The sequence below is a fragment of the Taudactylus pleione genome, unplaced genomic scaffold (genome assembly GCF_031769625.1).
Source record: "Taudactylus pleione unplaced genomic scaffold, aTauple2 ptg000513l, whole genome shotgun sequence".
Classification (NCBI taxonomy): domain Eukaryota; kingdom Metazoa; phylum Chordata; class Amphibia; order Anura; family Myobatrachidae; genus Taudactylus; species Taudactylus pleione.
Genome location: NW_028284915.1, coordinates 4,102,482 through 4,246,660, shown reverse-complemented (window position 1 = coordinate 4,246,660; position 144,179 = coordinate 4,102,482). Strand labels below are relative to the sequence as shown.

Genomic DNA, 144,179 nt, shown 5'->3' with positions numbered 1-144,179 from the left:
ATTATGTGAAAACTGCCGCAACTCGCAGCAAGTTGGATACTTAATTATCAGGGGCCCTAATACTCCAAACAAAGTTACAATTGTATCAGCAGCAAATGGCACAAATGCTAAATCTAAGTAAAAGGTTACAAGGTACCCAAGACATTAAGGTGTCAAAGTCATTTTTAAATAGTAGTACACAATAATAGAGGAAATAAGCACAGTATATGACTTATAGTAAATAATAATAGAACATCATAAAACAAACCTGTAGCAATTTAACATTTGGAAGCTTAAAATTTACAGGTTAATGATAAGAAAATCTATAAGTACTGTAGTTGTTTTACTAATTGATTATATTTTTGGTAGAGATGTGCGGGTCAGGTTCTCAAAGAACCGACAACAACCAAATTTAAGGGGTCCGAGTCGATCCGAGTCCGCGTTCGGAATCACTCTGGGGTACCGAGGAGAGCCGAGTACCGGTTCAGATCTTCCCGCAGTTCGGAACTCGGATTTACAAATCGAACTCGGGTTTTGGATTGCATGCTAACAGGTCAAAATGACGTCATTTTAGCTGGGTTTTATTTTATTTTTAATTATTTTTTTAAATATAGATCCAAAACCAAAACACATTAGGGTGGTTTTGTAAAACCAAAACACAAAGATGAATCCGGAACCAAAACCAAAACACACAGGTCGGCGCACATCTCTAAGTTTTTGTTACATTTGCAATGAAACAAATATTTAAATAAGGTGATTCTCATATCTAGGTGATTTGCTTTATATTCATTTCATTTGCAACATATCGTTATGATTTCTATCATGGAATCCATTTTCAAATAGAATTTTATTAGTAGATGTTTATTACGTAGATATGGATAGACAGATGTTGTAGGTTGCAGATAAGCACACAAATGTATACTTTCAATATATGCTGACAGAATATATGCTAAACAGATAGCTCTCATAAACTCCCATCTGCTCACAGATAATAATTTGGTGATATACATACTGTATTAAACGACACTAAAAATTCTAAACAAACAAGATGGAAAGCAGAAATTCCATGTATTAAACAGGTTTTTTTTATTACACATAATAAAACTGTGTGACCTATGCTTTTACATAAATGCAGTGTTTCATAATCTATCTATAGATATATGATTCCTACCTGATATTAATTATGTACTCACACTTGTGTGTATGTGCACGTAAGTGTGAACTAACACGCACAGCACGCACCCAGTCTTTTAATGAGCGTCAGTGCACAGACCGGGAACAGCACTAGGAACTGAAGTGGCCAGAAGGGTAAGTATTGTTAATGCAGTGGAAGGGGGTGGGTAGCAGGATGGGGGGGCAGAGAACGGGCTTGACGGGGCCGAGCGAGGGTGGATGAAGTTCTGGGTCTATAATTACTAAAACATTATAAAATTATAATGTAAACTAAATGGCCGGCCACTGCATGCATGTGTTAACTTGTTTCAGTCACTTAATGATGCTGGCTCAAACGATCCAGGCCAGAGCCACTCTCTCAACTAATTATTATTAATCATGTAGATGTGTTCAGCATATTGAAAAATAAAAAGCCATTGATAACATATATGTCTATTCTTCCCGGTATGTCCTTGAGACTCACACATTTCTGGGAGCTCTCCCACACTCTCTGGAAAGTAGACAGCCTCCCAGATCCCGTCCACCAGTGAAGTGGCAGAAAGGCAGCTTGATGAAAGGAATCATGGCAATCAGCTTCAGTATCACCTCACCATTTCTGCACAATGCCACAAAATCATGACATCCTGCCTCCCCCCCCCCTCCATTCCCCCATATTTTCCATTAGGACCACACTCCTGGGATATCCCAGAGGACTCCATTCAAATGTTACTGAGATTATACATGCAATGAGAGAGATAATGAGAGAGAGGGCAATGAGAGAGATATGGAGGGAGGGGGCAATGAGAGAGATATGGAGGGAGGGGGCAATGAGAGAGATATGGAGGGAGGGGCAATGAGAGAGATATGGAGGGAGGAGGCGATGAGAGAGATATGGAGGAAAGAGGCAATGAGAGAGATATGGCGGGAAGAGGAAATGAGAGAGATATGGAGGAAAGAGGCAATGAGAGAGATAAGGAGGGAGGAGGCAATGAGAGAGATATGGCGGGAAGAGGAAATGAGAGAGATATGGAGGAAAGAGGCAATGAGAGAGATATGGAGGGAAGAGGCAATGAGAGAGATATGGAGGGAGGGAGCAATGAGAGAGATATGGCGGGAAGAGGCAATGAGAGAGATATGGAGGGAGGGGGAAATGAGAAAGATATGGATAGAGGGGGCAATGAGAGAGATATGGAAGGAGGGGGCAATGAGAAAGATATGGATAGAGGGGGCAATGAGAGAGATATGGAGGGAAGAGGCAATGAGAGAGAAGGAGAGATGGGGCAATGAGAGAGATATGGAGGAAAGAGGCAATAATAGAGAATTGGAGGGAAGAGGCAATGAGAGAAATATGGAGGGAGGAGGCAATGAGAGAGATATGGAGGGAAGAGGCAATGAGAGAGATATGGAGGAGGAGGCAATGAGAGAGATATGGAGGAAGGAGACAATGAGAGAGATATGGAGGGAAGAGGCAATGAGAGAGATATGGAGGGAGGAGGCAATGAGAGAGATATGGAGGAGGAGGCAATGAGAGAGATATGGAGGAAGGAGACAATGAGAGAGATATGGAGGGAAGAGGCAATGAGAGAGATATGGAGGGAGGAGGCAATGAGAGAGAGATATGGAGGGAGGAGGAGGCAATGAGAGAGATATGGAGGAAGGAGACAATGAGAGAGATATGGAGGGAAAAGGCAATAATAGAGAATTGGAGGGAAGAGGCAATGAGAGAAATATGGAGGGAGGAGGCAATGAGAGAGATATGGAGGGAAGAGGCAATGAGAGAGATATGGAGGAGGAGGCAATGAGAGAGATGGAGGAAGGAGACAATGAGAGAGATATGGAGGGAAGAGGGAATGAGAGAGATATGGAGGGAGGAGGCAATGAGAGAGATATGGAGGAGGAGGCAATGAGAGAGATATGGAGGAAGGAGACAATGAGAGAGATATGGAGGGAAGAGGCAATGAGAGAGATATGGAGGTAGGAGGCAATGAGAGAGAGATATGGAGGGAGGAGGAGGCAATGAGAGAGATATGGAGGAAGGAGACAATGAGAGAGATATGGAGGGAAGAGGCAATGAGAGAGATATGGAGGGAGGAGGCAATGAGAGAGAGATATGGAGGGAGGAGGAGGCAATGAGAGAGATATGGAGGAGGAGGCCATGAGAGAAATATGGAGGAGGAGGCAATGAGAGAGATATGGAGGGAAGAGGCAATGAGAGAGATATGGAGGGAGGAGGCAATGAGAGAGATATGGAGGAGGAGGCAATGAGAGAGATATGGAGGAAGGAGACAATGAGAGAGATATGGAGGGAAGAGGCAATGAGAGAGATATGGAGGGAGGAGGCAATGAGAGAGAGATATGGAGGGAGGAGGAGGCAATGAGAGAGATATGGAGGAGGAGGCAATGAGAGAGATATGGAGGAAGGAGACAATGAGAGAGATATGGAGGGAAGAGGCAATAATAGAGAATTGGAGGGAAGAGGCAATGAGAGAAATATGGAGGGAGGAGGCAATGAGAGAGATATGGAGGGAAGAGGCAATGAGAGAGATATGGAGGAGGAGGCAATGAGAGAGATGGAGGAAGGAGACAATGAGAGAGATATGGAGGGAAGAGGGAATGAGAGAGATATGGAGGGAGGAGGCAATGAGAGAGATATGGAGGAGGAGGCAATGAGAGAGATATGGAGGAAGGAGACAATGAGAGAGATATGGAGGGAAGAGGCAATGAGAGAGATATGGAGGAAGGAGACAATGAGAGAGATATGGAGGGAAGAGGCAATGAGAGAGATATGGAGGGAGGAGGCAATGAGAGAGAGATATGGAGGGAGGAGGAGGCAATGAGAGAGATATGGAGGGAGGAGGAGGCAATGAGAGAAATATGGAGGAGGAGGCAATGAGAGAGATATGGAGGAGGAGGCAATAAGAGAGATATGGAGGAAGGAGGCAAAGAGAGATATAGAGGAAGGAGGCAATGAGAGAGATATGGAGGGAGGAGGCAATGAGAGAGACATGGAGGGAAGAGGCAATGAGAGAGATAAGGAGAGAGGGGGCAATTAGAGAGACATGGAGGGAGGAGACAATGAGAGAGATATGGAGGGAGGAGGCAATGAGAGAGATAAGGAGAGAGGGGGAAATTAGAGAGACATGGAGGGAGGAGGCAATGAGAGAGATATGGAGGAAGGAGGTAATGAGAGAGATATGGAGGGAGGAAGCCATGAGAGAGATATGGAGGGAGGGAGCAATGAGAGAGATAAGGAGAGAGGGAGCAATGAGAGATATGGAGGGTGGAGGTGATGAGAGAGATAAGGAGAGAGGGGGCAATGAGAGGGATATGGAGGAAGGAGGCAATGAGAGAGATATGGAGGGAGCGGGCAATGAGAGAGATTTGGAGGGAGGAGACAATGAGAGAGATATGGAGGAGGAGGCAATGAGAGAGATATGGAGGAGGAGACAATGAGAGAGATATGGAGGAAGGAGACAATGAGAGAGGTATGAAGGGAGGGAGCAATGAGAGAGATATGAAGGGAGGGAGCAATGAGAGATATGGAGGAAGGAGTCAATGAGAGAGATAGGGGGCGGGATGCACTATAAGGAAAATGCGATTTTCCATATTTGCTATTGGCCTGGCTGCCTGGCTCCGAGGGTTATGCCAGCTTTTGCTGGCACTACCCTATAGAAGCCTATGGGCTTCTACCGCATCATGCTGCTATGAGGGATCTGATCGGATTCCTCCCAGCATGCCCCGCAGCCGCCGTGTCCCACTGCGCATGTGCAGATGGACTCCCAGGTCATAAATCCGGAAGTCCACGGCGCAGGGAGGATCACAAAGAACAGCTGTCCTTTGCGCTACTGATCGCATATGTGCATATGTGATCAGTAGGAATGCGGTGACTGGAGGTAAGTACTGCACTATGTTAGTGCATCCCACCCATGGAGAGAGGAGGGAATGTCAGAGATCTGGAGGGAGGAGTTAATGAAAGAGATAAGTGCATAATAATGCTTTATGTTGGTTTATGAGCAGAAGAGGTGACTATGGGGTCTATTCATGATATTAATTAATTATCGGGGTCCGAACAGACCTCGATAATTAACATTCTAACTCAACATGAGCGCCGAAGCAATTCATCATTGTTCCGGCGTGGAGATAGCTGATCCGAAAACCAGCTGTCTCCCCGAAGTGTTTCACTGCTCCTTTCAGAGCAGTGAGACAAGTGCGTATGTGTGATCTACAGGTCACGCATGCGCACAAGAGCCCCCACATTCAGTGGAAGAAGCCAGACAGCGGCGGATGGATCCAAGAGGATCCCTTTTCACAACCAAGGACCCTGAGCGGGAACATTAATTATCTGAAGATGGCGAATGTTCCCGCACTCAAGCTCCTAAAATATTGTATTTGCCGGCATTACCAATGCCGGCATGTACGAGAAGAGTGGTGCATCCCGAATGCGGTGCATCATGCATCCTATCAAAAAGAAGGATGATGGCTGTCTGATCTGTGGGCCTGATTCAGAGCCGGATGCTCTGACAAGAGAGCTGGCTCTGAATCAGGGCCCTCCTACATAATATTGGAGCGGCCTCCTGGCCGCTCGCATAGCTGTGGGTGACCACCCACAGCTTATGCGAGCGACCAAAATGATGGTCGCGATGGTCAAGACCATCGCGACGATCGGGCTTGTGACGAGACCCTGCGGTAGGGTCTCGCTGCCACAAGCCCAGGCGTGCTTTTGGCTCTATCAGAGCCAAAAGCACTCCCACTGACACCACTAGTGATGTCAGTGGGGCCGGTCCCAGATGGTAGGCGTTCCCATGGGAACGCCTCCATCTGGGCAGCCACGCCCCCGGCACGCCCACCAAAGGGGGCGTGCTGTCAATCAACATCGACAGCACGCCCCCTTTGGTGCGAGACCTATAGCGACAGCTTGGCCGTCGCTATTAGGGTCTCGCGCATGCGCACAATGGAGCTCCCTCCGTCGTGCGCATGCGCACTAGGGCACCATCGACGCTTGCGAGTGCTCAGCGCTCGCGAGCGGTTCAGAATCAGGCCCTGTGTTCTTTGTTTCCGATGTTTCCAGTTTTGTACATGAGCTGCGGATGTGAGATGTTTTCAGTGGGTGTCTCTAAACACTGGATGGCGAATGGGTCATTAGCATATTTTCGCAGTTGCAATTCATGAGAGATAACAGCTGCTATGGCATTTGCATCCACATCTGAAAAAGGACCTAGGGCCTGATTCAGAGCCGGACGCTATTTGCGCTCGCTCGTTCAGAAAAAGGGGCCGTATATTTAAATAGAGCTCTTTGCGGTCTGTTGACGCCTCTATGTCTGAACGAGCAAATGAAACATGCGCTCGCTATTTTGTAAAAAACGCACCCTGGCCGCTCGCATCCTACGTCATCTCCGCTACTTATTAGATTAATCGAGGACATCGAAAGGCGTATGAACTGCTCGCAGTGCTTGTGGTAGGATTTTCCTACCGCAATCATGCGAGCAGTTCAGGCTAAAAGAGAACCAAGTGACGTAGCCGATGACGCTGCTTTGTTAATTATGCACACCCTTAAAACGCCCGTTTTGACCGTTTGGCACGCCTGCGTTCAGATCTCCACTCCCCATTTCCACCCACAAACGCCTCATTCTGTCACTCAAATTATCAGGCATTCGCTATTTTGCGAGCACACAATTTCCAACCACAATGACTGGTTCGCGCATGCGTATTACAACCCATACGCATGCGCAGTAGTGCGAACATCGCTTGGAGCGAACGAGCGGCCGCTTACGAGCGGCTCTGAATCAGGCCCTTAGTTCCTAACATGATAGACTGGTGACATGCAATTTGAAAGGCAACTATCAATGTTTTAGCTGGTAACCACTGCTATAGCAAGTGTAATTTATGCCAACAATATCATAATAACACTACTATTTGGTAATATAGAAATAGATAACAACCACTAAAGCTAACAAGTATGAATTATATATAATGTAGATTATAATGTAGTTTAAAAAAAAAAAAAAATCACACTATTTTTTTCTATATTTTCACTTCACCCATGTATTAAGGATTCTCTTGCTGAGATGGTAATGCTACAGACAAGGTCATCTCATAGGTCAAATTGATTTCTCTGAGGTTTACATTACAAACCTGCTGGCAGTGGAATTTTATCATGTCGGTGTAAGCTGCACCCTTGTAAACTGCTTCATACCAAGCAATAAAATATATTTTGTAGGAATTGCCACTGAGATGTTCCCACTGTGAACAAAGCCTGCTATCCTCAATTGTTATGTTCCTTCAGCGATCTCGAGATAAAGCATAATACGGATTAGCAGCATATTGTTACTTTAGCTGATAGTTTGGCCTGTTGCTGCACTCGAGAAAAAGTAATAGAGAGACCAAAGAAACAATGGCTGTCCAGATTTTCAAAGCAAAGGAAGAAAGTATTACTACTAAATTAACATAGTCCAATACAGAAGCAAATAGTACATAACACAATCAGATGGTACATGAATGGGACTTGGAGGCGGATGTGTATATATACATTAAAAGGTGATAGTAGGGGCATTGTCACCTTAAATCAAAGACCTTACAGAAACAATTGCAAAGTAATTTAATGCTAGATAATCTACTAAATGACCTTTTTATCTAATTGTTCCTGACTATAATGTGTGAAGGTTTATACTAGTTTATGATTCATGGTACTAGTTGAGTTCAAGTTGCTAGAACTCATTATTTAATTATTTATTTACAGTTCTTTATGCAATGCACACATATTCCACAGAGAGTATTAGGCTATTCACATTCACCCCTGCCCCAATGGAGCTTACAATCTAAAGTACTAGGGGCCTGATTCAGAGATGGACGCAATAGCGATATTTTTGTAGTTGAGCAATTATCGGTAATGTAAGTCGTATTGCACATGCGCCAAGGTACATTACCGTAGTCGCCGCAGCAACTTCAGGCAGGGAGAATTTGTAGGAGGTAATGAGTGGCGGCAGCCAAGAATGCAGGCGTGTCGCAACCATTTTCGGGACATGTCACAGCCTGCATTTGCGATGCCAAATGCAGTGAAAGTGGCTCCAGCATTTGAGTTCCGACGGCCATTCTGAGTAACCATAGAGTTACTCAGACTATGATAATCGAATGATCTGCGACTGATAATGCGTCTTTGTACGCAGATGCTTGGATATGCAAAGCCGCAGGTGGGCGTCTCAGTACAAAACCTGGCGGATACATCATTTGCATATTTTCCCACAGCAGCTGAGTATGGGATTGCAGCTGTGATGTCATTAGCATACAACTCTGGATCAGGTCATAGGTGTCAATACATACTTTAAATATATACCGTATATTACTTTTTTTTATGTTTTTTTTTATTATTATTTTGCTTTGGTGTGACCAAATTACATACAATTTCCTGTTAGATTTTTTTCCCTGAAATGCAAAAAATGCCTATTACACTCACCTAATCCCACCTGTCCTCTATTACACTTACCTAATCCCACCTGTCCTCTATTACACTCACCTAATCCCACCTGTCCTCTATTACACTCACCTAACATCACTTGTCCTCTATTACACTCACCTAACCCCACCTGTCCTCTATTACACTCACCTAATCCCACCTGTCCTCTATTACACTCATCTAATCCCACCTGTCCTCTATTACACTCACCTAATCCCACCTGTCCTCTATTACACTCACCTAACACCACCTGTCCTCTATTACACTCACCTAACTCCACCTGTCCTCTATTACACTCACCTAATCCCACCTGTCCTCTATTACACTCACCTAACCCCACCTGTCCTCTATTACACCCACCTAACCCCACCTGTCCTCTATTTCACCCATCACCACCTGTCCTCTATTACACTCACCTAACCCCACCTGTCCTCTATTACACTCACCTAACACCACCTGTCCTCTATTACACTCACCTAATCCCACCTGTCCTCTATTACACTCATCTAATCCCACCTGTCCTCTATTACACTCACCTAATCCCACCTGTCCTCTATTACACTCACCTAACACCACCTGTCCTCTATTACACTCACCTAACTCCACCTGTCCTCTATTACACTCACCTAATCCCACCTGTCCTCTATTACACTCACCTAACCCCACCTGTCCTCTATTACACCCACCTAACCCCACCTGTCCTCTATTTCACCCATCACCACCTGTCCTCTATTACACTCACCTAACCCCACCTGTCCTCTATTACACTCACCTAACACCACCTGTCCTCTATTACACTCACCTAATCCCACCTGTCCTCTATTACACTCACCTAATCCCACCTGTCCTCTATTACACTCACCTAATCCCACCTGTCCTCTATTACACTCACCTAACACCACCTGTCCTCTATTACACTCACCTAATCCCACCTGTCCTCTATTACACTCACCTAATCCCACCTGTCCTCTATTACACTCTGTCAGGTGTACGAAAAAATAAGGGGGAGATGTATCAAGCAGTTTAAAGAGGGGAAATAAACCTGTGGAGAAGTTGCCTATAGCAACCAATCAGCTTCAAGGTGGTCTTTATGAATGATAGGTCCAAGCTGATTGGTTGCTATTGGCAACTTCTCCACTGGTCCCTTTCGCCACTCTTTGCACAGCTACATCACCACCTAAATCACACAGACAACATATAATACATACACAGGAAATGGAAAACATCTGTTAGCGGTGCATTCACAATCTCCCAATCATGAGCGATTTGCTGGTGTTGCTGAGCCTCATCATCACCAAGTATCTACACCTGCCCTCTAGCACATGCAAAATATACGGCTTGGACAGGCGTATACCATCAATTAGCAGTCGCACAACTATTCCCTTACTGTACTCGCCCTACATTAGTTGCCCCTTTATTATTCCCTCTTCTCTAGACACAGGCAGGCATAAGTATGAGACTCAGAGAAAGCTACATGGGCACATATCTATGAGCAGAACGATTATATGTATTTTTCGCTATTCACTGCATCAGACCCATCATTCAGTTTGAACGGATAAATAATCAATGGTGTATTTAGTGATGACAAATCACACTTAGGAATGTAGGGAATGGGTATGAATGAAATCCCGACTGTGGAAGCCCGACCAGTGAAAATCCCGATGAGGGAAAGTAAGTACACTATCCCTCCCCTGTCTCCCTCCCTAACCCTCCTTTTGTGGTGCCTAACCCTAACCTACCCCCTGTGGTGCCTAACCCTAACCTCCCTCCTGTGGTGCCTAACCTAACCTCCCCCCTGTGGTGCCTAACCTTTCCACGCACCCTAAACCTAAGTCTCCCGAGGGGTGACTAACCCTAACCCACCTTACCCACAGCCTAACCCTAACACTCCCAGGGGGGTGCCTAACCATAAATTCCCCCCAGGGTGCCTAAACCTAACCTGGCTAAGTAGCACCTACTTACCCGGCTAAGTAGGTTAGGGATTCCAGCAGTTCGGGATGCCGACGCCGGTATCCAGATCACATTCAGAATATTGGTGTCGGCATTATGCCGGGCGGCGGGATTCCGACGGCGGTATATCAACAGCCGGCATCCCGTCTGTCAGCAATATCACTGCATCCCGAATGTAGTCCACATCAATAAAATAATGCAAATATACACACACACAGTAGTATATCTGGGGTACTTCTATCTTACCATATAATATTAACTGATTCATTGCGTTCATAGAACATCATTCTTTGCAGTTTTATGAACTTAATTTTTTTTTTTGGTAGTTCCTATTATTTATTTGGTAAAAGAAGATTTATTTATAGGGAAGCTAGCAGGGCCTGGATTTCTAAGTATTGGCTTATATACACATTGTAACTTAACCATACTACTGAATCTATTTCTCATAACCCCATAAGCCGCTGCTCCTGGGACTTGCAATATAAAGGCTTATGGGAATGTGCTGGCCACACATAGGTGCTGATTCTGAGTCGGATAGATTTCTGTACACGGGTGTAAACAAGGAGCTTTTGCATACAGTGTATACAGTGCATGTCATCTGATCTGTCTTTCCGTGAACTATGGCTTTTCAGGCAGCAGCACTGTAATCGCAGTGTACTGCCCTGTCTTGTGGGAGTGTCATGGGAGTATTATGGGCATGTATCAAAAGCTCCATCGTATTCTCACATTAGCATAAGGTAATAAATCAGGCTTCCATGGCTACCCGCAAATACAGCCACTTTGTGTGCAACTAATCCTGGATACACACTGGCAAATATATTGGACGATCAATTGATCGTCCAATATATCTTGTGCACATCGGCCAGTTTGTACAGATGATATGTCTGTGAACGACGTCATTCACAGACATATAGCATTGGCTTTGCTGCCCAGCTGATGCCCAATATATCTGCAGATATATTGAGGCATTGTGCTGTGTGTACATGCTGTCAGGCGACCGCCCGTACACTTGCAACAGAGGCCGCGGGGAGGGGGGTATGACCCACGGCCAGAAGACTGATGATGGTTGGTCAGTGTGTATGAACAACCATCATCTGCAGATATATCTGTCAGGTGTGTACCCAGTTTAAGAATCAGCCCCATACTGTGATATCTCAGTTATTTGGCCTCATCTGGAGGTCCCACAATTAGTGCAATAGGCGATAATAATCTGATAAACACACAGCACCAACAGGCATCCCCATGGGGGCTCATGATCCTTGTCTATGGCATTACCTTTCTTCCACTACAAAGGATGTCTAGGACAATGCAAGATGGAAGAACATTATTTAACCTACTCACCTAATGAATAAAGTGTGTTATGCAATATAGAGAATAAATATGTCCAAAACATGTACATTTACTATAATAGATATGAAAGTTTACTCACTATAAGTAAACTGGTAAAGCTGTTTCCGATATTAGAGGTCACATAATGGGTTTTTTGGGCCTGATTCAGACCTGGTCGCAAGTGCTGAGCGCTCGCAACCGGGTCGATGGTGGCCCACAGCGCATGCGCACGACGGAGCCGGCTCCGTCGTGCGCATGCGCGAGACCCGGCTAGCAACGGGCAATCCGTCGCTCCGGGTCTCGCACCATAGGGGGCGAGCTGTCGATGTTGAGTGACAGCTCGCCCCCTTTGGTGGGCGGGCTGGGGGGGTGGCTGCCCAAACTGAGGCATTCCCATGAGAACGCCTGCCGTTTGGGGGCGGCCCCACTGACATCGCAAGTGATGTCAGTGGAGAGATTCCGGCTCTGAGAGCCGAAATCTCTCTGGGGCTTGCGGCCACGAGACCCTACCACAAGGGTCTCGTCGCAAGCCCGATGGTCTTGACCATCGTGACCATCAACCTGGCCGCTCGCTATAGCTGTGGCTGGTCACCCATAGCTATGCGAGCGGCCAGGAGGCCGCACAAAAAAAACAAAAAACAAAGCCCTGATTCAGAGTGAGCGCTCTTTCAGAGCGTCCGGCTCTGAGCAGGGCCTCTGGGCCTAATTCAGACCCACTCGCAAGCGGGTCGATGGTGCCCTAATGCGCATGACGGAGGGAGCTCCGTCGTGCGCATGCGCGAGTCCCGCATAGGGGTCTCGCACCAAAGGGGGCGTGCTGTCGATGGTGAGTGACAGCACGTCCCCTTTGGTGGGCATGCCGGGGGCGTTGCTGCCCAGACGGAGGCGTTCCCATGGGAACGCCTACCGTCTGGGTTCGGCCCCACTGACATCGCAAGCCCGATGGTCGTGATGGTCATGACCAGCGCGACCATCTTTTTGGCCACTCGCATAAGCTGTGGGTGGTCACCCACAGCTCTGCGAGTGGCCAGGAGGCCGCTCCATTTTTAGGTAGGAGGGCCCTGATTCAGAGCGAGCGCTCTGGTCAGAGCGTCCGGCTCTGAATCAGGCCCCCTGTTTTTAAAAAAAAAAAAAATGTTAACAAAATATATAATTAATTTAAAACAAAATTGATCATGAATCCTTGGTGCTGAAACTGAAGTCCTGGGTGGGAAAAGTTAACATATGGCATATGTCGTTATAATTATATATCCACACAGTCAACACTCTGAATATTAGACTTATTTTTCAGGACCATTTCCATGAAAACCTGGCCTGTGTTTTCTAATGCTAACAAAGCTGCACCTCCACCTATGTAAAGCCTGTGTTTGCTGTGCAGTGCTGTCACCTCTGAATAGCTGGCAACCCCCAACCTATGCAAATGTCACAGTAGGTCAAGTAGTATAAAATCACCTGCCCTCATGAGTCATTGTGTTGTTGTTTTTTAACACAACCTCATCTGACTGTCACACAGAGGACAAGAATGTATGTATCCGGTTCCCATCCCCCTTGTGCTCACTTTTGGCAAAATTAATGAGTTAATGATTATTATGTATCATGAAAATGTTCCATCTGATTGTGTTACTTTATTTGCTTATTTTGTAGTTGCATGAACAGCAGGTAGTTAACATTCGCACACTCTGCTCAAAGTAATCACTATTTGGGACAATGAGGGCAACAAGCCCTGTGGCTATGTTTTTGCAAAGCTGTATGTTGCACTCATTTTACATAACAATACTGGGAGAGGCACTGCCTGGTGCTCGGGGTACATGATCCTGACATAAGAAATTGCTGTTCAAATCCCTGCAAGTATTTACCTTTTGGAATTGTGCCCTAGTGTAGATCTATTTTCACCTATAAAAATAAACGTTATGGGGTATATTTACTATAGTGCAGGGTTTTAGAAGTGGAGAAGTGATTGGTTGCTATGGGCAACATCTCCACTTCTAAAAACACGCAAGTAAATATAAGGGTATATTTACTTGCGTGTTTTTAGAAGTAAGGGTAAGTACCCATTTCTCTGATAAGTGTGAATCTCTTGATCATTGCTTAAGAACACAGGAGATCCTGGGCCTGATTTATCAAGGATCGCTATTGCTAAAGCGTATACAAACGGTCTATTGTTGCGTGCACGAGCGCGAAGGCACCACTGCAATCGCACTGCGATCACGGAGACCAAGCAGAGCCATCGCAGAGTGAGTGACAGGCAGTGAGCATTTGGGGGTGGTGACAGGGGAGTGGTCAGAGAAACGCAGGCGAGCCTGACCATTTAAATACCGTTGCATGGGCGTGTATAAATTAGCCATTGCGATTGCATACGCAGCTTGTGTACTCACTGCGTGCAATTTCTAAGTAAGGTAATTCTGCATTAGGGACCGATGGTGCTCGATGTTACCGATGTTAATGAAGATTTACAAGGTATTACGGATGTGAGATAGCGGTGGTGGGAGGCAGAGGGTGTCTCTATGCTGGCATTGCGACGGCATTGCGATTGCAATCATTAGCATATTTTTGCCGCAGACCTGCGTGCGATTACGGAGCTGTGATCGCAATAGCGATCCTTAATGAATCATGTCCACTACTGTATGTAAAGAAGCATTACACTTACCAGCTATTCCTTGAACGATTGCAACCTAAATGGGCTTTGTATATGTCTTGTTGGCCATCTGTTTATATATGAATTCTGTATACATTTATAAAAATGTTGCAGAACAATACTGTGTGACGTTAGTAACATGTAGGAAAAAGAATATGGTTATCACACAGAACAATGGGCACCGAGAGCTAAATCACGCAATTAACTGGACACAATCTGGTGAAGTACTCACTCTGAATCAGGTCATTCATGTCTTAAGGTGGGTACACAGTATACAGATATATCTGCAGATCGAGTGATCTGCAGATGATGGTTGTTCGTACACACTGAACAACCATCATCTGTGCATGCCGGCAGGTTCCAGTGACCAGGGGGCGTGTCCCGGCGGGCAGGGGGCGTGCCCCCCCTCCTCGCGGCTGCCGACTGCCCGTACACACCTGCCAATGGACAGATATGTCTGCAGACATATCTGTCCATCGGATGTGCAGCACAGCCAATGCGATATGTCGGTGAACGCCGACGTTCACCTACATATCGCGGGTACATTGGCCGATCAATTGATCGGCCAATATATCTGTCAGTGTGTACCCAGCATAAGTGACTTCTAATACCCTAATCATTTACAGTGATAAATTATTCAATATAAATGATAAGCATGAGTGGCACAGTTGTTGTTTTATTATTTTATTATACCACATTTAAACGACGGAAACAGAAAACAAGCAATTTACTGTTACTGTGATATTGTATCAGTTGCTGACATTTTGTTCATTATCATACTCTACTGCAGTGGTTCCCAAACTTTCTCTGTTTGTGGCACCCTTAATGTCTCAGAATTTTCGCGAGCACCCCTAAACCAAGGGATAGATTCAATTAGCGTTCAGGTTCTGTTGAAAATTCTCATGCTAATGTAACACTAGCAAAAGGAAGCAAGATTATCTTACAGTAATAACCTCTTTTGTGTGCATAAGACCTACACATACACACATACACATACAAACATACAGAGCCAGCCCTAGACAATTTGGTGCCCATGGCAAGTATTTGGCTGGTGCCCCATAGCAGAAAATCCCACCACACTACACTCTACAGACACTCTCCCCCACCTCTTCATACATGATACTCAGTTTTCACTTACCTCTTAGGTGTTCCTGTCTTTTCTTTCTTCCTTTAGGAGTCTGGCAAAGGACATAAAATTGTGATTCATTTGCCCCCATTTTAACATCTCCATATATATATATATATATATATATATATCTCATCCAGTTGCTGCCCACCTCACAGCACCGCATACTGCCCCCCATCACTACCCGCCTCATAGAACAGCACCTGTCTACCCTCTCAGCACAGCACCCCTGGCCTCATCCAGCACCCCATATCCAGAACAGCACCCCTGGCTTCATTATGCACCCCTTACCCAGCACAGCACCCTTGGCCTCTTTAATTATTCTCCCCTTTCCCAGCACCCCTCAGTCATCCAGCACAGTCAGCACCCATGGCCAAGCTGGCCTCTATGCACCCCTTTCCCCGCACAGTCAGCACCTGTCAGTCATCCAGCAGCACCCCTCTACCAGCTGAGAGCTCAGCTGACTTACTTAGGGCCCCATTATCAACGATACATAGCCCCTTAGCACTCACTAAAGGGGTTATGTCATCCTTTCTGTATTCAACAAACAGCAGTAATTCAATGGTGCGTACACACGTAGCGATCAGCCAACGATACGATATCGCTGGCTGATCATTATGCACCCTCTCCGATATCAATCATCCAGCACACCATCTACTTACCGACGACTATAGCGAACCGCGATCAACGATTGCGGGTCCCTATAGTAACCTGCTCGATAAGTTGACCGGCATGCATGGCCGATGGACGATATCGCTATGGTAAGTTGGTAGGGACCATTTAAATGAGCGATTTGAACGATATCATTATCGTTCAAAACATTCTTTTAAATCGCTACGTATGTACGCACCATAAGATTACTGCTGCTTGTCATAGAATCATTCTCGCCACCTTTAGGTTACAAGAGCAATGTGGTTTCCCAGTGCTGCCTTTCAGCGAAGCCTTCCAGGCACTGCCGGGTCCCATCTGGGTTAAGTGCCATGCACATGCGCAGACGGACGGTCAAGGCCACCCTGCTTGTTTTTACAGCTCCTGGAGCGTCCCTGCCTGGCTTTGTGGGCACTGGGCAGCTGACAGAGACGTGAGGTGTGAGGAGGCCATTTTACTTGCCGTAGCCCAGTGGCGGAACTAGTGAGAGGTGAGCCCAGGTGCAGATAGCAAGCAAGGGACTATCTGCGTGCACAGCTGGTGTGCGGCTGAAAAATGAGTGTGGAGGCATGGGGAAGGGACGTGGCCTCACAGCACATAGGGTATCAGTACCGCCATATAATGCAGAGTGCATAGCAGTGAGGGCCATATAATGCAGAGGCGCCATATAATGCAGAGATCGGCACCGCAGATAGTGCCGATGCCCTAGGCATTTGCCTGGAATGCCTAGGTCTAGGGTCGGCTCTGCATACACACATACAGGCAGGGTCACACATAGACACATACATACAGACAGGACAAGTTTGGCAGGGTAATGGGGTATAGGATATGGTCATATGCACTGGAGATCAAAAATATATAATGAGATATAAACCCAAAGACGTCATATATAAATTGCTCTAAGATAGAGCAAGGAAAATGAAGGTGCTCCCTGGAGTAAATCAGAGTATATGGACAAAAAGAGGGGACACAATAGTACTCCCTAGTGGGTTGCAGTTGCAAACAGTATAAAATATACCTTTTATTAGATATATTTAAAATAAGAAATGTAAACAACAAATTACACCTTTGTCAAGGCAATGAACACAACAGAACTAAATACAGATAAATATAAATAAAATAATCCAATAATGAGAGTAGTGTCTCTGATTCACATGTGGTTTAGATTAATAATTTAAATTTTACGTTTTAATATTGTGATGTTATATGCCATATACACATAGACATAAACACATACATACATCATACATACATACATACAGGCAGGGTCACACAGACACATACATACATGTATACAGACGGGTCACACATAGACACATACATACATACATACATACATAGTCATACACATACAGGCAGAGTCACACAGACACATACATACATACATATATACAGACAGGGTCACACATAGACACAGACATACATACAGTACATACATACATACACGCATATACACACACGCATACTCACAGGTAGGATGCACTAACAGAAATGCGGTCAAACCCCCGAAAATGCAGTTTTTGGGGGTCTGACCGTAGTTCTCATATGCATCAAGCAATGGAATGTGATACATTCTGGGGCTTTAATGCGGTGGACAACTTTGCCCAATAGAAGCCTATGGGCTTCTATTTACGATGCCCACCCCCCCTGGGAGGGATCCAATCGGATCTCTCCCAGCACCCCCTGCGGCGCGCATCTTCTGCGCATAGACTGAGAAGTCCCTCACTCACAAAGGACAGCTCTTACCAAGAGAGCTTTTTTTAGTGTTGTCCGTCATGCATACCGGCGTAATTAACGCCGGCATGCCTGCGAAGGTTGGTGATATGCAATGCATCCCGCCCATAGACACATACAGGCAGAGACACACACAGACACAACAGGCAGACAGACTGAGGTATCGCTCTCACCTTTGCCAGCAGCTCCTTCTTCCATACTGCAAGGACATGCTACTGTAGTCCCACCTTCTTGTGGAGTCAGAGGAGCATGTGCTGAGCTCCACCAATCAGGGCTTAGCACTCACTCCTCTGACCCCAGAGTCTGCCTCGCCATAGAGCAGCATGAAGGAAGGTCTGAAGTTGCTGCTCTGTATCCCGACCACCACCCGGTCCTGCATGGCACCTCTCTGAGGGCCTCATTTATTAATGAGTTTTATCACAAAAACGAGTGATAAATTTCTCTGTGTATGATAAATGGTGCTCCAGCCAATCAGCTCCCAACTGTCAACTGTTAGAAAAATGACAGTTGGGAGCTGATTGGCTGGAGCACCATTTATCATACATAGTGAAATTATCACTCTTTTTGGTGATAAAATTAGTTAATATATGTGGACCTTATGGTGCCCATACACGTTGCGATGTACCGTGTAGGGCGACTGCCGATCCGTTGGCAGACAGATTGTGCTGTCCCCGCTGACAATCGTGCGGTCCCCGCTGACCGCAGGATATGCCGGCTCCCCCCTCCTCCATCTGAATGGGATCGTACATTGCATCCCATATCAGATAAACCTGCAGGAAGATCTGGGGATGCGATGTACGATCCCGTGGGAGCGCGCAGCACGATATCAGGTACGATATTGTGCCCATACACAGCATGATATAGCACCTATATCATGCCGATCCATCGGATCGACACGTATATCGTGCCGTATATGGCCAGCATAAGTGCACGCGGCACACAGTTTGGTGAACATTGCTCTACTGAATAAGGTTTTAACTTAATCAGTGAATAGATCTATTTAGTGCGGTGGTGGTGTAGCGTAAGCTGGCACATATAGTTTACTTCAAACACTGGGAAATGTATCGAACCTTCTAAATAAAATATGCTCATAGCACTAATCAGATTCTTGCTGTCATTTTATATAAATGACATTTTGATAAATGACAGCCAGACGCTGATTGGTTGTCATGGACAACTTCTCCTCTCTTACTATGTAAAAGGTTTGATACATCCAGGGCTGTAATGAGGTGTATGCGACCAGTGTCACCACTCAGGGATCAAGGCCGATTGGGCTGCACAGTCAGTACCACATGTGCAATTGGATTCCCGGGTCATAAAACTGTTAGTCTTTTCATCACCAGGACAGCTCTATATCACAAGGGCTATCCTGGCAAATATGTGTATCTGCATAAAGGCAATATAAAATGCCCACATGCAGGCGGAATGTATCGCAATATAATTGTGATAATTGATACATCTGAGTTCAGTATAGGGAAGTTAGGGGGAGATTAAAGGTATAATAAATATCACCCTAACTTCCATATGTCTCCCCATCTACCAATAGAAATGCATAAGAAATGGGTTCTATCCCATTACTAATGTGTAAATAGGTACTGCAAGGCAAACACAACATTCATCTCTCACTGCAGACGGTGCAGTAAATCACAACTGTAATTAGATTTTTGACTTAACTATATTTATTTATTTTGTATTGCATTGCACTTATTCTGCAATAAGATAAAATAATATGATGCACTCAGGGACGGACTGGGGCTGTACATCAGCCCTGGCAGTCCACCCTGTGTAAGCGTGTGGTCGCGAAGGGGTGGCGTGGTTTAGCTTTGAGAGGGGCGTGTCGTGAGTCACGGGGGCCTGGCCTCGCGGCAAGCCCCATCTCTTCCCGGCTCACTGCCGCTGCCCCTTCCCTCCCCCAGACCACATATCATGTATCTGGTGGCGTGGGGTGGAGGGCGGGGGTACTCCTTGAACCGGCCCTGACACCATTGACCCTTCTGGCAAATGTCAGAAATGCCGATGGCCAGTTGGGCACTGAAATCCACAACCATATTTGAAATTTACAAGATAAATAGTAATGTTGTTCATAATACATGTGGCACAAATTGATTGATTGATTATATAATACAGGGGTAGGCAACCTATGGCACTCCAGTTGCTGTGAAACTACACATCCCAGCATGCCCTGCCATATTTTTGCTGTTAGGCATGCTAAACATGTGGCAAAGCATGATGGGATGTGTAGTTAAACAGCAGTTGGCTTGTCAAAGGTTGTCTAATCCTAATATAATATATAATTTATAAAAAAGCCTATGTTTATGTGGTGGCTATGTTGTGTATTATTTACTAATCCATTAATTTGTGCCCAGATGGTGAATGATAAATGTGTATGCCCCCTTTAGTACCACTGCACCAATGTACTCTTAGGATCTCCACCCTTTTTTACCTTGTTTAACTATCTTTTACGCATATAAAAGTATAAAGCTGGGGACACACTGGGAGATCCTGCTGCTTTGCGAGATGATCAATGTTTAATTTGTCCGCACTCGTGAACTAAGACTGGAAACTGTTACTGTAGTCAGATGATTATAGTGGTCATTTCTCTATCTTCCATCCAATACAATGAAAAAAAGATTGATATTCATTACATTTTTTTGGGAATCATGCTTATGTTCGGACTATACATCATTAGGAATAACTACTAGCATAGCATGCATTGTAAAATATGTTTCCTCATTGTCAATTATGCCACAGTGGTAAAAAAAAGGAACAACAATACAAAGGCAGCTACATGATATGACAACAGAGAAAAACTGTTTATTAGCACCATCCAGGTGTAAATGGCCTCCTGTGAGCCCGGAATAGGGAATATGTGTTCAGCTCCTTTGCAGCAGGAGATAAACTGCATTAGCCCAGAGCTCAGGCTCTATCACTGGATGGGTAAGCAATGCCGGCTAATGGTTGGTATTCCGGCAGTGGTCAGGTAAGTATACTTACCCTACCCCCTTCTCCCCCTAACCCTTGTAGCCTAACCCTAACCCTCCCCACCCCACCTCCTAATACTATCCTTCCCCATTAGTCCCTAAACCTAAGGCTCCCCCCTTAGTGCCTAACCCTAACCCCCCCCCAAAACCTAACGCTAACCTCGCTATGCTATTTAAACCTAACCCTCTCCCCCGCAGCTATCACTAGGGGCACCCTGGTCTTACCTCGTTCGGGCTGGCGTCCTTCTGTGTTCCAGCGCCGGGATTAAGATAGTCATCGGTATTTCGATGCCTATCTTAGGTCCTGTGTCGGACTTTCAATGTCAGGATTGAGACCGGCAGCATCGCGGTCGCCAGTCTCATAACTACATCCCCTATCACTAAGTATCATTGTACTTAAGGTTATGAGTCTTATAACGTTTTCTCTGCTCTTCCATCTGGTCCTTTAAACTATTGAAATATATGAAAATGTAATTCCATTTAAATAATACAAAATAAACATCATAACAGTGTACTGGTCTGATTCAGAGATGTACGCCAATGCCGTCGCTCTCACAAATGTGTACGCAGCTGCGTTGCGAAAAATATGCAAATGTCGCAGTGGGCAGGAGATGTATTGAGACGCCCACCTACAGCTTTGCAAATCCAAGTATCTGCATAAAATGTTGCAGCATCTGCATACAAAGACGCAGCATCGATCACAGATCATTCGATTGTTGCAGCCCTGAGTGATCCTGTGGTCGCATATAATGGCCGCGTGTACTGAGACGCCTGAGAAATCTTTCTTGCGTACAGACGCAGGCTGTGACACGCCCAACAAATGTCCCGAAACACGCCTGCACTCCTTACATCCACTCCCCCCAAACGCTCTCTGACTATCAATCACACTGTGAGTATATAGTAGCTGTGAGCGACTACGGTAATGTACCGTGACGCATGCGCAGTGCGACTTAGACGTATGAGCAGATTGCCAATTATCGCTCAACTGTGATAATATTGGCATAGCGTACAACTATGAATCAGGCCCAATTGTCAGTGCACATATATCTAATTCCAAAAATAAAATGTAACTAACATAATAAATAAATAAAGTAAATTATACGTGTCTCTCAATAGAGCAAGCAGTATGTGCTTATGGTGCATACACACCGTCAGATTTGTCAGGTCATCGATTTCGTTGAATGATAATGATGAACGATTTCATCAACGATTTAAACGATTTCATCAACGATGAATGATTTCTGACATTATTTAAAATGATTGAAATCGTCTAAATCTTACTGCAACACAGTCGATGTCAGATATCGTTATCTGACATGCAGGCACGAGTATCGTTGGTCGATGCATGCCCCACATGTCAATGATATGAACGATTGAACCATTTTTACAATCGTTATCGTTCATATCTTTAACAAAATCTGACCGTGTATATGCAGCAAATACAGGTGGCAAACATTATGACAGAAAGAAACCTAAGCATTTATTGGAGGAGACTTTTTACTGAACTTCAATTATTCATCTCTGGAAATAGAAGGAATAAATTGCTTATTTCCTGACCAATATTTATTTAACTAAGACCATAATGTTACTTTTTGAGTGTTTTTGTTGGACAAGATAGAGGTTTATGTAAGAGACGCAGCAAAGCTTTTACTTGACAGCATCAATGTTTTTTTTATATCATGCAAGTTAAGTTTGCAATATATAATTTGACAAAGATTCATACATAGGGCAAAAGAGTCATTAATCAACCAATGTCAAGGTCAACTGCAGGGACAGATAGTTCAGCAGGAGTGGGAGTCCTGGGTTACCAGTTCTGGATGAACTCTTTCATTATTCAAATAGGGCCTTTACTATATCCACCAGTTGTATTCTATAGTAAAGAATTATTCCTATTTAACATTCACTAGTGTCCAAGTTTATCTAAGAAAAATAACATTACTACTAAATATTTTCCAATTAGAAATCTGTGTTCAACTAAAGACATACTTATCTCAAATGAAAATGTAAATATAAAGTATGAGTTTGAATGTTTTTATATTGTTATCTCAGATAATTTATTTAAACTGTGTCTGTAAAATAGATATAACAATATAAATTATCTGAGTGTTATAAATTATATAATATATAATATAAACCAATATAGTGGAATTTGTAATGCAAAAAATTCTCATTTTGAAAATAACACATGATGTTTTTGCTGACTAAAACAAACAATTGCTTGGGTTATTATTATACTCACTCTAGAGTAACAGTTACTTCTAAGCATAAGCCCAAAGTTGTTTGTTATATGATTTTCATTTTTCAAACGGTTTGATTTGAGATTGTGGTTCACAGCTTTCAGTTAAAAAAAAATAGTAATAAAATAAACCTATAAAATAAAATGTTGCGTGCTTAAGGTCAAATGGCTAATTGATATACTGTTTGTAATCTGCGTGAGGGATGAAGGAAAAAGGAATGGAAGGATGAATGAAAGATGCAAAGGTCAGGGTTACAAGAGGTGCATGGGAAACTTCTGCGTCCAGAGTCGTCTCCAGGAGTCAACGTCTCCCCTATACCCACCACATGACAAAGGAAGATATGTTAGAGTTGTCCTAAAGGTGCCCAGAAATCTCTCTCTGCTTCTTCAGCAACCATGCTGCAATGCCGATTGCTACTTTGAAGGGAATTTATACTTCAGGTGCCTACAGATAATACCATACTTGCCGACAATATAGGTGCCCTTGCAGGAGGAGGCAGCTAGGTCGGCACAGCGGGGGGCATGGTGAGGGACATGACGCACGTTTGGGGGCAGAGTGGGTGGCATGACTGCGTGATCGCGTCATCTCGGCTATGCCCCTGATACACAATGCCAAGATCACCGGCATTGTGCGTCAGGGGACGGGGCCACGGTGGACCACCCACTTGTGGGGAGCTGTGGGGGGAAAGTGGATGCCGGCAGAGAGGTGCAAGGGGGTCGGCCACTTGCTCACACTTCCGGATGTCTGGGAGTGCCACCAGATTTTCAGAAGCTTCCTGGCTATTCTGGGAGTGTAGGCAAGTATGGATAATATACACTAGTGAGTTCATGGAAGATTAGTTAATTTGCAAGATGTCAACTCAGTATAACCTGAAATAGTTAAGTAAAGCCAGCCAGACAAACTTAAAATTGCAAAGTTAGGGGGGACATATATTTTTTGCTAACTGTGCCACACTTATGAGTAAGTTGTAGTTTATGAGGGCTACCTCACTGTTTGGAGAGCAGCCTCAGCAGCTTTTGGGGACCATTGGTTGAGTAGTTGGACCGATGTGGTGGCACATGAGTCTCTACATGAGGACAAGTGAGATTGCATGGGTAGCACAAGAGACTGATTCTGAGTCAGATACAAAGTGGCTGTGCTTGCGTGAAGCCACGGAAGGCAGATTTACTACCTTATGCTAATGTCAGTTACCATAAGGCTAATGCGAGGCTCAATATGGCCTAATGACAGAAGCCGCTCCGGTCACTGTTTTTCCATCCACAGCTGCAGTCGTCATCATTAGTTTCAATTTCACCTGACCCAAGCTTGGGGCAAAAGATCTGTCAGAAGCAGGCCTCCCTTCTCTGTATGCATGGCTCAGAATAGCACAAAGTACTGCTACATGCCCACAACACTCCCATGACAGTTCCCAGCCTGAAACAGCCAATTCATCCACTGAGAGATCAGGCCAAATTGCGTCCAACTCAGAATCTCCCTGACATATGCAAAAATGCGTAAATTTGCTCCTGCACATGCGGCTGTGAAAAGAGCTTGGGCATAGCTGAAACAGTAAGTATGGTGTTCTGCTATCGATACAAGCCATTCAGCTATGGTATCGGGATTTCTTTTTCCCAAAACAAGAGTGGATTTGAAACCATTTCATTGAAAAAGGTTAAAATAGAGACTGAAGAAGTAGTTTCCACATTTCTCCAGACTGGTTAGACCAGGCAGTAAGTCATACGTCGGTGAGGTGCAAAATGGTCCTCTGGTATAGTCTAACTCAAGCAATATAATTAAAGTGCAGTATGAGAATCTCCAGAATCAGACTTTGGACTATTTATAGTGCACCTATCATGAGTGTGCCTAGATTATCAAAAGCATCAAGACCCCTTTCCCAAAAGTAGGATAACCATATTATTACTTCTACACACTCACTGTAAAGTTAAAACTGAGACTAAGGGGCATATTTCTCAAAATCCACATTGCGCCTCCCCTGCGCAAATTGAGCATGTGCTGACACCAGCCAGTGCATGCATCACTGGGGGCAATGGAGAAGGAGCCAAAGGCTCCCTCCCTGTAAAAATCGTAGTAGTCCATAAGCTAGTACAGGATAATACCGTCTAGAGATCGGGACCAAGCTTGGTAAATCTGACAGTTTTGCAGTCCCAATAGAAACCTTTGGTGGCTGTGGCTGCTGTTGGATATGGAAGGACCGCATTGATAAATAGGCCCCTATTTACGCTAACAAAGTACACATCTTAAGCAAGGAAATCAATCCTTTCTCATTTTTTTCAATCCCGGTATTCAGGATTGAACAAAACTCAATCTATGGATTCCCTGGATACCCAGGACTGAGTTGAACAATGAAAATATTATTAATCTTACAGGAATAGAATAACTTTCATGTCCCCAGCCAGCCCAGGACCACACTAAGAAAATAAAAAATTAAATTGACCCTCCAGAGTCCACTCCACTCCAGTCTAGTCCAGTTGAAGGCAGCTGTGCAGCACACTCAGAGCCTCCTCACTCCTCAGCTTCAGCCTTCCCCTTAAGCAATCAGTCCACTTGCAGGGAGAGAGTGCAGCGAGGCCAGCCCAGGCATTCACTGCACTGGTGCAGCACAGCAGGCAGCAGCAGGTACCCAGTGGCGGCGATTAACTGTCTGTGACTGACTTCGCTCCAAGCCTCAGCCCTCCAGTATTTGGCCGCAGGTACCGCTCAGCCGCCCTCGGAGTGACACAGTGACAGTGTCACTCACCAGTGTCACCAGGCACACATGAGGCCATGGCACCCATTTTCTCTGGTGGCTCTCCTCCGAGGGCGGCCAGGTGGACACGGCAGTTGGGGTGTCGGGTTGACATGCGGCTGCGCAGTGTGACGTCTGACGTTTTGTTTTTTTTCAAAATCCCGGAATCCTGCCAATCCCCAGGATTGGCTCCCTAATCTTAAATAACAATATCTGAAATAGAACAATATACTTCAATTAAAGATGGAAGAATGTGTTGTAAACCTTGCAATGCAAAGAAATAGAAGGAATAAGAAGGAATGATTTTAGGATTAGGGAGAGCAGGTGCAATATATGCTGAAAGCTTTGATTTTCTCTACTCCCATTGGTTTTCCCACTCATCCTGTTTATTGACAGACCATATTTTACTTTTATTTATTGTACCTAGATGAATATTGTTTTTTTTTTACAGAGATTTATGAGCAAATCTAGGACCAACCATGCTGAGATGCAAGCGGTTCAAATGCAAACTTGCATTTGTAAAATTTGGTCCGTAGCTTACTGATGGTATTAAGTCACCATGATAATTGCTCTGTGTTATGACTCTTTGTTCTTGTGCATGTAATGACATGTCAATTTTATTGTGTGTTGGTCTCTAATAAACATGAATTGCAGTACAAATGCAACTTGCAACTTAGGGCCTGATTCAGACCCGCTCGCAAGCAAGTCGATGGTCCCCCACTGTGCATGCGCCGCCTCCAGCGTGCGCATGCGCAAGACACGTCCAGCAACGGCAGCTCCGTCGCTACTGGTCTCGCTAAAAGATGGGGCGGCTGTCGATGGTGAGTGACAGCTCGCCCCATTTTGTAGGCGGGGAGGGGGGATGGCAGCACAAATGCAGGCGTTCCCTTAGGAACACCTGACATTTGTGGGTGGCCTAGTGATGTCAGTAGTGGTCTTCCTGCTCTATTAGAGCAGGAAGTCCAGTCGGGCTTGAAGGAGCCGAGACCCTACCACAGGGTCTCATCGCAAGCCCGATGGTCGCGGTAATCGCAACGGACTCCAGGCCGCTCGCACAAGCTGTGGGTGGTCACCCACAGCTTTGCGAGTGGGCTGGAGAGAAAGAAAAAAAAACACGCCCATCAGACCTGCTAGCTGCTTCCGGCAGCGAGCGGGTCTGAATCAGGCCCTTATTATATTGCATTCAGAGAAAATACTGTCTGCTTTTGTATGTAGTCCACACATATAATATTGAACAGCTTTACACTGAAATTTATAGTTTCTTTAAGGTGCATTATTGCACTTTCTATCTGTTTTATTGCTAACCTTTAGCATTTCAACATTGTTATTTTTTGTTTATTCTTCCTTACCCCTTCCTTATACCAAAGATATGGATTTATTTAAGGTGTGATTGTTATACAACGCCAGTTTAAAAAAAAATTCTGCAGTATGATTTAAGGCGGTGATATTTTAAAAGTAAAAGCTTGGATATTAGTTTAAAAAAATTTATGTGGCCTTTTGTGCTCAGGATACATTTTATATTATTTGCTGATATTTCTGTTGAAGGAAGGGTTACCAGCTTTTCATTTTTAAATTCCTGGACAGGGTACATGACCAGAGGACATGGCCAAAACCACAGTCAGGTCATAACCATTTTATTTGTCAGATTTCAGGCCATTTTCTATACTTTCTAATAAAGTGCCCCTTGATATGCCTCAGAGCCCTCTTATGCCCTAAATACAGTATGTCTTTGAGCCCCCAAATGTCCTTACATGCCAGCCCAGAGCCTTCTCATGCCACTTTATATGACTTGAAGCATCTCTGTATCTCTTCAGCTTCAGGACCCTTATGTCTCTCCAGCTATAGCCCCCATGCTCTTGTCCTGCTTCAACACCCTCTGTAACTCTCCATCTACAGCCACCTTCCATCTCTCACGCTCCAGGCCCCCTTCTGTCTCTCCCATTCCAGCCACCCTTCTGTTTATCCACCTCCAGTTCACGTGTCTCTCCATCCCCAGCATGCATGTCTCTCCAGCCAACACTTACCTATGATGTCATCTTCTTGATATGACGACAGAGAGGAGGTCGGCCGAGGGGAGGGCTGGATCAGCACAGAGGGACGGTCGGTGTTGTTACTGTCAGTGCATCTCCGGCTGGCCCTCGGTACTAATCCAGCCCTGCCTGTTGTCAGATTTTCCAGGCACCACCAGTCCCAGATTGGGCAGCTTCATCAGATTTCTAGACTGTCCGGAGGAATCCCAGATGGATAGTAACCCTAGATCAAGGCAGCTAAAGAATTGAGCACCAATATCCTGCAATACATATTTTGCTGTATTTGTATATGTGAAGGCTGATTACTAATACCCCTTTTCCACCTAAATTCCGGGTCTGACCCAGGGTTGGAACAAAGTTCCTATCCGGATCAGACCCGGAATGTTGCCGGCCCCGACTCGGGATATTCCCCAGTCGGCGCTGCTCACACCGGAGTCGGGTATGCATAGACCCAGCTTTTCCAGAGTGAAAGTGGACGCTTGAAGATGACGTCATCTCCAAGCGCCACTAAAGCCGGACCAATCGGCCTGCTAGCAGCGCACTCCAGGTCATCGTGACCCGGAGTGCGCTGTTCTCACAGCAGGGTTTCACGGGCTATGCCCGTGTTAAACCCTGCTAGTTACCTGGGTTGGATTGCCGGGTCACTCGACCCGGCGATCCAACCCTCTCCCCTTTTACACCAGGGAGCTGCCCGGGTTAACCCTGCAATAACCCAGGTTTTAGCTCCGGTGTAAAAGGGGTATTACAGAGACAGTGGGTTCAAACACAATTTTTTTGCATGAAGGCAAAATACTGACTGCTTTTGCATATAAAACACAAATGTTGGGCAGCTTTATTTGATCTTTTAGAGTTAAGTTAGGAGGTCCCTGTATCTCTCTGCATATTTTAAAATTCACAATATGGTTTCGCCAAGCTGTATAAAAGCTCCTTCTAACTGGATTTACTTCTAATTGCATATCAGATCCTATGAGTTTTAGGTTTTCCTTATTATTTTAATTATTGCTGATATTCCTTTACTCAGCCTTCTAAACTTTTAATCTACATAAAGCAGGTCTTCTACTTTCCTGGACAGTCTTTGGCAGTTTTGTGCGCTGAATTTAGAAGGGCCTGTTTTTAAAATTAATATTATGAATCCCGTGCCAAAGATAGCTTAAAAAATTAGTAAATATACTTCTGAATATATTTCAAGGGCTGTATATAAATTGTACAGCATAGTATAGTCAAAAAAAGTACCCGCCTAAATTTACAAGTTAACACAAGATTTATAGTAGTTTAAATACACAAATTTTCAGACACTTATTTTATTAATTTTGAATTTTTTTTAACTTAATTCTTTCTCTTTGTGGAGCTAGTTGAAAGGACAAAATTTGAACCCACCCCCCAAAAAAGGTCCCAGCACTATGTACACTGGGTATCATCAGAAAATAAAGCACTGAGAATAGTTATCATAACTTAATGAAGTATAGCTTGAAGGCCATCATGCTAATAATTGAAAGCACCACATGCATACTAGATTATAATATGAATGCCTGTAAATCTATTTACTTTCAAATCACTGTTCACTTAAAGATCCTGTGGGGACAAAAAAAAAGGGTAAACAGACCTAGAACACCTGCACTTGTGTCATCTGCACAGCATACAGATGTAACTGTAATGATATTTGACAGCGCTTAATGGGAAATACTATCTTATTCTTCTCCATTGTTACCAAATGATATTTTGCAAGCTGTAGAGCAAAACAGTTGGTGCTGTAATGTCGTTCTAGAGAGAAGATGCTGTCATTGGGTCAATGAATCTACCATTCAGCTCCTGATAGGCTGGACCCAATGACCATTCAACAGCACAATGCACTGGGATTAGGTTTAACAGCCCACAGATAGGCTTTCAATGGTTTCCACTTTGCAGCTAGTTTAGTAAAAGATAAATCATTGGTGCAGCAAGTTGTCTGACAAAGCATTTTGGGGTTTTAAGTGTGTGCTCCAGGAATCTTTTAAATTGGGGACAATAGAGGGACTTCCTGCCATTTCCATTGCTTTGCTGCATATGAGACCAATATGGGCCGATGCAAAGTTTAAACAGTTGCAAATGTAAGAGCATCATGGCTTACTTTGCATAGGTCTCCCTGGAATAGGCGGTATTTAAAGGGAAGACCCCTCTTTGTTTCTTATTCCACATTCACTAGCAGGAGCAACTGTTTACTTCTATTCTGGAATTGGTATTTAAGTAGGGAGACTAGGGAAGAGGACAGAAGAACAAGAACAAGCCAGAGGTTTGCTGAGAGGAAAAGGCAGAAAGTGGGAGGCTCTATAACCTTGTCTCCTCCGATCATTAACCTTGCAGTCATATGCAGCACCTACTTCACTGAGAAGAGTTAGTTGAAAGCAGCTTCCAAGGAATTAATACATCAGCTCCCTATCTCGTGGGGATTTCCAGTCCCAAAAAGAAAAAAAATGGAATTTCAGAAATTATTTTACATTCTATTAATCATCCTGATGAGTCTGCTACTTATTCATGCACAAAAACCAGGTAATGCATTTTACTTCTTATTTCATTATTATGCTTTATATATACTGTATATATATATTTTCCGATTTAATATACTTTTTTATTAGTAAAAATGTCAATAGAATAATATTTTAAAATGTCACATAGCAACTTCAAAATATATTTTGTTTGAACTTCAGCTTTCATTTATCTGAATTTGCATTTATATGACAAAGCAAACACAAAATGAATGTCTTATATATTTTTTATTTTGAGATATTATATTGAATATTACTGGCAATGCTGTTTGTTATTGTTTAGCTACTGATAATAGTAGGGCAGGATTAAATAGTAACCTGAGCACATCAGTGACCACACACTTGATACATTAGATAATGATTTGGGAATGTATAGTACTTCTAGGTATTAAATAGATTATAGTATCAACCTGGTCAAATAACAAGGTTAAATATTTACTACTAGTGTGCTGGCTAGTGATAACACTGACACACTGTACACTTATCTAGTGGTGAATTTCTACTAGGTCACATAAATAAAGAGGAAACTGGACTTTCAATCGTCTTTTTGGCATGTTTGTAAGCTGATTCTGATTTGTCAACCTGTGCGAGACCCCTCAGTATCAACCTGTACACACCTCTGTGATACACCATACAGGACAATATTACTCATCTCTAATTGTAATGCTGCTGATGTAAATATGTCTATCGATTAAAGTGACTGTGTAGAGAACTAGTAGCGAGTAAACATTATTAAAACTATATTTCTATAACAAGCTAACTCTTACTTAACTGTCACAGTGCCAGACCGAATTATGCATGTGTAAAGTTTACAGGAGTGTACAAATCATTTCAGGTTGATCATATTCAGAACATTGAAGACTAGTTTACTTAGTTCACAAATATGTCAATATTAAAGCAGGACTATTTTGTCCATTTAATAATATCTTTATTTTTAGGAAAATGAAACAAAGAAACATATAATATAATGCAAAAGTAATGGAAAGTTTAGAGGATTTACTACATAAAGATGAATGGAGTTATGTGCAATAAACTACAAAAGCCATTTACAGTAATTCATACAAGAACGGCACTCTGCATAACAAAATAGTTACTATGGAAGAGGAAGGATTTTATAGAAGATGACTACAACAATGTTCCCTACAGTGGGTGGAATACTAGCTCTTGATTAACAAAGGTTCAGTGAGTCACAAAATGCATATCAAATGGTGATGGGTGACCTGTACAATAGCAAGAGATCAACATAGATTTAAATCAGTGTCTCAAAGAACAGTTTACAATTGTACTGTGGTCCACCTGCTCAATAAAAGTCTATTGCACCTTTGTGCACTTGCAGAGAGGACCTGGGGGAGGTTTTTAAATCTACTGAACACGTAAAAAAAATATCGAAGAGTGAAAATATCCCTCCAGCATCACCTCTCCAAACTGTCTGTACTTTGGTGTATAACCATATTGATAAATGTTTATCATTGCCTCTCTGCTTGCCTCCTTAGTACAATATTATTGCATTTCTGTTTCCATTTTAATGTGCTATGATTATACTAGTTGTGTTACGTACTGCTGTATTTCCAAGGGAGGTTGTGTGAAGATTTCCCAAATTACTTTACTATACACTTTGCAAGTAGAAATGATACTATGTGAGCAGAGGCAGTTTAAGAAAGGAGATGGCCTGAGTGCAGGGTCTGTGTAGGCCCCCTCCTCTCTGGCAGTGCAGTAGACTCTGGCTTTGTTGCGCAGGTCTCTGGGAACATGATGCCCATGCCATGTTCCTGGAAACTTCTCTACTGCGCATGTGCCAAACACCGAAAAAATGGCCGCTGCACCATCTTCCCAGTGATTTCTGTTGTTCTGCAGTGGCGGCTGACATGGGACTCTGGAGACATAAGTACTATTATGGGTGCAGTGCGTGTGGTGTGGGCTTCCTTGGCGGGGTGTATAAAGAGGGGAGGGGTCCCGTGTGAAGTCTCCGTCCAGGGCCCCCTCCTCTCTACCGAGCAGCACAATAGATTATTAGCACTAGTGGAATTTAGCGCTATGCCAGTCTACTGCACATGCACAGATCTCCAGGGAAATGGCGCGGCAGCCATTTTTCTACTGCGCATGTACAAAATGCCAGGAAAATGGCCACCGTGTCATTTTCCCAATGATTTGCGCAGCGCTGCTGCTGCCATCACGAGACTCCGGAGAAGTAAGAATTATAGCTATGCCGATGTGTGAGAATGTTTCTTAAGCCGCATACACACTAGACGATGTTATCGTCTGCGGTAGGACCCGGCGGGGTACCGACATTGGTAAGTGTATACACACTTCGGTCACAACAAACGACAGTGGAGGGGGGGGGCAGACCATGCTGCATTCAGCAATATGGCAGCATTAACGATATCCCCAAATTGAGCTGCATGTTCAGCCGACTGGGCATCGTTGGTCGTTCAGTGAATACACAGTGGACAATATGAATGATAACGATATCATTCATAAGAATCGTCTAGTGTGTATGCCCCTTTACTGTACATGATTGTAACCTGAATAAAAAGAAATAATATATTTGGAGCTTGAGCTAGGAGTCCTGTATAAGGCCTTAGGTCAGAGCTTCCCAACCTCGGTCCTCAAGGCACACTAACAGTTCAGGTTTTAGTGATATGCTTGGGCACAGATGGTCAAATCAAAACAACTGAGGTTCTAATTAAGACACATGTGCTCAAGTATGGCTATCCTTATAACCTGAACTGTTAGTTTGCCTTGAGGACTGTGGTTGGGAATCCCTGCCTTAGGTTAATATGACGGCTATAGTTAAGGTGTGGGATAGGCTCAGTTTTAGGAGATGGGTTAATGGCATTTTTATGTTAGGAATGGATTAAGGTTTGCTGCTTTGAAGTTTGATAACAATATCCCTGCAGTATACACGTGCATCTGAATTACATGCAATTTAGCCATTAATAACAGCTTTGTTTTAAATGACAATTGCAGCAACACGTATACCAATGTTTATGTTAATGCTGAAAAACATGCAAGTGTCTATGAACACATAAACTTGTACCTACTTGCACTCACCTTTTACACTCGCCATCTGAAATATTGGGGAGTAATAACAAATTTGTTTGAAATGCATAAGGTATTTCATCTGTCGCTGTGTGCCTGGATATAGGTAGCCATCTCTCTCAGCGTTCAATTAATTTAGACAGATATGATCATTTCTCCTCCATGCTGTACTGCCTACACTATGCATTGGACAAACATTCTGGTATTTTTATTTAAATGTAATGTCTCCACAATGCTTTATACCAGAGAATGCAAATGAGGAAACAATCTGGAAGAGCTGCCCCTGGATAATCCAACCTTGATGATCAGTAACCAGTAAAAACTCCATTGTCTTAGCTTTCTTTTTTTATTCCATGCTGAATACTATGGGACTGATTCATTAAGGATCGCTATTGCAATCGCAGCTTCTTAATCACAAGCAGGTCTGCTGCGAAAATATGCTAATGCTATCGCAATGTCGTCACACTGCCAGCATAGAGACGCCCACAGACTCCCTTTACCACTATCTCACATCTGTAATACCTTACGAACCTCCACAAACATCAGTAACATCGAGCACCATTGGCCCCTCATGCAGAATTACAGCAGCCCTGACCTTACTTAGAAATTACTCGTTGCACACAGTGAGCACTCAAGCTGCGTATGCAATCGCAATGGCTAATTTATACACGCCCATGCAACGGCGTTCAAACGGACAGACACGCCTGTCCTCTGACTGACCCCCCCACCCGTATTCACCCCCAAACGCTCACTGTTTGTCAATCACTCTGCGATGGATCTGCGTGGCCTGCGTAGTGGTGCAATGCATACTCAGTACACAACAATCGGCCAATTGCGAGCGCTGTTGCAGTTGCGATCCTTAATGAATTAACTGTGCACTTTTGCAGTGTATTTATATTCTGTGCAATGTGCGTTTTGGGGCAATGGCACTTTTGTAGGGTGACAATGTGCAAGTATTTGTGCGGGGTCCCTCTGCTAGAAAAATAGCGGCCCCGCGACACGTGTGTAGAAGATAGCTAGGACTCTGACACAGTGACAGTCCTTGCTCTCTTTGTGCATTCGCTATATTTCTGGCAATTATCTTCAGAAATATGGTGCATTATCCTGATTGATCTTGGTCTGAAGTGCAAGCCTTGCCCCAGGGGCCTGTGTGCGCCGCACTCCCTGTATCTATTATCCATTATAGTTACATGCCTGTTTTGGAGAAGATGTAGTCAGCATCCCGGCTGATGAGATGCCAACGGTCTAAATACCGACGCTGGAATCCCAACAGCAGTCAGGATCCCGGCACCAGAATACCAACCGCTGGCGTCCAAAGGCAAGTATCGGGGGCTAAGGTCAGGGTTAGGCACTAAGGGGGGAGGGTTAACTTTAGGGTGGGGGGAGGGGGGTGTTAAGTTCAGGCACTGGGGGGATTAGGGTTAGGCCCCAGGAAGGGAGGGTTAGGGGCATTTCTAGAGAGGAGGGGGCCCATGTGCAGTCTCCGACACGGGCCCCCTCCTCTCTGTCCGGCGGTCGGCAGCGCACTAGAGTGCGCCCAGAGTCTATAGAGTATGCGCAGGTCACGGGGAATATGGCCGTGGCGGCCATTTTCCCTGTACTGCGCATACGATGGGAAAATGGCCACGGTGTCCAGTGCTGGACCACCGCGCCGACATGAGACTCCGGAGAGGTAAGTAATACTATGGGTGCAGGTTGTGCGGTGCGGGGCCCTCCTGGACCTTGGAGCCCGTGTGCCCGGCATCCATTATAGATATGCCCCAGGTTAGGGTAGGGAGAGGGGGAGGGTTAGCATACCGACCAACAAGTGTCGGGATGTTAACCCTGTCAGGATCCCGACTACCGGCAATCCATACCCAACCCGTTTTGGAGTGATATGTAAAGATAACAGCGTTTTACATAATCTGTGCTTTGGACAACTGAAGTGTTGAATATGTCATAAATAGAGAAACACTTTCTGATTTGTGACGCATTACTGCCAGTGGCAAACGCAGGATTTCCAGAGGGGGGTTTCCAAATGCTTGATTTAAGAGTGAGAGCGTGGCCAGTCCATGAAGAGGGTAGAATTAGCATTTAACCAGCTTTAATATGCATCACACAAAGTGTATTGTGTGTCATAATCCCAGCATATAGAGGACCAGCAATCACAGTAAGCCATTATATGCGGCAGTAGGGCCATCCTGTCTGAGCTGAATGCTTTTATTTTAGATGTGGGCACCATTCCAGAGCATGGGAGCAAGTCGAGGAGTCTGGGGGAGCAGCAGAATAACCTAGCACTGCCCTGTACATATATGTACATATTGGGCTCTATAGCAGCACCTTCTTAACAGTGCATGTTTTCCAGATCTCCTAGTTAGTGCACAGGTTATTTATTATTGACTGATACATGTTAAAAGATCCACAGGTGGTGCTAATTATTTCATTTGTGATGCTGTGAAGAACATGCAGCACTAGTAAAATTATATTACATTACTATTGCTATTGTGTTCATGGTGTGGGCTGGGGAGGGGGGTTTCCAGGCAGACGGCCCCCCCCCACCTGCGTTTGCCTATGACTTCTACACCCCTAAGTCTCTAGTCACACCTATTAAGACACCAGTTCACTATTTTATTTAGCAACAACTCACAACTTGATGAATTTACTTTAAAACCTTTAAGTACATCACTCCATTTAAGGTCTATGAAGTCCCAGGAGCCAGAAGGTAGAGGGCAGGTGATCAGACGATAGAAAGTTCTATAAGCTTCCAGTAACCAGATTTCTGATAAAAGCACAAATGAACTAATGTTACTTTGCATGGTGAAGTCATAATTTTAATTGTGGGTTTTATTTATTCCAGCAAACTTTGGTCAGCGGAGAAGAATACATAGACACAACTGTTTCCTGAAAAGGTGTATGCCTCTTCATTCAAGAGTACCCTTTCCCTGAGGTATGTATCTGTATAACTCCTCCTGCAATTTAGGTGAAGAACATGTGTGTGTCTGGGACCTGACATTCATATAGTGTTATCTGCAATTTACTGCTGTTTTGAATACTGCTTTTTAGGTCAGGTGTGAGTGGATGAATACTGCTTTTTAGGTCAGGCGTGAGTGGATGAATACTGCTTTTTAGGTCAGGCATGAGTGGATGAATACTGCTTTTTAGGTCAGGTGTGAGTGGATGAATACTGTAGACAGTGAGAAATGAATGCTCACACTAAGGGCCTAATTCAGATATGTACGTAAATCCAATCGATTACACATATATCCGATGGTGGGGCATCTGCAGAGCCACCTGAGCCGCAGCCTTATTGATGAGAGCAAGGAGGGGGGTGGCATCGGTCTGCTTTCCTGGAAATAAGGGCGTGTCCCCCTTGTTTCCTGGTAGTTCAGGGTCTGCATCATAGGACGCAGACTTTCCGGCCTCGCAAGGGGTTAGGTTTTCTCCAGGCTGAGTAAGTCTCAGCTTATTCAGCCTGGCTAAAGCAGCAACCATCATGACCGATGGTCGAGATGGTGATCTGAGGCACCATCTACGGGTACTTAACTGGGATCGCAGATGCAGCAAGGAGGTGTCTATTTCCTACTGACACCTCCTGCTGCATTAGCATATTAGTAGGGCTGTATTGTGCAGCCGTATCCTTTGGGCTGTGCAATACTGTCCACATCTGAACCAGGCCCTAAATGCATATAGGCCTCTTGCACATTCTATACATGGATGCAGGATAAAGTAGCTTCGGTTAATATTTCTTCAGCTTGCTGATAATAAAGCAGGTTACCTGATGGAAACTGGTTCAAAATGTATAGGAGGAGCCAATGCAGTGTACCATGAATGGAATGCAATGGAACCCATACATCAATGTACTACTTATCTGACACACCAAAATCACAATTTTATGCCCCTTCTTACTTCTGAACCATTGATAAATGATCTTTCTGGAGAACACACATCTTATTTATTATTTATTTATTAACAGTTTCTTATATAGCGCAGCATATTCCATTGCGCTTTACAATTGTAAACATTAATAGAACAAAACTGGGTCATAACAGACAGATATATAGGTAGGAAGTCCCTGCTCGCAAGCTTACAATCTTCAATGGATGCTTATAAATGCACATTAAGGATGGTGGTTCTCCCTGGGGGAGATGTATCAAACCTTCTAAAAAGTGGAGAAGTTGCCCATACTGTAACAACCACTCAGCCGCTAGCTATCATTAATCTAGCACCTTCTATAATATGACAGTTAGAAGCTGATGGGTTGCTATGGGCTACTTCTCCACCTATTTATGTACTTATCCGATCATACCTCTGGGGAGCTGTGCAGAGCCCCTGGATTTCCTGTAATTGATGCCTGGAGTAGTACTGTATCAGAACCTGAGGTCAGGTTTTGTTGTCATAGGTGAGGGGCGGAGAACTTGGGAACAACAGAAAATAGATGCTACGACAGTTGTAACAATAAGTGTAAGTAAAATGGAATTAAAGAAACAAACTAATATAAATACTTGTGGGGAGCCTCTTGTGATGGTTGCAAATCTTTCATAGTTAAAAGACAAAAAAAAAAAACTTATTAAATTAATGGGGTTTTCCTATTTTTGTGAAATTAATCTTTGGAAGAATTAAAACAAAAAGTGTTTTTTTCCCTATATTAAAATAAAACACCTACTTATTTCAATATTTTTAAAGAATAAATCCTGATCTATCCTAAAACAATGAGATCAAGTTTTTTGGCTACAAAACAAATGCAACTGTATTCCCTATGAAGCTAACACATCTAAAAACTTGAAAATCTGTCACTAAGATGTTAAACTTGTATTACACTAGTTACAGAAGTATAGAATAAACCCATTGATAGTACTGAACCTAGAGCATAAAATAAGACATGTAACATTGTCCTCTCCAAATGTAAGAATATATTTTAAAGACAAGACATAACTACTCTAAAAAAATAAGGATAGTATATGTGTACACACACACACACACACACACACACACACACACAAACACACACACACAAAATGTTTGATCTTTTGGTCTTTATTTGTACACTGGAGTTGTCAACCCGACATGACCCTGTTGAGAATCTCCTCTGAATAAAATCACATTGCCTTCAGAAGATCACACCACAACCTCTCTGTATGGACATAAATCAGGCTTAAGTTATTTGTCAATTTGGATAAGGAGGGCCATGACCTCTATTTAATCAGGTTATTTGATTCATTGAAGCTTCATTTAAACAGAAGCATATGGATTCTCTCTAGTAATCAGTGATGACCTGTAAGTGGCTTCCTCATCTAATATACCAATGTGGTGACCGATGCAGGCACCTGCAGCATATAATTAGTATTAGACAGACACATACATAATATACCTTTATTGTTACTATGGGTAGTATAAAAAAAAAGTATAAAAAAGTGATCTGGCTGTTTAGCAGAAGTTGTCCTGTATAGAAACTTGCAGCTGAGAAATGAGGGGCTCTGTTAAAAACCTTCAAAAAGACATAGATATAGTGAAAGTGTCTGCACCAATAACTATGCAATGATCCCCAAGGCTGTTGGATATATACAACTAGAATAATTTATTCAACATACATGTGAACTGCTGTTCATCCCTTTTAAACAGTACACAATATTGCCTTCTGCAATAATATGACTGGAGATAATACAATATTATGCAACATTGAGGTCCCAGATAGATATATGAGACATATATGTCTGATCGTATTGGATTATAATCTGTGCATCAATAGAACTGTATCCACGTATAATGCAAAAAAAGAACTTCCAGCATGTAAATATATCCTTATGTGCAAAGTTATATAGTCACCAATTGTAGAGACTGTTGATAAGTGTCCCGTACGAATTTCCAAATGTTCAGGCTCCTTAATGGACCCGCACCGAGTCTCCTGTGTGGCTTGCACAATGATGGCAAATCCCGGCTGGTATTGAACTCCAGCACCTTGTCTATGGTTGCGCTGCACAAGCAGCCCCCGACCTCGCTAGGTAGGTGTATGCTGGGAAATGTAGTGCCCCGCATAGTGTGTGTAGGGCATGCAGAGAACCCCACAGGTACCAGAGGGATGTGATGAAATAATACTTTCCAGCGGCCCCATTTGAACTGCTGCTCCCTGTAAAGCGTAGTCCGGGAAGTATACAATGCCACAATATTATTACAGATGGCAATATTGTATACTGTTTATTAATGTGCGTTAACGGGATGAACAGCAGTTCACATGTATGTTGAATAAATTATTCTAATTGTATATATCCAACAGCCTTGGGGATCATTGTATAGTTATTGGCGCAGACATTGTTACTATGGGGTCTATTTACTAATACCCCCTTTCCACCAAAATTCCGCGTCTGACCCAGAGTTGGAACAGGGTTTCTATCCGGATCAGACCCGGAATTTAGCCGGCGCTGACTCGGGATATTCCCGAGTCGGCGCCGCTCACACCGCAGTCGGGTCTGCATAGACCCGGCTTTTCCGGCGTGAAAGTGGACGCTTGGAGATGACGTCATCTTCAAGCGCCACTGAAGCCGGACCACTCGGAGCACTGCAGGTCATCAAGACCCGGAGTGCGCCATACACACAGCAGGGTTTCACCGGTTACTCCCGTGTTAAACCCTGCTATTTACCTGGGTTGGATTGCCGGGTCACTCGACCCGGCTATCCAACCCTCACCCCTTTTACACCAAGGAGCTGCCCGGGTTAACCCTGCAATAACCCGGGTTTTAGCTCCGGTGTAAAAGGGGTATCAGCCTTGGATGCAGATAAAGTGAACGGAGATAAAGTATCAGCCAAATAGCTCCTGTCATGTTTCAAACATAGAGACAATTAGTGCCAGCATTTGAATCTCTGTGATTTATGATAAAGATATGTATTGATCATTTTAGCCAATACTAGGCCTTATTATATTAGGAGGAATCACTTCTTAGATCTTTACATATATATCTTAGCATCAATTAATAGGCTTATCCTGTATTACTAGAGACTTATTAGTGGACCTCGCTTTTTAACTGTATTATTTTTTTCACTAATTATTTATTTCATTTTTTTTCACTTAAAGGTATGTTTAACTTCTTTATTGTTTACCTTATATATTTCACTGCACATTTCCCAATATGGGGATTATTTTAAATCAATGATAATTAAAGTTACATTTTATTGTATATATATTTCTGTCTATGTGCCCACGAGAATACAACCTCTGGCTCTCTTTCTTTACATTTCAATATAATTTGGTTGGAACAGGGCAGCACTCCCATAACTAAGAATGGATTAATATATAATATTTTCGGGTTCTCTATGTGATTAATAAAAATTTGAATAATTGAATAGGTAGAGTGCAGACACATTTCCTCTTTCTTGCTGATGTTTCAAACACAGCCTGTGACATGGCAGTTAGGAGCTGATTGGTTGGATCTTTATCTCCGTTCACTTTATCTCCATCCAAGACTTAGTAAATAGACCCTTAAGTCACAGTAACGTTATTTTGCATAGTTTATGATTTTCAGCTACATAATATTATATCTGTCAGTCATCTCTCTACATTATATATCTATGCTGGTAACAATTGGTCCTCTCTAATATGACATTGAAAAATGATCGCATTTAGATGAAACTATAACTAGGACAATATCACCTGTACATAAAGAAAGAACTCCTTAGAATATAACCCATTGGCAATAGTGGTTATAGGAATTCAGGCTCTCTGTAATAGACAGACATTACAATAGCTTGATGGGGCGTGGTATATAAAGTCAAACCATCCTTGGTGGTCTAGCGGTGGCTTACCTTCTCCCAGTGGCAGCAGTGTCTCAAGCTGTGACTTCAAGGTCCCGGTGGTCAAATGTGTAGAAGTATCAGCGCAGACCTCTGACCCCTGCCCCTAACCCTAGCGCCTAACCCTAACCTGCCCTCTCCCGCAGCCTACAGTAATCCTAAACTTCCCCTGGTGACTAACCCTCCCGTCCCGCGGGATGCAGTTAATAGACCGGCAGACGCAATGCCGCCGGTCTAAATCCCGACACGACCTGCACGACAAGGGACTTAAAATAGGCGTCGAAATGCTGACGCCTATCTTAACCCCGACACCGGAAGACCATCCCCCACCATCCCGATTGTCCTCTAACGTGTAAGTATAACACTTAGCCAGGGGATGGGGGGGTTAGGTTTAGGGACCCCTGGGGGGAATTAGGGTTAGCCCCCCCCCCCAGTGACGGTTAGGCTAGGGGAAGGGGGGGTTAGGGTTAGGCACGGGGAGGGAGGGTTAGGTGTAGGCACCCCTGGTAGGAGGTTAGGCACTAGGAGGGGAGGTTAGGTGTAGGCACACTCCTGGGAGGGTTAGGTTTAGGGTTCGGGGAGGGAGGGTTAGGTGTAGGCACCCCTGGTAGGAGGTTAGGCACTAGGAGGGGAGGTTAGGGTTAGGCACCCCTAAGGGAGGGTTACGGTTAGGGGGGGGAGAGGGGAGGGTTATGGTACTAACCAACGCCCGTCGGGATCTCGATCTGTCGCACTGTCACTGTTGAGCCGCCGGTACTTCAATCCCATTCCCGTCCTGCAGCCTAACCTTAATGTCGACAGTCTGAGAATGTCAGGATTTCACATGTCAACATTTCAGATGACATTCTGAGGATGTCGACATTATGACTGTCGATATTGTAAATGTCGACCTTATAACTGCATCCCTGTTGGGTGTATTTAAAATAGAACAGAATTGATTTACTAATATTTAAAAAAAACTAAATTGATGTTAATGTGTGATTTAACCCCAGAAACACAACATCGATGATAATCAATTTTTATTGATTTTAAATCAAAATCAACCTTTAGTTAATATACCCCTTGGTGTGAATCTTCATACTGTATAATTGCTTGCACTTTCAACCATGAATGACTAGCTTTGTGCTTTCTCTCACAGCTCTATCACATACGCAAAGTAGTTTTGTAGCATAATGGATTTATATAATTGATAAGATCAGTTTCGATCATATAACCATAATCACATAGAAGGTTTTGTAAAACAAGTGTCAGAGTCAGAATTCACAGTTACTAGTTGCCAAAAAATATTAAAGAAAAAAATATATTGGCTTTAACTGTTAATGTGTATTGCACAATTATATTGATTAGAAAGCTGCAGGTTATCTCAAGGTTTACATTATAGTGACAGAGAAAATAATAAGTAACTTGCCAAGTCTTTGGCTTACCCAAGAATCTCCATTAAGTTCAGTATTGATAAAGTGCAGTTGATAACAATAGTAGTGGGTTTGTTTGCTTCAACAATAGATAGGTAATTATTTAGGCCCATGGGTAATACGATGATATAATCAGGGCCTGGAGCAAAGTGCAGGCTTTTGACTAAGCTACACCACATCATTGCAGGTACTTATTATTTACAAATAAAAACCGAATGCAGGCACCACAGCACATGCAATGGAGTGCAGAGTGCAAGATGCAGCTGTAACAATAAATAAATTATATATATATATATATATATATATATATTATAGTTAGATGAATTCCAATAATGGTGGTACTCTGCTCTACCTGTTAAAACTAACTAATAAGTGCAGGTTCCAGCACTTATGGGCAGGGTGGATGAGATGCGTCTCGGACTCTGATCAGTTGCTTTTTAGGTCCCCATAGGAAGCACAATCACTTGCTCAGATGGGACCGTGGATAGGTGAATGAGTCAGAACTCCAACCTCCCCACCATAGTTCACCACACTCCCTCTCTCAAGACTCTGTTCATACAGCACATGACTCTGGATTATTTCACAAATATGTGTGTACAGGTTGAGTCTCCCATATCCAAATATTCCGAAATACAGAATTATTTTGGCATGACTGAGATAATGAAACCTTTGATTTTTGACGGTTCAATGTATACAAACTTTGTCTAAGGCACAAATTACTAAACATATTGTATAAAATTACCTTCAGGCTGTGTGTATAAGGTGTATATGAATCATTAATGAATTTCATTTCTATACACAAACTTAGCTTGAGCCACAAAATTATTGAATATATTGTATAAAATGACCTGCAGGCTATGTGTATAAGGTGTATATAACACATAAATGCATTCAGTGTGTATATTTGGGTCCCATTCCCATTTATTTCATTATGATATGCAAATATTCCAAAATACGGAATATTCCGTTATCCAAAATACCCCTGGTCCCAAGCATTTTGGATATGGGAGACTCAATATATATACATATATATATATATACACATACACATATATATATATATATATACACATATATATATATATATATACACATATATATATATATATACACATATATATATATATATACACATATATATATATATATACACATACACACATAAGGAGTGCTGCTTGCAATCAAATGAATATATATATGTATTATTATTATCCTTTATTTATATGTGCCACAAGGGTTCCGCAGCGCCTTACAAAGTACATAAACAAATGAGCACACCAGACAAGTACATAGACAAATGATAACACAAGAAAAACAGTTATTAACAGTACAAACAATGCAGGACAAATACACGATTTATACATTGCTGCATAATACTCAAAGAAGCAGCATGGCATCAGCAACCAAGGGTTAGGTGCTGTTGTAAATTAAAGCAGGAGTAAGTGAGGGAGAAGCACATGAGTGAAGAGGGCCCTGCTCGTGAGAGCTTACATTCTAAAGGGGAGGGGGCAGACAAACAGGGGTGACACAGATGGGCTGGATTGTGAGGAAGGAACATGGAGTTAGTGGGTTAGGATGAGAGCTGGAAAGCTTTGAGGAAGAAAGGGGTCTTGAGAGCCCATTTCAAGGTTAGGAGCCAAGAAGCAAAGTTAACATGGAATTTTAAGTTAAGGCCAGGGGGATGAGGAATGTCAGCTACTCGAGGAAGGCAAAAGGCAACTGATATGAGCATTGAATGCAAATAACGAAGTGGAGAGTTTAGAAGGTAAGAGTAGGTGGGAGTGACCAGATGATAGAAGTACCCCATTACCAACACTGTGTCAACCTCCAGGCCAGGGAGTGTGAGAGAATGTGAGGCTCCCAAAGGAGATAGCTGCAGTAGATGGGTAAGTCCAAAATTTGGTGATGGCTAGGAGATTAAAGGAGTTGAATATGAAGCTGTAATGGACAGGGACCAGTTGTCTATAGACAGGACTGGCTTTCCAAAGGAGACAGGAGAGAGGGACAGAGTTGGGAGGAGAGAGAAGGAGATTGTTAGGGTTGTTGTAGTGTGGGGTTGAGATTGATTTAGAGCAGGGGGATAAGGAGAGTGTGGGTATGTGGTGGGCTTCTGAGTGAGGAAGGGTGACAGCAGGTGGTTGGCAAGGTGGAGGTTTAGTGTGGTGTGGGTTGAGAAGAAGAGGTGTAACTTGGAGAAAAGGGAGGGTGCAGGGCTTACGAGTTATGGGAGATGCGGTGGAGAGTTCTAGATGGGATGAAGGGAGATAGAGGAGAGGAGGGAGGAAGAGAAGAAAGTGGAGGGAGAAAAGAAATGGGAACTGGTGGTAGAGAAAAGTATTATGCAGCTTCTGAGTGAGGAGGGGGGTAGAAGAGAGCCATTGCGTAGATGAGGGATTAGGGGGGGAAGAAAACAGAAGTAGTAGTGATGAGAGTGAGATACAGGAATAGTACAGTTAAAATGTCTAAAAATCAGATAAAAGGAAGAACAGTGTTAGAAGATGTAAAGGCACAACTACAAAAGTATATAATAAACAAAATGAGTTTAGAGCTGTTAAAGTAGCAGGATTTTAAATTAAGGATAAAGCATTCTTACAGATGAGAAGATGTTTAAAAATGGTAGATACTACAGTGTTGTAGAGATAAATTGACAGTGGTAAAGGAATAATATAAACAGTGTAGGGACAAAAAAACACCATACATTCAAAAATTTAAATGTAGCAATCCACTTAGTAGTTGCTTGCAATGCTGAAGCAGGCTGTTGGCAAAAGGTGTGTTCAGGTTATAATGAAAGCTGGTGGCTGAGTTGAAGGGTATCCAGAAGCTCAGAAGATCCTTTTCAATTGTTTTCAAGTTGTAAAGAGATCTTTTTTAAATGTTGTACTCCTGTCTTCCTCCTGTTTTAATTATTGTCTAACTCTTTAAATTATGCTGTGCATATAATACCACTTTGAAATAAAAACCTATGCAGCCTTGTAACAGGCATGCAGCCTGTGGCTTACTGGGTATATATATAGTGAAGCATACATGTGTAGTCACTGATAAAACCCCAACCCCCAATAACCTCACCCAGACCAGATACAAGTTATAAAATTCTAATACAAACAGAAAAACCCTAAGCAGCATCCCATGTATCTAGGAGTTAATAAATAGTTAAGTTGCAAGACCTATAGTTTTCACACCCTTTTCACATTATTTTAGTATCACCTACAGTTACTAAAGGGCAATTGGAGTAGAATTCGTAAAATTCTACTCCAGCCCCTAAGTATCACTTATTTTTAGTAAGCAGATCGTTTTCCCATAATTGTAATGGGAAATGCAATCTGTGTGCAAGTTACTAAAAATAAATTGTGAAAAAATCCCGGAGAAAGCCGTATGATAATGACGCCACCTGGAGGTGGCGTTATCCAGGGTCTCCCCCGGTTACCGGGCTCCTACTCTGAGAAGGAAAGCAGAGCCCGGAGCAGGCCCCAGTGATCAGCTCTGTGGTCTAAACAGACCACACGCTGATTCACTGTAAAAAGATGTAAAAAAAAAAACAAACTTACTTGACTCCAGGGACCGGTGGTCTGGGCTCCGGTGATGTCCTCCCTCCGGTCAGCTGGTCTCCCATGCTGCACTGCGGCCCGGTCGTCACCTGACAGGGTTCCAGTGCAGTATGGGATGTCAGCTGACCGGAGGACACGGAGGACATCAGCGGAGCCCGGATCATGCAGGTAAGTGTAATTAAAGGAGAAGGGGTGTCGCGATGGTCCGCGATTGCGGGGCTTAGCGATGGGGGCGGGGCTTAGTGCCGGGGGGTTGCAGCGGCGGCTGGTTGGCGCATGCGCGGGGCACTTGTCACGGTATTTTTATGCGAAAATACAGTGACTGGTGTGCGGAGGGGATTCGCAGGGACAGAGCTTTCTCGCAAGCTCTGTCCCTGCAAGGGACAGAGCATTTGCAATGCGAATTCAGTCGATAATATCACACTACAATCTGCATTACCAATGCGGATTGTAGCAAATAGAGCCCTAAGTCGCTCTGGTTTTTCCAGATAATAATTAATAACAAAGTACCTATGAAATCAGTATAATCATACAGCACTGCTAGTTCTATGTCAGATGACTGGTCCCAATAGATTACCTTTGATATCAGTATTATATATATATACTTTTATGTATGTGCAGCCTGACGACGGGCAATAAAGCCCAAAACGTTAGAGCAATGACCTTGTGAAGGAACTTTTTATTTCTAAGACCGTCGAGTGCAGCGCTTGGTTGACTATATATATAAATTTATATATATTGATTGCAAGCAGTACTCCTTATGTTGAAATATAATATAATGCAGATGCCCTCCAAGCTGATATGATAGGGGAACCAGAAAATCCAGGTCCATTGTAAGGCGGCACTCTTTGAATAAAATATAGTCAGACTGCAACCTTTCAATGTGTATAAATAAATACACATACACAGAGTGCATACAAACAGCACAGCAGGAAGATATCAGTGTTGCCCTTCACCACTCTATGCATACATCATAGCACACAAAATTAGTTGTTTTTCATTCTAAGCTACTATAATAATTTGTTCTCTAGCAATTACAGAGACCTAAAGCCTCACACTCATGGAAGCCTAGATTCAATGATTTTTGGGCTGCATATGAAATGTCGTTGGTGGACTCATGCTAATCCTTAATGGGAATGTGTCCACATGACAAAAGAGCAACATGATTAAGTAAAACAGGACTCCTGGGAAGTCTGAGTTCAGGACAAGGCTCAAAATGATGAATGTGGGTAGGTCAGGAACACATAAATACAAGCACCTTGTCACAGAGCTTGTTAAGTAGTGGTATTGTGCAGGACATCTAATCCAGCAATAGTTTTACACCGGCTTACAAAATGAGCAACATTTGCACACTAACCAGCTAGGTGAACACACACAAAACAAATTAATGAGCCATCCACACGACAGAAGTCAGCAGGTTATGAGGTGCTATATATATATATATATATATATATATATATATATATATATATATATATGCATGCAGTATATACACACACACACATAGTGTGTATATATATATATATATATATATATATATACACTAAGTACAACTAACCATTGTAGGTAATGCAAGTTAAATTCTACACTGCAACTCAACAATGCATAAAGAAAAGGTGGAAAATGTGTCAAATTCTATTGTTTTTTTTCCCAAATGTTGAAAAATTTTAAACAATTTTATATGTTTGTATATATAGAATTAAATAATACAAGTCATATAGCCTATATACCGGAAATAATGTTAAGGCAGTAAGCAATTGACATGTTAATTAAAAAAAATACATTAATGAGTTTAGCAGGTTATAACAGAGCTAATTAATACTGCTTTTATACCGAAATTCCGGGTCCAACCCGGAGGTGGGAACAGGGTTCCAATCCGGATCACAGACCCAGGATATTCCTGAGTTGGCACCATTCCCACCGAAGCCGAGGCTGCAGAGACCCGGCTTTTCCGACGTTGAAGTGGATGCTTGGAGATGACGTCATCTCCAAGCGCCACTGAAGCCGGCCAATCGGCAGGCATGCGGCACGATCCAGGTCACTATGACCCGGATTGCGCCATTCACACTGCAGGGTTTCACAGGTTTTACCCATGTTAAACCCTGCAAGTTACCCGGAGATCCAACCCAGTCCCTTTTTACACCAAGGAGCTACCCGGGTTAACCATGCAATAACCCGGGTTTTAGCTCTGATATAAAAGGGGTATTAGATTGGATGTGGTTGTGCACAAACGGTCAAAGGAAGAGATGCATACAAGAAAAGCATATTTACATGTAGCATTCATGCTAGACATGTGGCAGGTGTACAAGTGTGTACACTTATGCCTCACAATGGCATAAAGATATTGCTTGACAGATTTAGCAGTAAATGCTAGTCCCATTACCCTATTTGTACACAATTTATTAAATTAATAGTATGTAATATACAGAATAGTGCTGACACTTTTTACAAAATATACAAATTGCATTTTCAATGTAAAATGTGATTCAATACACAACTCCACATCTGCTATTTTTCCATTTAAACTATTTTTGGTAGTCCTATCAGAAAGAGGGGTCAATACATAATCAGCCAATCAGAAACAACTAGTCATCATCACTGTGTATCATTGCATCAGCTATCCTGTGCCTGTAATGCTGGGTACACACTGACAGATATATTGGCCAATCAATTGATCGGCCAATATATCTGCTGCCCGTCGGCCAGTGTGTACACACGATATGTCTGTGAACTGCGTCGTTCACAGACATATCGCATTGTCTGTGCTGCACAGCCGATGGACAGATATGTCTGCAGACCACCCATACACACACACAGCGACAGCCGCGGGAGGGGGTGGGACATGCCCCAGACCCGCCCACCGGCTGCCGGGACACAAGTAGATGATGGCCGTTCAGTATGTATGAACGACCATCATCTGCAGATCACTCGATCTGCAGATATATCTGTCAGGTGTCTACCCACCATTAGAGACATGCGTCCTAACAGGTGTATCTGGAGATGCATCCACAGCTAATTATGTCACTATCCTTGCTATTATGCAAATGCTGCAGGTGGTGTATTACACCCCCTGCTGCACTTGCGACCCTAGCACTGCGACGGCGGTCGCAGGCTGGGATCACCATCGCGACCATTGGTGGTCGATGGTTGACGGCGCCGGGCCTCCAGCCAGCTGAGTAAGCCAGCACACTGTGTATATCAACGCAGATCCTGGGCTTGCCACTCCTGGAGTAATAAAACACACACCCATTTCCAGAAATACCCCCTGTCCCGCCCCTTAAATGTATTCAAGGGTCTGCGTGTGACTATGCAGGACCCATTCTGCATACTCGCAGAATGGGTCCTGAGCACACGCAGATTCCCGATAATTGTAAACTTGCGTGCACTGCTGAATCAGGCCCTATGTACTAAGCCTTGGAGAGAGATAAAGTGGACGGAGATAAAGTACCAACCAATCAGCTCCATGTGTTTTCTTTTTGTCCTGTGATGGCCAATGTGTTTTATTTTTTTCTTGTGCCTTTTTTTGCCTGCCCAGGCATCTGAGTTGCACCATGCATACAACCAAATGGTGTTCGTACAGAGTCACAGTACAGAGGCAGACACATACACAAAGAAGTATATTACAAATCTTTTGGGTGTTCCTGGGCTGTTACAGCGAGTTGGCTAATCTGACCCAGATGTAATGTAGTATGGGTGTGTTAGGTATGTATGCAGGAATATGACAGACCAGCTGTCCTTATCAGCTGTCACTACATAAATGCCCTCCAGCATCTCTGGGAGTGCTGGACATCCCCCTATACTTATGAACATGGGGGTGTGCCGTGAGTCCACGCCCTTCTCCAGGAGGCCACACCCATTTTTCGGACATGCGCCTTTGCTGTGCATCTAATATCTCTATGGAGGGAGGGGGGGGGGGGGCGATGCTCTTTCTTGCACACTGCACCAAAATGTCGGCTTTGTGTATATGTGTGCTATGTGAACAATGTACAATAGTATGTACGTAAATGTATATGTGTGTGACTATATATGTATTTGTAAACGTGTCGCTGTGTACAACAGTACGTATGTATGTGTGTAACAATGAATGTATGCATACCCCCAACCATCACAAATTTGGTGGGGCAGTACTGTTTTTTTGGGGGCTAGAAGAAAAGTAAGGAGGGCAGCATGACATCTAGTGAAGCGATGTAAACGTCCCCAGCGTGAAATTTAATGTGGACGTGACGTGTGGTCATGTCCCCTTTTTGTGTGCCTACTTAAGGCTTGCACATGAGGACTTGATCCCCGTGTTCCAAATGTCGCCCTCTAGGGCACCCTAGTCTTAAGTGCCCCGGGCTCCCAAAGTCTTAATCAGCTCTGGTATAGGTATAACACTAGATGGACCACAATATATTTTACATATACAATTAGGTAGAATAATATCAAGCTACATTAGTAAGTATTTGGTTGGTATAAAATTAAAGCAATGTGCTCACAATCTCTGACATCTCATCACACAAACGTCTGCAGAACAATTAGATTTCCTAAATGGTATAGAAATCTAGATTTAAAAAAACAAAACACATTTGTATAAATATTATTCCTACAAGCACTATACCAATTTAGTAACATGATATCTAAGGTTTTATTTACTCAAAGAATGCTTTCTCCTCTCTACAACCAGATGTAAAGGCCTATTTCCAGCAGAACCATTCTTCAAGGTGAAAAATGTTACTTGGCTAAAAGAGATGGAAAAATAATTGTTCTGATATAAATCAGATGTTTATTTGCAAATTATCTCATGACAAATGGTCACGCTTCAGCCACATTTGTTCCTTGCTACAACTTAAGTGCCCATCAATCACAGGGAAGGTCTGAAAAGGAGAGGCGGGTCTGCTTTCGCTGTACAGAAGCCCGGCCATACAAAGAAATGATAGGAGAGCATGAGAATACTGCTCTAGCCTGTCTCAAACTTTAATATTCAGTAACAGTGGCCAGGGCAGTAAATAGGCAAAAAAAAGGTTTTTAAGCCATCACATTCCCGTGGATTTATTTTCCTTAAATGAGGAGGGTGGGTTACCGTGGGTGTTATGAAATGTGGTGCAGACAAGCTGTACTGCAACCAATAATCATCCCCAGATGTTTATTTTCATTTTCTCAACTGAAAAATTACACACCATTACCTACAGTATATTGCACATTTTTATCACTGTACCACAATTAGTGACCTGTCATTATTGACTTAGAGAAAAATGAGAGGAAATCACAGAAATGTTTAATGTGAGTATTCCTTACTCTGAAGACATTACTGTGATTTCATTTGGAGGTGGCAGGTAAACTATAAAAAAGTCCTAAGTAATGGGCCCCATCCATCTGCAATGGATTGCCGCGATCCCGTGATGCTGCAACACTGGATCGCAGAAATCCAACATGTTGGATTTTGCTGATTTGACGATCACGATCAAAAAATAATTGCGCTCGTCAAATCGCCGACATTTAACATGGCAAATGTCTGCGATCCAGCGACGGATCGCAGAACATCGATGGTGGGAGGTCCCATCGCATCACCGGATCGCGACTAACAGACACTGATGTATGGCCACCTTAAAACATACATCAGGATTCTATCTATATCTGGTTAGAAATGACACTTCTCTGCATGTTTAATCAGAAATGTAATGATATTAAAAGTAAAACACAATAACCTATGCGCTTACTAACTTTACCCCCAAGACAAAGTTGTAAAACTAAAAGAACTAGAATTCACATTACCTCTGTAAGCAAACTGCCATCAAAATAGACACTTTTACTAGTGCCTTGTAATGGCAGTATACATTTGTACAGGTATGTGCATTGAAGCTATTCTACACATTTGAACAGGTTTAACATTTTTATTATTATAATTAAATTTTAGTTTTTGAGTACATCCATGTGATTGTTTTTACCATACTAAAATGTGCTACAAAACATGAAATAAAGACCTGTAATATAGGAGGCAACTATCTGATATATTTTCCTTACTTATATTGCTATTGCAGTAAACTGGAATAAATAAAATAACAGAGGTAACAAGGAAAAAAAAAACTTTAATTATATTTAAATTATTATATACAGTAACTCACACATAATCCACAGCAGTTTACACAGAATATTTTAGCAATTCACATCAGACCCTGCCCCAGAGGCAGGGTTGGCCATCGGTCGTTAACAATCATTGATGGTTAACAACCGATGACTGAAGGTTTTGCCATCGATTGCAGAGATCTAATGGTTCCCCGCCTTCAATAGCAGGCTAGGACAGGTTTTTTTTTGGGGGGGGGTTTTATCCCAAAGGCACGGAGCTTAGCCCCACCCCAATTCTGATTGTCCATGTCCCACTGTGCCGCCCAGCAGCGGTTGACATGGAGGGGTGTAAAAAATCATGGTCCACAGTAGATGGTTTTGTACCATCGATGGACAGCCAACCAATGGCCATCCCTACCCAGAGGAGCTTACAATCTATGTTCTCTACCACACATACTAGGGCTAATTTTTGTTGGGAACCAATTAACCTATCAGTATATTTTTGAATTGTGGGAGGAAACTGTAGTACCCAGAGGAAACCCAAGCAAGCACAAGGAGAATATATAAAGTGCACAGAGTGGACGGGATGCATGACATATCGCAATTTGCATGGAGAGCATCTCACCACTCTTCGCAAGCATGCCAGTGTTAATTACACCAGTATGCATAAAGAAAAACGCAAAGGACAGCTCTCTCGGTAAAAACTGTCCTTTGCGAGCGAGGGACTTCCGGGTCTATGACCCAAAAGTCCCTCTGGTGTAATTCTGCGCATGCGCAGAATAACAAACGCGCCACAGGGGTTCTGGGAGGGAACCATTTGGATCCCTATCACGTCACTCTGTGAATAGAAGCCCATAGGGTTCTATTGGAAAACACCATCTAAAGATGGCATTGCCCACCGCATCCAAGCCCTGGCATGTTTCGCATCCTGGGGCTTGGTGCATATGAAAAATGTGGTCAAACTCCCAAAAAACAGCATTTTTGGGTATTTGACCGCACTTCTGGCTAGTACACCCCGCCCAGTTAGGGCTGTGAAGAGAAACAGGACCTCAGTGCTGTTGGGCAGTAATGCTAACCATTAAACTAACCGTGCTCCCCACTTTGTTGATTCAGGGGCTGATTCATATTTGCACGCAAATGGCGATGTTCACGCAGATTGAGTATTGGCCATTGAGCATGCATGTAAGTCGCACTGCGCAGATGCATTGATTGTACTGAGATTACACAGAGGATTTATTTGCAGTGAGTGACAGGTAGTCAGCGGTTTTGGGAGGTATCAGGGGTAGGCTAGAGAAATGCAGGCGTGTCAGGACTGTTTAAACAGTTTTTGCACAAATTAGCTCTCTGCATGTCTGGAGACCTGCTCTGGCTGCGGCAGCCTAAACTTAAGGCGGGTATCCACTACCAGACAGTGAAAAGATTGAATGATAACTATATCGTTATCATTCACTACACAGCAGGGTGCCCACACTGAATGATATGTCGTTCAGTGTAGGCACAATCATCTGCAAACATGCTGAACTTGACGATATCGTCAGGTTGACCAGCATGTTTGCATGATGATAGATGTCTTAGGCTGGGTACACACGTAAAGATTTTCTGTCCAACCATCCAACTAGTTGATTGGTTGGAATGAAAATCTGGTAATGTATGGGAGTAACTGATGATCAGCAATTTGCTCCTAAATGCCAGAAAACAGATGAAAATGGTCGTCAGACAAGTTTGTTAAATGTTTGATCTAAACAATTTGTTCAAACAACAGTTTTTGTCCATTTTCCGGCATTTGGGAGCAAATTGCTGATTGTCATTTGCTTTCATACCTTACCAGATTTTCATTCCAACCAATCAGCTAGTTGGATGGTTGGACAGAAAGTCTTTATGTGTGTATGCAGCTTAAAAGATGTCTAAAGGTGCATACACACGTAACGATTTTGTAACCAACGATTTTCTGTCAGACTTTCCCTTGAAAAAGTGAACGATTTTTTGAACGATGAACGAATGTTCCTTCTCTTAATGAAAATCATCATGTTGGACAGTCTGAAACGGACTATGAACGATAACTACAAACGGGAGTGCGCATTTGTGATTATCATTCATCGTTATAACTCAAACTGAACACATTTTTGGAACGATTTAACGATAATGACGTCGTTATCGACAAATTGTTAAAAAAATCATTACGTGTGTATGCACCTTATAAGACCAAATTTTCAAACGATGTTCAAACGATATCGATATCATTCAATCGCTCATTTTAATAGTCTAGTGGATAGGCACCTTTACGCAGAAGCAGTGTGGCTGCCAGATCTGCATTGGACGGATATGAGAAAGCAGCAGTGGGCGTCCCTATGCTAGAGTAAGCTTTGGAGATAATCGCATATTTTTGCAGGTGTGATCCGTGAGATATGGCAGCTGTGAAGGCATTTGTGTTCGGATCTGAGACAGGCCCTCAGTCGAGATTATTTCATATGGAAATTTAGGGAGGTACATGGGAGCAGATAATAATCTCATGGGTGAAAAGGTTTATATGTTGGAAGGTGTACTTCTGATTTATGGTACTTGTTAAGATGTATGTATTAGAGGTGTCAGCTTTTAATACCAATACTTACTAGAAATATTTAACTGGCAAATATTACAGTATGTACAGAGATTTAACTTCTGAGATTGTACTTTTAGCTCAGGGTAGATTACTTCTTATTGAACATAGATTTCATATGAATTTTAATAAAACATTGTTCTACATGGTCAGTACTAGGTCAGGAAAAACAATTAGCATCATCACATTATCTTCTGCGTAGAGAACACTAGGCACGAGATGAAGTGATGCATTATTGCAGAGGACGGAAAAGATAGGCCTCCGTTTGTTAAATATCAGGACCACTAATTGACTGATACCATGCCTATTACAACATTACTATCTCAAGGGCTTCCGCAATCCCATTGAAGCTCTGAAAGAGATGATGAATGACTTACCTGATAATTTGGCTGATTTCAACAAAACTTATTTACCATAGGCCTTTGTTGAAGTGAAGGGTGCAAAATAGTATCAGTTGCATAAAAGGGTGTTTAACTAGCACTGTAAGTGACCCACCCCATTAGGCCACATTAAATAGCCTGCAGAAAGAAATCATTGTTTGGCCAGAACCCATTGTCTGTAGTTATCAGCTACTCTCATAAGACAATATCTTATGTGATAAAGGAAGACCGAAGAGGAAGACTCATTTTATTTTTCTAAAAACATTAAGGGGAAAGCCCACTGTATTTACCAAGACAAAAAAAATAAAATAAACATAAAATTATAGATAGATATAGAAATATAGACATCTCCATAGCTGGGAGTGTGTGTGTATATATATATATATATATATATATATATATATATATATACACACATATACATATATATACACATATACACACACACACACACACATATATATATATATACACACACACACACACAGGTTGAGTCTTCCATATCCAAAATGCTCGGGACCAGGGGTATTTTGGATATCGGATTATTCCGTATTTGGGAATATTTGCATACTATAATGAAATATCTTGGGTATAGGACCCAAAACTAAACACAGAATGCATTTATGTTCTATATACACCTTATACACACAGCCTGCAGCTAATTTTATACAATATTTTTGAGAATCAAAAAAAGTTTGTGTACATACATGAAATTCATTTATGTTTCATATACACCTTATACTCACAGCCTGAAGGTTATTGTATACTGTATTTTAATGAATTTGTGCTTTAAAACAAGTTTGTGTACATTGAACCATCAGAAAGCAAAGATTTCACATTCTCAGTCATACTAAAAATATTCCGTAATTCGGAATATTCCGTATTTCGGAATATTTGGATATGGGAGACTCAACCCTATATATATATATATATATATATATATATAGATATATATATCTATATATATATATATATATATATATACACACACACACACACACACTGTATATACACACATACATACACACACACAACACATATACTCAAATTTATACACACACTAGATATATAATTTTAATTCCAAAAATTCTGTTCTAATATTATGCACTAGTTTAATAACCCTATTGTAAACTTGAATATGCAAGCATTTTATACCATCATAATGGTTTTATTTGTAATTTTAATTGCTCTAAAAATAAAAAATAAATACCACTAATGTGAGTAAAAGGAAACATTTGCATTTTTGGTTGCTATATGTAAATTTAGTACAGGGAAAAGTAACTTAAAATCCCAATTTGACAGTAAAGGTTTCTAGATTTGTTTTTAGAGAAGGCCAAAGTTTAAGATTACCTGACCTGCTTTTAACATTTAAATAAAAGTTTTCGAGCATGACTTTCAAACATTGAGCCAATCTGATGCCAATCAATCACCTTTCACATACACAATTGTAGAGCATTTCTCTCCCAGCTAAAAGTACTTGTTTTTTTTGGCATATCCACCATGAGGGTAGAAACCAGGCATCAGCCTATGTTTTTAATGGTACTTTTTTTTGCATTATTATACAGGAGATAGATATATCTATCTATGAAAAGGGGTTTAAAGAGACATGCGCCTGATAGTGTAGTAAATTAAATAAGGTGGTAATTGGTGCTCAAAATTAGTGTGCATACCAAAGAAAAGAACTTTAAAGCTTATCTGGTTTCTAATGGTATAGTTCATATATAGATGAGTAAATGGGATGTCATCTACTGGAACACCTTTGAAAAAGGCTCATTCAAGCCAGGGAAAGACAAGGTGGTCTCATAAGAGGTACTTTTCATTTAAATGTAAATACAAGGTGTATAGTAAATACATGTGTGTGTGTGTAATATATCTCTGTCTGACCTTCCACAGCTAAATTTTAACTTTTTTTTTTTAGGCTGAAAATGCTGTAATGTCTGGACGATGTGACAGAACAAGAAATGGTATTATTTATTAATTTCTACTTGTGTTTGACGGATAAACCTCTCCATGGACCACAACCATTAATGCCTTGGCTTATTCAGCAAGATGGTCAGAGACTAAGTTTAAATAATTAAAAAAACTGAACTACAGCAAGACTTGGACTGTTCTTTCTAGAGTTTCACAGTAAGCAGAAACATCCCAAATGGCATCCAGGAATTATACAGCTGCTTCATGACCAGACAGGAAAACCAACATGGAGATTCTATCAGCAGCATAAATATCAAAGGAGCAATTAATGACAACTTGTTTATGATCCGGAATATTTTTTTTCCAGGTGGATAACCGAATGTTCTACTAGCCAAATGTACCTTTTCTACCACAGAGGTTATATGCTTAGCGCCGCTCCATCCAACCTCTGCTGATCTACCGATCCCTGAGCCTGTGTTATGCAGAGTGGATTTTGTAGTACACACTATCTAGCAGTATATGTGAATATTTGCATCCACACATAATGCTCAGGCTGGGCAGCATGACACAGTAATCACACCATCTCTGTACTGGTGCCAATCCAATTCTTAAATGATGCATAGGATTTAATTGTGTAGGAGTGCAATACTGATTTCTATTACATATGCAAGGATTTATTTTTACTAGTATTGCTCCTTCTTAAAGTTGCATAGGACTAAATAAATACATAACCTTCTGCACATTTGTTAGTAGATACCAGAGTTTAACCATTATCATTTACACATTATGGCATAATTATGCCATCACTGGGTAGGGTGGATGCAGTTTGTCCCATTGATTAACAATAATCATGTTAACCAATACTGTGACCAAAAAGGGTTCAATATACTAATCCAAGCTACATCTGACTTTCTATCTGGACCGATGGTTCCCAAACTTGTTTGAATCACAGCACCCTAGAGTATCATCATTATTATATTTATGGCACCCCTAAGTTTAAGTTTGTTATTGAGAGATTCAGAAACAAATGTAGTGAAGTGCAGTAAATTCTGCTTACCCGTAATCCTTAGGTTCAGTTATGTGGTGGGGACAGGTTTGTGCTTCTGTTCGTCCACATATTTACATTAAATTGACCATAATTAATTTGATTTGGTGCTGGACCACCAACCTAAGGCACCCCGAGGCACCCCAGGGCTCCCTGGTGCACAGTTTGGGAACCACTGATATGGACTGAATTAAAATGCACCTTTAATATTATTGTGTTCTACATTAATTTTTAATCTTATTAGGACTCCTTTTACAATATTAAACAAAACAGAGTTTATGCCGTTCATAGAAGCTACTGACCTACTGATTTCCAGATGGTGGGACAGATAAACAACCAAATATACAAATGGCCACATTGTACTGACCTAATTTTGGCTGACATACAAAATATGCTAATCCCATGGCAATGTCTGTCATTATGCATTCTCTTTTTCCATAAAGAAAGAAGATCAAGTGGATTGGATTATGATCAGGGATGATGATCCAGAACATGGTACAATGGCTGGCAAATTTGGTTGACACTAGCTAAGCAAATTAGTACCCCTGACACATGGCGATGTTCACCTTTGATGTATGTTTAAAAAGTATAAAAGATCAAATCACAGCCTCTGAATTAGACCACCCCTATTATGAACTGCAAAATTATATATTCCCAAAGTTGTTAAAGTTTTACAGTTGGTTTTGTTTATATTTCTATGTTAAAAAAATAATGTATATGTCTTTAAAGAAAAGATGCACTTCCAATAAACATGCTATTGTAATAAACTATGTTATTTTTTTTAATAGCTTTATGCTTTTTGGTTAGCGTTGCTTTATTTTTATTACAAAATAAAAAAAATATATATTGAAATAAGACAGTCATGTATAGTCTTTTTTTTACAAGTGAAAACAATTTAACATGTTTTACATATATAATGGTTTAAAATAAATTATATGAAGTCGGAAAACTCAGCTAAAAAAAGTACGTGCCAGATTTTCAGAGATTGTCCAGTATGATAAAGTGTTATACTGGTCACTGGAAGAAATAAATACTGTTCCTTCTGTTCCAGGGGTAATATTCAAGGTTGTAGATGTTAGTTTATTTTAGCTCTATTCATGAGATGGAAATTTCCAAATACAGTGTGTATTGGTATTTCTCGGAAAGGCGGAGGAAGAGCGAACCTTAAAAGTTGGCTGACTGGAACATCAAACCTCTGGAATCATCTCTAGTCCAGCCTTTGGCATTCACATGTAGTGGTGCAAATATCTCAACAATATATGCATTAAGCTTGGGATGAAAGGCTTGCTATACATTATAAAGAACATAAGATTTGCTGATTAATACCCTATACTTGCAACGTGAAGCATGAACTGTTGCTTAGTTGTGTGTTCTAATAAACACTATTGTGAAAGTTGTGGGTACACACTAGAGCGACATCAACACGATATGTCAAACTGCAACGAGCTTTACACAGTGTGTAAATCTCTATTGCAGTGGTCTCCAACCGGTAGCTCGCAGCCTTAATTTTGGTAGCTCCCCTAGCTGCAGTACTGCCGAGTCAATTAGGAGGAAGTGACCTCTGACGTGTGCTCCCCCTGGCATCAACGCCATGGGTGGAGCCACAGGGAAGCACATCAGGTAATTGCAGCAGTCTCTACAGCAATCACCTGACGTGCTTCTCCGTGGGTCTACCCACGGCGTCTTCAGTATGGCGGAGAGAGTGACTCTTGCCCAGCCCTGCTGGAAAATCACACAGCAGCACTGCCTATAGGTTTTGCTCCTCTACTGCACGTACCTCCTTGGAGCCGGTAATTAATAGTGAAATGTGCCTGTGCTTACATTTTACTTACAATATCACTGTAATCATTAAATACATTTTTATTTTCTATGAAACAATTTTTTGTTTAATTTTCATTAAATTACCTTCAATAGCCAGATTATCTTTTTCTACAATTTTAGTAGCTCTTCAGGAGGTTTCATTTTTCTAAAGTAGCTCACACATCAATTAACGTTGGAGACCGCTGCTCTATTACATGCGCCAACATAGGGGGTCGTTCCATCAGACGTCCTGCACATCAAATGGAACAACCCGGGTGACACCACCATGCGGTTGAGTGGAGCCGGTGGAACGATATATCGGGTGGTCATATACCACATCGTGCAGTGTCTACGGCCGACCGCTATAGCGTTACATTTGGAGGCTACGATACACATCATTCTAATGTGTACCTAGACATAGAGAAGCTGATTCTGAGTCGGACACAAAGTGACTGAAGTTCCAGACAGTCAAAGAAGCCAGATTCATTACCTTATGCTACTGCAAGAGTCTGTAGGGCTAATGCAGGGCATTATGTGCCTGCAAGCGGAAACCTGTGCTGTCCATTGCTGCAAGTTGTCGCAATCATCATTAGTATTGTCACTTGCACTAGTCCCATGCTAGGTGCAAGAGATCTATCAGAGACAGGCTTCCCATCCCCCGTATGTACAATTGAGAATCACACACAGCTGTAGATACATGCTCAGGACACTCCAGAAGTCAGGGTGGTTCTGTACGCTCACATTGCTGCTACCCTAAAAGTGGGCAATTTCATGGAAAGACAGATCTGACCAAGTTCCGTACGACGCAGGATAGGACAGAGATACGCAGAAATGTGTACATTTGTATCTGCGCATGCGCTGTAAGCAAAACCTCGCCATTTTCATACGGCAGTTATGTTCCATCTAATACTCCCACCACTGACAGCATTCAACAACAGCTTTAGAGCTGGCCACACACACACCGATATTTTACCCGATCTGGACGATTCTGACACATTGGAACAACAGATCGTGTAAAATATGGCCAAATCCTGAGTAAATAGTGAGTCCCCACTGACGATCACGATGCGCGTCCCCGCTGGTCGCACATCGCATCGTCAGATCTGCCGTACAGTAGGGAAGATCTGACAATCTAGGAGGCGATGCACTGTGAAAGTCTGACTGCAGGAGAGATCGTATGAAGATTGGACACCAAATTGTGTGCAGATCGTGTGCAGAGCTGCCAGGGAGAGTTTCAAGGGAAATCGTACACATTGGCTGATCGTGAGCACATCGCTATGGTCTGTGGGCACCTTATCACGCAATCTGTCCAAACAGGTTTTCACCCGATGTTCAGTACACATTTCTCCCTTTACAAAACAACACTCAGAGTCGCTGTCAGAAATCTTTATTAAACACATTTAATTTTCTAAAGATATGTAGCAAATAATAACCCGAATATATAGAAATACATAGTGCAGTCAATACAAAATTCAAGTTGTACAGATAACAATTGCTGTGCCAGCAGTCTAACTTTCTTAAAGAGGGTCCAGTTAAATAAAAAATACATCTCTCACCTCTTTAGGATCATCGTCTTCCCCTTCACACCCATGCACAATGTTTTTGTGTTCGTCACCCGTTGTCCTTGCCTATCCTGCAATCCAAGTCTAAACTATACCCTACTACAGGATCTGAGAGAAGCATGTGACAAGCTGCATGGAAATGCAGGTCTGCAGTCTCATTGCACCCATTAATATGCCAGCTGGGACCAGGAGGCAGAGTGTTGTACACCGTTCACAGAATGCTCCTTTGGTGCTTGGTTAGGCTTATGCCAGAACATGAAAATAAATACACCAATTATATGAGCGTGTGCTATAGGAGAGATTTAAAATGTAACTTGACAATTCAGAGAACAGTAGTAAAAACAGTAATACTTCACATTATGACAATACAGTACAGAAGAATAAGGTGGCATTCTAAGGCCGGTATCCAATTAGCCTCAATATAATTTCAGGGACGAAAAACATGAATTTTGAACCGATAATCCCCATTTTTCTAGTTTGTTGTTATCACCCTATCCTATTTGTTCAAGCAAACAAATAGGATAATTCAGCCGAAAACACAAAGTATCCGTAATAAGTTCGCGGACCAATGTGTTTTTGCCATTGCGGCAGCAAAAACCCAGCACTTTTCGGGGAATTTTTCGGGACACATCCCAAAAAAAATCCCTGTTAAGTGCAGCCGTCGACACGGACTTTGGGGCTAATTAGATAGCCCCCGGGGGATCCATTAGCAGCTGCAATTTACCGCTGCTAATTGGATACGACAGTAAATGTCTAAATTGTTTTCACATTGCAGTCTTTCATTTATACCTAGTAGTTGTCGCATTAAAAAAAAACTAGCAATAAAGTTGACAGAATGAATTATTAATATTCAGATGGGGTCAAATATAGTGTGTACACCAGTAAGAAATCCACTTATAGGAGGAATCTGAATCCATATACATCCAGCAGTTACAGACATACATACAGCAAATGCCAGAAGCACACAAACAGTGGACATGGTATGGACAGGGCAATACGACTGCGCACCTTTATAGGTTTACAGACATCATCAGAGCAGCTCCCAAATTTCAAATAAATATACAGTTGAAATCAAATGTAAAATCTTATTGTACACTTATTGAATTTTTTAAGTTAACAATTTGTGCATAAATAAAAAATGTACAAAGAAAATCTCAAAATATAATCAAAACACAGTCATGGATACTTGTACATTAAGGAACAGGCATGTAACTACTAAATACTGTATGATTAAAGCTCTAATCTATGCTATAAAAATAGGCATTATACATATATAATAATGGCACCCTTTAACAGCAGTTTGAAATGTTTCCAGAATGCAAGGTGATATTAAATGCTTTTATTATCCCCATCATGTAGTCTTTGCTGGTACATAGACTACAGGTCAAGTAGAATACTTAGATGAACATATTACAGGTAAAGTCCTAGTTATTTAAGAGATTCAGGACAGTTAGTTGAACAAAGAAATATGGAAAAAAAAAGTTAAACTAAATAGATGGTTTATCTAGATCTTTGTTTTCTCAAAGTATACGAGAGCTCATTACAAAAATGTACAACCGCAACACTTAATATAGATCTAAAAGGGAAATTGTCACCAGACTCTACATCACCTTTGTATTTATTGCATAGTGTTTGCGTATTTAGAGTACATGTACCATCAAGAAATCTTTGTACCGGACTCCTGCGGTGAGGAGATTAGGTATAGAGACAACCAGCCAAGAATCTCGCACATCATAACATGAAGCTTAACATCAAAACAGAGTCAAGACATCAGCTGAAAATGCAGGTGAATGGGTACAGATGAAAGCTACATATTCAGTGCATCTCAGAAACAAAATACAATGTACAACATGATGACAGACCCTGTTGAGAGGAAATTTGCACAGATATTATAAAAATGGCCATTAAAATGATGAAAACTACAAAATAGAAGAAGATTTTTTCCTTCTTTCTCTGGATCACAGTTTGAATAAACACACACACACATACATATACACTAATATATATATATATATATATATATATATATATACACACATATACACACACATTGCTATATATATATATATATATATATATATATATATATATATATATATGAGTAAATTTTACTTTGACAACAATAATACTACAAGATCATCATAATACACTTATGAAATATTGCTGTAGCCCTGAAGGGGAGGGGGGAATTGTTATAAGATTTTACAATTCTGTACAATTGCATCCAAGAAAATATATTTATTTATCCATGTTTGGTTTCTCATCTGTTGAGATACAAAATTAGGCCGTACATATCCTGTATAAATCCTGTAGATCAGTTTAAAGACAGTTCCACAGAATCCATAGCATACCAACATATATTAATTCAAACAAACACTAATGAATGCAAAATATATCAGAATTATTGTAGATTCTATTTTACGTCCATCAGTATGAAATTAAATAGAGTTTATGTTACATACGTAAATGCACAGCAACTTCGTTAGGTCCAAGCAATTAGACCAGGAAGAAAGTTCTAAGCGTTCCGAAGCTTTAGGTCCAGAGCAGTGAACAGGAAAATCAGTTGTAATATAACTTGAAAGTCAACCTCATGAAGGTCAGTAATATACTGAACTGAAGTGGAAGGTCAGCAGTCTAAATTCGGTGTTGAAACACACTCATATCTGTGGCTGTCTATTCTTCTGAGGCTATGTTTGGGGTGATGTCGCAGCAAGAAGCTTCTGACAAAGCAATGCGTTGTGGCGCTGAAGATATTCGATTGTATCACCTTGTTTCTCAATGACCTCTTCTAAGCTTGCTCCTTCACTACAAATAAAAAAAATAATGCAATATAAGCAGTGAAAAGTGTGACCTATTCCCACTGTATACAATTTTAAATTTTTCATGTTAGTTCTGAAGGTTATTAAATAATTTTTCATGTTTTGTGAATGTATATGAATGCTGGTGATATAGGGTTATATTTACAACTGTGTAAATTTGAAGATTTATTTTCATTGACAAAAGATTTTTTTTTAATTAAGTATTTTTATTGATTTTCATGAAAATATCAAAACTCAAAAAAGAGAAAAAATAAGTATAAAAAGCAGTAAAAAAAATAGAAAAAATACAGGCAACATATCAGATGATGTTATATTACAATGGACAAACAGGCTGGCATACAGTCATTATTCATGTCGCTTGTTATGCATATATACTAATAACACATCATTATAAATATGCAAAGACGACATATTACAGATTGAGAAATGCATATACTAACAAGTGATTGTGTGGCAATGGGTCCCCCCCACGGGCCGCTACATATTAGTCCTAGAAGTAGAATTGGTGACAGATAGTATCTCAGGGGAGATCTGAGAATAAGCGGAGTTAAGCCATATGGCCCATATGCGGTCAAATTAGATTCAGAATTTCTAGCCAAATAAGTATTATTCTCATGTGCAACTATGGTGGAAACTAGGGATAACCAATCATAATACTCCGGCCCCATGGATGCCATCCAGGAGCGGGCAATACAGACTTTGGACAGCATACAGACATTCAGTACATACTGACGTGTGTCTTATCAATGCAGAGGACATAGAATGCAGGCGCACACTCTAGGTACTAAGAACAATGATAGACAAAATAATCTGAATAAAGTCTATAATTAACATGGAGTATAAGTGAGGTTATTAGTACATTTTTGGCCAAGAACCTCACTTATACTCCATGTTAATTGTAGACTTTATTAGGATTATTTTGTCTATCATTGTTCTTAGTACCTAGACTGTGCGCCTGCATTCTATGTCCCCTGCATTGTATTACAAATCTCAACATAGCAGCACCTCCTATTATGTTTAAAATTAGGGTGTGCAGTCCAAGTTCCCCCTCCCCCTTACTACTATATGAGCGTGTCTATCAAGCAAGTGTTCATCGACAAAAGATTTTAAAATAAACTTACACACAATATGGCATTTAGTAAATGCAGATTTTAGTTGTGTTATAACCGCCTTATTTTTTTTTACCTTATTTGCGACATCAACAATCAGATTATTATAGAATACAATGAGGGAACAAAGGGGCTGGTTCTGTGCAGAATCCATCTCCAATGACATTGGAATAATTTTTAGCTGAAGACATGATTTATGGATAGTGAATGGCTATGCTGAGAACTTCTAGACTAGATATTCAATGCAGATCCAAACCACTTTTGAAAGTTGTAGTGTAAAGCCACATATTGAGCCTGATGGTATATGAGAGGTATCCAAGTCAGGTGGATGGTGAACAAGTATCGCTTGGGTACAGCAATTTTGTTTGGCCTATACAATCTGCAGCCAAGAACATCTATAATAGAACAAATGGCGGTCCAAACTGCAGGGTGAACAGACATAATAGTGTAATATACAGCACGAAGCTGTAACCATGCACTCATACCCTCCTTTGTCCACACAAGTTATTTTATATCACTTCTTTCTAAACAGACAATGCGAGAAAGCATTGTCTGTTTAGAAAGTGGTACAGAGATTCATTAGCCAGTACCATGTGCCACATATGTTGGCAAAAGGTACATATCACTGTCCAAGTGATAACGTGCATGACAAGGCTTAGTGATCAACGAATGTCTATGCTACATTATTTCTCCAGTGGTTCTCTGGCACTCTAGCGTGGATAGGCCCTTATAACTTACACTTTCACAGGCGAAGAATTCATCTGCTTGTGTGCACAATAGAAAATCGAAACGGGATGAGGTTAAGATCCCGACAACCGGGATGACGTCTGACGGAACCCCGGCACTGGAATCTTGATCGCTGAGAAGACACCAGCGATGGAATCTCGACATGACTGGTGACGACGATGCCGGGATCCCAGCAGACTGTATCCTGATTGCAAGGTGACCGGGGAAAAGTATTAGCCACAGGGAGGGTGGGAGGGATTTAGGTTTAGGCACCCCAGGGGGAAGGAGGGTTAGGGGGTAAATAGGACAGGGGAACATTACTCACCATTCCCCTGTTGGGATTTGAACCATCAGGATGCTGCTGTCAGTGTACTGACAGCTGGCATCCCCTCCATCGGTATTTCATACCGATTCCATAGAAACACATAGGATGTACATAGCGGTATTTTTCAAACTTAAATAGAAAGAACATTGTTTTTTGAACACATTAAAAAAAAACATTGATTTTTATTCTAAAAATTGGTTCAACTTTCAGCTAAAGCTATTCAGATTTACATTAACTATTTACACCATCTCTTAAGCGTTGGACAAGCAATATTAATATCCAAATATTACTGAAAGGAGATACCTGAATCCAATTCCTGGGTTGACATGACCTTGAAATGTATGTATCTTCTCTTCTTCGATGATGTCTGGCCTAGGCATACCTCTGTTAAACTTGTATATTTGCACTAAAATGTAAATAAAAGTTAGAACAAAAAAAAAAGAAAAAAAAAAAAAAAAGTCTCCTCACCACTTTTATTAATTCATAAACCAGAATTAACTGAATGTTTTATGGCATAGCAAAATATTTCAAAGCAAATTTCAAGTGAGGCTGGAGAGTGTGACATTTACAAAACTCCCCTGGAAACAGTCACCTGATCAGACTGACAGGAGTATGTGCACAGTCATTAGGCCACTCCCACTGGCAAACTTTTAATATGAATGACTTGTACTAATTCAGTGGAAATGTGCAGAAGCGATTTTCAAGTGATGTTAAATAGAAGCACGCAGACAGCTCGGATATAAATTTGTTAGAGAGAAAACATACCTTAAATTATTAAAGACTTCTTTATCTGTCTATTAATGTTCATTACAATACACATTTTTGTAACAGGAACAATTACGTTGGCTTCGTTAAGACGACCAATTAAAAAAAAAATCATTTCCATAAAAGGTAAAATGTAAGGGTTTGATACAACATCCCTTTAATAATTGCAGAATGGTTAGTCATGATACATTTATACATTGGCGGTGTAGCTATAATACTATTTCACAGAAAAAGACAATATGGATACCAAGTGGTAATAAGGAGAATGTAGAGCAAATATTTAAAGTTACATTAAAATATGTGCTTCTTGGTGAAACCAGATACACTGTGACAGTTTTCAAGTAAGTGCTAAAAAAAAAAACAACAACTTGGGCTGTGTAATTGAATCACCTTGTGAGACCTATAAACCACCCTGGGTGCAGCTTTGGTACACAGCACATAAAACATTAATACAATGGATGTTATTTATGCATTTATGCTGCTTAGCTGGCTTTTTGCCTGATACCTTGTGCTTCTATCATCTGTAACATTATCGCACCATTTCTTAAGGTGAGATTTTCATTTTTCTTTTAGCACACTTGCTATTTGATATCCCAAATATAATGTAATTTAAGTAAGCAGAGAGGCTGTATTATTTCTTAGGGGTCTATTTACTAAGCAGTTTTAGGAGAAGTGAAAAGTGAAGAGTGAAAAGTGATAAGGTGCCAGCCAATCACCTTCTAACTGCCATCTCACAGGCTGTGTTTGAAAAATGACAGTTGGGAGCTGATTGGCTGGCACCTGATCACTTTTCACTCTTCACTTTTCCTAACACTGCTTAGTAAATAGACCCCTAAGTTCCTTATTATACCTTCATGTCACTTGCCCGATAGAAATATACCTGCTCTAATGTTTGGTACATTGTGACAGTAATGCCAAATGCTCCTCTGCCACAACATACAGTAGCAGAAGTGCATTTTCAGTAAAGTGTGCCCCTGAAAAATAAAGAATCCTTATCACCGCAATAAGGAATATATTTTCCGTTAAAATGTAAATCGCCTGTCCAGCTGCACAAAAGGCAATGATGGGCATAGGCATCTCCTGCAGAGGGGTCTTGATTGCCCCATTGAGGGTAATGGGCTAACACCACACGTGCAAGATCTGCAAAGCTTCATTCCCATAGAAGACTTAGAGGAAGGTATTTAGATCTATGGGGACAGCTGATGTGAGGGCTGGCTGCCAGAAAACAGGTGATTGGATTTAGCTAGACATCTTTTAATAGATGACAAACAGAATTTGGATGGTATGAGGATTTGGGAAGCATTTGGCTATACATTACCTTCATTAAAAAGATAACTTGCCTAATAATGATTAACTTAGAAACAGCTGGAAGGTACAGGAAACATATGCAAATAAATTGGCTCATGTCAACACAAAACAAAATCGGAAGTCAATATCCACAGGATAGAATAGTTCCTCTATTTATTTTTATTTTTTTAAATATATTTTTATTGAAGCAATGAGTGTTACATATGAATATCATGTAAACAATGCACAGAATAACCATCAATGGATACATTTCTGGATGTTCAAACACAGAACAAAGTATCATTGTATACAACAAGTCAAGAGAATACATTAATAAATGTTATCATTCTAGAAGAAAAAATAAAAATCAGCTGGCTTGCCCCAACCCCCCGATCCAAAGCAATCCCCAATGTCTGCAAAATAATGGACTTTTGTAACATAAAATTACACAGCAATTGGAGGGTCATTATCCACCATGCAAAGCATATACCATGTGGTATTTGAAAAATAATTGTGAATTTGGGATTTAACAGCTGCAGAAAGAGTCGCTATATAACTCTCCCAATACTGCAAAAAATGGTTCGACTTTTGTTTCCTTCTCTAATGTAGCTCCCACCCACAGTTTGGCTTTAAATAGGCCAGTGGAAGGAGGTTCAGGGTGTATCCAGGTTTGTAATATGGTTTTTCTTGTCCCTGTGCTTACTGTCAATAATAGGATTTCGACACAGTCTAGTTACTCGTAAATCTTGGGCGATAATTCCAAAAAGAGCCCAGTCCGGTGTTAAATGTAAATAGTTAGTTGTTCCACTAAGTATGTGAGAACACGAACCCAAAACTGGTGTATTATGAGACAGGTCCAAAGACAGTGCATCAGATCTGCCATAAAGCACATATGCGACATTGACAGACCAATCTGAAAAACAGTCTATGAGGTGAGAGTTAAATTCTATGGAGGATATTGAAAAACATCTCCTTGTACAATATAGAGGAAAATGCTTTGCGTGATCTAAAGTGGACTTTTAGTAGATCTTCTATTTGTAAGCACAGAATTTGGGTGGACCAATCCTTAATGCCTCCTTGAAATTTGGAGTAATTATCGTAGTATGGAGCCTTCGGTAGGCCAAAGAGATAGCCCCTCTACTCGAAGGTTGTTGCTGCAGCAGTTTATCAAATTAATTATCCCAATCACTCGGAGAAAAACATCTGATAACTGAACTGGTATAGTGCTGAGCTAAAAGAAATGCCATTGGGTGTCCCGCTAAAACTGGATATTTCTCGAAAGCTTCCTGGACCGAGAGGTCGACAGTGTTCTGCGTCAAGAAAACAAATATTGGTCACCCCGCCTATTCTCCACACATTAAAAGAATTAGTTCCTACTTTTTTACATTTTATGGGTAGATAGAAGAATAGGACAGTATAGATACAGATGTGTCCACATACAAATATCCTCCGTGTACTACAAGTTGTGTTACACAATGTGTGAGCACCGTGCGACTCTGTAGCATCGAGTGTCTTTTCGTGCAACTTTTTACCTTCGAATGAGTCCTATTCGCACATCGATGTACAAGCAGCCTCTGCTTATTAATATTATATGCTGCATGCCTATATTATGTGTGCATTGTTAGCGGCTGTGACACTAACGTAGTATTTAGCATGCAGATACACAGACTATAGGCATGATGCTTATCATTTTAATCAGCAGAGACTGCTTATGCGTGCTATTTGCATCACTGTGCGAATAAGATGAATTTAAAAGGAAAAAAAAAACACAAAAAGACGATCTGCACTACTGAGTCACGCCATGACATGGTGCGACTAGGGCTGTCTAACGTGCAAGGAGGATAGATGTATGTGGACACATCTTACTCTTGGCAAACATTTGAAAATCTACAACAGCCATGCACAGTACACATCATCGCGTACTTACACAAAGCATGGACGTCCATATAATATACCTATAAACACCGATCAGCCACGGACCGGTAAAGTGAATAATATTGATTATCTTGTTACAATGGCACCTGTCAAGGTATGAGATATACAGAGTGTTTCACTCGCTATTGGCCCCAATTTTTTTTTTTTTTTTTTTTTTCAACTTTTAAAGTAATTGACGTAATTTAGTGAATTGTGACACAGACATACCTTGGTCTATGAGAAATATGAGGAAGTCATAGCAAGTGTTGAAAGTGTTTGCTATTAGCATCTAGGCCAGCTTTTCATGCATGCACGAAGTGAGGGCTAGCTGGTCACCATCCTAGTTCGCAGCGCAGTCCAAAATTCGAATAGGGGAGCCACACCAACTGCCAGTGAGGATGGCAGCTGGTGTGGTTCCCCTATTTAAATTGGAGCCGCCACTGCTAGTCAGTAGGTATTCCTGCTTCTGACAGTGGTGTTGTGTACTGTGGAGTCTACATTCATCGTGTCTGTTATGTGCAGATATGAACCTTTATCGACTTTTCCAGTACGCCTAGATAATAAATGTGTTGTTCAGCCGAGTACCAGTTTATATTCGTACGTAACACACAGACATGAGGTAGGGCTGTGTCAAATTTCACTAAATTACTTTAAAAGTTATAATAAAAACTTTGTACCAAGTATGCAATGGTTATTACCTACCAAAGGTGGTCCAAGGAAGGACAACTGGTGAACCAGTAGCAGGGTCATGGGCACCCAAGGCTCATTGATGCACATGGGGAGTGAAGGCTAGCCCATCTGATGCTATCCCATAGAAGAGCTATTGTAGCACAAATGAAAAAGATAATACTGGCTACGATAGAAAGGTGTCAGAACACACAAAGCATTGCAGCTTGCTCTGTATGAGGCTGCGTAGTTGCACATGCTGACCCCAAAAGCCCCTACAATGGGCATGTGACTCTCAGACCTGGACCATGGAGCAATGGAAGAAGGTCGTCTGTTCTGATAAATCATGATTTATTTTACAACAACATGTGGACTGCCACGTGTGTGGTTTGCCTGGGGAAGAGATGGCACCAGGATGCACTATAGGAAGATGCCAAGCTGGCAGAGGCAGCGTGATTCTCTGAGCAATGCTCTGTGTTGGGAAACCTGGCATTCAGGTGGATGTTACTTAGGCACGTACCACCTAAACATTGTTGCAGACCAAATACACTCCTTCATGGCAATAGTATTCCCTCTCAGCAGGATAATGTGCCCTGCCACACTGAAAATAATTGTTCAGGAATGGTTTGAGGTACATGAGAAAGAGTTCAAGGTATTGACATGGCCTCCAAATTCTCCAGATCTCAAGCCGATCGAGTATCTGTGGGATGTGCTGCAAAAAAGCCTGAGCCATGTATGCCCCACACACTTCTGTTGTGTGAGATTTAATTGGTGATAGGGAGCACATCACTTTTTGGTCAGTTGCCATGTATGCAGTTTGGTGCTTCAGACTGGTGCTAGTGAAAATGAAGGTGTTTTTTGGTTACTCCTAAATATCCGCTACATTACAGGTAATGACAGTTGGTCTGAACTCTGATCCCTTCCACCAGTTTCAGTGATAAATAAAACCTGGGAGGTTCAACACCTCCTAAGCATGTCAGTCTCAGGACATACTTTGCAGAATTATTAACCATGCAAAAGCTGCTTAGATCCTCCATCTGAAGATCCAACATAAACATGTTTGTTGTATGGATAAACTTTATGAAACCTGGGATGTAAAGGTACCTTTGTGTGAACATAACACAAGAAATATAATCAATATAATAAGTTATAGATGAGATAGATAGACATCAATGTATTTCTAAAATGTAAGGCCACCACTTAAATAATAACTATGCAGATAGGGCATGTGTACAAGGAGTTGAAACATGGAATACATATACTGAACTGGTTTATCCTCATCTAAAAAGGACAACTTGTGCCGCCATAGCACTTCCCCAGTATATGATCCAATGCATGATGTCCCATTAAACCTTCTTTGTCCTTCTTTGTGAGGAGCGTACATCCCTCCACCATTGTTGCCTAGACCACCTGCTTGTTTGGGAGCAGAGTATATGACTTGAACTCTGAGACTCACAAAGACTGTCCCACAGAAGCACACGAATATCAAACAGCAGGTTGTAAAGTAATCAGACAGGCCACCATCCGATCGGTTGCTGGTGGTCCTTTCCCATTACATTTTAGAACCAAAGTGTTTGATACTTCAGATGCATTCATGAGAGAAGATAAAAACAAAGTGAAAAGAAACCATAAAACCAACTTACAACAGCAGCAAAGCTTAGTCTCTGGGAAGTTGTTTAGTCCATTTCAGAAAAGTTTTATAAGACGCCGCAATATACTACAGCGCCAGTCAGCAATGTAAACAAAATGTAAAAAGACCTTAGCATAAGGATGTACAACGTAGAACACAACACAAATAGTAGTGAAGAGAAGGTAATGAGGCACTGCTTGTGAGATCTTACAACCTAGCGGATATATAATAATCGAGTATATTCAAGTCAAGGTGACAATTAAAGCTATTGATTGCTGCAAGTTGGTACATGAGAGGCTTTCAAAATTGATTCTGGGTGGGGAGAACCAGCCTTTCCCCCTGGGGCCACCTAATATCAGGAGCCCCACAAATTTTCCCCACTAAGACATGAGATTTGCACTTTTTGAATGTTTTGCCAAGCATGTCATATAACTGAGCTGGTCCATCAAAGACCTGAATATATTTTCAGGAAATATGGAAAGAATAAGGAAAGTATGGAAAATAGGTAGCCACATCAAACCTTTTCAAGGGGAAACCCCATGGTACCCACTTATATTATGTCATCAGTCAAACTACATCTGATTTTCATAATTTGATTATACAAAACAACATTCATCTAGTTTATAACAGTATGGACCTTTATAGATCCCATGCTTCTTTGCTAACAACGCAGTGTAGTTATAACATAAAAATTAAAAAAGCAAACAGAAAATAACTATCTTATATATAACTATCCAAACGTAATGGGGTGCAATTTGGCCAAATGCTAATTTTTCTGTGATTTTGTTGCATCATTTGAAGCAGCAATTTTTTAAAAGACAAAAAAAACCTGGATTTGCCGTTAAAAAAAAAAAATAAAAAAATGCCACTTTAAATCCTATGGCAATAAACACTGAATAATTAGCACTTTGCAGAATCAACCCCAATTACATCTGGCCTATAAATACAGTATTACTGAAAATACCCATCTTTTAACAAATTTCCAGTCAGTCATTCATTTATTATGAGTCTAATCTAACAGGACAGTCTAATTCTCACTGAACAGCCACATCTGTACAAATAATCTGTTCACAAATGTCAATACTGGCCTAGCTCATTTATTTTAGCCACAAGTGCAAAACCGAAAGAAGCCACATTTATTGTTGCTGGCTCCAAGTATCTTTTACAAAGAATACAAGTAAAAAAGGCAAACACATGAGATCTGCACTTTTTGAAAGTGCATAGCATAAACTTGCAATATAATACAAATGTACAGTCAGTCTAATTACGTACATACTGTTCTTATGTGGAAATGTTATTAAATGTAATATACAGGTTGCATTGCATTCATTGTTATTAATGATGTGATTTGCTTCAAATGAAAAGATGAGCATCAGTCTCATGAATAACTTATGGCAATAACTAAAAAAATATATTTATTTATATTTCTGGGGCAAAAAATAACCGATCCTTACTGTATACACAATAGCTAAAACAACACCGTGAAATAAAGATTTTAAATTGACTATTAAGACATTTGATCATTGACTAGGTATATAAAAAACCCAAACAAAAGTAGTATATCAAATACAAGTCATGGAAGGACTTTAATTATCATTCTGGCAACAATCTAATCCTCACTGTTGTTGTATATGGTATGGTCAGAATCCAAAATAGCATATCTTTAAATAGTAAAATACTGTCAGAGAGATAGAAAAGCATCGCTGGCCATAACGGTTTCTTTTGTAATCCGTTTTAGGTCATCTCAAGCCTCCTCAAATGCCATCATAGAAAGAGACTTAAAAAGCTAATCTGACACGTTAACAAACTGATTAAAAGACAACAGCCATCCCAGATTCGTCTGCTGAAGACAAGAGACACGTCGCAGATATACATTTCACTGGAGAGTCGGGGTTAGAGAAAGAAACAAGGACATTTGTAGAACTGATTATTAAAGAGCCAAATCTCCAGGATTTAAAGGTCTCTTATAAGGACCTTACAAGTCTGTACAATTCCAGAAGCAAAGTCACAGGATAGAAACTAGATGAGCACAAACAATTTATCTCTGGATTTTACTGGTCGTGCTACATAATGATACATGTATTGGAAACACTATGTTGGTGTTCTCTAATAGATCTGGTCACTGTATAGTTAATCCTTTGTTGTCTGTAGAGCTAGACCCTACATATGTCAGCTTAATAGGAGCGTAAAATGGGCAGTCTCATCCTAAAGCAGGTGTAACAAACCCTCATTTTTAAAGCTTATTGCATTTAAGCACAGCATGGATTGGGGAGCAAGGCTCAACTACAAATACCATAAATAACAAAAGCCAACTACTTAGTGAGATGTTTGTCCAATTAAATGGAGGACATTGATCTGCCAGAAAAAGGAAGATCACTTCTCCTTTTAAACACCAGGGATGTAAGAGGGGGGAGCGGGAGAAAAAAAAAAAAAAAAAAAGTAATGAGCCTTTGATGTCAGGGATTGAAAAGAACTCAAAACCTGGCTTTGCCTTGGATGGTTTTCACTTGCAAAACAAAATACCACCTTCAAAGTTCAATAACTAAACACAAACAGGCAAGAGACAGAACATCAAAGTAAACCGTTGAGTTTCAAGGAGATTTTAAAATAAACAAATAAACAAAATTAGCAAGTAACAATAGGGATCATGAACACAAGAAAGATAAGCATCTGAAGAGATCATTGGTATAAACTTATAGAAGTCCAAAGTTTTTAAATATAAACACTACATCTAACTTATAAAATGACTGTGATAGTGCTTGGTCACAAGTCACGTGTCCTTGTAGGTTAGAAAAGGTTTATCTACTCTGTTCCGCTTAAGAGATTATCTGTTCACTGTATGCAATAAGCTACACATAAAACATTCATTTGCACCTGCCATTCTGTGGGTGGACCCAAAATCCAGGAGAACCAGGCACCTCACAAACATTTCATGACCAAATATTTATAATACAGTGGTCTTTACTGAATTAATAGGCTGCACTCCCACATATATTGTTTCAGTCCACGAGAAGGCATCTGTAGGCAATAGTTTCTCTTAAAGGGAGTCACACATGTAGCAATTTATGGATTTCAGGCTGTATGGCCTGGCCAGCACATTAACACATTATGGCAGATGTGGTGGTTGGGTGGGGGCAGGATCAGTCTGGCCCACAGGTATATAGGGGCAATACCCGGTGGGCCCCACCATCTACTCTAGGGGTCTGTAGCTTGGTGGAGAAAGATCATGGATGGACTTGGGTGTTTGGTTTGTTTCTATGGAAACCACACCAAGACTAGCCCTCTTGGTTGAACGTTCACCCAAACTGGTTCCTCAGAAGCACTTTCTCCAGTTATTATTTCTGAATACTACAGGTAGAAAGGATCGGATGTGGGGTTAGAAATTACAGCTCACTACACCCAGTCCGGAGGGAAGGACTCCCAAAATGATATAGGAACTGCTTTACAATTTTACAATAACATACTTTAAGTTGGTAAAAGTCCTGCAGCCATCCTCTAACAGATGATGTGGGCAGCATAGAAATCCATATGTTCAGCTTTACAGGTCAGCACTATAATTGCTCTTCGCTGACTTAGTAAAACTAACTAGATCACCAATAAACTGATTGTATGATCAGTGTTACAACACGTCATTTTATACAGCAGATAAATTATACATGGATACATACAGTATACACATATACACATATAGAAAACTATACTGAGAAAACTGGATTTTGGGCCTCTCATTGTGATATTGTAGACATTTGTATCAGGCTCATTCTTTCAGTTTACAATAGTTAAATGTAATTTAGAATTAAATATTTCACTTCTTTAGAAACCAATTATATGGATCGCACCAGGAAGAGAAAGGGTAGAGAACGAGAACCTCAGCAAATGACCATTAAACTTCAGAAAAGTAAACAAGAATCAACTAATGGTGTAAAGAGCCACAAACAGTAACATTTATTTTCCCCATAACACATTTTATAACAGGAAGGCATTGCCTTCTAAATGCAGAGGTTCCTTTACTAGTCCTACAATGAGCCAGTAAAAGCATAGCACAAGCAGTGTATCTAAAGCAGGAGAGTTGTAGATGAGCTGAAGACTAGCGTAGGGATACAGCATATGTTTTATGGCCCAAGGGTTGCACAGTGCTCATTTGAAGGGGCTGAACTAAAACTTACATGTCAAATCCGTAGACTTCACTAAAGGAAAAGATGTCTTGTGAAGTCACATAAAGGTAGCCCATACTTTCCACCACACAACTGCGCTTCCTCCCCTTCACCATCAACCGTACACTGTAGCAGTGCAGTCTACCCTCCATATATTATTGGAAGTGAGCCCCATCTCTTATACAGGGCCATAACTAGGGTAGTGCGACCAGTGCCATGGCACAGGGCACTGCAGGGTAGGGGGCGCTGTTTGGGCCTGTCAATTTTCCTGTTTATTATTCTTACTTGTAGCTTCCTCTAATTTTATTCCCAGCATATCCTGGTCTCCCCTATCTCTTCCCTGGCCCTTTTTCAGGTGCACTCTCTTATGTTCCTATTTAAAAAAATAGGAGGGGGGGGGGCGCCAAAAAGTCTAGTTACTGTTCTGCCCCCATAGCAGTGCATTACCTCCCCCTCCCCCCCATAAAAGCATATTCTTAGTTCCCATCCAAGCTATTTCACGTTTCCCTGCATTTTATGTCTATTCAAGCAGTGAGACTTAAAATGTACATGATTTAGAGTAGAAAAGGCCTAGCTAAATGCAGTGCAAAAAAAAAAAAGTAATGTTTAAAAAAATAATCACGCGCTATCCTATTGCTCTTGTGTTTCATGCGCTAAGGAACAAGCACGAGCATGCTTTGTACGTGTACTTGCCTATGGAAAGAATAACACAAAGCTACTCAATTAGGTGGCAGAGTTGACAGGCTCAATTTTTAAAACTTAACTCTTGTTTTTTCCTCACATGTCAGGGGGCTGTGAGAATTGACAAGTGCATGAAAAATCTACAGGTATGGCATGTAGGAAAGAAAAGGTCATTTGCACCCCTTCCAGTACATCATCATTTACTCGGCAGCAAATTCTGCTCACGGGTGCTGTCATGAAAAAATCTCCTCAGTTGTACAGGGACAGACTGGCAGCAAACCTAGGTAAAGCCAGACTGACCTCAGACAAAAAGTAGGGTCTCACTAGGTCTATGGAGTCTGTGGAAACCCCCTACTGCCTCTGCCACAGTAAGACCTGGCACATTATGCTAGACACAGTGGGACAATCTATAGGTTCTGCTGTTCTTCGCCAGGGCAGCGAAAAATGTCTTTGCAGACCATGTGTAACCAGAAAACCAATTGTTTAATAGAAAACCATTGTTAGAAACTACTGAGAGATCATTAAAAATAATTTTTTTAATTTTTTTTTTAAAGTGTTCAAGATAAATAGCCACCCACGGGGTAACTGAAAACTAGCATTTTTAATTTTCTTGCAGAGGGTAAAATGATTGATGTTGCAGTTGCAAAGTGCCGCAGTAACATGCATACCCAAATAGACAGTATGGTGGTCGCTCACATCTGCTTAATGATATTGCTCAGGTGCTTGTAAAGGGCGGGGTTTACACTGAACCACAGAAAAAAAAAAAAAAAAGATTCCCTCCAGCACATTGCAGCAATATTAGTAAAAATACTTGAATCCTACATGATAATACAAATTCAGAGGTATTAGTTACATACATTTGCAAATATATGATTAAGCGCCGGGCCAGCGTCAAGGCTCCTCTATACCGGCACCCCTAACATTAGGGGATTCACGTCCGAGGAACAGGACAGCCCAAAAGAATCCCGCCAAGGACCCGTCCCAGGGCATCACACGAAAAATGGATAAAAGGTGATAGTGAAGTGTAAAGTACAGATGTGTCAAGATACTCAACATGCATACCCACTCCAGTTTGACGGCACAATGACAGTTTTGCTTTGAATTGAATTGTCCTTTCAAGACATAGGAGGTAGAAAAATCTGGTGATTTTACAGTTAGACAAATGCTGTGCAGCCCCCTATAAAATTGGAAATTTCTCAATTAGATCACATCATCCCACAAACTGAAATCCATTCTTCTACTGCAGTGCAGAACGAATCCGTACTTTGCAAGGCGCAGCCGTCCTGCCCAACTCCTCCCACTGGAAGGCGCTAATATGTCAAAAAGTAGCCTTCTGGTCTCTATGGATTTAACATCTGGAAACAAATACAGGTGTCCACATACATCTATCCTCCATGTGCCACAAGTAGCGTTACACATCACGCGAGAGCCGTGTGACTCTGTAGCGCGAGCATCTTTTCGTGCAACTTACCTTCAAATGCGTCTTATTCTCAAAGCAATGCAAATACAACGCAGAAGCTTCTGCTGATTAAAATTATGTGGCATGCCTATATTCTGTATGCGGGTGCATGTGAAATGCTACGTTACAGTGTTAGCGGCTGTGACACTGTAAAGGCCCCCATACACGGGGCGATTTGTATCCGATCCTGCATATGATTCCCTTGAAAATTCTTCCCTTGACATTCTGTACGATTTGTATTTAGAAAAGATACGATGGTACAAACGACCATATGATCCGATGTATTAAGATGTGTCACATCGTACTGATCTGTCGAAATCCTTCTGCAAAACCATCTAATAGACGATGCAGACACACGACTGCGGGGACGCACATCGGCATCGTAATAGTCTAGAAAATGCTAATTTTTTACACAATTGGTCGTTACGATCAGCTGAAAACGTCCATGTCGTGTGAAAAACTGCCCCGTGTATGGGGGCCGAAAACGTAGAGCTACTCATGCAGACAAAACCACAGTGGCACACAGAATATAGGCATACCGGATATCATCATAATCAGGATAAGCTGCTTGTGCGTTCTGTTCACATCGTTGTGCGAATAAGACTCCTTTGAAGGCAAAAAGTTGCATGAAAAGACGCTCAGCGCTACAGAGTCACGTCACGGCATGGCGCGACTAGAAGGGCTGTTTAACATGCAAGGAGGCTAGATGTTAGAGGACTCATCTGTAGTATGGAGATGTATTAATGGATATAATTGTGTATGTCTCTACAGGCCCGCAGTTAATTCAGTTTATTAACTCATGTTATTCAAAGATAAACACATGGACATACGGACGTAACCTGCAGGCTATGACAAGACAAAGCCGCTTACTTTCAGAGCAACACACCGCCAGATGATTCTAACACATTTGGCTTAGAAATCTAGACTATAAAAGAAGATTAAACATTGTTTAACAAACTGTAATGGCTTTGAAAAAAACATAAATAGAGCTATACAGCTGTTCTATACATAATCATTTAACAGAAAGGAATAACCTGCAGGCGGCTGCGGAGAACGTATTACATAGGCCAAAAAATAAGACTCCTGCAGCCCAGCGTAAGAATCATTCACAACAGCTTCTAGTTCCAAAATCTTTATTGCTCTTCATTTACTAGAGGATAATCATGTAAGAAGAATAAATCACCTTGCGCTGGAATTTAAAGCCCTACAATAAACGACAGCTCAGACAGCCACCATCAAACAAGAAAAGATTTGTACTATTTATATGCGGTACGGAGGGAATGAATGTATCAGCCAATACGTTGCTTGGTTTTCTTTATAAACTTTGTGATATGATCATCATTCATATGGAAATCGTTCGGTGTCATGGGATCTATTTTTCCTTTGCTGTTAATTGACTTGTTGCATTGAAAATAATGTCGGGGGGACATACAAAACGGTGCTGTAACCCACCTAAACCAATTAGGGGTTTGCATGAATACAATACGGAATAGGATTTGTATGGCTGGGACCATTCTCTCTTACTGGCTAGTTATGGTTTTCTTTGAACATTTAACTGCGTTCCATATACGGTCTACTTTTTTGTTTTTGCATTTTTAAAACGAATAAGCAATAAGGCGCCTCCCATGTATTACAGGACAAATATAAAATCATTTTTGATAAGATGTGCATAAGGAAAAGGTAATGATGCCCTAGCCACAGCTGTGCTTTATAAACTACACTAGATGAATGAGCTTTAAAATTGGTTTACAACATATTTTGGTTTAGATTCACCCGTGAGCCCCCTGTGTAATTATACATTCACACATAGGGTTTATGTTGATGTGAATAATTTATTAAATATATTTTCTTTAATAATTTATACAGGACAATTTAATTTCAGTACATGGTAGAATGCTGTGCAAGGTGACATTTATTTAACACTTTATGGTAAGGGAACAGCCATTTCAGAGCAATCCGGTCACCCTTTCATGGGGAGAATTCTAAGCATATTGGTACATAAAAAGAACAAAAACTGAATTCTCGCAAATTGTGGCCATCTTTGCCCCTTACGAAATGATTTCCTCACTCGACACTGAATCAGACCTCTTGAAGTGGCCGTATTAGAACATCATTTATCTATAGGAAATTTGTACACAACACAGTCCCGCCACACAGTGAGGCATACCTCCATTAGCTTTTTTTTATACTCAGTTTTATTGGCTGCTTCGTGGCCCAGCCCCCAGCAGTGTACGAGGTATTACAGGTGAGGCTGAGCTCTTACTGCCTCATCTAGTCTCTCACTATCTTCAGGGAATGCTACAGTTTTGGTGATTTTAAAAACAATCAGAATAATACAAAGAAGATATTTAGAAGTTATAAATATCTTCTTTGTATTTTTCTAATCATTTTTATAGTCAAAACTCTTCAGTCTGACAGGGAGTATGACAGGGAAGGCTCTGCTTCCCCTGACTGCAAGTCCCTGCTTTACAAATGATGACTCTGGGCCTGATTCAGTATTGAACACAATTGCGATTAAGACGCAAGTTTGGCATTGAGCATGCGTATAAGCCGCATTGTGATTACAGACGCACAGAGCAATCCATCGCAAAGTGAGTGACAGGCTGTCAATGTTTTGGGGGTGGTGACGGTGGGTGTGGTCAGAATAACGCAGGCGTGTCTGTACAATTCAATGCAGTTTTATGGGCATGCATAAATTAGACACTGCAATTGCATACGCAGTATGAGAGCTCCCTGCATGCGAGGAGACTTGTCTGCGGATGGTCAGACCTGTTGTAAATGCTACGTGACTGACAGATGTGCGTTGATGGTAGTGATGTTTACACAGAAGAGAGACATTGGACAGATAGGAGAAAACAGTAGTGGGTGTCTTTGTCGGCAGAGATTTGGCAAGCACTAGCATAATTACGCAGCTGCATTCCCTGCAAACGCAGTAGTAGTCGCTGCTGAATCAGGCCCTCTATACGATGTATGAACCCAGCAAAGGAACAATGCAATGTAACAATATATCGTGCGCGCCCTAAACGCTGCATGATCTGGTGTACGAAGGCGCAACATATCGTTACATGCTGCATGTAGAAGCATGGCGCCATTCCTTGCATTGTTCCATCCCTGGGGCAAACGCAAGATTTTCTGGGAGGGGTTTCTATATATATATATAGATAGAGAGAAATACCACCAACATGATTGGACACACTAGATCACATGACCATGCATTATTTCCCAACGACTGCACACCTCGCACCTTATCTACTTCCAACTGTTATTTGAACCCCATCACAAAGCCACAGCTGTATCAATCTAGAAGTGTAAACAATAACATCTCTCACAGAGACAGTGCTTACAGAAAAGTAGTACATCACTGCCTCACTGACAGAAATACAAATTTCTGACAGAAAAATGTAAAGAAATTTCAAAATTACTACATAACTTAAGAGAACCTGACAGCAATCTTCTCCAGAGAAAAGGACTTAGCTGTACTGGATTCTATAATGCTCAGGGGCGCTGAGAGGGGGTGTACCAATTACCCGGGGTCGGGCTTGCTGGTGGGCGACAGAGTAAGACGCTGCCCCCCCTCCCTCCTACCTGTCAGCAGCCCAGCACACGCTGCTGTGTGCTGGGCTGCAGTGGGAGACTGCTCACTCTATCTGTCTCTGGATTTCCACCGGGCTGAGGGGTTCACAGAAACCTCGCGGCGCTGCAAAATTTTTTTTTCCTAAGGGACATGGTCTAATCGTGGCATGCCTCCCACGATTAGACCATGTCTCCTTCCCCTGGGCCGGCTCTCTACGTCCCTGTGACCGCACACCAAAGTGTGGTATATCTAATACAAATATATGCAAATACTATTTGCTTTATTACATTATTTAAAGAAGAAAGGACCCATTGACAACTTTGGGAGTCTATTTACTAAGCTGTGTTAGGAGATAAAGTGAACGGAGATAAGGTACCAGCCAATCAGCTCCTAACTGACATGTTACAGGCTGTTTTTGAAAAAATGGCAGTTAGGAGCCAATTGGCTGGTACCTCATCACCGTTCACCTTATCACCTAACACAGCTTAGTAAATAGACCCCTTTATTTTGATAACTAAAGGGTAATTTTCACACATCACTGCTCCCCCCCTGAAGTAATTTGGCACAGCCGAGATACAGTCCTGGAATACTCATCCCCATAACAGCCTATTTGTCCAGGTTTTGACACCCAGCACTGTGTTGTGCTGAACTGCAGTGGTCCTTATTGTCCCACTCCCACAGCACTGCTAGTTGGGGGAGGGGCAGTAACTTTCTGCTTTGGTAGAATTATCCATTCAAAAGCACTTGAGGGTTTGGAAGAGCACAGAGAAAGCATTAATACGAATCAATTTATTCTTGGAAAATTGAAAAAAAATAGGTAATTTACATAGTAGGACATTTTAAATGACTTTGGACTTGAGGACTACACATTTGTGCATATTATTATCAGCTCTAATAAGATGGCTCAAGACTAAGTAGAACATTATACTCATATTAGCATTTTTGACACGTCATTCACAGAATCTCGTTATTCAATAAGTTAGTATTGCAATATGTTTATTAGGTAAATATTTCCTTGTACACCACATTTATTGTAACTATTTCCCCTATCACACCACTTTCATTCTGCACAATCCTTCACTCGTCCTCTGCAGCGTCTCACAGCCCCTATATATACCACCCTCCTCCTCCAATTTCCTTTCACTCATCCACCCCCACAAATTAGTACATTTCTTGTTTGTTTTTTGTTTTCTTGACAGTCAAACATGTGCCAAAAAGGTTATAAAATTATTTCTGTAGCGTGGTCTCCAGAAGACTCGGATTGTTGCCACAAATAGACACTGCAGTGGCCACATCGGTAATGGCTTTTTTTACATGCAGTAACCAGTTGGCTTGCATGGTGACGTGTGTATGACGTGCGTGTGCCTGTGTCATGCATGCACCACACACAAATGGAGACCGGAAGCTGTGGTAGCAGGGAATGGAGAGACCACATTAAATCCAATGAGAGCTGTGAGGGGGGGAGAGCCTCGGGGTAGCATCAGGCCTGTACAGTGCTGCTGCAGCACTGACACACAGGGCGAGGTCACCAGAGCGCAGACACAGAGTTGTCTCTGGGATAGGGAAGCGCTGCAGTCACACAGGGGACACATAAATGGAGGGGATGTAGTGTATATGCCGGCGGACGGGATGCTGGCTGTTGACATACAGACGCCAGAATCCTGCAGCACGGCAAAATGCTGACGCCGCTATCCCGAAAGGGATCAGGATACCGGCGTCTGCATCCTGACCGCTAGAATCCTGTATGAAGGATCCGCGGCAAGTATGCGTGTGAGCCCGGGGGAAGGGGGTAATTAGGTTTAGTGACCCCAGGTGGAAAATTAGGGTTAGGCACCCCCTGAAGAGGGTTAGGCACTACCGGGGAGAGGTTAGGGTTAGGCCCCCCCCCCCCCCCCGGAAGTTAGGTTTAGGGTGCCGGAAGGGGGGTGGTTAGGGTTAGGCACCACTGCGGGGAGGGGGAGGTTAGGGTTAGGCACCGCTAAAGGAGGTTTAGGGTTGGGGGTGGGGAGAGAGGGAGAGTGTTAGGTTACTTACGGCCACTGTCGTGATTCTGCACCTTCGCGCTTCCAGCGTTGGGATTTGAACCAACGTCTAGTCAGCCGCCGGTATTTCATACCCAACCCAAATGGAGGAGCTCAGGTAGAAGGGAATAGAGGAACCACAATGAGAACTGTGAGGGGGTGGGCTGCTAGACACACAGATAGAGGATTATATAATAGATGAGGTGTTCGCTTTCTAGCTTGCCAGTCCAAGCACACCTACCACACACATTCTGATCATTTCTTGAACTGAAGCAATGGTAGCGTTACTGAGCCTAGAAAGCACCCATGTATGCCCATTTACAAATGCTTACAAAAGGGTAATTCTAACAAGAATTGTATCTGGCTTGCAGGGTGCCTGGAACGACACACTGCAGCCTGGACAGCCACTGCAGAGCTGCCCCTACCCCTCATGACCAGTAGGGGAGTAAGGGTCAACCCTGCTATGGCCCTGAACAGCACAGACTGAGGTTGTGTGTTCAATTCCCACTACGGCTCTAACTGTGTGGAGTTTAGAAATTCTCCCTGTGCTTACATAAATTTCCATCCCACACTTCAATAATATACTGGTAGGTTAATTGGCTACCAACAAAATGAACCCCTAGTGTGTATGTGTGTGAGCATGTGGTAGGAACATAGATTGTAAGCTCCAATGGGGCAGGGACTGATGTAAATGGACAAATATTCTCTGTAAAGCGCTGTAGAATATGTGTGCGCTATATAAATAACTGGTAATAAATAAAATAACATGAAGGTTGGAGATGAATATAAAAATGTAATCATAAACAGATGTCAACAGGAGAAACAATCATATGGCATAAAGTTATATAACAGCCATAATACAATATTTTAAAGTAAAATGGTTCACATAAATGGCAGCGTTAGAAAATTCAGTATATGCCACAGAATTCTTATTTTCTATTTGCAAGAAGAGCAAACATTTCTATATCAATGAAAACCAGAGACTCTACTTTATATAAAATATGTAGTTTGTGTTCAATACCTATCAAATTCAACATAAAAACCCATCACCTGGTTTGGCCTCCCTACTGTGAGGCATACTGTAGGGACATTCTAAGAAAATGAAACACCTAAAAACAGATGCAGGATGTACCCCTCTGACCAAATTATGCCAGTCATCCATTTTCCTGCTCGGCACTCATGTATAAACTGCCTCATTATGAAATGATCATGTTGCCTAGCTGTAGTGCAGTGTGCAGTGAAATGAGGGCAATAACACAATAATGTTGGAGAAGATAAATGATTATATAAAACCAAACGTCCTTTCGGTGTATGAGCATACACTTTGCTATGCTTTACAGTATATGGACTGTTTAAAATACAAACCATGCCTGTTTTATTCACATATGACTAAGGGAATACTACGCAGTTTCCAGCAGATTAGCAATTAAGTAAAAAATTACACCACCAGTTTGGGAAAGTATTTGGACAGAAAACTTATAAAAGTCAAATGATTCTAAATAAACTCAAAAAAGGAAACTGCATCTCAAACAGTCCTGGCTACATCCCCACTAGAGATTGCATAACACAGCTAAAGTGTTTGATCTAGACTGTGAAAATATCCTTTAATCTTGTTAATTGCTCAAATAGCTGGAAAAAAATAAATTAGCAAATATTACAAGAAGACGGTAATTGAATATTCTAGAGAACACGGAAATACCCTCTTCTTGTGGGCTTCAAACAGAAAGACAAGCGTCTGCCTGCTAATACACAGTATGTGAGCAAAAAGGATTACTGGGAAATGCAAAAAGAAGGAGACAACCACATTAGATTTACTACATAACCAGGAGTGGAAATTCATGCTGCATAGCCATAGTACGTTCTGGGCAGTATTCTGGATTAGTTACAAATTACAATGCAGTTGTTTATCCGGAATGTTTTAAAAATGGGTCTAGTTTTAAATGGCTGAAATCACATAAGAAAATAGGAGGGTATAGCTACATCAAGTATTCCAATTTTCATAATCATCACTGCATAAATTACTTACTTTCACTATTGGCTTCTGTGACATCCCAGACTGAAGGGTCCAGGTGCAGGTGTGGGGTGAATAATGGTGATATGATTCACATCATCACAACCTGGGACAAAGATTCAGGTCAACATAATACAAACAGCATCAAAGCGACAGCTATATAATGTAGAGATCATCGCAGTGATTGCCATATAAGGCATGGGAGCATCACAGTGACTGCCATATTATACAGAGAACATCAGTGGCAGCCATATAATACAGAGAGCATCAGTCACTACCGGGATCGGTATGAATGACTGCCGGGCCTACGTTGGGTGGTTCAAATCCAGACTTCGGAAGACTGGCAGCAGTGAAGATCCCGAAAGGTAAGTAAACTAACTATACATAACCCTCCCCTCCCCCCTAACCCTCCCTTAGGGGTGCCTAAACCTAACCCCCCCGTCTCCACAGCCTAAACCTAACCCTCCCGGGGGGCGCTGAAGCCTAACCCCCCCGGGAGCCCCTAACCTAACTCTTACCTGGAGAGGTGGGGGACGAAGCACTCACATGAGGACACAGGAACTAGGGGGTCTATTTACTAAGCAGTGTTAGGAGACAGAGTGAAAAGTGATAAGAAAGTGATAAGGTGCCAGCCATTCAGCTCCCAACTGTTATTTTTTAAACACAGCCTGTGAGATGACAGTTGGGAGCTGATTGGCTGGCACCTTATCACTTTCTTATCACTTTTCACTCTGTCTCCTAGCACTGCTTAGTAAATAGACCCCTCAGACTGAGAAAGCCATATCATGTACAAGTGCAAATATCGGATTATGAGGATTGGCACCAGCACTTGAGAACAGCTGTTACAAATAAACCGCTGATGCCGATAGGTGCTCTAGTCATTGCTTGGGCATATGTTATACTTTTGCATGTGTATTTTAGCTAAATCTTTCCATACATGAGATAGAGAGTGGTTTCTGCTTTTTAAGCTTCGTTGATGCCTAATAGCGAAAGCATATTTTGCATGGGGTAAACCAGGCGCACATGTTATTGGTGGCAATCTGCACATATTTTGCAATGCGTACACCACAGCATATGGGCCCACCCATATAGGACATTGAACATTGAACTTGTAAATTCATCCCAGACGCCCGGAGGCAAGTTATAATTTAGTGAAATCACAGCCACTGACACTGTAATGTAGCAATTTGCATGCAGACAGGCTATAGATAGACAAAGCAGCAGCTGATGGTCTGACATGGAGCTCTCCACTAGTGTATGGTGGCTACTCTGGTGCCGGGAAAAGGTGCCATCTATTGGGCAGTCATGATGGTACACTCCGGGTACATACTTACAGCCCTAAATGGGGTGAATATGTTGTGAACAATGGAGGAGGTGCCCCTTCAGAGCTGAGACCGGCGGCAGGCGCCTCCATAGTTCTGCCCCTGTACTTATCCTCCCCTGTTCTCCCCCTGACCATCCCTTCCTGTAGCCTAACTTTAACCCTCCCCACCCCCTAGCCCTAACCCTTCCAGTTAGTGCCTAAACCTAACCATCTCCTAACCCCCTCCCAGTGGTGCCTAACCCTAACTCCCCCCCCAGGGATGCCCAACTCTAATCTCCCCCCCCAAAAAAACTAACACTAACCCCACTATGGTACCTGAACTTAACCCTCCCCCCCCCCCCGCGGCTAACAGTTAAGACACCCCGAAGTTACCCGGTCTGGCTGGCATCTGTCTGTGTTCCGGTGTCGAGATTAAGATATCTTAAGCCCCGTGTCAGACTTCCAGCGTTGGGATTCAGACTGGCGGCATGCCGTCCGCCGGTCTGCTAACTACATCCCGTTTAAAGTAACAAAATAGAACTAAACAAGTACCTGATAACAGTTATTGCCCACCTGGAATCCTACAGTCATCCAAACGTTCTCCATATAATATATCAATACTAGTTTAACATCCATACACAGATATAGTACTGTAAGGTTCATAATCCTTACACATCCACACCAACAATTACACATTAATTACCATAGAGCACTAATCCCCCCTGCCCTTCCACTCCCCCCCCCCTTTTTTACCTTCCCCCACCCAATTTTATGATTTAGAGGAAATTATGACCAAATCTTATTTGTCTACACACCCAGAATGTATGGGGGACACCTGAATTTTAGTGAAATTCCATAGAGTAGTGCTCCCACCAGAATTGTGCCCATTTCCTAGTGAAATGGACAGGATAGGGCTGCGAGGATGCATTTTTCTGTACATTGTGTCACTATAGCTCCATACACTCTGGGATTTATTCGGAGGTAAACACTAATGCTGGCGCAACAGTGACTTAATGCAGCATGACTGTCTTTATGCTAATGCTGCAGTCGATGGAATTTGTACAGACACGCCCACCGGCTCCGGCGCTGATCTGCTGCTTTGCATAGAAAGATGCACCATGGGTCGCACTATCGACCATTACACCAACCGTATGAAGGCACAGAATAAAAACATGGCCGCCGAAATCAGTGCATTTGTGGAAAAAGTAACAACCGCTGACCGTGACATGCCCGCGTCTGGCCAGCCACCCCCGTTATCACCAAAAAACAAAGACTGAAATTCCACTCCTCTGCTTACCCTGGCATTCACTATCAGGAAGCATGCGCAGTGCGACTCGGACACATGCCTAGACTGATTAAATCGTTTGTTTGCATCCAACATCTATATATCTATCTAAACACACACACATATATATTACACACACATATACACACTCACACCACACACTCACACCACACCCACACATATATTTCCAACACTGGCTTGGTACTCCTCCTTTAAAATAATAGATACCGGTCCCCTCCGCAGTAGGGTTAATACAAGTGACAAAGTGGGTGCGGCACTCGACGGTAAGTAAAACAAGACAGGGTTACGGACCAGTTATCAGGTTTCAACGTTTCAATCTTCAACAAATTTTCATCAGGAATACAAAACAAAGTCAACAGCACTTACATATATACACTAAGACTCACCCCAAGTGTGCTGCAGCCAAAGTCCATCTGCGCAGCGTGAGACGTCAGCATGTCGCACAGCATCAGCGGATGTAACGTCAGCCGCTCACAGAAGTTACGAGGCAACAATTAGTGAACCACCACCAACATACAAAAAAAAGTTTTTGTAGTAGAATACAGCAAGTATGACATAGATCACAATGACAGTGCTTTTTATTTCATTGTGATCTGTCATACTTGCTGTACTCGACTACAAACATTTTTTCCGTATGTTGGTGATGGTTCACTAAGGGTACACACCTAAAGAGTATCTGTCCAACCATTCAACTAGTTGATTGGTTAGAATGAAAATCTGGTAAGGTATGAAAGCAAATGACAATCAGCAATTTGCTCCCAAACATCGGAAAATGGACAAAAACTGTTGTTTGAACAAATTGTTTAGATCAAACATTTAACAAACTTGTCTGATGACCATTTTCATCTGTTTTCTGGCATTTAGGAGCAAATTGCTGATCATCAGTTACTCCCATACGTTACCAGATTTTCATTCCAACCAATCAACTAGTTGGATGGTTGGACAGAAAATCTTTACGTGTGTAGCCAGCCTAATTGTTTACTGTTGCCTTGTAACTTCTGTGAGCGGCTGATGTCACATCCGCTGAAGCTATAATAATAATAATAAAATATATATTATATATAATGTGGTAAATGACTATACTAGTTGCAAACGTCTGGTTTTTAAAGGAATATCTACATAGGTGTATAGAGGCCCATTTCAAGCAACCATCACTCCAGTGTTCTAATGGTACATTGTGTATGCTAAGCACGTTAGAAGACTAATGGATGATTAGAAAACCCTTGTGCAATTATGTTAGCACAGCTTAAAATGGGTTTGCTCGTTAAGAGAGGCTATAAAACTGGCCTTCCTTTAAGCTAGTTGAGTATCTGGAGCATCACATTTGTGGGCTCGATTATACTCTCAAAACGGCCAGAAAAAGAGAACTCTCATGTGAAACTCGACAGTCTATTCTTGTTCTTAGAAATGAAGGCAATTCCATGCGAGAAATTGACAATAAACTGAACATTTCCTACAACGGTGTGTACTACTCCCTTCAGAGAAAAGCACAAACAGGCTCTAACCAGAGTTGAAAGAGAAGTGGGAGGCCCCGGTGCACAACTGTGCAAGAAGACAAGTACATTAGAGTCTCTAGTTTGAGAAATAGACGCCTCACAAGTCCTCAACTGGCAGTTTCATTAAATGGTACCCGCCAAACGCCAGTGTCAACGACTACAGTGAGGAGGCGACTCTGGGATGCTGGCTTTCTAGGCAGATTGGCGAAGAAAAAGCCATATCTGAGACTGGCCAATAAAAGGAAAAGATTAATATGGGCAAAAGAACACAGACATTGGACAAAGGAAGATTGGAAAAAAGTGTTATGGACAGACTATTCGAAATTTGAGATGTTTGGATCACACAGAAGAACATTTGTGAGATGCAGAACAAGTGAAAAGATGCTGGAAGAGTGCCTGAAGCCATCTGTCAAACATGGTGGAGGTAATGTGATGGTCTGAGGCTACTTTGGTGCTGGTAAAGTGGGAGATTTGTACAAGGTAAAAGGGATTTTGAACAAGGATGGCTATCACTCCATATTGCAACGCCATGCCATACCCTGTGGACAGCACTTGATTGGAGCCAACTTCCTCCTCCATCAAGACAATGACCCAAAGCACACCTCCAAATTATGCAAGAACAATTTATGGAAGAAGCAGACAGCTGGTATTCTGTCTGTAATGGAGTGGCCAGCGCAGTCACCAGATCTCAACCCCATTGAACTGTTGTGGGAGCAGCTTGACCGTATGGTACGCAAGAAGTGCCCATCAAGCCAATCCAACTTGTGGGAGGTGCTTCAGGAAGCGTGGGGTGATATTTCTTCAGATTACCTCAACAAATTAACAGCTAGAATGCCAAAGGTCTGCAATGCTGTAATTGCTGCCAAAGGAACATTCTTTGACGAAAGCAAAGTTTGAAGGACAAAATTATTATTTCAAATAAAAAACATTATTTCTAACCTTGCCAATGTCTTGACTATATGTTCTATTCATTTTACAACTCATTTGATAAATAATAGTCAGTTTTCATGTAAAACACGAAATTGTCTGGGTGACTCCACACACACACACACACACACACACACACACACACTAAAACGGAACCAAAATTAACACAACACAAGGGACAGGTATCAATATGATAATGGCACGGAGGTCTGTTCCTCTGATTTACTCCTCTCTATTGAACCTGTACATCTTTGCTCTGCTCTGGTATCTTTCATTTATTTTTTATGTTCAATCTATTCTTTTACTGCATTCTATATATACTGGATTGCGTCTAGCTCTGTATTAATGCATAAATAATACAATATGTTTTGCACGATAGAATTTGTGAGTATACTATACTGTTATTCAAGTGATGACTTGGAACATTATAAACCGCAATCACAAAAAAAAAAAAAAACCACATTCCTTTTAATATCATTCCAGTTATATATTTGCGCCACCATCAGGATCAGGTTTTAAAATATTCTTTATTGTGAAATGTGCTGAGCATTATACAACACAAAAGTGATGGACTGGGGGCGATTTTTACAGAACTGTGCAAACTCAACTAACTTACTGAACATAATACTGCACATAGAGGAGCATGCTATATACTGGGCTATAATGTGTTGCAGAAAAAAAAATGGCTATTTGGAGTCAAAGACTTCTACAAATCAACCTAGAAGGCATAAGGAAAGGTCCGATACCATATACGCTGGAATAATGACAAACCTAATTTTAGTAGATTAGTCATTGCGTGTTGGAGCCTCTGAAATGTGAGGACAGCCCCAGAAATAAAGCAGAGGGTGAGCGGGCTTTGATTAGGTGAGCAATACAAGCATTGCTGTAGATCTGTCATCACATTTTGCAAAAGCTGCTTCTGGGCTATTTCAATAAGCCTGAGGGAAACATACTTAGGAGGTAATAGTAGAAATCCTCATCTGTGCAGATAACAGCCCTGAGAGGGCATAAACATACATCAAAGAAACCCTATGCTCAGGAGGGAGGAAACACTTCTCATTCCAGGGACAGTAAAGAATGCCCATTCCCTATGGAAGAGATAAGGCCTCCGGAAAAGAACCGGAATATTGGAAGTAAAGATGGAACATATCTAAATGTATAAAGAATAAACGGTGACAAAAAGATTTTGGTTCCACGTCTGTGTCCAAACTTGGTAGATTCCGTACATTGTTTGATGCCATCTTCCTAGATGTCCATATCACTGCCTAGCCTGTGTGGGCTTCTGTCGGAGGCACATTCCTGCTGCATTCCTCCCATACACCTCCTGGATATTTGCAGTTCTAAGCAAACACTGAAACTTTAATGATCTACTTTCAATTGTTACGGTTTCCTGTTTTCCTTTTTACCCCCAAACTTTCACATAAAAGGTAGTAACATAAAAAGGTCAGAGGTCACAGAATTAGAGCACTTTTGTGGCAGTCTAATAAGAAAAAAAGTGTATTTTTGGCGCGGAAGGTTGTGCGCAGTGCAGAGACATTTCTCAGACTGTCTGTGAAGGATGTGCTCACCTGTGTACATCAGGAGGAATATCACAGTTAGGATCAGCTCCAGGATCAGGACACTCAGGATGATGTAGAGATAGATGTTACTGTTACCAAAGGATTCCTGGGCAGAGATTATTAGAAGGACAACAGCATTGCCTAGCAGAAAGGAACAGATAATTACAAGAGGATCTCTTCATGTAACAACAATGCTTCTTGGGCAATGAAAAGCAAAACCCATATAACCCCATCATCAAAGCAAACCAGGAGGTGTTTTACACACACACACACACTCACACACAAATAAGTGACACTGCTGTTGCTTTAGCAGTGATCATTCTAACACCCTGCACCGGTCACAATCCGTGCAGTTCCTCTTTCCTGCCTGGGGTGTCGCTATCTGCTCTGGTGCTTCTAGCACACTCAGCTGATGCAACAAACGTCCAATATACAGACCAGTGTGTGTTAGAAGCACCAGAACAGAGTGAAAACCCAGGCAGGAAAGAGGAACTGTACAGGACGCGACAGGCACAGGGTGCAAGAATGAAAAGTACTTTAGGATGCATGGGGTTGTAGACTGTATCATTGCATTAGATTGCCACAATTTCTTGAACCATAAAAAAATTAATTATAAAATGACTTTGGGCTCTATTTACTACAATCCGCATGTGTAATGCAGATTGTAGTGTGATATTATCGACTGAATTCGCAGTGATAAAGCTCTGTCCCTGCGAATCCCCTCCGCACACTAGTCACGGTATTTTCACAAAAAATACCGTGACAAAGTGCCTGCGCATGCACTGACCGGCCGCAGCTGCTACCCCCCGGTGCTAAGCCCCGTCCCCATCGTTAAGCCCCGCCCCCATGTTCGCGGACCCCCCTCCCTTAATAGCACTTACCTGCAGTCATCGGTGCTCCGGTGATGTCTTCCATGCCTCCGGTCAGCTGATATCCCATACTGCACTGGGACCCGATCACCTGATGACTGGGCCGCAGTGCAGCATGGGAGACCAGCTGACCGGAGGGGAGTCATCACCAGAGCCCCGACCACCGGTCCATGGAGTCAAGTAAATTTTTTTTTTTTTTTTTAGCAGAGATCAGCTTGCGGTCTGTTTAGACCACACAGCTGATCACTGGGACCAGCTCCGGGCTCTGCTCTGCCTTTTAAAGCAGAGTAGGCGTTATTATCACAGGGCTTTCCCCGGTATTTTTTTACAATTTATTTTTAGTAACTTTGGTCGGATCACATTTCCCATTACAATTATGGGAAATGCGATCTGATTACTAAAAATAAGTGATACTTGGGGGTTGGAGTAGAATTTTACGAATTCTACTCCAATTGCCCTGTAATACCTATAGGTGATACTAAAATCATGTGAAAACACCTTTTTTCACTTTATTTTAGTAAAAATAATGTTAATAGAGCCCTTTGCAACATTACTCAGTATCATACAGGATTCACAAACCAGCACTTAAATGACATAAATGGACAGAGTTTGAGAACCACTGCCATAGACAGACTGATGCAAACACATAACTGATACTGAAGTAAAACTACCAGCACTTCCAGCTGGCAGACCATGCAGAGAGATGACATTTAACAGGTATATTGACAGATTCAGTTAGTCTATATGATAATGGCCCATAACACATGGAGATTGCACAATAACAAGACTGACATTGACAGGATGTTATAAGCTGTAGAAAATAGATAGTGAATAGAGAAAATCAAGTCAAGCTTAAATCTAAATTAAATGGAGCAGAGGGGTATTGGGGGGAGGGATGTAGCTCCTGCGACACAGGCGCCTTCAGGAGGATGCTCACAATGTAACTGTGGTATTTACAGTCTGCTTTATTTGTCAGGCTCAAATGGGGGCAGGGAGGGTCCCAGTGCTTCTCCAACCTTTGGTCTCAAGATGTCTGGATTATTTTACCATTAACAAAAAGAAAACAAAAAAAAAGAAAGGAGGAAAACAAATATAGTGTATACTGTGTGAGTCCATAAACATACACTTAATATGATCTACTGTATTGCTCACCATTTTTTTAATGTACCTGAGCCTTGGGTAATATTGCAGTTACCCCGCCGGTGACTGAAAATGCACTGGTGGCTTTCAAACCTTCTGGTAGGTGTTCATCAGGATACTCAGAAAGGGTTACAGAAACGTCTACTGTTGCGTATGGTGATTTAGAAGAAATAATCTTTGAAGATTGTACTCACCATTTATAAATGTGTTAGGATTAAATTACAAAAAAAAAAAAAGTATCAACCATGTGCGTCGGCCATTTGAACCTGTTGACTTTTTAACCCTGTCAACCATATTATTACTACCAGTTATTTTTATGGCGCACACATATTCCGAGAATATTTGTCCATTCACATCAGTCCCTGCCCCAGTGGAGCTTACAATCTAATTATTTGGTGTTAACCTTTACATTGTCAATCGTTTATACCACACCCTAATAATAGGCACTATGTATGTAGTCTGTAATACTTTGAGTAGTAGGGGAGATACAGGTGCACACTAGAAGCACTAAGAATTAGAAATATCAAAATATTTATAATAAACTCCAACAATTAAATTTTTTTTAAGTAAGGTTCTTAGGGGCTTATTCAGCAGTGCATGTAAGTGCACTGGTGAACGCAGATTGCCGATAGACAGGAATCTGTGCAGGTGCCGGACCCGTACCGCGCATTTGCAGTATGGGTTCTGAGTGATCGCATGCAGAGCTTTTTTGACAGTCAGTGATTGACAGTCTGCTGCCATTTGTGGGTGGGAGGGGGCGGCGACAGCCTCTGTTTCCTGAAACCAAAGCATGTCGCCACTGTTGAGGGGGAGGGAAGAGGCCAGGATCTCCGTCAGCCGACAGATATTTCCTGGCCTCTTTCTTGTATCTGCGGCGGACGGCTTGCGTGACCCCATGGGTCATTTAGGCGGCCAATGTTATCACAGTTTATCCGATGCTGCATCCTTGGATACAGCTCCGATAAGTAATGCATGCAGGAGGCATGATGACCAGGGGCACCGAGAGGGAGGGGGAGCGGGTACAGATTACCGGGGCCCGGGCTTCCTGAGGGGCCTGGGTCCGGCGCCGCTCCCCCTCCCTCACAGCAGCCCAGCACACAGAGTGTGCTGAGCTGCAATGGAGACTGCTCGTGGCTGCTAAGCAGCAGCCACAGCAGTTTCCTATGCCTGTGGGGGGAGCGATCACACTGATCGCACCCTCCCTGGCTTTGAGCAGGGCTGGGGGGGCCCAGAGCGCCCTCCTCCCCAGCGCGCAGCACCGCTTTGTGGCGCTGCAAATCTTTTTTTTTTTTTCGGGAAGGGGGGTGGCCATGCCTCCCGCAATTAGGCCATGCCCCCTATTACCCGGGCCCGCCGCGGCTCTCAGCAGGCCTGATGATGACTCCTGCTGCATTACCATAATTGCAAAGCTGCTTGCGTGCAACTTTGCAATTATGTTCTTTGCTGAATCAGGCCCTCAGTACATATTTGTCCACTGTGTATCCTTAGGAATACCTACCAGAAAGTTTGAAAGCCACCAGTGCAATCTGCAATCAGCAGCAAGTAATGTTCAATATTATTTACCCATGACTCAATTACATTCAAGAATCGGTGAGCATATATCATAAGGAGTGTATATTTTCGGACCCACACAGTGTACACCATATTTGTTATATATGTTGCATCTCTAGCCCTGGTCAAAAAAGCTCAAATGGAAAGTGCAGATTAGTGAGTGGTAGGAAGGAGATATTAATGACAAACAGCCGCTGTAAGTTTGCTGCCCCCTATGTGGAAAAAAACTAAAAAACAGGAAATAGGATTGCAGCGCTCTGTCTGTATAATCAATTTACCATGTAGTCTAAAAAGTTGATATGCTGAATAATGATTAGTTATAATTAAATATAATACATTTTTATTTAATAGTTATTAGTTAAAACATGCCATTTAATATGAAACATGCCATTTTAAACACGAACATAAGTACATCTCAATTTAAAAATATACAGTATTTTAAAAGATACAATGCATAAAAACATAAACCTGCAGTATTATGGTATCCACATCAAATTGTATAAAATGTTTGCCAACTATTGCACCACAATATATAAATCATGTTGTTTGAGAGTTATAAAGATTATTCAGTAATCGTTTTGCAACGGTTGTGTGCTAGATTAGGGTGATGATGAGGGTGATCCCTTAGAAATACAGAAAAGATTTCTCTTGATGATACCAGGAGGTAATTACAGGATAGGAAAATTATCAAACAAATCTGAGTACGCACGTCCCATAAAAGGTGGATCACACTTCAATATAAGATGTTCCTCATACCTCCTGCTGCACTTTAAGAGCCAAACTGAAATCCCCATACAAAAATCTGTTTTCCTCTTTTTTTTGGTAATATAATCCAGATATTTTGAGACTCAGGGGTCTATTTACTAAACAGTGTTAGAGTGAAAAGTGATAAGAAAGTGTTAAGGTGCCAGCCAATCAGCTCCCAACTCTCATTTTTCAAACACACCCTGTGAGATGACAGTTGGGAGCCGATTGGCTGGCACCTTAACACTTTTCACTCTGCCTCCTAACACTGCTTAGTAAATAGACCCCTAAAGGTTGGAGACTCACTCTCCAATTTGATCTAGCGATCTTCTAGGAACTTATTGGTTGAGAGCCAAAATTTTCAGCTGCAAAGTCCTAACCTCCGATGGACCTTTTTTCATTGGCACAAGTTATCTTCACTTATTTGTCAGGATGGCAGACAGCTTCCACATAAATAGTCACTTTCTTGGCAATCCCTAGTACTAATCTAGCATACTATACTGACAATCAGATCGCCCATCTGGCCAGCCCACAGGAACCAGCAATGTTTTAAAGGGAGGTAGTTGAAATCCCGACAGCCAGGATGCAGGTGCCTGAAATCCCAACACCAGTCAGAATCCTGGCACCAGCATCCCGATGGTAAGTAGTGGGGTTAGGTGTAGGCACCAACCCATTTTAAAGACTAAACTCCACTGCAGTTATATCCTAATTGCGGGTTGTAAACCCGTGTTTTTCCTTCCTCTGAGACTAAAAGTTCCCTATTCCCCATGTAAAGTGGATTAGCCAAGGTGATCTAAATGGCTTGTCTGACTGCAGCTCTACCCTGCAGGCTGGCATCAATGCTCTTTCAAAGAGAGAGGCATACTGTATAATGGGTGCAGGGTGTATAGTGCACACAGACTGCAGAGTCACGAGGTGCTACACCCCCTCTGCCTAGGGCTGAATAAGCCAGAGTATAATATAACCACAAGATTGTTAGAGCATGGCCGCTTTAAAATGCCAGTGGTTTCCCTTTTATATATATTAATTGGGTGATGAGGTTGTAATCTGGCAGCCTATCATAGGTTAGGGCGTGCGTTTCATGGGTTATATTGGTGATTACGGTCAGTTATTCTTCCTTTTGCATGTTGGAAACCATTCCACCCTCTACTTTTATGAGGCTGTCATTGTTTTGTTGCGGTGGCAGGATGAATGGCTGTATAGGCGATTTGTCAGTTTAGTCGTAGTTGGGTGCACTCTTCTCAGTTAATGAAATAGGATTACATTCCATCAGTGCTTTTGACACCAACCGTGCGGGTGTGTCTAATCCTGTACAGCTGTGCACCAATATTGGAGTTTAGAATGTATGACTTGCTTTAGATTGTCCGTTATCTCGTTTCCGGCGCCGCAGAAATCACTTGGAAAATGGCATGGCCACCGTTTCTCTCCAAAGATCTAGGTGTGTGCAGTAGAGAAGTCACCAAACACATGACGTGGACACCATGTCCCCAGAGACCTGCACATACACAGTAGACTCTGGCTCAGCACTAGAGTCTACTCGGCAACTGTGCCAGGAAGAGGACAGGGCCCGCATGGCAGCTGCCTACAAGCCCCTCCTCTCTAACCACCCCTGGCTGTGGGTGTGCTGCTACAGACTCTTACCATGTCTCTGAATGGCATTTTTCAGTAATATGAAGTGGTGGATTACCAGAATTACCAGAGTACCTCCAATCATTTTTAAAAAACTGGTTGCTATGTATCATAGTGTGATTTGTATACAGACCAAGAGCGGAACTTATGCAATTAAGAAAGTTAATTATAGTACCCAGACGGTAAAACTAATTATATATAACAAATTTAGCTGTACAGATAAAGTCTCATCATCCCATGACAAGATGAAAAGCAAATATAGTATAAACAAATCCTTAGCCCGCTATAAGGTAATCTAAATGTACATTTTATTAAAGATATTATAGAAATATGGTATAGGAGTGTGAAACGCTAGCTACAATGACACACAAGTGTAAATCATACCCCTTTTCCACAAAAGCCCAGGTCTGTCCCAGGATTTGGAGCACTGTTCCAAGCCGAGTAAGACCCAGGATTTACAACATTCCCACTGTAGTGCCGACCCCATCCCACTGTAGCGCCGACCCCATCCCACTGTAGCGCTTGGAGATGGGTCCGTCCCCTGGGGGTAAGGACCTTCCGGGAGGCTGTGATGTCACAACTGTCAAGGGGAGACGGGCAGGGAGAGATTACAGCCTCCCCGTTTGAAGCGGGGATTGGGTAAAAGCCGTAACGGTCCGGACCAAACGGGGAGGCTGTAATCGCTCTCTCCCCGATGACAACAGTCACAGACAGCTTCCGTATAGTACCCAATCAGCATGCTGTATACATGTCCTGGGTCAGAAGACCCGGGTTACCAGTTTCCACTGAGCTTGACCAGGGTTTTACTGAGTGATTGCCGCGCTGCATGCGATCACTCAGAACCCGTACTGCAAATGCGCGGTACGGGTCCGGCACCTGCGCAGATTCCGGTCTACCCGAGTTGACACGGCAATAACCCGGGTATTTTGGCCAGTGGAAAAGGGGTATAAATGGTAACATAGACCTATAAAATGTGGAGCCCCCTGTAAGTGTGATCACATAAACCAACATAAGTGTAAACTCATTGGCATATTTGGCCACAGGAGCTAAGCAGCTCTCCTATTATTTAGTTCAAAACAGGATATTGTGGGCAATGGATTCAGTTCTGACAGCAGTGCCAATGTTCACATAGTTGTGTGAATCTGTGCTACAGAGCGAAAATCCCCAAATACTCCTATGGCGCGTGGGTTACACAGAGTTGTTCTATCTTATGGGTGTGTTATGGGAGTGTTGATTGAGTCTCTGAAATAGTTGCGTACACAGACACTCAACTGCTGACATAGGAGGCCACACTCAGTCCTTGCACATTCCGACGCACGGACGCACACAAGGGAAGGACTTTGTAGCGGCATTTGCATAAAGTCACTTATGAGTGACCACCAATAGACCCAGCCGCGTCCTGCTCTGGATCAGCTCCTGCATATATCATCTTATGTATAATGCCACTGATCATAATTTATCTCACACAAGCGCCTAATAATTACGGTTTTCAAATGATTTCTCAAGCTAATTTGACATTTTCTTCCATGTGTACATAAAAGGATTTATTTTTAAAATATACATCATCACACAGTAACAACTAGAACAGAATTATATGGAGAAAGAAAAAAGGAGGTTGTAAAAAGAAAAGAAAAACTATCAAACAGAGAAAGCAAGTAGGTTGTATATATAATGTTGGATATAAATACTGACTTTCATGTGTAATCTCCCCCATAAATATGATTACACAGCAGTCAGAATTCCAGTACAAAGGAATAATAGGGCTGCACTCCCAGACGTCTACTTCTGCCAATAGGAGGTTGACATCTTATTACTGTGGAGAAAGTAAACTTTGGGGTCAAAGGCTAATAACATTTGACACATTCCTTTGGTACACACAATGTTTCACAATGGTTGCAGTTAAAGTCAAACCAAATAGGCATCACCACTTGTGCACCCTCGATAAGCAGCGTTACAAGTGAAATAAAGGGCAAACAACCCCAAATGCACCCAATATCAGAAACAAACAATATGAAGATATGACAGATGGTGAATTACACACAAGGATGTTTAGTGCGGAACATAAACAATGGTCTCCAATTAGTTTCCCTGTAGTGTGCACTGTAGGTTCTATGAGGGGTCTAAGCAATAGGTGGCCACATGGGTTATAGCCCAGAGGTGCAGGGGAACACATTAACATTATCTATTTGGACCAAACGTTTAAAAAATTGTAAGAACCACCATTAATGTATATAGCACCTACACAGGATGATGAAGCACTTTTCAGAGAATATTCACATCATTTTCTAACCCAGAACACAGACAAACATGCACCCGCTAGGCTCCATTCCCTCAGAAGATAATATCAATAGATGTCTTCTGCCTACAAACTCCTTTCTGAGAACATAAATAGTGTCCAGAAATACAGTAGTGACAGAAAGCTAGAGACAATTTCTAGGCATCCAATTTGTAAAGACCCCCAAAAAGGGGAAAAATTTATTTTAGACTGGACAATATTCAGGGGTTGTGGCACATAGTAAGTATTTAAATTTAGAAAACCCCAAAGTGTTCAAATGTGCCATAACATTGGGATTGGACAGAGATGGCCATAAGTAATCAGTAAGTAAACACACTTTTAGGGTAACACCTCTAACCGATGTAAGAGAAATATCTGGTATAGCACCATAATAAATGTGTACAAACAGTATGTCTTTTGCCATTCCAGATAGGAAAGGAGAGCTATTAGTGAGGTTTGATCTGAAAGAGCATAATAAAAAGACATTAGGATGCTAGACCAGAGGTTCCCAAACGTAGTCCTCAAGGTTCCCTAACAGTTCCGGTTTTAGAAATATCTATGGTTAAGCACAGGTGACCAATTCAAATTGACTGACGTACTAATTAAGCCACCTGTGCTCAACCATGGATATCTCTAAAACATGCACTGTTGGGGAGCCTCGAGGACCGCATTTGGGAATCTCTGCGCAAGACAATAAGATCCAGTCAATTAGGGTCCAGACAAAGATGCCTTTTTTTGCATCAACCAAGTAAAACCATTTGCCATTCTGCCTGCTGTTGTGCATGATAAATCATGTCAACCAACCTATGGTGTTACATCTCTACTCCCTCGCATGTACAGGTCTACTTCATTCAAGGTGATCCGATCTTGTCAAATGTTGGGATACACTTTGGGGTCTCTATATAGTGATAGAAGGTGATATCTTACTGGATGCCAATGCTATATACAATGAAACCTGACTGATAAAATTCAACCACAGTATGTGAATAAAAAAAGAAAATAAATGCATTTTAAAGTCTCGGTAAACTGAAAGACAGCATTGCTTGTTCTTTTCTGCCATTAATATATCTGTCATTACTCAGTTGCTGTCCTATTCACCATAAAGATATATATAGTTTTAAGATCTATGTCCTTTTAATGTCATGTTTTGGGAAGAATGTCGTTAATTGCTTTCTTTAGAGTAGCATTTTGGGAGTAGTATAAAAGCAGTGGTTCCCAATCTCGGTCCTCAAAGTACCCTCACAGTTCAGGTTTTAAAAAATATCCATGTTTTTGCAAACGTGGCTTAATCAGTGCCTCATTCATTTTGATTAAACCATCTGTGTGTAATCATGGATATCCTTAAAACCTGGACTTGTAGGGTGCCTTGAGGACCAACGGCCAGATTCAGAGTTGTACAACTCCATTGGTGGGTGGACTGTACATGCGCAAGATTCATACTGCGCATAATGAGTTCTGCAAGATCGTACGCAGTGCCCCCAAGCAGCAGTGATTGACATGCTGAGGCCGTTTGGGGGGGTGGGACGGGGTGCCGCTGCCAGCATTTCCAGAAAATGGAGGCATGTCTGCCCGATTTTCTGGGATCACAGAGGCCAGTGTCAGTATCTTCTGTCACAGATTTACTGGCCCAACAAGCAGGCAGGAGGTGGCCATTCTGAATAAGCTTGAGCTAAATCAGATGGCTAATGCTGGAAACATCGCGACCAATGGGCATGATGTTGATCCGATCAGGCGTCTTCCGACGCAGCCATCATATCCAATATGCCAGGAAGAGGCGTAATTTTCCTTCAGACGCCTCCAGCAGGCATTAGCATCTTTTTCGGAAACCACTGGTATAGAGTATATTGTTACAATCTACAGTACAGGCAATGTATAAATGTGCACAGATAGGTATACTAGTTTGAAGAGAGGAAGTTTAAACTTGCCTGGAAACCTAGGAAAACACAGCACAAAGTAATCACAATCTGCTGTAACAATCTACTATAAAGATTGCTTGAGATTGGATTCCAAGACCACAGTGACAGATAAAGAGAGTAATATTGGAAGACTTCTCATTTAAAAGTTCAGGAAGGTTAGATGCAAATGCAACATTCCAGTGTATATCCAAAAAAGAACAGAGAAACATTATTTAGAAAGAATTTACCCGCATACAGACATAGCCAAAATAAACCTGCGGATTTATCACACCGTGTCTCAGAGTTTTCTCCATCATTTTATTTTCTGCCTGACAGTCCTGTCTAGCAAAAGCAAATACATCTAGGCACTAAGCATGCAGAAATACAACCCCAGAATACGATGCAGAAACCACAGCAAAAGAGATATATATATATATATATATATACACACACAGACACACACACACATATATATATATATATATATATATATATATATATACACACACATTATATATATTTATAAATAACACATATAGACAAATAGTCCTATGAATAGTAGACCAGAGTGACTGCAAGCAGAAAAGTGTGTGTTGCAGTTGAACATGAGACATTCCTTACCCTGAAAGCAAAAAGAATGGTTCTCCTGTTCAACATACAAATTATACCCCTTTTACACTGGCCAAATAACCCAGTCTATTGTAGTGTCAACCCGGGTTGCGGCTCAACGTAATAGGGTCCCACTGACTCGGCTATACAACCCAGGAAGCAAGCAGCGTTGGACCAAGGTTACGAGGCGTTGCAAACATGTGACCTGGGTCATCGAAACCTGGGTCCCGTTTACAACATAGGAACAACCTGCTGTGACCTGGGTCATCGAAACCTGGGTCCCGTTTACAGCATAGGAACAACCTGCTCTCCAGCACTTGGAGATGATGTCATCTCCAAACGCTGGCAGAAATATTAACACTGCACCCATGTGCAGTGTAATTAGCTCTGCCCTGGAATAACCTGGGTCAGAGTAGAAATGTGAACAGGGTCTGTCCTGGGTTGGAACAGTGTTCCAAATCTTAGGTCAGACCCAGAACTGTGGTGTAAAAGGGGTGTTAGTCAGTTCAATATATGTTGTCTATGGTGTAAATTCTTTCACTCCACTTTGCTTCAATAGCTGTTCTGAACATTTTAGGTATAGAAATATGGTATAGCACCTTCCTCTGCCTCCAAAGTAGCAGGACAGCAGCAACCAAGAGCCCCTAAAAATTAGGAGTTGCTCACCCCCAAGTGATTCAGGAACCACCATTGTTTTCGCTGTAATTTAAAAACGTAATCATTGACACACACAAAGAATGCTCTTCTACTGGTTGCTTGGGGAGAGCAAAATGTTGTATTGTGTTAATTTTGATGAATGTCCTATAACTGCACATTAAGAATAACATTTGCCATAAGTAGTACAAAGACTTAGAGGGGTATTCAATATGAAACGTTAACTTCACTGTCGAAGTTAACGTTTCATATCGGAGTTTTTTTCTGCGTTAAGGTATGGTGCGCGCTCCCGCTTATCCCCGTATTCAATATAAAATTAACGAAAACGGGAAACTCCGAAGTTGGATTTGTGTAAAGTTACGAATTTTTCCTTAAAATAATTGTAAGACCCCCCTAAAGTTGTAAAAACATGGGGGAACACTATGGGTACCCCCGTTTTATCCTTTAATTGAAAGTCGGGGATTTAAATAGCTGCAGCAGGTATTTCTTTCTCGACATTGAATAAGTGATGCAGAAGAGCACTTAGGTTATTTTTTTTGTTTTTTTAAGTGGTCCCATCAAATTTGGGGTAAATGAAAATGGGTACTAGCATATTTTTAAGTCCCTAAAGTAAGTTTTTAAAAATTCTGCATTTGTGCACCTGCCGCTATAAATCTATTCTAGAAAACATCTGCCGCATCCTTGCAGAATAGCCCTGAACCTATTTCCCTATTGTTAAACAATTTTTTCCCATTTTTTTTTTTCACCCCAATTTTTCAAATTAATTTTTTGAGGTGTCCCTAATTTTTTTTTTACTTTTTTTGACACAGTTCTTTTTTAAATGTCATTCCCAGGGGTGCAGGCTATTTTTTTAAAGCCTGCACCCCTAAACCCCAATTCTGCACTTTTTTTCGACACCTATTCAATGGTGAAAAGTTATCCCCGTTTTTTATCAAAGACTTTTCAAAACTGCGATAAGTCTTTGAAATTGAAATTGAATATGGTGTAAAAGTAAAACCTGCGATAATGACGTCATACCTCCGATATTAACGCAAAAACGATGTTATCGCACCCATATTGAATACCCCTGTTAATCACATATTTGTTGCAATTAATCAAGATCCTAGAAGGTTAAATGATCTGCATTTAATAAGTGACTTACCTTATGTAAAAGAACTAAAATATACACATTTACATTTTGTAATATATATGTATATAGAGTTTCACTTTTAAAAATGCATTTCACTCTATGGACCAGGTAGAGAGGGAAGGAACAGCACTGATATGTTTTTGTGAATAAGTGACTTTATTTAAAATAAACAGCAAAGTAAACCCAATTTATGTTTCAGTCCTTCTAAGGGACTTCCAGCAACCTCTAATGATAGCCCCTTAGTTAGACTGAGACGGACACCAGGACCACTATGCTTTAAGGCTACTATATATTAAACAAAGTCAACTTATACCCATTTTACACCGGAGCTAAACCCGGGTTTTTGAAGGGTTAACCCGGGCAGCTCCCTGGTGTAAAAGGGGACAGAGTTGGATCGCCGGGTCGAGTGACCCGGCAATCCAACCCAGGTTACTAGCAGGGTTTAACACGGGCGTAGACCGTGAAACCCTGTTATGAGAACAGCGCACTCCGGGTCACGATGACCTGGAGCGCGCTGCTAGCCGGCCGATTGGTCCAGCTTCAGTGGCGCTTGGAGATGACGTCATCTCCAAGCGACCACTTTCACTCCGCAAAAGCCAGGTCTATGCAGACCCGACTGCGGTGTGAGCAGCGCTGACTCGGGAATATCGCGAGTCGGCGCCAGCAAAATTCCGGGTCTGATCCGGATAGGAACTTTGTTCCAACTCCGGGTCAGACCTGGAATTTAGGTGGAAAAGGGGTATTATTCACAAAAAAGTGCTGTTTCTTCCCTCTCTGCAGAGAGGCGGGAGGGATGGAGGGATGGATGAATGGATTTAAATTGTGTTCACACTAGAATGGCTGCATGCAGCTAAAATGTGGCTGTGCAGCTTTAGCAACATAATTACATATAATACATAATTCTTTATTCTTCATCATTAAAGTTGACGTAAAAATAAATAAAAATAAAATCTGCATAGAACAGAACATAGAACAGAGTGTACTTATTACTGACCCTAATAGTCAAAGTCATGTTACTGACGCAATCTTATGCTTTCCTTGGCTATTCTCAAACATCTTTCCTCAATGTTTAAGAACTACAAATTGTGTTAGTGCAATAGAAGTAAATAGAATAATTATAACAAAATATATATGCAATTAACATAATGGCTGAAACCTACTTTCATGTGTAGGGGGTATGAGAAAGGTGTTCTCACAGCCCACCACCACAGTGTAATGCTAAGGAAGAGAGCAGGATCCGGGAGAGTTCTTTGCTCCCCAAGAGTCAGGAAGAACCCCAGATATCTGTAGGTAAGTATTGATAGCACAGAGTAGGATACGGTGTGGCTTACATAGTCCATAACAGGGTTCTAGTGCCTCATACTAGTAAAGGTGTTGGTGCTGGAGGGATAGCACACAACTATCAAAAGTTTATCATAGGAGTCAATTTGGTCAGAGCTGCTCTCTATGCCTTTGGGGTCACCCCCTCCACCTGCCATCTATCAAAAGTCTCAGAAATGTACAGTAAGCAATGAATTTGGGGTACGCTGATAAGGCCCATTTCCAATGCATTAGTATCAGGGTGTGCTACATAACAGAATTTGGACAGAGTTTTTTCATAAAGAAGCTCATTAGCTTATGTGGAAGTATAAATGAATAACATATGTTAAACTGGTGCAGGTGTATTTGGCCAGCTAGCACCACCTTGTGGCTGCATGTGAAACATTTTAAAAGACATTAAAAAGGCACCTTGAGATACATACTTTAACAAAAATAATAATCATCCTAATGTAAAACAAAACCTTTATGACATTTGTCACTAGAGACATGTGCATTTTATATATCATAATATTTATTTATTAACAGTAATTTATATAGTACACAAATATATATTTAAATATGTTAAAATATTAAATTTTGATTAGACTCTACATAGTATAGTTCTCTATAACCTGTCACCTCTCCCAGTATTTGCAATGTGGACTAATTAAGTATTTAATCTGTATAAACAAAAATGTGCACAAAATTATCATTTTTTCCTACATTTTTAAAACAATCCAACCAAACCACTATAACAAACATGTTCTTCCATTAATACCTCTCCTCCTCCCACCTGTCAGCACAGAATAATAAACTACCCAAATACAGTTACAGCTAATTAAGCAATGCTGCAATGTAGACCAATCCCAAAGGCTATATTGTTAGAAAAAATAGCACTAGAGTTCAACAATAAAGTTCATACTTTCTCAAACTTGTCTGGGCAGCTTCTCCACAAGTAGACAAGTATATAGTTTAGAAGAGCGTCGTTAATGCTCTCTATCCACATTAATGCTCCCTATCCACATACTGCTGACAGCAGTTCCGGAGATTCCCACTGTAGTATTATATTCCCTCTGGCACAAAACAACAGTGGAAGTAAAAAAACCAACAAATTATTTTTGAGGCTCAAAGAGTCAGTAATTCCAAGCAGAAACAACTCAAAAGTAATAATCTTCAATCTTGGGTCAGGTCCAATTGTATGAGAATGTGCAGGTGGTAAGTATGCCCTATAAAGTATCCTCTAAGATAGTGGTTCCCAAACTGTGTGCCGTGGCACCCTGGGGTGCCTTGGGACACTTGCAGGGGTGTCTCAGGTTGGGGGTCCAGCTCCAAATCAAATTATTTATAGTCAATGTAATGTAAATATGTAAACAAAACAGAAGCGCAAACCTGCCCACCACCACATAACTGAACCTAAGGATGACAGGTTAGCACAATTTACTTCACTTTACTACATTTCTTTCTGAATTTCTCAATAACAAACGTTTGGCTTAGGGGTGCCATGAATACAATGCTGATACTCTAGGGAGCCGTGGTTCAAAAAAGTTTGGTAACCACTGCTCTAAGGTAATGACGCAGAAAAGAGCGTCGTCTCCTCCCCTGCTGGATGATGACTTGGAGTAATGTCCAGACGCTCTTTTCGCACATCTTTCAAATGGGAAGGTGGAAGTAAGAGATCACATATACAAGTGAGGGCCTTAGACAAGGTTGGTGACAGCAATTCAATTTATTTTTAAGAATGTCAATTCGTCTGGTGCTTGTACCCTAATGGCCTGCCTCCTATGAAATGTATCCTTTAACAATGTAAAATGTAGAAATATTAACCCTATCAATTAAAAGTCAGATAATTCCATTTTGTGAGTGAAGATGAGGTTGCCCAATATTGGAGCTTAAGATGAAATACTTGTTTGAATCAACATATTCTTCATACATGCAGTGGCGTCACAAGAGGGGTGCGGGCCGCACTTGGGTTTTACCCGCAGAGGGGTGACACCAAGGTGCAGATTCCCCCTCAGTGACAGGAGCCGGGTGCTGCACTGTATAATAAGTGCAGCACTCTGCTCCAGACAGCTGTGAGTGAGCCGGCCGGCACTGCACACAGGGTAGTCCGAACCTCTGGCACCCCCCCAGTAACAACAAGACCACAAGGGTTCGGCCACGAGGCAACGACCCCTTCCCGGCAGCCCGCGGCATATCGTCCTTCCCCGCGGCATATCGTCCTTCCCCGCACCAGGTGCCACTGTTTATAGGCACTAAGCTAGGCTTGATCCACCACATCAAAAGGGGAAGGGTTATTCCCATTGCTAATCCAGGAATATAGAAGGTTAGCAAAGCTTTCCTAGGAGGCTGCATTCTCGGGATTCTGGGAAATTCAAAAGGACAGATACATTAATAGGGAAACTATCTAGTATAAATATGCGATGCCAATGTGTGTAAAATAAAGAGATGGTGGAGTACATATAATTGCGCATAGGAAGCAGCCTAGAGAAACTAAAGCTGGCCATCCACTATACAATTTTCTGTCAGATATCTGTCCAACCTGGCTGGTTGGAATGAAAACCTGGTAATGTATGGGAACAAATGACAGTCATCCATTTGCTCACAAACACTAAAAAATAGCCAAAAATGGTTGTTCAGACAAATTGGTTAAAACACACGAATTTAACCAATTTGAACAATTTTTTTTGTCCTTTTTTCAGTGTTTAAAACCATTTGATCGACTGTCATTTACTCCCATACATTACCAGGTTTTCATTGCAACCAGCCAGATTGGACAGTTATCTGACAGAAAATTGTATACATACAAATACCCAAAATTATAGAAGTGAAAATTCCTAAATGGGGCTAACAAAAGTAGGTCATACAAATATGTCCCTTAGACATCAAGGGAGCAATCTCCAATGTGGCACATACTCTTTGGAACAGGGCTGCAACAAGGGTAGTGCAATAATAAGCAGCCACAGCAGTCTCATACAGTATGCCTGTGGGAGGAGCGATCGCGCCCCCTACCGGTTATGAGCCGGGCAGAGCGGGCCCACTGCGCCCCCCTCGCAGGCACTTCGCAGAGCTGTAACGTAACATTTTTTAACTAAGGGGGCGTAGCCACAGCTACCGCGATTAGGTCAAGCCCCCTTTTTTTACAGGGGCCTAGTGCAGCTCTTGACGGGCCTGGGCAGGGGGCGCTGTTTAGGCCTGTCAACTTTCCTGTTTATTATCATTGTCACCTGTAGCTTCCTTTTTTATCCCCACCAGCACCTGGCATCCCCTATCTGTTCCTAGTCCTTCCCCATGAGGCCATGGCCCTTTTTCAGGTGTACGATCTCATGTCCCTATTTAAAAAATGGGGGGGGCACCAATGCTCTCTTTGGCACATGGCACCAAAAAGTCTAGTTACGGCTCTGCTTTGGAATGTGTGTGATACAATCACCTGTTGTAGGTGGGAGGAATGACTGCCGCAGATGAGCACCTACCTTGGGAGGTACACATTGGTGATTTCATTTGTGTTTCCCATTTACATCTGGTCCGACTTGTACTTTAAGAATTTGTTATAAGTGCAACTGTTAACATTTGTGTTTTCGGAGCATTAAAATGATTTCACACTATCAAATATCCTCCTGTGTTTTAGTGTCCCTGAATCCTGGAAGTTCAAACAGATGAGAGGCTTGGCACTATACGGAATCTCCAAACTCACGCTTACACTGACATGACTGTATCCAATGACTTCTCCTGAGTGTAATATTGGTTAGCCCGAATGGACATTAGAGCGATGGATCCATAACAGCATCAAACTAATAACACTGTACAACAAATTAATACTTTTAATTTGTTTCCTTTCTAAAAATATTCATACATTACTAATTTGAGTTCAAGAAAAACTAAAATGATTTCAGAATGTTTTTACTAGCTTTCTTTTTTGAGCTATTTTTTGAGCTACACTACTTGGACTATACTGTATGTACATTAGTAATATAGTCATAGTGAGAACTATTTTAAAATAATCTGATATTTTCTTGATAGAAAATAAATAAAAGTTGTTTTAATTCAATCAATCACAAATAAGAACACAAAACGAAACAAAAATACAGTATACGAAACAAACATACAGCATAAGAAAGTACTATCTAATATAGTGGCCTATTCATGGGGGTGCTTTCTCTTTGCTTGTCGCTTGTACTCCTCTTCTGGGGCATCTCTTGTCACTGTCCAACAGTAATGATTCACCTACCCTGATATCTTTGTTCCATTGCTGAAATGTCTTGGTGGAATCGCTCACTATGCTTGTCACTCAGTGCACCACAGTTATCTTGTGTGGGTAATCCCGTGAATCGCATATATTTGAATAGGGGAGGGGACAAATAACTGATTAATTTAATTGGGTCATTAGACCCCTCCCCCTCTGCGCAGAACGCAGATTGCTGGTAAGATTCTCTCCATTCTGCCCACTTCACTAGGAATACCCCTACACCGTCATAAATGGGCTATATCTCCGAACCCCCTGCTAACAGAGTTTTAAATGTCATATTCATTCTTTGCATTCTGAAATCAATTAGAAGTATCTATTTTCACATCGGAAACATTTTCATTGTTATGCAGTGTAACTGAACCAAGCCAATAACAGTAAGAGTTTCAAGGGCCTTGGCTCATCATTACTGGAAAAGTAAATAAAAAATGTTTAAAAACTACTAATAAAATTAGGAATAATGCCCATCTAATCAGGTCTAGTGGTGTGCAATAACGGGTTTAAGTACTAAGGAATAAAATCCAGCATCATGGCTGAGATCATCGTCCCAAAGATATATTTCTCTCACCTGATTGATCATAGCGTGGGAACTGCAGCAAACTGACCAACCAGCGCATCCACATTCATTCCTATAGAGTGTGTCCCAGAGTGACCTCTCATTCGCGACAGGGCTCCAGAAGGAGCAGTAACGTGGTTTATAGGTTTGCCAAAATTCTGGGATGCTATATGGACTGGAGAAGACGTGAACCCCTACATTTTGCGAGTAATACACTGGTCAATGAGAGATGTTTTTAATTTATTAAATAAATGCAAATAAATAGAATTAATGTGAAGAACATGAGAACTCAGATAAGCAGAGGGATCAGCCCTAGCAAACAAAGTTGAGAGCCCATTTTAATTTTCTCTCTCAAATATAGTAATTGCCAAAGTATCACTTCTTCTCTGGGATGCAGTCATACAATGTCGACACAATGTCATCAGTTATGATTTCGACTGTTGAAATGTCAACATGCAACATGTCCACATCTGCAGAACGTTGACATGTTCACAATGTGGAAATGTAAAATGTCAACATTTTCACGGACCGGAGGGTCAGGGTTAGGCTGAGGGAGGATAGGGTTAAGGCACACATCCACTACACAATTAAATTGAGCGATTGAATGATATCGTTATCGTTCGTAAATAGTTCATTAAAATGTCTAAAACGACCAGAGATGCACGCTCCCGCTGGTCATTTTAGACATCATCGGGCAAACATGCTGGACAACCCGATAGTAACGTCAGGTTGAGCATGTTTGCAGATGATTGATGTGCCTACACTGAATGACTGCTCGTTCAGTGCAGGCTCATCACAGACTGACAAACGACTGCACGATTACAATGTCGTAATCGCGCAGTCGTTTTGAGGTCTGCTAGTGGATGTGTGCCTTTAGATATACTCACCACCAGAAATCATCATCAGCTAACTGCCGGACTCTTAAGAGACCGCTGTAGCCCCCGGATGAGGAAAGTCACCACTAGACCACCAGGAATGTTTTGTAGACTTTCTAATCATGCTAACATTTCATCAGTGTCGACATGACAAACAATCCATGATCTTCTTTAAAAAAAAAAAAAAACACGATTTGTCCCAGACTCACGAACACAGTACTGGGCTGAGTCTCCCATACCCAAATATTCCGAAATACGGAATTTTTCAGTATGACTGAGATAGTGAAATCTTTGCTTTTTGATGGTTCAATGTACACAAACTTTGTTGAAGGCTCAAAATTAAAAATTTTGTATACAATTACCTTCAGGCTGTGTGCATAAGGTGTATATGAAACATAAATGAATTTCATGCATGTACACATGCTTTGTTTGAGTCACAAAATTATCAAAAATATTGTATAAAATGACCTGCAAGCTGTGTGTTGAGATGTATATAAAACACATGTATTCTGTGTTTAGATTTGGGTCCCATTCCCAAGATATCTCATTATGGTATGCATACATTCCAAAATACGGAATATACCCATATGCCAAACACCCCTGGTCCCAAGCATTTTGCATATGGGAGACTCAACCTGCACTGTCCTCTAAGAACAGTACTACCCAGAAAACCCGGTTCTGAGCTTTTATTGGTTGAGAGAAATGAGCCTTCCGCCTCTCAGCCAATGAGTGGTTCCCACCATTGAAGTCAAAGGTGATAACCGCTAAGGCAACCTTAACGTTAATGGTGGGAACCGCTCATTGGCCGAGAGAGGTAGAAGGACAGAACTGTGTTCGTGGGTCCGGGACAAATAATATTAGTAAATATACATAAAAAATTATTATATTATATTATATATATATATATACACACACACACACACACACACATACATACATATATATTTTATTTTTTATTTTTAAAAGACCGTGGATGCCTACTCGGAACGAAGAGGACGTGTTCCACGCCAGGAAAAGGAGAGTATGGAATTTTTTTTTTTTTTAGCTTTCCATGGATTTTTAAGTGGACATGAATGGCTTCAGGGATACTAGGTGAGTATGTACGATTGTGAGTGTGCATGTATGTTTTAATAAACTTACACTGTCACAGTTTATGTGTGTACGGTCTTTGTTTTAATATCTCTTTTTCAGGTAAACTACAGGTACCAGCGGGCCCGCAATGCCCCACATGATAGTACTTGTGGTTCTCAAAGTAGCAGCATGCAGGGGAGGTTTGCTGGGACCTGTAATACACTTTAAAAAAACTATTTTACATATTTTACACAAATCAACCTGGTACCATCCGGCCAGGAGTGTTGGGGATAGCCCCGGGCTTTCAGCCCAGGCCGTGCATGCCCAGGAAAGAAAAACCCCATTATTGGGGGGTCCCCACGTCCACAAGGACCCGGTGAAAGGGTTGCCCTGGCTGTGGCATTACTCCCCCACTAGAAAGAGTCTGGTGCTGGTTATGGAAAATAAAGGGGACCCCTACTCCTTTTGTCCCCTGTATCTCCAAAAACATTTAGCCCACTGCTGGATGTGCTAAATACAGGGGACCCCTACATCTTTTGTCCCCTGTATATTCACAACCAGGACAGGCCCTGAAAAATTTTTTATTTTTTTTTTTTGTTTACACTTTTCAATCAATTTTTAGCACTGATGCAAGGATGGATCTCACTGATCCGTACATCATGCATCTGATCTGTGTCAAATGACGTTGGCATCGCATGGATTGGAACGACATATCGTTAGTGCCTAAACACTGAACTATATACCGCGAATCGTTAATGAGATTGCCAGATCTTACCTGCTGTAGGTAGCATCTGACTGAGGATACGACGGACGACCCACGGGCACGCGCAGAATCATCGTTAGTGTACACTGCACAATTTGTCATTCCGATCCGTCGGAATTGGCCAAATCGTGCATAATATCGTCTAGTGTGTAGTACGCACCTTTACTGTCACATGCAAGTCACATCCTATCCAGCATTTAAAAACCGCTACTAGTCAGAGCAAATGGCAAGGAATCAAGCTTACTACCAAGTACAGCTTTACATGTGGAGTAAAGGGAAGAAGAGCAAGTGATCACACAAACACTAAATTGCTACAGAAAATAAACAAATTTAAAAAAAAAAAAAAAAAAATAGAAAAATTAAGAAAATAGACACAAAACAAAAAACAGACATTAAATGTACAGTGCTATATAAAAAAAAGGATTATTTATTAAAAAAAGACAGTTATACATAGGAATTATATAGGACACATAATGCAGTACCTGTGGAGTGTATCATTAGAGGAAGCGTCGTAAAATGCCTAGTGGATCGGTACAGGTTAAGGTAGCCTCGGTTCCTCGCACTGCAATGCTGGTGCTGGACAAAACGCTCATTGAGCACATGAAACAACCACAGAATGACTTTGGAAATGATCACAATGGTGGTTAGATTAAATGGCTTGGTGTAATTCTTGCATATATTCTTCTCATCATTGAATAAGCAAAAATACCCAGCAATAGAAGTCAGAACTACAAACGCCACCTGGAAAAAAAAAAAGTTTTCAAGATTTTCAGGTTATTTCCGTTTGGATATTAGTCTAAAAATGATTATTTAATGTAAATATTTGCCATAACACTGCTTAAAAATATTTATATTCTATTATTACTTAAGATGGCTTTATTTCCAATACTTCTTATGGAATGTACTATAACTTTTAGGTTCAGGGGAGCACTGTATATATAGCTTTCTTGTTCCCATGTCACAAACCTCAGTGACATTGACTGGTAAAGCGGGCAGTCCATTCCTACCAGCCACTTAGCAGGCCAGTTTGAGCGCAATTGATTTTGGTTACTTACAGTTGCAAGAGAGTATAGCTACTATGGCACACACAACAACAATTCAAATATTAGATTAAAACAAATAGACTAGAATATAATGATTTGTCTACAGTATGAATTTTACAGATAAATATTACCCTATAATTTCCACTAAAACAAACTGTAAAACATAGCATGTACATTTCTAGTTCCTAAATATTTAACAGAATTTAATTTGTGCTTGGTGGTGTTTTGACGTTAATTTTTTTATATGTTGCAGAAATAGCACCATCTTAAAACACAAAAAAATAAAAAAAATCATAAAAAAAAATTACAAAGCAATTTGATCTTTTTTTGTGTTACCATTTTCTCTCTTTATTTTACAATGCGAAGTCTATTATAGGTATTGCTAGACCATTTAAATGACAAAAATGTGAATGTGTGACATCTACAGACCACAATGTGGTAGTGCATGTGGTCAACAGTAAAATAAATACAGATGTTGGATTTGTCTCCAACTGATAACAATATAGAATACTTGCTTATTAATGCCAAGTGTAATAAATTATATTATAACAGGTTAAAGCTGTGCTTTACATGTGCACGTATGTTGTAGTGTAATTATTTGGCGTGTGGTATAAAGGATCGTCAGTAAGAATGTCGACACTAGTTGGTCAACATGAACAAAAAGTCAACAGGTAAAAAAGGTTGACAGTTTTAAATTGTCGACACCCATTTTTATTGTATTTTAACCCTAATCCTCCCCTTGGGGCCTAACCCTAACCCATCTCCTGTCCCTTAACCTAACCGTAGCCTAACCCTAACCATCTCCTCCAGCAGCCTAAACCTAAAAACAAATAAACATAACACAAAAATGGTCAAAACACATGTTTTTTTTTGACCATTTGAAACGGTCAACCTACTGCATGTCGACAATCTGGTTTTAACCTATTGACTGTCGACCTGTTCATTGCCAACCTTTCATCCAAATCCCAATTATTTGAAATGTGTTTGCCAATATCGTGTGCCTGAATCTATATATAACCGTTGGTCCTATTAATTAGCTTTCTGATATTATTTTAGTGATAAGTGGGACCAGTTAGTGAAAAGAAATGTTTACGACAGAGGTTCCCAAACACGGTCCTCAAGGCACCCAAACAGCTCAGGTTTTAGAGAGATCCATGGTTGAGAACAGGTGGTTAAATCAAATTGACTGAAGTACTAATTAAGGTCGACTGTGGTCAAGCATGGATAGCCTTAAAACCTAGGGGCCGATTCAATTCAGGGCAAGTTGCATAGCGCTGGGAAGTTGGTCACAGAGCTATTCAATTCCTTGTGCGGTGTAGTCAGACAGTTGCAAGTTAAGTCAGAAAATGCTGGTTCACACGACTTAAACTGGGTGTTTAGTTGCAAGAACCAGCATTCTCTGATTACAGTGGTGGCCGCAAGGCTGTTAGCGCCTTGCTAAGCAGGAAAACAGACTTGCGGCCGCCACTTTAGTCAGATTTTTCTTTGCACTCTCAGGAGGAATAAGAAATAGTTTAGTTACTCTAACGGCGCGCTGAATTGAATAGCTCTGGGAGCTCCCTCCTGGCGCTATCAATAGCGCGCTGAAGTGAATCGGCCCCCTGAACTGTTAGGGCACCTTGAGGACAGAGATTGGAAAACTCTTGTTTACTCTCATTTTGTAAAGACGAAAGTGAGTAATATAATCTGTTCCAGTGCACCATTAGTATTCAACACACGTACTGTACAGCCAGCATTACTTTAAACACACCTAATACAACCTCTTGCCTTAGATTAAAACCCTTCAGTTATTTGAGAATAATAGCCTAAGAGTAATGGTATACGAACCTAGATAACATGCATCTAAAACGTTCTATATTATAGAACTATATTAGCCAATACATCTGTCTGTTTGGAACCAAAAACAGTTAATTTTATAGGCATTTATAATTTTGGCACTTGCCCACCTGCAGCAGTACTAGTAAAATGCTAACGCTGACTGTGGGAATCGGGAGAAAGGTTGGCTGGATCTCAGACTGAAGTTTCTGCGAAGGCAGTAGAGGGGCATCCAGGAAACAGTCTTCATCTGCACTCTGGGTCAGCTCTCCAGAACTCTGTACAAAGATAGAAAGATTATAGTCACCAAGTGTCCAACTGCATTGAGATTTCACTGGCAGCTGTAAGAAACTACATGCCACAGATTTATACACAGATTCTCATCACCACTTTAAGTGGAGAGCACTAGCATACATCTCTATACATGAAAGCACTGTATAATACTGCAAATACACATATCTGAGTGGATCTATAGGTGGATGGAAGGGAAAGGGGACAGTAATATTTAGCCACCCCCCTTCCACAGATAAGTGTTTAATAAAAATTGCAACACTTTCAGTCAATTTCCAATATTCAGATTCTCAGATATGCTGTAAATCATAATAATACTAATAAATAGTAACAACAACAATAAACCTGCAAAGTAAGCAGCACTATCAAAGTAACAACAGGGTAATAAGAAAAAATAGGAAGGCAAGACCTTCTAGTGTACTTATTCAGTAGAATAGAGACAGTCACTATTTTGCGCAAGACAGCATGGGAGAAGCTGCCTATAGCACGGCTAATCCCATGCACAATTCCGGACGTAAAGCAATTTACAGCGCGCCCGACACTCGTGACTAGCCCCGAAACAGTAAGATGTACACTTCTTCTGAACTAGAATAGGGAATAACAATGTAGTGTTATCGACTTAGCCGCATCCTCCAATCAGATCCTCAGTCAAGAATGGATCCCAAAAATTCATGATATACAAAAAAAATGTCCAGAAGGGGCCACAAATGTAATATAGAGAATTTTTTTTTAAATCCTTAAAGAGTCCAATCCTGGTACTACTTTTATACGCAATTTATCCTCACACATTAGAATTCACCCGTTGGGGTAGTGGAATGGATTGGATGGTATCTTCAATGAGGAGATGACCACAGATGGTAGGTCTTTATACAGTCAGGTTCTATAATGAGACCCTTGCACCAGAAGCACCCAGAGAGTAGCACAACAGCTTTTAGAGTGAGGTATTGCAAATTTATTTTGCTTAAAAAGTAACAGACAAAAGACATATACATAAAAACTTACTTCAATTAATAATAGAACACCACCAATGGTATATTGGCAACACTAATCTTTTATCTGGCCCGATTATTGGGCTAATTGTTCCTGGTTGTTACCAGACCAATATGTTCCATAAAAAAATCACACTACGCGTTTCATCCATGGGACTTCATCAGGGGTATAGCAAGCCATAACAGGCTATTCATAGGAAACAGAATTCCTTTTTGATCAAAACACGGTTGTTGTTATTAACAATGTAGTTCAACCAGGGGATCGTACGGATGTATCCTGCTGCATCTTTGCCGATCGCGCTACAAACGTGCGCACACATCGCGCCACGTGATTACCGGCAGCAGCATACGCTATGGCGCGCACTGAGATTGCACCATGCCTTCCTATGAAGGCGCGTGTGCAATCGCAGTGCACGTATCCATTCATGGCGCAATTCGCTGCATATGCAGTGAAGCTATAGCAGGACACATCTGTACATAGACCACTAGTAAGTGAGGTGAACTCCAGCTAGTATGCAGAGAATAAATATAATTTTCCACTGATTGTCTACTGCAGTATTTCTCAACCCTGGTCCTTAAAACCCCTAACAGGTCACATATTTCAAACCACCGACACTGTGGTATTAGCAACTGTCACATTATAAAGATTCACAGCAATGTTCTCAGCTGGACATTTTGGTAATACTTGGTGGCACAGTGCCATGAATTGCTAAACCCTCATTGCGTGGCAGATAAGGGTATTCCATAGACAAAAAACCTTACAGTTTCACACGTCCCATTAAAGCTTCTTAGACATGATCTGAATTTTCACAAAACCTACTGATTTTCTACCACTCAAGCTTTAAAAAGCAATGAAATTGCAATCAATAAGGCTGACGCCTAAATGGACATGTCCCTTGCGCAATGCAGATATGGTATGCCATCACATCATGTGGTTAACTGCATATTCAGCACTCTCACAGAATGAGATTGCTGTTACTCACAAAATGGTGGCGCAGCAAATTCAAAGAATTGTGTGCTCATTCGAATACACACATGCAGTCTATGCAACTGGTCTGAGCAGAAGATAGAGCTTCACAGAAGGGCTAAGGGTGGGGTGAATGCGGGGGGGGGGAGACAAAGGCGTGGAGGGGGGGGAATTAAGCAGCACAGATGGAGGGGAGCCAAAGTGATTCAGATGGGTGGAAAACAGTGGTGAGGATGGAGGGGAGACAGAGTGGCACAGTTTGGGAGAATAGAGCAACGTTGATGGGGGTACAGAGTGTTTTTCTTGTCTATGGAATTATTTTAAAAAATTTATTATTAACTATCAGGATTTGGAGGAGCAAACCGGGCCACCTTCAGGGGAGAAGGGCAACAGTATGGTACACTAGCGCAGGTGGAGGTGGGGCCAGCACACAGGTGGTGTTTTGGGGATGCAGAGTGAGAGACGGCTGCGGAGGCGGGCTGCAGGTGTGCGGGGCAGTGGTAGCAGTGGGGGTGCGGAGCCGTGGCAGCAGCAGGACTGTGTACAGGGGCCTCACCGGCGCTGGGTATGCATCTGAGAAAATAAAATCAATAAGACACAGATGCATCTATGTTAAAATTTGAATATGTGTAAAATAAAATAAAAAAACGAGAGACTTAGGGGTCCCCTGTATTTAGCACAATCAGCACTGGGCTCAGTCAAGCCGGTCCAGGATTTGGAAATACAGGGGACAAAAAAAAAAAAAAGCATAGGGGTCCCCTAAATTTTTCATAACTAGCACAGAGCTCTTTCTAGGGAGGGGATGATGCCACAGCCAGGGGAAACCTTTCACCAGGTCCCCCCATCCAAAGCATTAACCCTGACCGCGAACGAGTCCAGGCTGGGCATCCCTGGGAAGCTGGGCCTCCCCCCCCAAATAAAGGGGTCCCCCGCTCCAGGGCACCTTATGCCTAGGAGGATAACACAGGGCTATCCTCGGCACCCCTGGGCGGTGGGTGCCGGGTTGATTGTGTAAGTGTGGTGTTATATACTTTTCTTTGCAGGTGAAACAGGTCCCAGCAAGCCTCCCCTACATGCTGGTACTTGGAGAACCACAAGTACCAGCATGCAGGGCATTAGGGCCCACTGGCCCCTTAAACACCATGCCCCCCCTCAGGAATTCTCTATGGGAGAATTCAATTTTTTTCAATTTAGCCTCAATATAAGGGCACGTCTGTACCCTTAGATTATTCATAAAGCAACAAATTCAATTTCAATATAGAACCAATCAACATCTAAATGAAACAAAAAATAAAATAGTGAAATCCCTATTTTACGTTTTTCAAGAAACCAAGAAAATGACAAATGCAATAAAAAACACCCAAACATTGAGTAAAATAAGGAGGAAAAACGCACACACAGCAAAGGACAACATTGGATTATTTTATTAAACAGTGGGCTCCAGTATGTAAAAGGTCTGGAAATTGTTAAAACATGTACAGTAAATTAAAATGTGAATTGCAAAAAAAAAGCAAAGTGTGTGTGTGTGTGTGTGTGGCATGACCAGAGTCTTGTACCTAGATTCACCAAATTTGGCATGGTGGAGTAATTTGATCAGGATTAGGTTTTTGGCCAGGGCCATGGGAGGTCTACATGGTGCCCACCAAGTAGGCCGTGGAGTCTCGGATTGAAATTTTGGTTCGCTCAGGATGTCCTCAGTGCCTAAAATTGCACTGATCTGAAGGCACAGGCTGATATGTACCAGTGGGGAGCAGGCAGAGCTCCAACAGGAGAGAAGTGAGTTGAAGGATCAACTGTCATACTGCACCTGCACTGACAGTTACTAACCAAGCACATTTTCATATGCCAAGCTCTCCAATGTTGGTCTGCAGAGATTTCTGCTTGGCAATGATTTCAGTACTGCAGTAATTTCTAAACCAGTGTGATTTGGAAAGCTATACTGATTTCTGTCCTGCAGTCACTCTGCTCCTGAAATACCCTATTTTTAACAGTCAGAGAATATGCCTGCCTGCACTGTCATTTACTCCTACATTGTATTGCTATCCAGGAGTGAATGACTGTGTTCCTTGTCAAAGCTTTGCCCTTTAGTATACAGGTTGAGTCTCCCATATCCAAATTTTTTTGGCATGACTGGAGATAATGAAACCTTTGATTTTTGATGGTTCAATGTACGCAAACTGCCTGTCTAAGACACAAAATTATTAAAATTATTGTCTAAAATTACCTTCAGGCTGTGTGTATAAGGTGTATATAAAACATAAATGTATTATGTGTGAATATTTGGGTCCCATTACCAAGATCTCATTATGGTATGCAATAATTCCAAAATATGGAATATTCCGTTATCCAAAATACCCCTGGTCCCAAGCATTTTGGATATGGGAGACTCAACCTGTACCATATTCAAACTAAGGGCCTGATTCATCATGGATCACAATTCTGCTTATACGCAGTTGCAAATATCAGCTGTGATTTTTAATTTTTAAATGTGTGCATTTACATTACGAAAGGACGCCCACTTCCCCTTACATCCGTATAGTAGTGCAACATAGTGAAACAATCAGTAACATAGGACCCTTATGCACAGTTAAAGCAGGTCAGACCTCGCTCAGGAATTGCTAACTGCGGTGTCTGGTATCGCAGTGGCTAATTTATGCACGCCCATGCAATGGCATTGAACGCACTGGCGCGCCTTCGTTCGCCCGACCACACCCCCCCATCACCATTCTGTCAATCACTCTGCTCTGGGTCTGCGTAGCCTCTGCAAATGCAGTTCTCAACAATTGCTAGTTTGTGCACGGAGATGCATACGCAATGCCAAATAATTATTGTGTATACAGTATATCCTGGGTAATACCAGATGTACGTTATTATCTATTTATAATATGAATCTACAATCCATCTGCTTGTAGTGCAGCCATCATCACCATCAGTGCACATTTACACTAGCCCTATCCTTGGTGCATGAGATATATCCACCTTTAAAATGGGTCACTGGAGTACAACGAGCCATTACTGTGGTGGCATTGTGACATTTTGGCAGGCTTCTTTCATACATGGAGGCGAATGGAAGGACAACGGATAGCGGGCCCGTGTCAGGGGCATCTGTTGGTCCCTTAATAAATGCTATTATGATTTAGGTACCTCATGTCACTTCAGGCATAAATGTTCTCAATCCAAAAAGATGCCCATTCAGCCACAAAGTGTATAAAAAAGAAAGGGGTCTGCAGACAGCAGTCAGAGGTATATTAGGAGGGGGTCTTTATAAAAAATGAAATGGGTTAGGTATTGCTGTGAATAAGTCTATATATAAATGATGTATGGCTCATTCATTAGCAATTTATTTTGGTGACAACCCCGTTAGGGTTAGGACTCCTATGAAATGAGTGAGCAACCATACTTCCTTTTAAAATTGCCCTCTGCGGTAGACTCAGATGGATAGGTGGTGTGTTTGTTTGGGTAAGGAGGGCAACAGAGAATTACATCATCATTTCCCCCCCCCCCCCTTCCCCATGCCTAGCACAATGCTGCTAATTGCAGTATTCCAAGCAGGGAGCTGGTAACAAGCACCTCATCACCAAAAATCATATTATTAAGCCTATGAGTCGCCCACCTCATGTGGGATAAGGGAGGTACCTGGGAGGCTGGTATATTCTCCCTAGAGACTCAGTTTTGGAAGTCTCGACATTCCCTGAGAAATGGCATTTATAATGTGCAGTAATTTATTCGATGAAGCATACAGTTAATATGTTTACAATAAATAACAGTTTGCCCCCTTCTGGTGATTGATCCACTAACAATTTGCCAAGGAATAGATCGTGTATTGGAAGTGTATTCTTCATCAAAGAGAGGTCCAGGAGGGAGTAGGTCATGTATTGCTATAGTATGCTTCATCTAATTAGACAAAACAGAAAATACCAATACATGACATATTCCCTGACAAATTGCTAGGGGACCAATTACCAGGAGTGATAATGGTTTATTCATTGAAAAATACAAACTGTTTAGTGGGTACAATTATGTAATTTCCACCACCTGTTTGCTTGGACTGTAACCTTAGAGAGAGACTTTGCTGTGCCCATTCAGACTGCATTAATAACAAATTGTCTAGGCTAAACACATGAAACCCTAAATCCCCAATCGCTGACAGACCCCTTTATTTGGCAAGCTTTAAGAGTATAGATAAATAAAACACACACACACACACACACACACACACACACACACACACACACACACACACACACACACAAAGAAGAACAGAAGAGTAGCATTTAAAAAGGACACATTTAGCTTTATTTTAGAAAGCAATTTCAGACTTTCCTAGAGAACAGGATATTATTCATGCATTAAACATCTTTGGTATACAATGAAGCAAAATAGTCTATGTAATCAAAATTCTTCCCACTAGGGGTCAGTATTTCATTAAACATTATATTTTGCACAAAAACTTTGCTCTATAAAAAGCTGTTAATAAATACAACAGGTAAACTTAGTGTAAAAAGTGCAGATTCATATATGGAATGTACACTCCAATGTATCTAACGTAAGCAGCAACAAAATGATACTTCTCTTTAAATTGTAATCAATAAAATCCTATATACAACCTAATAACTAACATTTCCTTTGCAATGTAATCAGTGAAATATAGGAACGTTTGAAGCAATTTTAAACCCATTTAGAGTGATTTTATCAGCAACATCGAAAATGTGTTACTTGTATTGCAAAGACCTTTGAAAATGGTAATCTTGCTGGGTTTTGCCAAATCCAGAATGGACTGCTTAATCTAGTTTTCACGAAAATAATCAAATAACCCAACTGGAGCCATGCCAGGAAGTGAACGGTCATCACATTTACAATGTTTTTTTAAAATGTAGTTAGCCATTAACTGGTGTGATGCTATTGTACAGCACCTAGACTTATACACAGGAGTATGAGTAGAGACATACCACATACAGTAGATCACACAGGACAGAATAGTAACCGAAAAATGTTTTTCATAGTATCCACTAAGAGTGTACAAGATGCAAAATTCACACCTGCCATACAAAAAAAAAAAAAAAAATTTCTCTCTCCAAAATTCCATTAGGGTGAATGTAAGCTCCTTCTTGGAGTGCATCTGAACCTTCAAAACCAGCCCACAGTGCACCAGCATTAGAAGTGCCACCCGTTTTTAAGTGCACCAACACTAGGGATTCGCTATGCGCTCGCAAGTGGGTCGATGGTGGCCCAATGCGCATGACGGAGCCGGTTCCGTCGTGCGCATGTGCGAGACCCGGATAGCGACGGGCAAACAGTATCTCCGGGTCTCGTACCAAAGAGGGCGTGCTGTCGATGTTGAGTGACAGCACGCCCCCTTTGGTGAGCGGGCCGGGGGAGTGGCTGCCCAAACACAGGTGTTCCCATGTGAGCGCCTCCATTTGGGGGCGGCCCCACTGACATCACGAGTGATGTCAGTGGGAGAGATTTCGGCTCTGTGAGAGCCAAAATCTCTCTGGGGCTTGCGGCAACGAGACCCTACCACAAGGGTCTCGTCGCAAGCCCGATGGTCGCGATGGTCTTGACCATCTCGACCATCTCCCTGGCCGCTCGCTATAGCTGTGGGTGGCCACCCACAGCTTTGCGAGCGGCCAGGAGGCCGCTCTAAAAAACAAGAAGGCCGGCCCCGATTCAGAGTGAGCGCTCTGTCAGAGCATCCGGCTCTGAATCAGGGCCTCAGTACCTAGTCATTTTCAATCGCATGAAAAATTAACATCCAAGGACAGAGTCCACTCTTTTCATTGATTTAAGCCCCATCTAGTGTATAAAGGGCCTGATTCATCTTTGCACGCAAATGCCGATATTTACGCAGATTGAGCGATTAGCCATTGCCCATGCATAGAAGCTGCACTGCGTACACACAGGACTTGTATTGCAATTACACTCACATGGAGGATTCATTTGCAAAGTGTGTGACAGGTAGTCAGCTTTTGGGGGAGGTAATGGGGGCTGGTGAGAGAAACACAGATGTGTCAGGACCGTTTAAACACTTTTCTAGGTGTGCATTAGCCAATGGGTTCTTGCTAGCAGCAGGAGAGCACTCTGCGTGTCTGGAGAGCCCCAGTGTCTGCGACAGGTTAGACCTACTCAGGATCGGCTCCAGTAGGAGCCATGCCCTGTGCCGAACGAGATGGAGGCGCCCTTAGTCCCTAAAGAACATAGGCCACACCCCTAAATGACGTTATTTGGGGGCATGCCCGCATGGCACGCCTCCCATGTAACGCCAGGCTGGGGGCGAACCAGCACTGACTGGATGCCGCGCGCATCAGGGGTCTGGCACCGCCACACATCTGCGGCGGTGCCCAACCTCCTGACCACCGGCGGGACACTACGGCCCATTGGTGGAACAGTGGGACAGTGCCTGAAAAGTGGGAATGTCCCGCTGAATTCGGGAGGTTTAGGAGGGGTGCGCCCACTATGGGGTGGCGCCCCCATTCGACCGCACTGGTTAAGCATACCTCGAGCCGGCTCTGGACCTACTCAGCAGGCTGGTAGCCGACTGATCTGCATTTGATGTCCCTGGTTATGTGCGTGAGTGGCGGATTTGAGATGCTTTCAGTGGGTGTCTGTATGCACTGGACGGCAGGGGGAGCCATTAACAAATTTTGGCAATTGCGATTGTATTTGCGTGCTAACATGAATCAGACTTAAAGACACATGAAAACCACTTTAGAGATTATGTTTTCTGATCCTCTGAGCAGGACTCCTTAATTAACCACCGTTTGATTCCTATGCTAGGTGTATACAATTTTTTGGCAGATATAGGAGGTAGCATTATACAAATATAGTCCCTATGAAAAAAAATTTACACATATACCAACTTTGTTATCCCTGTGGCCCAAACAACAGAGTAGCACCTAAAGTAAGGGACAAAATAGCAATGACCCCAAACATCATATGTATGCGCTTTGCTTTGTCTAAATAGGCTCTCTGGTAGAAGTTACAGACATTCATTTCACTCCAGGTTTAATGACTGAAGCAATAGCTACATTATAATTAGTAAACTATTACCAGAAGTTGGCAGCAACTAGAGATCAAATTTACGTGTGTTTAAGCACATAAGAACACGTCTCTAAACATGCGTGTTAAGAGTTTTACAAAACTTTAATTTGTATCTATAACATGAATTGCAGAAAAGATACAAGTCACTGTATTTCTGGAAAGCTAAGTACAGAGGATCTTTATGATCTTGCGCACTGGAGAGGTAAATTGTAGCGGGGTGTGCTGCACGTAAATCAGAGGTGCCTTTGGCCTCTGGTACAGTATACCCAAGGACAGAAGACATTTTAAACTGTGCTCACCCCTATATCTATGTGTATGTAAAGAGGTCAGATGGCAATGGTCTTACAGTGATGGTCTAACCTTCTTATACAGTGCCTTGCAAAAGTATTCACACCCCTTGGCTTTTTACCTTTTTTGTTACATTACAGGTTGTAATGTATTTATTTTTTTATCTGAATTTTATGTGATGGATATGCACAAAATAGTCTAATTTGGTGAAGTGAAATGAGAAAAATATGTATAAAAAAGAATCTTTATAAATACAATTCTGAAAATTGGCATGTGCATTTGTAATCACCCCCTTTGCTATGAAGCCCCTCAAAAGTTCTGGTGCAACCAATTACCTTCAGAAGTCACATAATTAGGGAAATGAAGTCCACCTGTGTGAAATCTAAGTGTCACATGATCTGTGGGTATAAACACACCTTTTCTGAAAGGCCCCAGGGGCTGCAATACCACTAAAGCTGGGCACACACGTCCAGATAAAATGGCTGTCAGACTGACAGACATTTTATCTGGCAGCATGCCAGCCGCAGATGTCCGCGGCATACACTGTGATATTTCTCAGTGTATTAGCCCGACATCTGCGCTCCGCCCCCGGGAGAGGAGACATTTCCCTGTTCCTTCCATGAGAAGGAACACAGGAAATGTCTGTCTGTCGGCCACGGCTGGGCATACACAGCACGATGCGGCCGACAATTTACCTGTTAAATATCGCATCGGTCTGACATGCTGGACAATCTGGCATGCCCACACGCTACAATTATCGGGGCGATCCGCGGATATCGGGCGGTTTGCCCCAATAATTGTAGAGTGTATGGCCAGCTTAAGCAAGAGGCATCACACCATGAAGACCAAGGAGCTCTCCAAACAAGTCAGGGACAAAGTTGTTGAGAAGTACAATTCTGGTTTGGGTTATAAAAAATAATAAAATTAAAAAAATAAAAAAACTATCCAAATCTTTGATGATCCCCAAGCACCATCATATCCATCATCAAATGGAAAGAACATGGTATCACAACAAACCTGCCAAGAGAGGGCCGCCCACCAAAACTCAGACCGGGCAAGGAGGGCATTAATCAGAGAGGCGTCACAGAGACCAAAGGTAACCCTGAAGGAGCTGCAGAGTTCCACAGCAGAGACTGGTGTATGTGCATGTGGGCACAAGAAGCCGTACACTCCATAGAGCTGGGCTTTATGGAAGAGTGGCCAGAAAAAAAACATTACTTAGTGATAAAAAGAAGAAGACACAATTTGAGATTGCCAAAAGGCATGTGGGCGACTCCCCAAATGTATGGAGGAAAGTGCTCTGGTCAGATGAGACTAAAATGTAACTTTTAGGCCACCAAGGAAAACTATGTCTGGAGCAAACCCAACACATCTTATCACCCCAAGATGTTTTTCAGCAGCAGGGACTGGGAAACTGATTTGAGTAGAGGGAAAGATGGATGGTGCTAAATACAGGGATATCCTTGAGCAAAACCTGTTTGTCTGCCTTTGATTTGAGACTGGGACGGAAGTTCACCTTCCAGCAGGACAATGACCCAAAGCATACTGCTAAAGCAACACTCGATTGGTTTAAGGGAAAACATTTAAATGTGTTGGAATGGCCTAGTCAAAGATCTCAATCCAATTGAGAATCTGTGGTCAGACTTGAAGATTGCTGTTCACAAACGGAAACCATACGACATGAAGGAGCTGGAGCAGTTTTGCCTTGAGGAATGGGCAAAAATCCCAGGGGCAAGACTTGGCAAGCTCATAGAGACTTATCCAAAGCGACTTGCAGCTGTAATTGCCGCAAAAGGTGGCTCGACAAAGTACTGACTTTAGAGGGGTGAATAGTTACGCACGCTGAAGTTTTCTGTTATGTTGTCCTAAATGATGTTTGATTCACATTAAAAAAACAAAAAAAACAAACACAACTTCACAGTTGTAGACACGTTCTGTGAATGAAAGGATGCACACCTTCAAACAATCAATTTTAATTCCAGTGTGTGAGGCATCAAAACATGAAAAATGCAAAGGGGGGGTGAATACTTTTGCAAGGCATTGTATATCTAAAAGATAGACACGTAGTATAGATATCCCAATGAAAATGACGGCAAGACAATCTATAAAAGGAAAAGGTACTTTACTTATACATTTGATACACTGTAAGACGAACAACAATAAATGAATAAATAAATGTTAAGATCAATAGACCAAACGTGAGCATATATCACCTATGCCAGAAATAAAAATGTCTATGATCAATAAATTATAAAGAACACATGAGCCACATTCTACAATGGTAGTAGGTGGTACCAGGACACCCTCAGAGGAAGGCCCAACGGCTGAAACGCATTGGGACAGACTGAGACAAACGCTGTACAGCTGGAGAAAAACACATGGAGTAGCGATCATGTGACACTCCGAGAACCCGGAAGAGAGAGACACAATGGAGAGCAGACGCACTGACATCTAGCAAGATGGAGCAAGGAGAAGGAGCTGGAGACGATGCACTGCTGAGCAGGTATTGTTCGTTTCACGTTCTACCAAATGTATAAGTAAAGTACCTTTTCCTTTTATAGATTTAGTCTTGCCGTCAATTTCATTGGGATATCTATACTACGTGTTTATCTTTTAGATACATAAGAAGGTTAAACCATCACTGTAAGACCATTACCATCTGACCTCTTTAAATACACATCGATATAGGGGTGAGCGCAGTTTAAAATTTCTTCTGAAAAGCTAAACCTGTCACACTCCCCTAAGAAATGTTATAGATAAAATTGACTCAAACATAATATGGGTGCATAACTAGTTCTTTTAGCTTAAGGCTGTCTAACTGTAACCATGAGCTGGACAGAGGGCCTGATTCAAAATTGCACGCAAGCAGCTTTGCAATTCCGTCCTTGCAGATATGGTAATGCAGCAGGAAGCATCATGCCTCCTACATGCATATTTATCAGAGCTGCGTTGTACAATGCAGCATTGGATAATCTGCAGGAACATCAACCGGCTAAGTGACCCATGGGGTCACGCAAGCGGGCCGCAGCAGATGAAAGAGGCTAGGAAATTTCCGTCAGCCGACGGAGATTCTGGCCTCTACCCTCCCCTCGGAACGGCAACATGCCTCTGTTTCGGGAAACAGAGGCAATCGCCACCCCCTCCCACCCACAAACGGCAGCAGACTGTCAGTCACTGACAGTCTGTTGCCAATCTGCTTGCGATCAGGCAGGACCCGTACTGCACGTGAGACCTGTACACTTTCCAGACCATCGGGAATCTGCGTTCAGTAGCCAGAGTCCCCCCAAAGCTTTTTAATGGTCCACCACCTTCTCTGTTGTATCAGAAAGATTGTTTTTTATCTATGTTCAGCTCACCAGGACATACAGTATAATATGAAAGAGCACTGACCATGTACATCGTTGGAGAAGTAAAAACTAAGGGTAGGACGAGCGCACAACACAATGGAAATGGGCAGGGCTGAGCCAGTGTTAGTGGAGTAGTTTAGATTCTAATAATGAAATAATTTTTTCAGAAATCCTTAAAGATTTAAGGGCTGAGGGAGAGTCAGATTAGGTTTGGTAAAGGAAATGCATTGGTGGGGAGCGGCACAGTTGTGGTCCTGTAAGTAGGAGCCAGAAGTGGGTAACAGCAAGGAGAGGTGCAGGTCAGAGGTACTGCATATCTCAGAAGGTATGAAGGAGAGTATACATAGATAAAGTTTGAGACATATAAAGGGGTGGTTTGTGGGCAAGTGATTTCAATCTGTAGGCTATGGGGTGACAATATAGGGCTTGCAAATTGGTGCTGCATGAAATTCTGCCAAAGCATTTAGGCCATATTTAAGTGGGGAAAGATAGGTAAGGAGGAATACCATATTGGTGGGTCAATGATGGTAGAATGGATACGAGTTTTTGTTACATCTAGGGTTTCCATTTCAAATGTGAAGACAAGACTGTTGTGAAAGAGACTGGATGTGAGGAGTTAAGCATGGCGGAGTCAAGTGTGACACCAAGGCAGCTGCTATTGAAGACTGAGGAAATTGTGGTGGGGTGAGAGGATAGGCCAGAAGCAGAGACACGGGATACATGGTTGGAAATGCTGGGGTCAATTCAATTAGCTCAACCCTGTGAGTCCGTGCAAATAAGTACGGGTAAATTCCGCACTTACCATAACTCCGGACTATTTGTTTGCATTCCCGTATACGTCTGTATACAAAAATCCATGAGTCTGAAGCGAGATCGAGCAACGGTAAATCACCCTCCTCACATCTAATTGTATCCACCCTGTAGAACGTAAACCAGGATGAGACTAGGTCATAAAGGTCAGTAGAGTAAAGGGTGAGGAGAAGTGCAGCAAGATGCATATGGAGAAGAGACATTTAGGAGTATATATATATATATATATATATATATATATATCGAGCTTTAGGTTTTCAAAATGGACGATTTTTGGCGATTTTGCCACTTTTAAAAAAAGTCAGTAATTAAAGCTAAAATAAAAAAAATTTAAAAAAAAAGCAGGGTTCCTCATTTTTAATAATGACGGAGCTGCTAGACCATGTTTTACAATTTAACTAAATCATTCTATTGGGAATTATGCAGATGGTTACAATAAAAATATTCACAATTCTAATCTGAATGTTAATTGATTGTTAAACTTAAGGAAATGGAAAGTAACATGAGTAAAGGCCTGATTCAGAGAAGCACCCTAATGCCGCCGCAGCTGCCAATTTGCATGCAGTGACTGCGCAAAAATATGCAAATGTCGCGGCCACCAGGATTTGTATGGAGACTTCCACCAGTAGGCTTCACAGGTCCAAACAACTGTGTACAAAGAGGCAACTCGGTTGTTTATGGGACTGCTGAGTAACCCTATGGTCGTGCAGAATGGCCGATGGGACTGAGACACCAGAGCCATTTTTTCTGCGTACGGGATCGCAGTGGAAGGCAGAGACACACACTGAAAAGGTTTGTGACATGTCTGCATTTTCATAGTGTGCAGTGACTGAATACTTTTAATATAGAGAGTTATATTGTATTATACTGTTGAGAATTATTAATATATTCATTTCTTTAGATCCTCTCTTTATCACCATGCTGACCATTATTATAATATTTGTTGTGTCATTTTCATTGCATCTATATTAGGAAAAGGTCGGGACAAGGAAAGTAGTACAAAATATGGTTAGGTCTAAACAGTTCCAGAACATGGGGCACGATTCAAATCAATGCGAATTAAATAGCGCTGGGAAGGAGCACCCGGAGCTATTCAATTCAGCGCGCTGATAGGTTGGAAAATGCCCGTTCTCGCGCCTTAAATATGGTGTTTAGTCGCGAAAAAGGGGCATTCTTTGACTAAACTGCCTGGCGCAATGTGGTTTCCGCGGCGCTAAGGGCAGACAGAAAACAGCATTGCGCCTGTACTTTTGTAAGATTTCTGCTCGTACCCCTGGAGGGGTACGAGAAAAAGTCCTTAACTGCTCGCTGAATTGAATAGCTTCGGGAGCTCCTTCCCGGCGCTATTTAATTTGCGTTCAAATGATTCGAGCCCATGATGGTTTCCAAAGTTTATACTTTTAAACTAGCTACTTAAACACATTATACACTTATAAACTTCTGTGTTTATCCTTATATTGGGGGTGATTCAGAGGTGGACTCAGGAAAGTCATCTAGTACAAATGGCCCTGTGTGCATGCGTCTGAGCCACACTGCACATTTGTCCCTATGGTTACATCACAGAGGGTCTGATTCAGAGATGGACGCAGCACCGATACTTGCACAGATGAGCAATGTTTTTATACTGTGCATGTGCAAAATGTCCAGGAATACCTTAAGCTGGGTTCACACTTGTCCAATCCTCAGGAGATCAGACTGTTTATGCAATCCTTCTGCAGACCTGGTCACAGATTCTACATCCAATCTATGTATACACACTTGTCCAATTTTACAGCAGACTTCCAATCTGCAACTGCTGAAACAGTCTGATGAAAGTGTTGCGTCACCACACACACTCTAACAATCTCTGGCAGACCAGCTGCCACTCACTGGGATGAATTGGGTGAAGAACTGGACAAACCATTCTCAGGAGCGTACAGACTTCTAAATTGGTCTGGTAATTGGCAATCTGGTCTTCTGATTTTTCAGTAGGTTTAAAAATCTTTTCACAAAACCAGAAGACCAAGATTGTATGAAACCAGAGGTCTTGTGACTGTACACACTCTACCAATGTCTGACAAACCAGTTGGTCTGAGGTTGGATTGGATGAGAATTGGACAAGTGTGTACCCAGCTTAAGTGTCTGATTGCATCTCAACACTTAAGGGCTTTGCAATCCCTGGGCTTTTCCAGGTGTAGACTCGGAGGCAACTAAAAGTGATCACAACAAAGGCTGTGTAATGCCCATAGTTGCCAAGTCCGCTTGCAACAAGCGGACTTAGAATTGCTTTTTTTATGGTTAAGTTAATTAGGATTATTTTTGGATTTCATAAATAACCAATTAACCATCTAGATGATCATCAATTTATATGACACCACAAATGTTCTGCAGCACCTTACAAAGTACATAAACAAATAGGTGACCAGTGACTTACAGTACAATACAATACAATGCAGGACAAGGACATGGATAATATATATTGCTACATTAGCGACCATAACACCCACATAAGCAGCAGAGCATAAGCAACCAGCACTTGGTGATGTGCTCACGATGTACGATTTCCCTTGAACTCTCCCCCGGCAGCTCCCCGACAGTCCTACACGCGATTTGGAGTAAAAAATGTCCAATCTGACTTAAGATCTTTCGTGCATCCAGTGCATTGTGTCCCAGCTTGGCAAATCTCGCCTACAGCACGGCAGATCTAAGGATGCGATGTGCGACCAGTGGGGACGCGCATCGCATCGTGATCGTGAGTGGGGTATCATGATTTGGGCATTTTTTACACGATCTGTCATTCCAATGCGTCGGAGCCAAAAAAAATCGCCAAGTGTGTAGGCACCTTTAGTGGGGAGTAAGAAGTAGATGAAAGTAAAGTAGGGAGAAGCACGAGAGGGCCCTACAAACAGCAGACAAACAGGTGACACACAGATGGGGTAGACTGGGAGGAATGTACATGTAGCAGCAAGTTAGGATGACAGCTGGAAGGCTTTAATGAGAGCCCGTTTGAATGATTATAGAGCAGGCATGTCAAACTCAAAATTCCAACCGGGCCGAATATTCAAAGTCTAAAGCCACACCCACACACACCCACACACACACACCCACACCCACACACACCCACACACACCCACACACACCCACACCCACACCCACACACCATTTAGTAAATGAACAATTTTAGTAAATGATTTTCGTTAATTTTTCAAGGGAAAAATGAACAAAAATATGAGATATGGTAAGAACTTACCTTTGTTATCTCTGGACACACACAAGAATCACATTCTCACCAGAGGGAGACAGAAAAACCGGTGAGCAGAGTAAAGCCCATCTGCAGAACAGGTGCGACAGGGCGGAAGTCCTGTGGAACCCTATGGACTTCGTAGAAATAGAGATAACAAAGGCAAGTTCTTACCTTATCTCATATTTTCTACATCAGGGTCCATAGGGTATCCACAGGATACCTTGGGGATGTCCCATAGCAGTATCCTTCAAGGGTGGGGACACTCCTGTGCAGAAAGGAGAATCCGCCGCCCGAAGGAAGCATCCTGAGAGGCAAAGGTGTCAAATGCATAATACCTCACAAAGGTATGGACAGAGGACCACGTGGCAGCCTTGCAGATCTGGACTGCCGAGGCACCACGTCGAGCTGCCCACGAAGGACCCACAGACCTAGTGGAATGAGCCCTCTCAGAGGAAGGAACCGGAAGGCCTTCATGAAGATAAGCTTCTGAAATGGCCATACGAATCCAGCCTGCCAAAGTCTGCTTTGAAGCAGGCCAACCCTTCTTACAGAAGCCATAGAGGACAAACAAGGCGTCCGACTTCCTAAACGAAGAAGTGCGGTCAACATAAATCCTTAAGGCCCGCACAACGTCCAAACTGGCCTCACCCACTGAAAGATCAGGTGAGTTAAAAGCCGGCACAACGATTTCCTCGTTGATATGGAAACGAGAAACAACTTTGGGAAGAAATTCAGGACGAGTGCGCAGCACTGCCCTGTTCCCATGAAAAATCAGGAAAGGGGGTCTACAGGATAGAGCCCCTAAGTCAGAAACACGTCTGGCCGAAGCGATGCCCAGAAGGAAAATTGTTTTAGCTGTCAGCCATTTAAGTTCCACTGAGCCCAGTGGTTCAAACGGCGGTCCCTGGAGAGCCCTCAGGACCACAGCTAAATCCCAAGGCGCCACCGGTGGAACAAATGGCGGCTGAATTCTAAGAACACCTTGCATAAAGGTGTGCACATCAGGGATTGTAGCAATCCTACGATGGAACCAGACAGGGCAGACACCTGCACCTTCAATGAAGCAAGGCGAAGCCCATGGTCTAGTCCCGCCTGTAGGAAGGCCAACACTCTAGACAGACGGAACTCCCGAGGTGCATAACCTCTCGGCCGACACCACTGGAAGAACGTATGCCACACACGATGGTATATTCTTGCAGAAGAAGGCTTCCGAGCTCTTAGCATAGTTCGTACTACAGAGCTGGAAAAACCCCTAGACCTTAACATGGCCGTCTCAACAGCCACGCCGTCAAAGACAGCCGAGTCAGGTCCGGGTGAAGACAAGGACCCTGAGACAGTAGGTCCGGTCGTAGCGGCAACCGCAGAGGACTGAGAACCAGTGCCGCCTGGGCCACGCGGGAGCTATCAACAGGAGCGTTCCTCCTTCCTGTTTGAATTTCCGGATTACCCGTGAAAGAAGGGAAAATGGAGGAAAGAGATAAGCAAACCGGAACGTCCACTGGACGGGGGAGGAGCGCTGCCACAGGGCCAATCGGCAGGTGTAGAGAGGGCTGTGTGCAGCGGGGGAGGCACCGGCTGTGTACAGGGAAGGCGCGCTCCCCTGGCATTCAATTAACCCCTGGGACGCCGCAGCGCTGCCGCTCAGCTGCGGTCCGCTGTCCCAGGGGGGTAGTGGAAGCGCAGGTTGACTACCTGGCTCCACGCTGCAGCCAGTCCCCAGGAAGCCCCCTGCCTGGGGACTCTGGACCATGTGTCAGCGGGGACCCACCGCGGGACCCCACTGCTTACCTGCTGCCCCCTTGAATCCGGCCATGGTCCCAAACATCTGGGGTCACCGCTAGCTGTGACCCCAGATGTTTACCAGCATCCCCAGATCAGTACCGGCGTTCTGGTACCGGCGGGTGTGTAGGGAAGACAGCATCGACGTCAGTAGTGACTGTCCATGCTGTACTTCAAGGCAGCTGTGGCTGCCCATCTGGAAGAAAACTTCAGGGGCTATCCTTAGCCCCCCTCTAAACAGGTGCTCCGACTCCGAGCCGGGCACCAACGAAACTGGGATGCCTTGGCTCGGAGGCGGGGTATAGGAGGGGGTTCCTAGTGCATCCTGGGAGGCTGAAAACTTAACTCTATGGGGCCCGATGCCTAACGTCATCACCTATACCGCAAGGTATCCTGTGGATACTCTATGGACCCTGATGTAGAAAATAGTTTACTAAAATCGTTCATTTACTAAATGTAATGAACGATTTTTTTGAACTACAAACAATTTTTACATATTCCCTTACCAAAAATCGTTCAGTTGGTCAGTCTGACTAAACTACAAACGTGAATGCGTATGCACGATAATCGCTCATCGTTTTAACTCAGAAAGTGAATGATTTTTTCAACGATTGAACTTTATCATCATCGATAATCGTTCAAAAAATCGTAGTATGTGCATGCACCTTAAGAGTGTGTGGGCTGTAACAACAAAAAAAAAAATTATTTTATGCAATTTTTAAAGGTTTATTATTAATAAAAAACAATGCAGTGCACCCTGTAGTAGTGCTCTTATGCAATTCCCCCTGTATTAGAGCCCATTATGCAATTCCCCCCTGTATTAGAGCTCCTTATGCAATGTCCCCTGAATTTGTGCTCATTATGCAATGCCCCTTATGCAGTTTCCCAGTAATGCCCCTTATGTTGTGCCCCCAGTAATGCCCCTTATGCAGTGCCCCCAGTAATGTCCCTTATGCAGAGCCCCCAGTAATGTCCCTAGTAGTGCCCCATATGCAGTGCCCCAGTTATGCCCCTAGAAGTGCACCTTATGCAGTGCCCCCAGTAATGCCCCTTAAATTGTGCACCCCGTAAAACCCCTTATGCAGAGCCCCAGTAATGCCACTAAAAGTGCACTTTATGCAATGCCCCCATTAAAGCCCCTTATGCAGAGCCCCCAGTAATGTCCCTAGTAGTGCCCCAGTAATGCCCCTAGCAGCACACCTTATGCAGAGCCCCCAGTAATGCCCCTAGTATTGCCTCAGTAAAACCCCTAGAAACGCACCTTATGCAGTGCCCCAGTAATGCCAATTATGCAGAGCCCCAGTAATGCCCCTTATGCAGAGCCCCCAGTAATGCCCCTTATGCAGAGCCCCCAGTAATGCACCTTATGCAGTGCCCCCAGTAATGCACCTTATGCAGTGCCCCCAGTAATGCACCTTATGCAGTGCCCCCAGTAATGCACCTTATGCAGAGCCCCAGTAATGTCCCTAGAAGTGCACCTTATGCAGAGCCCCCAGTAATGCCCCTTATGTTGTGCCCCCAGTAATTCCCCTTATGCAGTGCCCCTTATGCAGAGCCCCCAGTAATGCCTCTTATGCAGAGCCCCTTATGTTTTGCCTCCATTAAATCCCCTTATGCTGTGCCTCCTCCCAGTATAGAACAGGCCCCACTTACCTTTCTTCACGATGGCCGCTGGGCACCGCTCCAGTCCACCCAGTAATCACTCCCACCGTCCCTCGTAGACGCTGCCGCTGACTGGATCTAATCAGATCCAGTGCAGCAGGCGCAGACGACGCGGGTGACATCATCCGCACGATGCATCACTGGCAATACTGGCCCCTGAAGCGATCAGAGGCTTTTTAAGTCTCTGATCGCTTCAGAGACCATTTTAAATAAAGTAAACACTGCCCAATCGGAGCTGAGCTCCGATCGTTGCAGGGGTGTGGGCCGCATATTATATATGTGAGCCCACACTCTCGGGCCTCAATAAAATGTTTATTCGGGCCGCATGTTTGACATGCCTGTTGTAGAGAGTTGGAGAGTCTGATGGGGAGTGGGAGAAAGTTCCAAAGGTGGGGAGCAGTGCGGGCAAAATCTTGGAGGCGGGCATGGGAGAAAGTAATCAGTTGGCATGAAAGGCGGCATGCATTTATTGAACGAAGACGGTGGATAGGAGAGTGATGGGAGATCAGAGATGTAAATGGAAGAAGATTGGGTGAGGGCTTTGTAAGCGACTGTGAGAACCTTAAATTGGGTTCTGAAAGGGAAGGGGAGCCAGTGGAGGGCTTGTAGGTAAGGAGGCAGATGTAGAGCGTTTGGAGAGGAAGATGAGCAGAGCAGCACCACTGAGGACAGACTGGAGAGGAGAGAGATGGGATTTTGGGAGGCCAGATAGGAGTCCTATCTGGAGATGATCAGTGAGTGTATGAAGGTTTTAGTAGCATCCTGGGTGAGATAGGGTCTGATCTTGGAAATATTTATAATAGCAAATTTGGAAACTTATAATTGCAACAATAAGTTCACAGAAAGGAAGTAAAAGCAGATAAATGAATTATAACAAATACTTAAAATCTAACAGAACTTGAAAAAAAGTGTTCATTTCATGAGAAAATGTAAAGCAGATTTTGGATGCACTCACAGAATTTTGCAAACCTGTAAATGTGCACATCCACTAGGCGATATTAATGTGCGATTACGAAATTGTAATTGGGCAATCGCTCATTAATCTTGCACAAATCGTGAACTATAATGTCGGAAACGACCAGCGATGTGTGCTCCCACTGGTCTTTCCGACATCAATCATCGCCGAAGATGCCGGTCACTCTGCCGATAATGGCAGATTGGCCATGTTCGGGGATGATGGAGGGTGCCTACACTGAACATCGTAGGATTACGATGTGGTAATCCTACTGTCTTTCCCTAGTCGCCTAGTGGATGTGTGGCTTTAAAGAGGATTTCCAAACCAGTATTAATTCCCCTCCCCTTTCCAATAATAGTACTTTGGTGAGGGTCCCATCCCTGCTTATCACAGATAAAATGTTTCTTTTAGTTTACAAAGAATAGGGATTAATTTAAACCCTACAGACAAATGTGGATAAAAGTGTGCATCGAGTTCTCTGTGTGAATGATATCCAAAGTCACTTTACAGAAGATAATAACACTCTAGACCAGTGGTTCCCAAACTTTTTTGAATCATCGCACCCTAGTGTATCAGCAGTGTTTTCATGGCACCCCTAAGCCAAACGCTTGATAGGCACCCCTGCAAGTGTCCCGAGGCACCCCAGGGTGCCACGGCGCACAGTTTGGGAACCACTGCTGTAGACTATGTTTAAAGATGAATACACCCCTGCCCTCTCTTCCTTGCTGTGCTGAGCTACATTGTGTCATATCACAGCAGAAGTGGGCTGGCCAGTTTGGAACACTAGACAACTCTCCCCATCTGCATGCAAGATCACTAATTCACTATTGCAGCATATTATGATTATAAACAAGGAGCCATGCAGTGTAAACATAAGGTAACTAAATGTATTTATAATGGGCTTACTGTTAGAGACAGAAAAATATAAACTTACACTCAAATTTTATCGAATGGGGTGTATGAGCCCATACAATACAAAGCAAAAAAATTATTCTTTTAAAAAGCTAATGCATTCAAGAAAACCAAGCTTTCAGCACACTAAGAGGACATGACTCAGGATACAGGGATGTGCGGGCGACTGTAGTACAGTCCTCTACTACTATTACTACTTCTGTACACAAATACAATGCTAAGCAGAAGTCATGTGACAGCCAGTCACATGACGACCCACACACACAACATGACTGCGTGCACTGCAGTTGAACCCTGGAGTACAGCTGTACAATACTGCAACATACTCCTGGGAACAGCAGAGACATTAGTGAGCGGAACCTGATCACTGAAGTCATATATTGCACAGCTGACACCCTAATTTACTTAGGCCAGACCCATATTACAGGGTACAGTGCTGTGGTGTGTAGACAGAGCATAACAATAACATGACTTGTGCTGCACATCACCGAGCACACAGCAGGCATGCCTTTGCTACTGCACACACAGGATCATTTACTCCACCACACCCAGGTTACCTACATCAATAAGCAGCCTGCGGTTACTGTTCATCCTCCTGCTGTGTAGTCACACCACCACCACACTGGGTCTCATTGAGCAGTGCACACAGTACAGTCTCCTATAGTCTGCCTGTGACTGAGTTCTGCACTGCAGCCCTCCCCTTCCTTGTTACACATGATTTCCTGTCCTTTCTGCTAACACTTCCGTCAGATGATAATTATCAGTTCCATTATATGTAGCAAAAACTGTTGTGGTAGAAACAGAAACCAGCATCTAGTAGTAGCAGGTGGGGTGATAGAGGACTGTGACCATCACCATAATATTATATTACCCTAGTATGTTTGGTCTTTTGTGGTCACATAATACTTTTAAATAGATATATTGTATAATATTTTTGAGCAGTATTAATTTATTCATTTATTTTGATTTTTTATTTTCACCATGCAGCCAATTATAATATTTGTTTGTCTTTTTCATTGCGTCCGTATCAGGCACGGGACAGGACATCGAAAGTAGTACCAATGTTTTTAAAATAGATCACAAAACATAGGCCCTCATTCAGAGCCACTCGCTAGCGGCAGTACGCTCGTTCCGAGCGATGTTCGCACATCTGCGCATGCGTACGGTTTTTAGTACGCATGCGCGAACCAGTCAGTGCGGCCGAAAATCGTTGGTACGCAATATAGCGAGGGCCTGCTATTTTGAGTGACAGAATGAGGCGTATGTGGGTGGTAACAGGGGAAGGTGCTTGAAAACGGGGAGTGGAGATCCGAACGCAGGCGTGCTTAAAGGTCAAAACGGGCGTTTTAAGGGTGTGCATAATTAATCCAGCAGCGTCATTGCCCACGTCACTTGGTTTTTTTTAACTCTGAACTGCTCGCAAAATAGCGGTTGAAAACACCAACCACAAGAATAGCGAGCAGTTCATACGCTGTACGATGTACTCGATTAATCTAATAAATAGCGGACATGACGTATGGTGCGTGCGGCCAGGGGGCGTTTTTATCAAAAAAACGAGCGTATGTTTTGCTCGCTCGTTCAGACTTAGAGGTGGGAACAGACTGCAATTTGCGAACGGATCATTTGAATAGCCACCCCTTGTTTTTGAACGAACGACCACAAATAGCGAACGGCTCTGAATCAGGCCCATAGTTCTAAACATTGGTTCTGGAACATCAGTGGTTTCCGATGTGTCTACTTTATAAAGTAAACTAGCTACTTAGGGGTCTATTTACTAAGCTGTGTTAGGAGATAAAGTGAACGGTGATAGCTCCCTATCTAACTCTCTTCTTATAGTAAACACCTATCACATCTTCTCTTTCATCAATTGAACATCCTCCTAACCCTAGGCCAACTTTCCAGTGTGATTGGATTATACAGCCCACCAAGAATATCTGCAATTGGGCTGGACCAATTTGCAATAGCACCTCTCCTTGTGTATCAACACCTATTTTCCTATAGATTGTAAGCTTGCGAGCAGGGCCCTCTTACCCTTATGTATGTCATGTATGTATGTCTTTTACAACCCAGTATAATGTTAATCTTGATTCAAATTGTAAAGCGAAACGGAATTTGCTGCGCTATATAAGAAACTGTTAATAAATAAATAAATAAAAATAAGGTACCAGCCAATCAGCTCCTAACTGCAATTTAGCCTGTGACATGGCAGTTAGGAGCTGATTGGCTGGTACCTTATCACCGTTCACTTTATCTCCTAACACAGCTTAGTAAATAGACCCCTGCAACACATAATACATAGAAACTTCTGTGATCATCCTTATATTGGGGGTAATTCAGAGGTGGTCACGGGAAAGCCATCTGGTGCAAGTGGCTGATGGTTTCCCTCTGCTCATGTGTCCAAGCTGCACAGTGCATCCATCCCAAAGGGCCTCATTTAGAGATGTATGTAAACCAGATGTTTACGCACATCTTCAATGTTTTTAGATCTGCAGATCTGGGGCTGCGTTGTCGCTCTCAGGGCCTGATTCAGAGCCGGACGCTATTTGCGGACGGTCGTTCCAAAAAAGGGGTTGGCTATTTAAATTGAGCGCTCACTTTTTGCGGTTTGTTGACGCCTCTATGTCTGAGTGAGCGAGCGAACGAAAAATGCGCTCGCTATTTTGTTAAGACGCCCCTTTGCCGTTCGCATCACACGTCATCTCCGGTATTTATTAGATTAATCGGGTACATCGAAAGACATCTGAACTGCTCACAGTGCTTGTGGTAGGTTTTTCTTACCGCTATCACTGCGAGCAGTTCAGGCTAAAAGACAACCAAGTGACGTGGTCGATGACGCTCCTTTACTAATTATGCACTCCTATTAAACGCCCTTTTGACCATTAGGCACGCCTGCGTTCGGATCTCCACTCCCCCGTTTTCAAGCACCTTCCCCTGTTACTACCCAAAAACGGTACATTCTGTAACTCAAATTAGCAGCCCCTCGCTGTGTTGCGAGCGCACAATTTCCGACCGCAATGACTGGTTTGCGCATGCGCATTACGACCCATACGCATACGCAGTTGTGCGAACATCGCTCAGAGCGAACGAGCGGCCGCTTACGAGCGGCTCTGAATCAGGCCCTCAGTACCCCAAATGTTGCAGCATGATTGACATGCTCCTGGCGGTTGGGGGCAGTGACAGTAAGCGTTACAGAAAATTGGTATGTCAACCTCATTTTCTTGGTGTGCCGAAGCCAGTGGCTGCGTCCTTGGACACAGCTTCACTGGCCCTGGATGTGACATCCTGAGTAACCTGAGCGTTACTCAGGTCACGCAAAGTGATCTGGTGCTGCATCCTCGGACGCAACAGCGGATCACAGAAGCTGGCAGCATGCGTCTTTTAGCTCAGGACACATCCTGCATCTTTTGTATATTTTAGCACAGCCGCTGCATACACAGGAGCAGCGGCTGTGCTAACTGCGTCCACCTCTTAATCGGGCCCAGACACAGATCAAAATTGAATGCAGATCCATGCAGTTTTAATGGGCTTTTATGGGTGGTAACTAGGAAGGTGACTACAAGATGCAGGCATATCGGTGCCAGCGACTGTCTAAAGACACAGTTGCACTGACACATAGTCAGTTGGACATTCTGTGCCTGCCATAGAGCAGGTGCAATGTCTGATAGAGTGGCCAATGGTGCGCCGATAGTGCGTTGTTGTAGGCACATTGTCGGATTCACACCGCAGCCGGTGGACGTCTCAGTAGGATGTCCATCGCCTGCAGCATTAGAAGTAAAGAGGCTGTAGTGGCTGCAACAAAAGACACAATACTGCTGCAGTAGCATCCACTCTGAATCACCCCCATTATGTTCATCTTGATGGAGACTTATATACTATATATACTGTATAGTGGGAAACTGTAACTGAAGAGGTGTATTATATACACAATATCAGTTGTATTTTTTCAAGAGACTGGTTGCTAATATAATAATGAGACTGCCTGGCACTTCCTTTGCTCACCAATCACTATTGTAACATTGCTTACAAGTCACAGTGACACGGTCATTTAGTGACCGTAGGCCTGATTAAGAGGTGGACGCAGTGTTGATATTTGTGCAGTTGAGCGACTATTTGCTACTTCGTATGTGCGAAAAATCCTGGATACCCCTACAGTAAGTACCACTGAGTGTACTCAGTGATCGCTGTTACTTACGTGATTGCACTTATTTAATATGACGACCTAAAGTCATGGGCTCTCCTGGGATATGTCTGGGAGCTGGCCTGAAGGGAATGCTGAAAAGGACGTCTCGGCGTGTTATGGGCGTGTCATTAAAACATGGCTGTGTTCTCAAACACAGGGGGTCATTCAGACCCGCTCGCGAGCGCAGGACGCTCGCAAGCGAGTCGATGTTACCCCAATGTGCATGCGCACGACGGAGGGAGCTCTGTCGTGCGC

The 144,179-nt window shown here is 42.3% G+C and overlaps 2 protein-coding genes across 3 annotated transcripts; one reads left to right on the top strand and one right to left on the bottom strand.

The window, feature by feature from the left end:
- The first annotated feature begins 30,371 nt into the window (after positions 1–30,371).
- On the top strand, positions 30,372–58,955 carry APELA (apelin receptor early endogenous ligand). Its single transcript, XM_088450274.1, has 3 exons — positions 30,372–30,502; positions 36,374–36,463; positions 57,192–58,955. The coding sequence occupies exons 1-2, from the start codon at positions 30,427–30,429 to the stop codon at positions 36,460–36,462; spliced, it is 165 nt and encodes a 54-aa protein (XP_088306400.1). The 5' UTR covers positions 30,372–30,426; the 3' UTR covers position 36,463; positions 57,192–58,955.
- Positions 58,956–61,407: 2,452 nt separating this feature from the next.
- On the bottom strand, positions 61,408–140,469 carry TMEM192 (transmembrane protein 192). 2 transcript variants are annotated; one of them, XM_088450272.1, is made up of 6 exons: positions 140,306–140,469; positions 117,612–117,758; positions 115,105–115,363; positions 93,333–93,464; positions 66,874–66,976; positions 61,408–64,396 (listed from the first exon to the last, which is right to left on the bottom strand). In XM_088450272.1, the coding sequence occupies exons 1-6, from the start codon at positions 140,333–140,335 to the stop codon at positions 64,279–64,281; spliced, it is 789 nt and encodes a 262-aa protein (XP_088306398.1). In that variant the 5' UTR covers positions 140,336–140,469; the 3' UTR covers positions 61,408–64,278. The 2 variants fall into 2 exon arrangements, with proteins under 2 accessions (XP_088306398.1, XP_088306399.1); XM_088450273.1 differs by lacking the exon at positions 93,333–93,464.
- Positions 140,470–144,179: the final 3,710 nt, after the last annotated feature.

Excerpts from the sequence above, each read along its gene's own strand:
- APELA (XM_088450274.1), top strand. The coding sequence starts at position 30,427 with ATGGAATTTCAGAAATTATTTTACATTCTATTAATCATCCTGATGAGT. Across the intron at positions 30,503-36,373 it reads TATTCATGCACAAAAACCAG|CAAACTTTGGTCAGCGGAGA; the intron begins GTAATGCATTTT and ends TATTTATTCCAG.
- TMEM192 (XM_088450272.1), bottom strand. The coding sequence starts at position 140,335 with ATGAACAGTAACCGCAGGCTGCTTATTGAT. Across the intron at positions 115,364-117,611 it reads TTTTACTAGTACTGCTGCAG|GTGGCGTTTGTAGTTCTGAC; the intron begins GTGGGCAAGTGC and ends TTTTTTTTCCAG. Across the intron at positions 64,397-66,873 it reads AACCCAGGAATTGGATTCAG|TGAAGGAGCAAGCTTAGAAG; the intron begins GTATCTCCTTTC and ends TTTTATTTGTAG.